Genomic DNA, 144179 nt, shown 5'->3' on the forward strand with positions numbered 1-144179 from the left:
GTATTACCATAGCTAGAAAACAATGTCAAGGGTTTTGAGGGTGGGGGAGGAAGCCTTAAAACTAAGCAAAGCTTGATGTTATGTCAGCAGGGCTGAGCTAAATAATCATCATGCCATTTTCTAGCTGATGTGTGCACCTGACCCATAATGTCTGTTAATTGTAATATGAAAGAAAATGTAGTGCACCTGCATAAGTTGGAAGGAAATTGCACTCTGTTTTGGTATAATTTTAGCATGGTCTGCCTCTCAGCAAGGGTATTTCTGTGCTCTGTAAATAATACTTTTAAATCAAGTCCAGTTGAAGCGGTTAATGTCCTTGCTTTGGAGAAACTTGTTCCCAATAGGTACGGTACTCTTGCCTGGGAAAGCAGTGATTGGCAGTAAATGGGGACGAGGACATGGGAATTGCGAGTCTCTGGGCCTCAACATTCTTGTCTGTACCATCTGAAATAAGATGATGTCAAGGGCCTCAACCATCAGCCAAGTCATTCCTTCCAATAGTTGCTCTTATATTTTCTTGGCAGTGGTATTAGCTAGATTTTTAGGCCAACTTGGCCATGCTGTCACTGCTGCTGTGAGTGGCCCACTGTGTGGGCAGCTAATCCGTCCGTCATAACCTGGTGTTGGGAAGGAAGGGCTTCTCTGGGAAGAGCTTATGGGAAAAACTGCAGTGCAACACTGACTCTTGCCTCTTCAACTTCAGTGGAGCCACTCCAGCTTTATTGTGAACAACTGTTCAGAAATGCGTAATATTTTATACACTCAATATTTAATTTTCAGTACTGCTCAGTGTATCTATGATGTGTAGCAGCTTTACTGGCAATGTATCTTGAATGTCCCAGTTGCTCTGAACTTTCCTGTTTGGCTGGCTGGGGGATTTCAGAACTAGGAAAATATAAATGTCAATTATTTGGTGTAGAGAAGTCTATCTTAGTGAATTAAACTGTTAAAAATGTGAATCTAAATTCACATTATACTTGGTGGTGGTTTTTTTTGGGGGGGGGTGGTGTTGGGGTGTTGGTTTTCTTATAGTTTGGGCTTTCTGGCTGATTTCAAGTGCCATGCTAAGTGTTTTCACTGTTCTTCTTACTAGATGAAGGATTGGCTTGCAATCTGGTTTAATTCAATGCCTTTGAGGCAGGTAATTTTTCAGTGGAAATTAACTGTGGATCATTTCAGAGGATCGTTGCATGTTTAAAGAATGTTAAGTCCCAGTTGCTTGCTTGTGCACCAGATTTAAGTATGTTTAGTCTGAGAGCAGGATGGCAGACAAGGGAGACATTGTATGAAGAGGTGCAGGTCAAGCAGAGATAGCCACTGGAGACTGAAACACCAGAGTATTGCTATTACTGTACTACTACTTGTATTGCCATAGCCTCTAAAAGATATGTCAAAGGGAGGGGATTTTTGAATTCATGTAAACAATAATGGCATAATCTTTGCCTATTAAATTGATAGCATCCACAGCTTACAGCCACTGAGAATCCAGACTAAAACTTGCTTAAAAAAAATTAGTTCTGGTAGAGATAGCTATTCAGATAAAACTTTCATAAGAGGGAGAAGGTAGCTAGCAAAATAAACAATAAATGTTGAATTGCAGAAAATAGGCTCTGGAGACTTTGAAATGCAAACTTTCTTTAGGAATTCAGGAGCCACATGTGTAGAAGATCTTCTGAACAATCTGTCCAGCACTTTTGGGTATATATGAATTTAAATGTCATTTGGTGCTTAATAGCCTAGTTCTGGTAAGCTGGCCTTTTGACTAAATTCATGACTACAAAATGCCAGTCTGGAATCCTTGCTCATGGAAGTGAATGAATTGAATACATACTGAGTGTGTGAAGGGTTTCATTATGCAGAAGCTTTAGAAGAACTGAAACAAGAAAAAATAATCTCCCCCTCCTCCCCGCCCCCTCTCCCCGCGCCCCGAGTTCTCCAGTCGGATGTATGATTCAAATACAGACTGGCTACAGTTGTATTTTCTGTAGCGTGTCTCTTGCAGACCCCTGGCAAACTTCATTTGCTGGCACAGGCAAGTCCAACTTGCATTAAACTTAGCAGGAGCTGTGCTGACTGAACTTGGCCCTCTGCCTGCAGAAAATTAAATGCATTGGCAGGTTAGCCAGAGGAAAGTGTTCTTCTATTTGGGGGGCTCAGCACTCATTTTGAGGTACTCTGGGCTTGCAGAAAAGAGAAATGCTCCAAAATCAGGCCTAGCCAGGAGCTTGGACAAATTGCATCTTCCTTTTTCCTCTCTGTATTAAACACTAGGAGGCCTGAGAACTTTGCAAAGCATGGTCACAGGCAGGCTCTGGATGCACAATTAGCCTTACCTGCACCTTGGACTTCATGTTTGTACCCATAAAAAGGAGAGAACTACTTCTTTATTTAGTTTTTTGAGGCATGGGTTTGACAGTGGACATCAAAGTCATGGTGTCAGCCTTCGTCTAGGTATGGTGGTCACACTAACATGTATGCAGCAGGGATTCTAACATGTGTTCATGCATGAAAGCACACCCTTCAGTCCCTTGAAAAAAATGGAGGAATATGTGAATAGCTCTTTAAATCTAAGACTCTGTTTGAGTTATTGCAGAATGTGATCATGCTTCTCCCTTCTAAGCTGTTTTAGTCCCAACCTGCACTTCTCTAGCTTGTCCTTTATTTTTTTTTGGGATGCAATCCTGTTTCTGAAAGTGGGGTAGGCACTTGGTAGGATAAATCCCTTTGCAAATAAGTGGGAATCAGAACTGCTCATACTTGCTTGGTGTCAATTTTTTTTTTGGTTCCTGTTGTTTTTTTCTTTGTTTGTTTGTTGTATTTTTATTGTGTGTTTAAAAAAAACCCATCGAACAAATGTCATTTTGTGTTACTTGAAATCCTGCTTAAAAAAAAGTAGTTCTAGAAGATGTTAGTAACCAGCATTCCTTGCATTGTATGATGACTTACTTATGAAGTGGGTAGAATTGTATTATCTGGAGTTGCAACACTTCAGTCTCTCTTAGAATGTTTACAATAAAAATCTGATGTTGACAAGTATTGTGGAGTATATTTATTCTCTTGCTGTGGATTAAACAATTGATTCTGAAAGATTAAAATGCCCCACCTGCCTTCTTGCACACTTCTGTTTTGCCGTGTCAAACAATATAAAATGAATACTGCACTTCCTTCTATCTAATTGAATAATTTACTGTAAATAGCTGTCATTTACTTTAGAGCAGTAGGGGATCATTAGCCAAATGGATGTGAGTAAGTCATGCCTTTAATGCGTTAGAGGGGCCTAAAATGGAATCATCTAAATGGAACCATCAATACAGCATGCTGAATTAAGTCAGAGGCACTTAAAGCTTTAAGTTCTCTTTCTTGTAAATTACATGCTCCCTCGGCAGAAAGGTAATCGAGAACTTGCATAAAATATGGTATCTTTGTTTCAAAGCTTTAATTTAATGAATAAAATAGTACTATTTAGATAACATAATTAGTAGGTAGAACTGTGTTTTGGATTTCCCTTGTTTTAATTACCTCCGTCCTCTCTGATTGAAGACTTCTTGCTTGCAAGCAGCTACTTGTGCTGACTAATATTGGCTCTATTCCGTAAATAAGTAAGATGAGAGGTAATAAAATATCTTTTCTTGACTTTTATGGGTATATGACCTGATAATTATTTCCAGAAATTGGTATTTTGTATATGTAATTTTAGAAAGATGCCTGTCAATCTTAACTCCTAAATGTACAATACGTTTTTGGCTGAAGTCAGTCTCAGGTCTGTCAGGTGCTTCAATGCATCTGTCCTTCTCATTGACCCTTCCTGGCCCCATCTAGTTCTTTCATTCAATTCCCTGTTATCCTGGAAAAGGTTGGTTTTCAGTTAAAATTGGAAGCCATACTTTCAATGACATCTAAGAGGATGACTCAATAGAGGTAGCAACTGCCTTGAGGTGTCAGGCTTAATTTAAAAATTATTTTAAGTGTCATTTTGGTAGTTCATATTATCCATAAGAATGTTCTTTTCTTGAAGTTTATTGAGGTCCCTCCAACCTCAACATTCTCTGATACCAGCTTCTGCGTCTCAGTGACTTTGTGGGAACAAGTGGCACATCTTTTACAAAAAAGGCCTTTCCCTTAGAGTTTTTACTTGTCTCTGTTTTATTCTTCTAATCTTCAAGGGATTCTACAACATTAAGGTTCCTGACCTATTTTTCCACGTTTATTCTCTACTGAGTTCTTAGTCATCTCCTGTCAGTGGTCAACTATTTCACTTTTTAATTTTTTTTTTTTTTTTTTCTGTGCGCTAGGAATTCCACTCACACATATGAACTCTTATTTTCTTGGAATTAGATTCGGGCAGATACTTTAAAATCAAGTTAAGGTTCAAGGGCTGTAAATAAAAAAAAACCCTTCCTTCCCGACCCCCCATTATTGCAAATTTAATCTGCCACTGTGCTGAGGAGAGCAGAAAAATTTGATATAGAATTTGATATCAGAATATGGAGAGGTTAAATAACTTGCTGCTTGGCTGGGAGGAAGTTGGTGACAAACCTTGTGGAAAGCAGAATTATATCCTTATTTTCATTCACTAGCTGTAATCATTGCCCTATGTTTCCAGTAACCATTTTTTTCCACTTCTTACTGAAATGTATGGGGGTTTTTTTGTTGTTTTTTTTTTTTTTTTTATAGGTAAATTCGTCTTCTGCTTTGAAACTTTTCAGAATCTGCTTATGAACGGCTTTCACTTTTATTGAATGAGTCATGAGTTGAAAGCTCTGTCCTGTAGTTCCTCCATGAGTAATGCTTAGCATTTTCTTAGGTTCTCTTTTAGAAGACTATTAAATTAAAAGAAGAATCTGTTTTTTGATATCTTAATGGACAATTAGATGGCTGGGTCTCAGAACTGATTTACATTTACCATTGCAGGAACTTAAATATTTTCCTCCAATTTTAGGATGTCACTTTTTGCTTGCATGCATGTGTCACTGGCCATAGCTCTTACTTCTTCAAATAAATAAATACATTTTGTTTTTTAGGACTGCTGTGGAAGTTCTGATTCTGCTTTTGAGGACAGTTTTTCACTAAGGTCTGTATTGACAGTAGCTACCATAGCTGGCCCATGTACACAGGCCTCAAGTTACCTACTTAACATTAAAGTTGTGGTAACGAATATAGGTGGTATGTAAGGTCAGGAATCCTGTTCTTTCACCTGAGCACTGACTGAGAGAGGTCATGGGTTGTCCCCATGAAACTTCTGTGCTGAATGTTGTCCAAATAATGTGTACTTGCATGCACATGCAGTCCCTACTGAAGGTGGGGCAGAGTGTTTCCCTGACTGCTCAGATGGCAGATCTTTCCTCTTGGATGCCAAGGCACAGGCACATCAGTAGATGGGTATTGGCAATATCTTCCAAGTTATTTGGCATGCCTGGCCCTCAAGTATTTACTGGTATAACGTAAGTGTAATTAACACAGGTGGTTCTTTGGATCCAGTTGATGTAAATGTTGGATAGTTGATAGCATCTCTAAGCTTAGGCACCCTGAAAGTAACAAAAACCATATTTGCACGCGGAATATACACTCTGTCCCCATGAGGGGTCACATACGTCTATGTTCTCTTGCTGAGGTCAGTTACTGGCTTTGGCTGCATTTGGCGATATTGGAAGATGATGGTTGTTTATAGATGAGCAGAGTTTTCTGAGGCTGACCATGAAAAATTGAGATGTATGAAACTTGCAAAAGTGAAATTCTCTCTAGAGGTGGTAGCTGGAAAAATGCTGTTATTTTAATAGTGAAGTGAGCTCTCTGGAGATATTTAGAATTGACTTGGCTACTCTTGCAAGTGGGAGATGGTCTGCCTCACAGCCCACATAACAGAAGTAACAACAGAAACAAGCCTGAAGATTGACGTTTTTAGGGCAATGAGTGAGCTCTGGTAAGTCTTAGTGCATTTGCACAAGAAATGGTCAACACCAGATTTCTGGGAATGGAAGTTCATGGAGAACTTTGATGATTAAAGATGTCCTTGAGTTTTACTTGTCTTATGTCCCTGCCCACGGCAGGGGGCTTGGAACTAGATGATCTTAAGGTCCTTTCCAACCCTAACTATTCTATGATTCTATGATTCTATGTGCCCGGAGAGTTAGTAGTGCACAGGCTTGTATTGGAAGGGTGTGAACGGACTGCTTTCCAAATGTGAATCTAACATGTATCTGTCTGACTTTCGGTGAGGTACTGATGAGTAAGTTCTGCAAGGCTGAAGCCAAAACTGATAAAAAAACCCATGGTCACAGTTATATTTTGATGTGGGGAGGAAAAATCAAGTCTGGAATCTGAGCACTGTGATTAGGAATTAATTGAATTAATTGAATTAATTGAATTTGGCTGCTAATACAAAAGGTTGGCTCTAGGACCTTTACTTCCAACTAATTCTGGTGTATGTATCTACTTCTGCTACCAAAACTCACAATAATAATGAGAAATATTTATCAAAACATTATCCTTTTTCTGCATTGAAACTAGTACTGTTTAAAAAACAAATTATCTTCTTCGATATCACTTTTTAGAAAATCATAAGAACAAATAACACAGCTGTCCTGGAACAGACTGGAGTTTGTTGTGTACTCAAAACTTGCGTGCTAGTTCCTTTGTGTAAAATGCTACTGAACATCAGCTGAGAAGCACAGTCAGTTACTGTAGCTCAGTACTATAGCTCAACTGACAGATGCAAAGTTGCTGGTCCCCAGTAACTTGCTGTGTATCTGGGAGTTACTAATGAGAAAGGAGATACAGGCCATAAATTTTATACCTTCCAAATTTGGAGCTTTACTAAGTAAAAGTACTGTGACGTGTAGATTGTCACTTTTTAAATCAAACTACGCAGGTCCATTGAGCTACAATATTTATAGGAATGATAATGTATAATAGAGTTACGATGTAAAATAGGGGAGATCTGTTAACTATAACAAAGAAATTCTTTACTGTGAGGCTGGTAAGGTACTGCAAGCAGCAGCTCAAGGAAGTTGTGAATGCTTCATCCTTGGCAGTGTTCAAGGCCAGATTGGACAGAGCCCTAAGCAACTTGGTTTAGTGGAAAGTGTCCCTGCGCATGGCAGGGGATTGGAGCTAGACGATCTTAATTTCCTTTCCAACCCAAACCATTCTGTGATTCAGTTACTTAGTATTGCTATAAGCTGATGGAGGATGTAGTGTTGATTCTACAGCATAGGTGGATTTTAAATGCAAGGCCTAGCACAAAGCTCTTTGCTCTACATTGTTTTTGAACTTGTACTGAGTGCAAGCGGCAAACCCTGAAGCTTGCTAATTCCCATTTTCACTGAATCAGAGGATTACTTTACATTTTCCTTGGTGTGTGTTGGCTCATCTTGTATACTTGTCAATAAAATGGATATCCTGTGCTTGTATTCTGTTGGGTTGTCTTGCCAGCAGGCAATAGTTTGGATATCACTTATTTCCTTTCTTACACTCTAACTTTTCTATATAGTGCTCTGATGTCCTTTCCTTTCTTTTCCCCAATATGTAGAGGAAAGGGGAAAAATATGAGAGATGTTAGTGGTAGAAGTAGCAAGTTTATTGGTAATTCATATAGAGAGCATGTTCAATGACTAGAGTCACCTATTCTTAGCCTTTTGTGTTTATGTTTACTTCTAGGTAAATATGTGTTTGTGTTGGCCTAAAGCTGGTTTTAAGGTCTTCAGATTTATGACAAAAAAAGGTGCAATTGGATATTAACTCTGTAAAATGAAAACCTTAATGGCAAATATTGTGAAAATATCACCACTGTTTACCATTCAATGCCTTGTGGTACTTCCAATAGAGACTCAGTTAGTGTGGGCTGTGATGTGAATTAATAATATTATTTTGCTCATCTCTGTTAAAATGTCAGATTTTTTTTTCTTTTGTTCTTTAGAGGAGTATCAGTGTAAGTCAAGATGTTTTTTAGACTACCTGTCTGAATAAAATGGGTATTAAGAAAGATATGATCCTTCCATTACAGTAAAGAGATATATACAGTCATGTGCAAAGGTATTATTAATGTATTTCCTTGCAACAACTGAGCTACTTGTGTATCTCCTTACTCTTTTCCCTTCTCTGAAGTTGTTAGAAAACAATATTGTTGTCTTCTCGATGTGTTTATTTAGTATTCCTAGTATTGAACTAGGAATATTTGGTTTCAATTTGTACTTGTCTCACATTCAACTTTGGGTAAGTCAACTTCTTGTTTCTCTATTTCCTGCCTAGATAGGGAGATGATTTTCTTTTGTCTTTTCATTTTAAGCTCCTTTTGGATTTTGTTTTTATTTTTGTAGGGGAAGTAATGCAGTTACAGCCCAGGATTCATTACACTTGGAAGCCTCAAGTTAACAAACAAGAAAAAACCCTGATATTCTATTGGCACTTCTGAGCAGTATAGTCTACACTTGTAAAGGCTTGTATAACGATCTCCGCTAACTATCTTTTTGTGCCCTACATAATGGCTGAAAAAACAGCCCTTTTATTTCTGATCTAACACAGAGACTGGCAAGACAGAAGATCCTACCTCCTGTTGAGAAGATGAAATCCCTTAGACTGGATGTTGTTTGCATGCAGCTATGGTGTCAAAGGAAATCAGACCAAATCAGAGGCTTTTCACTTGAGTTTATTTATGGGCAATCAACACAAACCTCTGATCCATAACACAGGTGCTGGCAGAAGTATGATGGAGCTTCCAATCTGTCCTCAGCAGCCACTGTTTTCGGGGAGACCTCGAGGCTGAGGTGATGCCGGCAGTCGTTTCCTCACAGTTCTCCTCAGGGTGGCTGCGGCCTCCTTTCAGCCCCCCTCGCGGAGGCTTCAGACCCCTCCTGGGCTCAGCCCCAAGGCTGCTGCCCTGTTTGTGCAGTTTTGGCTGGGCTTACCTCAGGGCTGTCTGGAACCAGTTCCAACCGGTGGCAGCAGCTGGGGGTTCCCTCACATGTGGTGGGCAGGCCCTCAGAGCCACACCTGTGAGGTAACGAACCTGCAGCTGGTGTGTGCCCTGCTGCTGCCTTATATCTAGTTGGTGCGGAGAAAAATAAACAAAACCTAATACACAGTAGAGAGGGGAGGGACTTGTTTTTTGGTCTGACAGCTGCTGAGTGTCTCGAAGAGGAAAACCCTTGTACCACGTAGGGGTTGTTGATGCAGGTGCCGCCATGGCTGAGAGCGATCATATTGAAGAGAGCCAGTACGCAAATCAAACAGCTAAAGCCTGTCTGTTTCTCTTCAGAAACACCTCTGGAACCAAGAGGTCGTGACCAGGAACAGGGATGCCCCTACTGTGAGCATTTGAATTGAGATTTATGTTGGTGCAGGCGACATTAAATTTGCTGCTTGGTTTATTTTAAGAAGGGAGAGGGAAAGCACTATGCAGCCTGTCAGAAACCAAGGGAAGTGTAAATACAGGGAACTGTACTTCTCAGCATTTCAGGGTAGCAAGCTGCGTTAATGCTGCTCTGAGCACCAATAAACATTTTTATATGGTGATTATTCTGTATCACATAAAAGATAAAATATAGCTCTGGAGTGCACCAACTTGCCACCTATTATTCAGTTCCTGAACCTCAAAAGCAAATTCTTTTCCAGTGAAACTGCCTCTAAAATGCTAATTGCTAGAAATGTGGCCACTAATCAGTTAGCTTCCATAATACTGCCATCTATTTAAATTGGTGTGCCACCTCCAGATGGGGAGATTTTAAAGACTTTCATTGATAAGATTTTTGTTTTTAAAAAAGATGTCAACTAAGTGTTGAGTCCAGTGGCTTTTTGACAAAAATAATTTTAAGGGGGAAGGGGAGAAAGATTAAAATCTGTAATGCCCTTCTCTATTACCTGTTTAAATATTTTCATACTGTAGTTTGTGATAATGTAAATGCTATCTTTCTAGAAATTTATACCTAAATGGGAAAGCTTGCTAGAGATACATTGTAAGAAAACCCATGCCTTAGCAAAAGGACTAACTGTAATGCATATGATGACATTCCTGATCTGTGTCATGGAGAAAACTGGATTACCTGGGTAACAGGGTCTATGCTTCCTGTCCCAGTTCAATTAGATCTTCTGCTTGCATTGCAGATATTCTACTTAGTGTGTTTGCATATGATCCACTTGCTAAAACAAAGAAATTGAATGAGCTATCCAACATCCTTTGCTTTAAAAGCAGTGTTTTGCATTGTGGTTATTATAAATTAAAAATTGTATACATTCAAGGAGAATGTTCTGAAGGCTCCAAAACCATAAAGTAAATGAAGGAATCAAACTCTGTATGCATATGAATAGGACTGGCTTCAGCTATCTTTCTTATTTTTTTTATATTTTTTTCCTCCCCTCTTCCCACCCAGTATTTGCAGTTAGAAATGTTGCACTTGTTCTGTCTTAATATTTACAAAGTAATGTTTTTTATCTCTATGTCTCAGGATGATCTATTTGAACTGAGACAGGTTTTTATTTGCTTCTCTTCCATCTCCCCTGTATGTTTCTAAGATATAGCTGTGTACAGCATGGCAAAGATGAGAAAAAAAGGATACCAAAGTAGTACAGACTTCAGTTTGCATGAATGTATATTTTAAAATGACATGTGTATTTATATTATGTAATATAGTACAGACACATATATATATATTTATATATATGTATATTTTCAAGGCCAGGTTGTATGAGTTTTAAGCAACCCGGTCTAGTGGAACATGTTCCTGCCTATGGCAGGGGGTTGGAACTAGATGATTTTTAAGGTCCCTTCCAAACCAAACCGTTTTGTCATTCTGTGATATATAAAAAGGGATATTGTCAAAGATAGACTTGTTTAAAATGAGCTCCTCTCACTTCAGAAAATAGAGAGAAAAAATAGGAAGAAATATGCATTAAAAATAAAACCCTGTATAAGTGAAAATGGATTCAGCTTGCAATTGAAGTGTAAGGCATGAACTACTCAGCAGTGCTTCCTTTAGATTATTGGTTCTGCAACAGCAGCTACCAAAAATGAATTATGCAGGTAGTGCCTGTTCCCACCTCTTTCTCATCTAGTTTTAATTTTGCATTCTAGGAATGTGGTACATACATCTGTGTATGTGATCCCATGCTAATACAACCCATTTGAATGCATCATTTTAAGAACTCTTCATTATTTCTTACTCCTGGTTTTATATCTGCTTAGGTTTGTGACACCCATCTTAATTCTGAGTTGGCTTTTACTACTGTAATTAATTCATGCCTGTATAAGCCTGTTATAATGCGAAACAGCAATGGGATCTTGAGTCCTGAAATGGTTAGTGTGAAAAACTTCTGATGGACCAGATGTGTTGCTGAAGGACAGAGTGTATGTATTTACTTTCTGACCTGTCACATAAAAGCTGTCAGAATTTTGCTCTTAATTTGATTTGTAATATTCCATTATCAGTTATTCTGTGTACCAGGAGGATAATAACTAACAATTCCCAGACTCCCAGAATTATAAAATAAGGACAGGCACTGTTTGGCTGAACAGAGATTGTCCTGTGCTACAGGCAGGAGCTGTTCATATTAATCAGGTGATATCTAGTCTGAAATGACTTTTAGCTAATGACTTCTTATTCTCAGGTTAACCATATTATTTATAGGTAACATGTTCTTCTCATTCTGGTGATTATTAATTATCAAAGGCTATCCAATCTAAACTTCCCCTGTTTAAGTTTGAACCCGTTACCTCTTGTCCTATCACTACAGCCCCTAATGAAGAGTCCCTCTCCAGCATCCCTATAGGCCCCCTTCAGATACTGGAAGGCTGCTATGAGGTCTCCACGCAGCCTTCTCTTCTCCAGGCTGAACAGCCACAACTTTCTCAGCCTATCTTTGTATGGGAGGTGCTCCAGTCCCCTGATCATCCTCGTGGCCCTTCTCTGGACTTATTCCAACAGTTCTATGTCCTTTTTATGTTGAGGACACCAAAACTGCACACAATACTCCAGGTGAGGTCTCACAAGAACCAAGGGGCAGAATCACCTCCTTCGACCTGCTGGTCATGCTTCTTTTGATGCAGCCCAGGTTACAGTTGGCTTTCTGGGCTGTGAGCTCACACTGCCTGCTCATGTTCATTTTCTCATCGACCAACACCCCCGAGTCCTTCTCCACAGGGCTGCTCTGAATCTCTTCTTTGCCCAACCTGTAGCTGTGTAGCTGTGCCTGGGATTGCCTTGAATATCTCTAATTCCACATACACACACTGGTTGTCTATGAAAAGAGTTAAACCAATTATAAGTCATTATCTATAATTTCAGTACAAGTCTATGTGCAAAAATTTATGTAAAATTCTATGTAAGATATTAAAAAAAACCCTTATAATAGTCCAAGAGTGACTTTTTTCAGCTTAAGTGTCACCAAGGCTTGTACCAAAATGACCAATATTGTGAACTACAAATAGCATTATTTTTTTGTACAAGTTTACCTGGACAGCATCTCTGATCAGCTGTGTACCTTGATCAGTGGCTACTGAAGCCAGAGGAAATAACCATGAACTTCTCCGGGACAACTTTGCTGACATCGGCTATTAGTATGTATACACTTCATAAATGTGAGCGCATGTATATATGTGTGTAGCATATAACAAAGAGTATATATAAGTTTTTATGCAATTAAGTCCGAGGAGCATCTTTCAAATGGTCATTAGGAGCAAGGTGTCTGACTTCAGGCACTGTTTCAGATCTGTGGCTCTGCTTGCAGTCACGCTGTTTCCACCATCTGTGAGGAAGCAGCTACTGGAAAAGGTTAAGACATGTCTCAATCTTGTAACCTTGAGTGCATACAACCTGTTCTGGTTTGGGTTTCTTGTTTGTTTGTTTGTTTTTGTGGAAGACAAAATATTTGATACTCTGAAAGCTTTTTTGTTTGGTTTGAGGTGGTGCTTAGGAAATAACCTAAATAGTCAGTTATATTAGGAGACCTTCCTTTTAGGAATGTTGTCTAGAACTCAACACTGTGTTGTGACCTTTAATAAAATAAAAAGCAAAGTTAAGTAAACAGAAGGGTTCATCGGTCCTGTCAGGATCTTTACTAGGAAATACAGTTGCCTTTTTCTTACTGGGAAAGGTGAATGAGAACACTGAAAACTGAACACTGTCTGCACACTTGAGCACCATGATTTCCCAGCATATGCAGGAGCCATTCTGAACATGACCAGAAGCTTGTTACCATATCAGTCACTGGGTCTTCTCCAACCTCCTTTGTAGTCACGGGTTTAGGTGGGCTAGTGTGGCACTTTTCTGTCTCTTGGCAGACTTCCAGGTGCTTGGGAAGAGCATTTCATCATGTTGTCAACAGTAACCATGGGCTTAAATATTTGAGCTAATATCTAATTGTGGTGTAAGCTGTTTGGTTAAGATACTGGTGCAGCATTTTGTTATTGTTCCTGGAGCATAAGTGACTCTAAGTAGGAGTTGATCTTGTTTTAAAGGCTCTTGGCCATAATATAAATGTGTGTTTTGTGGGAAGGCAGTGTATAAAAAACTGCATTTTTGTCAGGTTTCTAATTTATGGGGAACAATGACATGCAATAATATAATTTATGTCTGTGTACATTGTCATTGGTCACAAGTAATGGAGTACAAGCAGATGTTTTGATTTGTATGAATAGAAGTTGTTAGTAAACTGAGCTAATAGTGAAGTAGCTTGAGCTTGCCAGAGGGAAGATGTTGATTTTGTGTTGGTAGCATAAAAAGGTAAATCCTGTGCCTGATGCTGAGCAGAAAAAGATAGCTAGTGTCAATGAAGTCTGTACTTCTGCAGGCTGAAAGACTGTTTACTCAGTCCTTTACACACTAGGATTTAAGAGAGGAAACTTCATCTTGGAGGTTAAGATTTTATGCAGATGTGTTTATCTTTGATTAATGGTATCTTCTCCAAATGAAGACAGTGGTAATCATGATAATTATTGGAAGTAGCCCATCTTAAGCATTTTTTATAAAGACAAAAAAAATCTAATAGTAAAAATAAATGGAGATAGCCTGTTTATTCCAGTTGTTAATGAAATCTCCACATCACATGATAATGTTTTCAAAAAAGCATCAGAACAGTAAGTTTGCTTTTCTGATCTTGATGTGTCATGGGAGCAGAAGGATACATCCTAATACCTTCATACTTGGGCATATGAATTTTCAGGCAAAATCTATCAAATATCTGCCATCTTGTTAAATCAGAGAATTCAGTAACACACCACCTTTCTTATCTAAACAGATTCTTCTCACAGATTTCAATATACTGCTTCACAAGATGCATGGACTAAGATGATTCAGGGTAACACCAGTGCAGAAGTAAGCAAGTGTCAGTGGACAGAGCATGTGAATGCATAACTTTGGTTGTAATACTTTAATGTACTCAGGACAGTTTGTGAGATCGGGGCAGGGAGAAAGGACAAGAACATACATTAACAACGAGATCAGTTTGCTGGGAGAGACACTGAGGACCAGCTTGTGTCAATTAGGAACAATTTAGGGTGGCAAATATCTTAAATGTTGGCTGACTCAGCTTGCAGAATGTAGACAATAACCAAATGACAGAATTTCAGTAGTGGCTACATCAAAAAATTCTGCCTTGCTGGTGACACGAACAGCATCAATTTCCTGTGTAAAGTATTTTCTTCAAGAGTGAGAGCCATTGATCTTGGGTTTTTCTCTGGATCTGCGAAAACAGAATTTTTCCCACTCTTCCTGTCTCTTTCTCCAAATTCATTCATTCATCTCTTAGTTCTTCTTGAGTCATGGATTAATCTTTTTCCTTCAAATATATTCTATTATTACATTAGTTTTCCTCTGGCCAGGTAGGTGAGTGGGAATGACTTCACCTTTCTCAGTAGAATAAATCCTCTCTGGCTTGTGTTGAGAATATACATTGACCTATAGTAAGTAAGGCCCTAATGTAAGACAGACAAATTAAAAGTAGAGGGAGAGAGATGGCACTTTTTATGTGTGCGTGAAAATGAGGAGCTTCTTCCTCCTTTCTTGCCTCTTTCTCCGACAATAGTGTTTGGATGTGTCTCTTAGTTACCAGGTAGAAAGGAAAAACATGGAGGAGAGATGTATAGAGCTTTTCAAACTGATAGAAAAAAACAAACTTGTTTAACGTGGAAGGACCCCATACTTCAGTGACTTAGACATCAAGGGCCTTTCTCTATATGTAGTACTAAATGATCCTGAATTCACATGAGCATACACTTGCTTTCTCTTGCAGTCTCTATCACAATAATCTGAAGAATTACAATCATGCTAATAGTTCAAGTTAATTCAAAATAAATGATGCTAAATAATAACTTAGAAATGTTCAGCCCAGATGGCTATGATCTGTGCAGTAGTCCAGGAAGTTCAGGAATATGTGGACCCTGTGTTGCTTATGTTCTTAATGGCCTTTGTTATCTGTTGGAATTGTGTGGTAGCCTGAGGGAGAGGCTTTTGAATTGTTTATAATGAGCTCCACAGATCAGTAGGAGAATGCCATGCCACCCTGGACTGAAGAGGCCTGAGTTTCCCTATGTTTACTAAACAAGTGTTTGCTTTCTTTCTAGATTCCAGCCTATGGAGAAGTGCATGTAAGAACAGGATAAATATGGCATTTAAGGCTGAGGACCACTTAGATTCCCTTCCATTACCAGTTCAGCGGTAAGTGGTGCACTCTGTCATCCAGGCTCGAGCGCTTAAATGTCTCTAAGGCTGCAGCTGCACTTTCCTTTGAGGATCGAAATATGCTTAAAACCTCACTTTTAATGTGGAAATCTGGAATGCATTTCTCTAGGCATTTGCAAATTTGCATACCTGAAGTCTGGTAAGTTGTGACAGTGAATATGCAGCCATCATTTTAAATGGATGTTTGCAGTAGAGATGTGGTTCTATTTACTGGATCAGTTCTCTGTCATGATGGAAATCACTGGAACTTACTGTACTCTGTGAAAACTGCTGAACACTATAAATAAAAATTTCTTTAACCTGGATGACTTTCTTCAGGTTCAGGTATACAATATGGTATGTGATATGATGTTTATAGTATAATCTCTCCAGTCTCTGGTGCCCTGGTGGGACCAGAGACATTGTTGATTCTACTAATCAACTGTTTTTAAAAATCTGGCTGTTGGTTGGCATCTAGTAGCTGTATCTGCAGAGTATATTTTCACTCTAGCAAAATGGACATTCCATGAAAAGAAAAAAATAATTCAATAACCTTTTGCATTCTCATAGAACTACAGACTTCATGTGTGGAACAACTGGTTTTGTGTTGTGTCGGTTTTTTTTGGTTGGGCTTTTTTTTTTCAATTTATTTTATTTTTGCTTGCTTATGGGTTGTTTGTTTTGGTTTTTTTTTTTTTTTTTTTTTTGTGGGGGGGGGTGTATGGCTACTGAATGCAGAAATAAAAAGGATTTAAATTTCAGTCTTTCTTCTAGTCTTTTCCCAGGTCAGGTTGTAATATTTTATTGTAATTAACTGGCTGCTGACATGCAGTCTCAAAATGAGATGCTTTTCTTCATCAGGTATTTTATATTTCTCCACCTTTTCCTACCCAAGTCTTCTAGCAGATACTTTGGTAATGCCATTAAGCTCACAGTCAAAGTAAGACTGCATGAGTGTATTGCCTTCTGGAAGAAATGCTATGTGGAGGAACATAGTTTTGGGATCCCAGGTGCCAAGGTACTGTTTATTAGGATCTAGCTATAACTGTAACTGGTAGTGTTCATTAAATTCTAGCCAAAACTTGCTTTGGAAATAAGTGAGTCCTAGAAGTCCTGAACAGCCAAGCATGGAGTGGACTAGAATAAACAGTAATGAGGTGTTCTATTATACTTATGAGTTTAATTTTTGTTCATGGGATGGAGCTATGGAATATTACTTCAGATGCACATAATGGAGAAGAAAGACTAATGACTTTACCGTGGAAATGCTCAGGCTAATCCAATAGTCAGATAAAGTGCCAGACATCCAGGTTAACTGCTTGCTTCTACTGGGTTCCAGAAGCTGAATCCTGGGTAAAAAGTCAAAGAAACTGTTAAAGCCAACTGCTATACCAAGAATATAGGTTGGCAAAAGGGCCAGTGAAGTCTCTTACTGTAGTAGAAAACTAGCTGCAAACAGAACTAAAGGCAGTAGGTCCTGTCAATGGCAAGGGTTGAAGGTGGCCAGTTTTGTGTGCCAATACAAAAAATGGGGAAGTCAGCTGCAGACTGGAAATGTGCAGTAGTATGCAGCTCTTAAAGTTAGCAGCACAGAACTGAAAGCACTGTATTATGTAAGCTAGAGATTTCTGGAAAAGAAAACTGCCTTCAGGTCAGTTCTCCTACATTCAGGGAAGCAGAACTCTGCCATACTACGTGAACAAAACCATTTCACCTTACATCCACTCTGCACTATGATGTATCTTAGCACAAGAAGTGATCTGGAGAAGTGCTATGTAGTAAGCACTATATTCTGGCAAACAGGTTGGCTCATCAGGGCAATTCTATATGGTAAAATTTAAAAATAAAGAAATACAGTTCCCCACCCCCAAGAAAATATAAACTTCTTATTTTCTACATGTGTTTTGAAAGAGAATCCTTTTGCCTTTTGATGAGGGCTGTTTCAGAGAAAGCCCATGCAACAGAATGTGCAGACTGAATTTGTCAGTGGTCACGGGTGTGAAGGCACAGGGAAGGCTGGAACTGAAAATGTGGAAATGTGGTTTTACCCTGATTTTTTCAGAAAGGACATAGTGTGGACTAGATCAATAAAATCCAGGAACTGTACGAAATGCTTCTCTTGATTATTCTTTTTAACACTCAACATAACAGCACTTTCAAAGAAATGGGATTTATGTGAGATTAAGTTTCTCTGGATTACATAAAGGTGTGATATGGTTCCTATAGGGAATTTAAAAGGGTCATGTCAAGTTTCAAAATACAAGATGCAAGTATTATATATTTTCATTGATCCTGCAACCAAGCCTAGAATGTATGTCTGTCCCAGAATTACAGTTCATGCTCTTCCTTTTTGTGAGAGGGACTTGAAGGCATGTACTGTTGTGTTCTGTCACAGGGAAAAGTTAACACCAATCCAACTGATTCTAGTCCTGTGCAGCATCACAACCATGTCTTGTTTCATGTTTAGGTTAGATTGTTTCAGAAGTAGACATATCCCCAAAGAATACCTGTCTCCAAATGAAAAGTGTACCATATGTACACAAACTGATTCCAAGTGTTTCCACAGCAGTTCTAGTCAACAGTTATCCTGTCTGTATAAGGAAATTAGAACTGAGGCCTTAAGCCAAATCTCTCTGCTGCATGAGTTGTTGTTTATGCTCTTCTTCATGCCCAGATTTTGTGGGAATTCACAGCTTGTATTGGAGAGCCTCTAGAGTACTGAGTCACTATTCTAGTGGTTTTCTAATGTACTGAGAGACCTAATTTCTCTAATGGGCAACTAGATTGCTATGGATACAGTATTTAAAACTGCACAGTATCTGGTGGAGGCGAAAAGAAATCCAACCAAATTACTGTTATAGGAACTTTATTTTCCTGTTTCAAAGAGTTAAGAACTTACAATCAGTGATAGTTTTGTGTCTCAGGAGAGAAAACATTTGGAAATCAGTTTTCTGAAACAAATTGATCTAGTTACTCTCCAGAAAATGTCAGTAGTCCTGTGTAGAGCACTTTGCAGGACCATGAAAGATAATGTTGCCATCAGTGATGGCCAGTTCGCTATAGCATGTGTAGTGTGTATATTTTCCTTAGGTATGCATATATATCCACATTCTGCAGTACAGCTATTTCAGTACAGCTTCTGAAAAATGTTGTGACCCTTTCTTCACATCTTTCTATTAGTATTGTTTTTCCATGTTTCTGGTGAATTTTTCCAGATGTAAAGCCAATGTAGAAGCTGTGTTTCTCTTCTGTCCCTGCCCCTCCTCTTGTATAATAAAAGTTATTTGGCTTTTTTGTTTTCTTTAAGATGAAATTGTAATTTGCACAGTTGATTTTCACTGTAGTCATGGTTTCTTGTACTTTCTAGATTGGATTGTAAACTCAGCATTTGGGGTGCTGAATCTGAAGTTATTCAGCTAAATAAAAAGTGCTTATAACAAAGTGAAATAGGACACAGTTTTTTGCTTCTTGGATTACATGTTAAATTCAGTGTGGCAATTGTGAGAAATACAGTATGATGAGACATTTTCTAAAGAGGAATAAAGGTTTCTATGGAAATTAAGTAAAAAAGTACCACAACTGCCACAATCAAAAAAAAACAACACACCAACCCCCCCCCCCAAAAAAAAACAAACAAACCAACAACCAAAACCTAAGCAAAAACAAATCAAGCAAAGAAAACCAAGCAACTAAACAAAAAACCAAGCACAAAACCTTACTCTTGATGAAAGAGCTTGAAATTTGGCCTGTATGTCTTGGGAGTACTCTCAGAAATGAAGCGGGCAGGGGGGCAGAGTGAATTTTTCTTCCTGATCGTCAGAAATGCAATGCTGCTGGACTGTTTAATACATTGTCTAGGCATCCTTAGAGCTTCAAAAATCAATGATGATACTGGTGGTTATGATTTCAACTTGCATTAAAAGGGCAGTGCTGATTATTTAAATGTTTGAGAGTTTTTTGATTGTTCATGAAAGGTCAATACTTTGAATATGAGGACCAGGAAGATAAACCCAAGAGAGGTGTCTATAGTTCCTTTTCCCTGATTTCAGTGCTATAATTTTGTGGTTTTCTGGTATAAGTTTGCATTATCATTGGGGTATAGATGAGAATTTTTGTCACTCCTTCAGGTGAAGGGAATGAATCAGAGAAAGTAGACAAGCCTTTCAAATCTAGGTACTTGTGGTTAAGTCTTTTGTAACATTTCATCTCTCAGTCTCACTTCCTCAACTGGATACCCCAATGCAGGAAAAGTTTGCCATAAGGGATTTCTGTGGAAGTGGCAAAAATAATATCCAGGTTTCCTGTCTTCCAGTTCTTAACCAAAAGACAGTCCTTCCTCCTTTTGTCACTTTCTTCCTTTATTTGTTGAACTAAAGATCTGAGTCCTATGAAAGAACAATATGAATGAGGTCATGCCATGAGTATTTATAGCTTTATATTACTCTTTCAAATGTACTATGTATCTGCAGGCAGGTGTTCTTGTAAATTTTCCAGAGGATCTACTTAGGTGTCCCATTATATAAATCAAGATCTATGTGCCCTCTGTCAATAAGAATCTGTTAGAGTATCTATCATCTCCTAAGAAATCTGACTTCATTCCATTATGTCTTTTGGGTTTTTTGTTCTTTTTTTTTCCACCTACTTTGTTTGTCCTAAGCTTTTTTTTTATTTCTTGCAGTGCTGTTTTTCCATATCTGCATGGAGATCTATTCACTGTGTACGCACACTCTGGTGAAAAGAGCTGTACAAGCTGTAGCAACTATGTGTGATCTGCACACTATGTAAGAGATGGAAATTACTGAGAGAAAAAAAAGCAAACCGAATCAAGCAAACACAAACTCCTCTCCCCTCTCCCCCAGCCAACCAAAAACCCCCCAAAGCTCAGAACAAAACCTGGGAGTTGGTGTTTGCCAGTGTCATACACATAAATCAGTATGTTCTTAAAGTTCAGATTTGAAACTTTTTCCCAAAGTAATAATCTGTGCTTCTCTAACATGCAGCAAGAGCAGGGCTTTAGAAGTTCTGTGTGAGAAGCCACCTACATAGCTGACACAGAAGCTTAGCAACACACCTATTGATGGCCCTAGAATTAACAGTAGTGTAAGGTACAGAAAGCTAAAGTAGAGGAGCCACCAAATTTTGTGGTATAAAAATTTGAGATCACTTTTTCTTGGTTCTGAGAGAAAATACTTTTCCGCAACTGTATTTTCCTGTCTGATTATATGTAAAGACATGAAATTGGTATGTGGAAATTTACAATGTGTTTGTCCACTTAGATCCAGGGAGAAAGGGGAATGATTTGGGGTGGGGTTATAGAGTGAGGACTTGCAGTAAAAGAGAAAAAAATATTGATTGGTTTCAAAGTCCAAGGAAAACACTGAAAGATTTAAAGAATCTGTAGTGAGAGAGAACCCAAGCCGTTTATTTTTTCTGTGCAGATGATATAAACTGAAATACCATCTTGTTACAGACTTCAGGGAATTCTGGATGAATTCATATCCAGAAGGACCTTGACAAGCTGAGAGGTGGGCTCATGTGAACCTTATGAATTTCAGCAGTGCCAAGTGTGAGGTCCTGCATGTGTGTCAGGGCAATCCCAAGCAAAGGTACAGGTGGGGCATTGAGAAGAGGAAAAGAAGCCTAGAGGAAAGAAGAGGAAGGACTTTTTATGAGGGAGTACAGGAATAGGACATGGTGGAATGGCTTTAATCTGAAAGAGATTTAAACTAGATATTAAGAAAAAGTTCTTGACTGTGAGGGTGGTAAGGCACTGGAACAAGTTGACCAGAGAAGCTGTGGCTGCCCCATCCCTGGGGGGCTTCGAGCAACCTGTCTAGTGGAAGGTGTCCCTGGCTATGTCAGGGGGGTTGGAACTAGATGATCTTCAAGGTCCCTTCCAATCCAAACCATTCTATGAATCTATGAATTGTTCAAAATAACTTTCAGTTTTTAAGTAAACCAAAACTTCTAAGGCTACCTCTAGACCTATAGGATACTTCCATCCATGAAATGCTGGGCATCATGTTCTCTTTCACAATTCTGTTAAGTGCTTTGCTGCTTGTCCAGTCGGGAAAGAGGTATTGATTGAAATGATGCTAAAACCTTTATGAAGCTGGAAGAAAAATTATTTGTTTGGGATCAATTAATGTTTTGACACATAATGTTTGCCAAAATTTGAAAGTTGAGACTTGAAATAAAAGAAAGAAACTAAAAATTTTGATATTGCAGAGAACAAGATTTACTTGTTTCTCTGCCAAATCAGGATTTACAAACATGGAGAACTTTATGGAAGATATGGACACATGAGATAAAAAATATGGAAGTCTAAAATGGATTACTTTTTTTAATAGAAATTGAATTTCTATTAAAAAAAAACAAAACAAACCAAAACCAAAAATCCCCAAACTTGAAAAAATATTCCTAGTAAGGAAGAGGTGTTAAGAAAAAAAAACAAAAAAACACAAAAACCCCAAAACAACAAAACAACACAAAACAAATAACCCAAACGAAACCAACAACAACAAAAATCAACCCAAACTCTCAAGTGAATGGTTCCTAGCAATGTGACTTCTGTGAACTAACCTGAATAAAGGTTATTCCCTTTTATCTCATTCTGCTCTATTCTTTTTTTAACCATCTTTGTTTTTTTTTTTGTTTTTTTTTTTTAATCTTTGTACTTCTTATCTGCATGGCTTCTACAATTTGTTTCCCCTTTTGTTACTAGTGCCTGTCTTCACAAGATGTGCCTCTGTTTTCCTTTTTTCTTATAACATTTTGACTCCTCAAGAATGAGCAATCTATTTGTAAGTGTGCATAACTCTGTGCTTAAGTTCATAAAACGTGTTAAAGTACAAGTGCCTTAAATGCTTCGTCTAATCAGTGACTGTCGTTTCACTTTTTATACATCTTCTAAGTGCTGAATGCTTTCTATTTCATGGTTTCCTACAGTGTCTGCTGCTAACAAGCAAGAACTTGTTTTGTATTTCTGGCTTTTCCTACCTACATCTGTAAACTTGACTTCCTGTCTGACAAACACTCTGTGTGAAGTAGTAAATAACATCTGTATTTTCAGTTTGTATTTTAGACTACTTACTGTACATAAATCTTTCCTTGCTAGTTTGAATCCTGCTTTCCCTAAATCCCTTTTATTTGGAAGATACTGGGAACTCTTATTACATCTCTTTTAAAGCATTCAGAGAAAGACTGTGTTATTTGATATACAAGAGCTAGAGCTGTAGAATTCCAGAGTTCAAAGTTCAGTGTGCTTACATGGCTCTCAGAGTTTTTAAAAAACACTTAAGAATGGAATATTTGCTGGGGAATTGAAAATATTTTTTTTTCTTCTTTTTAGTTCTTTTTTCTTTTTCCTTTGAGAAAACTCTTTTTGCAGTAACCTGTAGGAATAGAGAGTACTACAAAAGAAAGGAAGGAGTTTCCACAATAATGCACCTCTGCCAGAATGCAAGGTTTTTCTGAACCTTTTCATTATGATAGTTTTATCACTGTATGTTCAGTTCTATAACATCCTGTAGAAACATATTATACTACTTTCCAGAGCTATGCTGTAAACTGTTTGATGTTCAGTTTTAGAAGTCAGAAGAGAATTTTGGCTTTTAACCCAAAGAAAATTTGAATTTGTTCATTATAACTGTGAAGTTATGGTGACTAAAATGCAAAAAAATTGATGAGTTTTAAAAATCTGTTCAACTGGTCTCACTAGATCTTTTCTCATTAACACTGTAATTTCTTATTTGTGACTTGCTCTTAGTTGTGAACTTCTTTAAATGATCATAGAATCATAGAATCGTTAGGGTTGGAGAGGACCTTAAGATCATCTAGTTCCAACCCCCCTGCTGTGGGCAGGGACACCTTAAGGTAAATCATATCATCCAAGGCCTTGTAAAACCTGGTCTTGAACACTGCCAGGGATGGAGCATTCACAACCTCCCTGGGCAACCTATTCCAGTGCCTCACCACCCTAACAGGAAACAATTTCCTTCTTATATCCAATCTAAACTTCCCCTGTTTAAGTTTGAACCCGTTACCCCTTGTCCTATCACTACAGTCTCTAATGAAGAGTCCCTCCCCAGCATCCCTATAGGCCCCCTTCAGATACTGGAAGGCTGCTATGAGGTCTCCACGCAGCCTTCTCTTCTCCAGGCTGAACAGCCCCAACTTCCTCAGCCTGTCTTCATATGGGAGGTGCTCCAGTCCCCTGATCATCCTCATGGCCCTTCTCTGGACTTGTTCCAACAGTTCCATGTCCTTTTTATGTTGAGGACACCAGAACTGCACACAATACTCCAGGTGAGGTCTCACAAGAGCAGAGTAAAGGGGCAGAATCACCTCCTTCGACCTGCGGGTCATGCTTCTTTTGATGCAGCCCAGGATATGGTTGGCTTTCTGGGGGGGCTTTCTGGGCTGCAAGCGCACACTGCCGGCCCATATTCATTTTGTCATCAACCAACACCCCCAAGTCCTTCTCTGCAGGGCTGCTCTGAATCTCTTCTCCTCCCAACCTGTAGCTGTGCCTGGGATTGCTCCGACCTTGCACCTGGCATGGTTAAACTTCATGAGATTGTCATCAGCCCACCTCACAAGTGTGTCAAGTTCCCTCTGGATGGCATTCCTTCCCTCCAGCCTATCAACCGAACCACACAGCTTGGTGTCATTGGCAAACTTGCTGAGGGCGCACTCGATCCCACTGTCCATGTCACTGACAAAGATGTTGAACAAGACCGGTCCCAACACCGATCCCTGAGGGACGCCACTCGTTACTGGTCTCCAGCTGGACATTGAGCCATTGACGACAGCTCTTTGTGTGCAGCCAGCTCTTTATCCACCGAGTGGTCCATCCATCAAATTGATGTCTCTCCAATTTAGAGACAAGGATGTCGTGTGGGACAATGTCGAATGCTTTACACAAGTCCAGGTAGATGACATCAACTGCTCTACCCCTGTCCCTCAGTTCCGTAGCCCCATCATAGAAGGCCACCAAATTAGTCAGGCAGGATTTCCCCTTAGATCAAGCACCGTCATTCATCCTGAATCCCTCTTGTCAAGGTCAGTACCATGTTTTGTAGCATGTTTCGTAGCATGTGACACACAAAGCAATGGAAGGAGGTCAAGCTAGTGGTGGTATAGCCTATCATATTCTGTTTTCAGAATTCTTATTTTTGAAATGTGTGAGTCTATAGAAAAGTCTCTTTTCTTTTTGTGTATTACAGAAATAGCAGTCCCCATCTGCCCAATGAGTATCTTGTGTCTGGGACTTGGTATCCTTTTCAGAAAGAACCCTTGGGTTAATGTCTTTGAAATAACAGCAGTAGAACCAAATTACTAATCCTGTCGACTTTACACCCTGTGGTTAGCTTTTCTAACCATTTTTCTTATGGCTTTGACTCCATAGTTCGTGCTTGCCTGCAAATCTTCCCTAGTACTAGGCAAAGCCTTTTCAAAGAATTCAGTGTTGTTTGTGGTCTGTTTTGTTTACTTGTTTTTCTGTAGCACATTTCAAAAGAGAAGCTAATCAGGTTTACAAATATTCTACCAGTCCTGTTGGATGTCTGTGCTCTGTTTTCAGAAGAGTCTTGCTAGCTGTTTCTGTGTTTAAGGTTTTATATTGCACATGGGAGTCGTCTTTTATGTTTGTGAATCTAGCAATGTGAACGATGCATTAATTGACACAAATATTTTGATTTCTTCTAGTCTACCAAATGTTTTTACTGCAATTTGATACTTGTCTGCTTTGTGAAGTCTGCTAGTAGTGTAGATGGATTTCTGGAAGTTTAGGATATATTTGCTGTAATATCAGAAGCTCATAGAAATTTTCAATTGTGAAGTAATGATATTGTAATCTTAGTCCTCAAAATCGGAATACTATTTCAGCATTCCCTGCCTGTTATTATAATGACTTACACTTGGCACCTGTTATATCATTAACAGTTTTCAGTTAATTTTTGGCATAATCTGAAGTAAAGTATCTAGATGTCTTTTTATTTGCCACGAAGGCTTAGGAAAGGCCTCCTAAAACCTACCATAACAGTTGAATAGCTCCTCTGACTGAGTTGTTGTGCAGTAATGTTATGTTATATAACACTGTTTCAGCTGCGGGTAGCTGGTGAAGAAGCCACATTCTTGGCTTCTGTATTGTCTGTGTGAGTTGCCTGCCATCAAAGAACACTAAGTCTGAACTGCAAGTGTACTCTTTTCAAACCCTATGTATTAACTGTGGGGAAGTGGTATATAGAATGAACCTTTCCCAGCAACTGTATGGCTAAACAGGAAAAATGAGTACAGTGTAAGAAATAGTAGAGCATGACAGGATCAGAATACTATGATATGTCTGTGACACACAAGGTAGTAAAGAAGAAGAGAACCAAGTGGTCTACCTCTTCATGCAACTCAAAGAGATCAGCCCAATGAAGGGATCCTAATTCTCAAGACAGCAGATTCACTGAATGTGCTATGTCTTTTTATGCCTGATGTATACATCATGCTATTGCACTGTTGCAGATTGGTGATGTTGAATATCACCTAGCAGGTGCTCTCAGAAAATTTGAAGAGTGTGTTTCTGTTCACAAAAACTTTTTCCTTACATGTTATCTTTTCACTGTTTTCATGGTGGTGTTGCCTGGCAAGTGAGTTCACTAAACTCTTTATAACTGTATCTGTGTGTCCTCGGTTCAGCAGTAGCAGTCATGTTTCTCCTTTGTGGTAGCTGGTGCAGTGCTGCGTTTTGGCTTCCAGCCTGGCAACAGTGTGGGTGATATGTTGGTTGTTGCTAAGTGATGTTTACCCTGACCAAGGACTTTGTGAGTCTCATGCTCTGCCAGGGAGGAGGGGAAGCCGGGAGGAAGCAGAGACAGGACACCTGACCCAAGCTAGCCAAAGAGGTATTCCATACCACAGCACGTCATGCCCAGGATGTAACTGGGAGTTAGCTGGAAGGGCTTGTAGACTGCGGGGTTGGAGGAGGTATGGGTCGGTGCTTGGTCGGGCTAGGGGGGGGAGTTATTGGTCAGCTGGTGGTGAGGTGATGTATTCTCTTCCCTTGTTATTTCCTTTATCATTGTTATTGTAGTAGCAGTAGTGATTTGTGTTATACCTTAGTTACTAAACTGTTCTTATCTCAACCCGTGGGAGTTGCATTCTTTTTGATTCTCCTCTCTGTCCCTCCGGGAGTAGGGGGTGGGAAAGAAGGGGGGGAAGTGAGTGAACAAGCTGTCTGACTGGTTTTAAACCACGACACTATGGCAGAGAATAATGGTTAATTTTCCATACCTTGTTATTTCAGAGGTGTTTTCCCGCAGTCAGATTTTTAAAAATAGATAACTTCATTGAGGATATTTTAATGATCCTACTATGACTTGTCTTCTCAGTTATTTATTTTAGAAATACTAATGTCATACTGTGTTAAATAAAGTATTTGTTGCATCAGTTCACATTTCCTGAATATTTCTTCCTTGTTTAATTGTCTGGTCTCTCTTAATCTGGTTCACTTCTGCCTGGGGATGGTGGGCGGATCTTGTAATCAGTTGTTCTGTAACCTGTAATGAGCAAATTTATAAAGGCAGCAGAACAATGCTATGACTTTGTAAATTTTTTTTTTTTGCCTTTTTCTCTTTTTGGCACTCAGTATCATGATCTTAAGAAATGTGCTGCTCTGACCCCATTTTTAGTCTCATTAAATTTGCTACTGTCTGTTAGAGGCTGGATTTCTGAGTTCATACTAGCCCTGAGGGATTTGGAATGATGGAGTGAAATGCTTACAGGAGTTTAATATTAAACTGAAATACAATTGTTCGCAGTACCAGTTGATCCTTTTTGTTTCTAACAGTGTTTTAGAGAATATGATGAAGCATTTATGTCTGTGTATATGTATCTGTTATTTATGGTCGTATGCCTAAAAGACTATGGATACATAATGTTTTACTTGTGTTCAAAGGAAAAAATAAAAAAGCTTTTTGTTATGTTGCATGATGCTTCAGGTTTGGTTTGTTTTTTTTTTTTTACCTGGTCTTTTGTTGAATACCTTATTGTTGAAGTTATTCCAGGCGTACAATGGAAATATAGGAAATATTTATGTTAAGAACATAGTATTCTGTCCAGCTAAAGCTAATAGTAATATTTTTTCACTAACTTGAATGGCAGCAAGACTGAGCTGAGAATAGATATTAAGTAAGAGCAAAACAGGGGAAATCTGAGCAAATTATGAAAGGAAAAAGGGGAGAACCAGGAAAAGGTGTCAAAGTAGACTGAGGTTATTCAGTTGATGGCAAGATTGTTGAAAGCAACCTTTTGGAAACTGCTACAGAGCAAAAAGTTCTTGTCCAGTGTCATCTGAACTGCCAGAGGAAAAAGATTGTTCTGTTTTGTTTTTTGCCCTCCCTTCTTTCCCCAAGCATTTTATTCTCTGAGGGTCTGACATTGCACTCAACGTGCTCTGTGCTCAGCTGCTGGGTGAGAAGTTGATCTCAGTGACTTTTAAAATATGTCTTTTTCTTTCTAAAGTGTGAAGACAGTCCAACTGAGTAAACTGGCACACAGTTGCCCTACTGTAAGAGGGTGATATTTCAAAGTGTGCATTAGACTCAGCACCATTCTACTCTAGTTCCAGTTGCTGCAAATGCAAGCTCCTCAATAGATGATCAACTTCAGCATTTTTTACTATTTAAATTAACACTTCAATAACAATTTAAACACCTCTTCAACTGATGCCACAATCAAAACACAGAATTTTTTTTTTTTATTTAAATGTCTGCTGTGACAAGAGAAACAGGGACTTTGCTAGTCATTTGCAACAGCTCCTTAGTTTGTATTGCATAAGCCAATCCTCCACAGCTTACCCACTGAACACTTTTCACACAGGGGGTCATTAAGCCAGCAGAACACCAGCCTCATAGGACTGTAAGTGCGGTATAACATCCAAGAGTATATGTGCCAGAAAACCATGGTGTAAGAAGTCTGCAGGCTCAGAGCATCACCAGTGCTCTGTGTGTGCTATAAGGACTATGGTAACGGAATTGAAATCTCAACCAGGCTGACAGTTGCTTTGTCTGCAGTAGGGTCAGATTTATACTGCAGTTGCATCCACTCTCAGCCTTTGCTAGTGCTAGGTAGGATGAATCATGCCCAATGTCTTCATGAGGAACTGGAAAATAAAGCTTTACTACTCTCTTCATAATGGTAGATGAGTTCAAGCCATTTGTCCCATTACCATTGTGAACTTTCCAGCATCTAACAATGATACTGCTCCTTGTTTACAAATTAAATTTCTGTGTGTGTGTGAGCGCTTGTGGGACACACAGAGAAGCTCTTCACACAGTTCTGTTTTTTTCAATTAAAATGTAGGACAGCATTTGGCTATCTGCATGTTAATTTAACAGAACATGGGGACATGTACGATATACATTTAGTACACAGTCTATTCATAGTGTAATAGCACAGAAAATTTTACTTCAGTTTGTTCCTCTAGCAAATCTGTGCAGGATCTTGTGTCTCCAGAAGATGCTTAATCTGCATTTGGAGAAATGGAAAGGGCCCCGTATGTTTCAAAATCTTGTTGCCGTTCTCTTTGTCCTCTCTACTTCTATCTTTTGTGTGCATTTTTTGAATGATCCATTCTCTTTGAGGCTTATAACTGTTATCTTTTACAACTCTCTCTCATGCTGTCCCCCCATTGTATCTCAAGGAATGCTTTGGTGTCACTGCTCTATTTTGTATACATGATGCTTTTAATAATGACACTAGAGATTTTCTCGGAATTGCTTACAAAGGCTACAAAGAAAACCAAAACTATGTGGAGAGGTCACCCCTCTATTTGTATTAGCTTTTTATATACTTGGTGTCACTCTTTCTCCCCTTACTCATCTGGATCTCCCTTGATGTGTGTTTGTACATGGATGTGGTGTTGTAAAAGCATGCTTAAGTGGAGCACATATGAAGAACAGGTAAAGCCACCCTCAATACTTTTCATATGCCTCTACCCTGATTATCCATTTTATATTCTGAAGAAATGCCCTTGGAAAATATTCTCACCTAGACATTGAATCAGGAAAGATCAAACTGATAAGCTGGAATGGGCATAAAATTTCACAAAGGTAATACAAAAATCTTACATGGTTTTTGCAGGTATGTTAACCTTCGCTTTATTGTAACATATATATAGCCTCCAATAGCTCTTGTGCTGGAGTACAGCAGTACGACTTCTCAGATTAGATCCTGAAGAAACTAATAACTAGAAGTGAGGTTAGTTATGTTTTATATCTCAAAAAGCTTTAACTGTGAAAACAGCCCATTATCATCAGAGGTCTATATACATCTCTGCATCTTATTAGGACAAGTTTTTGCACTTTCAGCAGATAAATGTGGTACAGATTAGATAATTTGCTATGGTTACATAAGAGAAGACATTAGAATTTTTACGTTCTCTTATGCCAGAAATAGTCGAAGCTTTTGCTAATAGGCAGCAAAATGAACACTTCTGCAGTGTTCTCAAGAAATATGAAGATAAACAGTTGAATGAATCCCATATGCAGGCAAAAGATGATTATTTCACATCAGCTTAAGTCTGTGAATAAAATGGAAGGGAAATAGGTGGTGTAGGACCATTTATCACATCTTTGCATTTGTTTTTCTCAAAACTGAAGTCATGCAACAGATCAGAATTCTGATTGCAGTTGGCTGAGAAAAGTTTTTTCTGTTTGAATATTTCAGATTTCAAAAATATTTATGCAAAGATAATGTTTCTTTTCTATTCCAATCAAGCATTTGAAAACAGCAGAATGAGATCTTCACATCTCTCAGGTAGCTTCTATTGCCTAGAAATATCCCTTGAAGTGAGCCAAAGTTCAGTATAAATGCTCTAATTTTTTTTTTAATCTATATTGTTAGGCAAATGTTTCCAGCAGAATCTATTGCATGAGACTAATGTTAGAACAACAAAGAGCTAGCAGATGGAATATGAAGTTAAAATGTGTTAAAGGAATTGCTCTGTGTTCTGAGTCATATTTGTCCTGTTAGCATCCCACGGGTGCTGTGGTTTTAACTAGCATGGGTTGCGTATATGTACTCCTTACTGACTTCAAGTTAAGTCTGGTATGTAAAACTTTTCTGGCAAAAGAAAGGGATGATTAGGGAAAGAGAGAAACAAAAGAAAGAAAACACAACACCTCTTCAGAAAATGTCTGGCAACTGCTAGATCTGATGTGTTACGGCATTTTGATATTTGGTTTGTAGTCCCCTGGATCTAGTGTGGTTTGTTTTTTGGTTTGTTTTTTTTTTTTTGTCTGAAATATCATGGGATTTGATTTAAACTATGTGTTTCTGCAAGTGAGCATATACATACAATATGGACACAAGTGAGGTAATGATTTAATTGGCATATTGCCCTGTCATAGTTTCACTCCTGTTATCACTTGCCATCTTTCCAGGCAGTTGTGAAGTACAGGAAAGATTAGTTCCAGTAAGGCTTTGTTCAATAGAAAATCCAGCCATATACTTAATAGATGAAGTGTGCACTAAGACAAAGTGGTATTTCCTGAATACAGGAAAAGGATTCAGTGCCATCCCTCCGCAACCCAAGTAGTCTTGAGGATCTCAAGTCTTCAAAACTTCTGAGTTCATGTCAGATGTCTGGAAGGTCTGGAAGTAGGTAAAAGGTGGAAAGGGAAGAGAAAAGCAAAGATATAAGAATATAGTAAGAATATAATTTCTGTTGTCAGTACAGATCTGGCAAAATACAGACAGAATATATTTAATGTTGTTTTCACTGATTCAGCTAGAGTAAGTTTGCAGCATGTAGCATTGATTATTATCCCCCTCCTTTTACATAGAGAACTGAATGTAATCAAATGTAATTGAATGTAATGGGAAATTCTAGTGAGCTATTATTGTTTATAATATTGCCCTCTTCACACTTGCAAATGCCTCTTTCTTTGACAAGCTTTATTGGTGTTTCTTTTCTGCTGTCCCCTGGAAATGGGTTGTCTTCACCTTTTGTGCATAGCAGTAGTGAGAAGCAGAAAAGCAGGGGCACTTTCTTTGGTTTGGGAGGGGTGGTGGTAGTGATTTATAGCAGTTTCATTGGTAACAGAGAATTGAGGTACTGGTCAGTGCCTTTTGAAGAGCTTATCTATTTAAATTAGTAATTTCTGGAATATTCTGGAGGAAAATTCAGCTGCTTTGATTTTTACGCATAAACTCCAGTCTAATAATTTAGTTAAATGAAACTTTTGCACAAGGGGGGGTCTGGAGAGAGAAACTCCATTTCTCTTTATGTTAGAGATGGCCCCAAATGTACAGTTTTGATCCTGTTTCAAATGTTCAGATTTAGGATCTGGGTTTTTAGGTACTGTTTAAGTCTTTCCAGAAACAGGTGTCAGGTGAAGGGTGAAATCTGAATTGTACAGCCTTCTGCTTGCTGACAGTCTGCCAAGTTAGCACTGAGATTCCTGCCTGAATTTTTGTATTAGTTGCAGCTACAGAAAATGCATTCTGCTCTAGAACTGGTAGACCTTGAGAAACTGTTGAGCATGTGCTTTGAAAATTTTATGAAGTGATGAAAATCCTTAAGCTAAATTGATTTATTCGTGAACTCTGGAAAACAGTAGAACAGTAGAACAGTAGAAATCACATAGAAAACTGGATCTACTTGTGTTTGCTTCTCTATACAGTGAAGGAAGTTATTTTGTTTTCTGATTATATGATGGCACCAGGAAAGGATTGTTAATCAGACACTTTAAGAGCTTTTTCCCTTCCTCTGAACACTTTACTCTCATAATAGTCTGACAAAGGAAAAGAGTTTATCCAATGAATAAGCCACTTATTTTTTTTTTTGTTTATCAGACACATATTTCCATTTGTAAAGTTCTGTTGTCCCACAGTAATTTGTATGAAGAAAAATTAGTTAAGGCTGGTAGTGATAATAGACTTAATATTATGGAATAGTTTCTTGCTTCCATTTATGAAACGATTTCACATCCAATTTGCTTGGTCTACTGTGAGGTATCAAAAAGCATTACAGCAGGACAAAAACCTAGTTCCACTTATCCTTTAATTGTTTTTAATGCAAAATGCTGTACTCACATAAAATACCCATTTATTTATGTTTCGTGCCAGAGGCTAATTCAGTGAACCTGGGATGTACTATTGCAAAAAACAGTGGTGTTCACTACACTTTTTTCCTTCTATTAGCTGTTTCCCAGGTCACTTTCACAGCCAGTAAGATTTTATTAATGGTAAATAAATAATCAAGAACGGATATTGACTTATTTTTTGTGCAATCATATTAGAATGAAGTTTGTTTTTTTTTGTTTGGAAAACATCATTGTCCTGTTTTTAATGTACTGCAGGAGATGGAGCCTGCAGCCCCTTATGAATCATGGATAACTCATTTGTTCCAGATTCACTGACAGTGACCCAAACCCTGCTCTTGCTAAATGAAGAGGAATAAATAGATATGCTGTTTCATTCTACTCCCTAAGAAGGTGGAAAAAGAAGAGATCTTTTATTCTGTCTTCCCTTCTTACCATTACTTATAATATTTTCTCAGTCCCTGTAAAAGCCACCTGATTCTATCCTCCATGGTATGTATTTCTTTTCACCTGCTCTTTTCTGAAGATGAGATTGACACCTGTGCAATAGGGCTCTTGGCAGCAAGATTTGCTCTCTCCCTTGCTCCTCTTTTACATCTGGGATTGCCGGAGTTGCTGTGAATAGCAGTAAGGTGAAAAGTCCTCGCTAATGAATTATTTCCAAGGAGCAAGCAATCTACAGGATTCCTAACCCTCTCATCTTTACTTTCACCAGGAAACCAGGCTGTGGTTGTTTCCTTGCCTCATTCATCATTTTGAAGAACCTTCCTGAACTCTTGTCTTTTTCAGGTTTTGGAATCCAATTGCTTTGGATTTTATATTTTAATGAGACTGTTCTACCTCAGGCGTTCTTCATTCTTTGGGAGGGATGCAGTGTGTAGAGAAGGAAATGTCATATGTGTATGTGCACACATACATATGCACACAAAGTGTGTTGTTGTACCCTAATTTGAGTATAAGGAAGGGTCAGGTGGACAGATTAACATAGCAGGTCTGTGTTTATTAAATAACCTCTTAAGAGGTGATTTGACTATCTAGGACTCTAGTCTAGCATACTGTTATGCGTTTTCCAATAAGACTTCTATTCAGAAAAGCAATTTGATATATATGAATACTTCTGAATTCAATAACTGAGACGATTAAAATAAAAGAAGAAATGTTTATGTAATTAGTAAGGAGTAGACGTTAAACACTGTCATAATACCCTGACTGAACAAAGACTTAATTTCTAGTACAGACAGGAACATTAAACATCTAATTTTGACTGTCAAGTGCATGGAAAGAGAAAGAAATGTATCTGAGGGAGAAGCAAAGCATAACTCAGTCTTCAAAAGGCAGGAAAATTACTCAGGTTGCTGAACTTGCTATCAAACTTTTATAGCAATTCCAAGTGGAAAGTAGCAAAACAGTGCTTATATCTAAGGAGTGAGAGAAGGTGAATAAGACAGAGCTGAAAAAGAAAAGGAAGAAATTCAGTAAAGAGTTGCAAAAGATTTGGCATTAAGCAGGAAAAGGGATGACAAAACATGAACCTGCCAAAGACGCATTGTATTGAATAATAACTTTGTTTCCCCTATTTTCCATTTTAATAAAAAAATTCAGTGGAGATTATAGATGTAGTAATTTACCAGTAAATACTGAAAACAGTAGCTATTAGGCAAAGGGTAAAATGGGAAAGGGTAATGGCAAAGGTTATTTTTGAAAGCAGGGTATTAGAAGTAGACTTCAAGTACTGAAGGGATGAGTAATTGAAATCTCAAGGTTATGCATTTAGGGGATGAGAACAAGAACGTCTGCAACAATCTGTAGCTCACTCAATGGAAAACAAAATTAGGGGAAGGACCTATGTATACTAGTTGATAATGAGATGACTGTGACTGCTTTTGCCAGTAAGATGTGATGATGAAGTCATCAAGATCCTTCTAGACTATATGAAGTTAAATATTTTTAGAGATAGGGTGTACTAATGTCATTATTCAAGCTACTGTGAGACTTCATTTACTCTAAAGCATGATACCAAGTCTTTGAGTAAAAAATTAATTTTTCAGCAGCTACAGATCTATCAGGCTGTTTAGGGCAGGGGTAGTGGAAAGAGGCGTAGTTTCATAAAAGGAACCTAAACATTTTTTCTTGTTAGGTCTTGCAGAACAGAAGCTGAGGAGATGTGTTTGCTTTCTAGAAATGCATTGGAAGATTAATTCTTATTTTAAAGGAAAGATGAATCAAAATGGTAATGAACTAGCTTTTAAAAACTTTAGATTAGAAATAAGAAACTTTTAACCATTGGAGCAGTACAATTCTGAAATAGCCACTTAATAGAACACTTTTGAGCCCACAATAAATTAGTTTTAGAGTTATCTTTTTTTAAGCCATTTAGGAACTAATTATCTGATATGACTGCTTCTGGTATCAGAGAGTGGATTTGATGATATAAGATTTGATTTTCAGTCCTCTGAAGTATATAAGCATGTGCATAAACACTGAATTTGTTTGATTAGAAACAGCCTTCTTATTTGAATGCTCCTATTAGGTATTTTTACCAACTCATTCTAGTAATTGTGACACAGTTGCTAGTTTTCACCTTTTTAACTTTTCTGTTGAAAGATTAATGTTCTAACGTGAATTTTAGAAAAGCCAACATCAGGCTAACCTTTTCTTACCCCTTTTTAGACAGTTTTAGCTGGAACTGCAATGCAATAGGTGAGACTGAGGGTCCCCAGATTTCTGTAGTCTCCTAAGTGGTACTGATCTCATAACTCCCTGTAAAATGGTTCTTGTTTCCCTCATTAGGCAATCCAGGCTTTACTTAATCAGTAGGGTTAGGACCTTAAATGAGTAAATAGTAAAGGGTGAAAGGCTAATGGTGCTGCTCATAATGCATGTCATAACTCCTTTGAAAATGGCAGAGAGTTGTAGTGTTTGTTATTAAGCTAGAAATTAAAGCAGATTCAGAGGAAGAGAAAAAAAAAAGTTCAGTGAGGCACTGGCACTGTTTTCATGGACTCTCATGTTAGTCTCCAAATTAGTCCTCGCTTGTGATTGTGAATAAGCATTGCCATGGTCTGTGGCCCAAATTATTTCCAGTGTTGTTTTTCTCCTCTCTTTCATTTCTGTTTCTCCCTCCTAAGCGTGTATAAGGACTTCTCTCTTACAGCATATTGTTTTTATAAGGCTATGAGGAATATTGTCCTCTGCAATTACAAGTGTAGCTTGAGAATCAAGAAGCAATGAACTGGGATGAACTCGGATTAATATCTTGATCATATTCTCTCCTGCTGATGGCCTTGTTGACTTTTCTGTCACACAATGCATGAAACATACCCGGCTATTTATGGGAGTGAGAACTTTGTGTGTATTCAGTAATTAGCAATTTAAATTTATGTTGACGGCAACATCCCTTCAAGATCATTGACATACTGCAGTTAGCAAGTTGGGCTTGAAAGCAGTAAAAGTGTTCTGAGTAGATCTGCCTTGTGATGTTCCATCAGGCTATACTGTTCTGCTTGCATTGAACTATATAGAGTTGAAGTCATGGACTGTGCCATTGTGCCCACAGCTAAAACCTGCCAGCTCTGCTACCTCATTTTCAGGAAAAAAAAAAAACCAAACAACAAAACTTTCATGGTTTTGCAAGACCCAGGCTGTCATTTGCAAAGAGAATGGGAGTGGTGGGATCTTGCCTTTTCAGCAGTGCTTTAGTCTGTGAACTGAACTGCAGAATAATTTCTTTTTTCAGGACCTAACCTCAGATGAAGGAAATAGCTATTTCATCTCTCTCATCAGAGAATTTGCTTGGGGAACTAAGGGAATCTGCTTACTCACTGCAGAACAAATGATCAAGTAACATGCTGAACAAAAGAACCAATATCCTTCACAAAGTTTGGTCAGCAGATTATTTTTTAGGTCAATGTATAAGTTTGTTTTTCTTTGTGCAGAACACAGAAATGCCCTGTAGTTTGACAGATTTGGCTAGGTGAAAAATCTCAGCCCAGAGAACATCCAAGCCAGTGTAGTTGATGAGTGCATACTACTGCTGAAATGAACTTAGAGAAAAACAGAGTTTAGGTGATACTCAGTGTCTTGCCGTAAATGTGTTATCTCTGACCTTCAGTTAGTAACTGACTCTCTTACTCATAGACAGAATGAAATAGGCCAATACTTTTTTTTTAAAGTGCTCCATCACAGAGTTCCACTTGTCAGATTTGATGTTCACCTTCATTTCTAGTTTCACCAGCGGTCAAATGGAGGTTAAAAAAAATATAAGCATGTCAGTAACTCATACCAACACATTTGGGTGAAGGGATCTAGGAACAGTGGATTTATATTGGCAGTCACACACCGCACTTCAACATGGACTCTCAAGCAGCAGGGTCAATGGGGGAGCAGTTTTTTTCCCCACCTAAATAATATTGTCCAAATAGCGGAGTGGCTGAAATTGCCTGCTTCTAAGTCTGGTAGATTCATCAAATTGGATGAATTCCATCAAGTCTGATCTCAGTCCATAACAGTTTACTAAGTCTAAATATGCCAATATCACAGGGTTCACCAAGCTAATTGGATTTGGAAATTTATAGAATCATAGAGCAGTTAGGGCTGGAAAGGACCTTAAGATCATCTAGTTCCACCCCCCCCCCCCTTGCCATGGGCAGGGACACCTCATACTAAACCATGTGTTTGAAACCAGTCAGGCAGCTCGTTCACTCACTTCCCCCCTTCTTGCCCTCCCCCTACTCCCAGAGGGAGGAGAATCAAAAAGAATGCAACTCCCACGGGTTGAGATAAGAACAGTCCAGTAACTAAGGTATAACACAAATCACTACTGCTACCACCAATAATAATAATGATAAGGGAAATAACAAGGGAAGAGAATACCTCCTCAGCAGGAGCTGACAGATAACTCACCCCACCCCACCCAACCGAGTACCAACCGATACCTCGTCCAACCCCGCAGACCCCTAGCCCTTCCGGGTAATTCTCAGTTACATCCTGGGCATGACGTGCTGTGGTATGGAATACCTCTTTGGCTAGTTTGGGCCAGGTGTCCTGTCTCTGCTTCCTCCCAGTTTTCCCTCCTCCCTGGCAGAGCATGAGGCTCAGAAAGTCCTTGGTCAGAGTAAACATTTGAGCAGTAACTAAAAACATCAGTGTTATCAGCGCCGTTCCCAGGCCAAAAGTCAAAAACACAGCACTGCACCAGCTACTAAGAAGGAGAAAAATGACTGCTACTGCTGAACCGAGGACACCATGCCACCCAAGGCTTTGTCCAACCTGGCCTTGAACACTGCCAGGGATGGAGCATTCACAACTTCCCTGGGCAACCCATTCCAGTGCCTCACACCCTAACAGTGAAGAATTTCTTCCTTATATCCAAACTAAACTTCCCCTGTTTAGGTTATAACCCATTACCCCTTGTCCTATCACTACAGTCCCTAATGAATAGTCCATCCCCAGCACCTCTATAGCCCCCCTTCAGATACTGGAAGGCTGCTATGAGGTGCTATTTTAGTCCGTTTACTAGTTTAAAATGATGCTACTAATGCAGTAGTGTTCGTTGCAAGTAGGAATTAATAGTACTATGCAAATATAAATTCAATAGACATATTTTAGTTGCTGATAATAGACATTAACATACTGTTTGTTCAGCTTTGCCAGTAAACAGGCATATTAGCAGCCTTATACTGTCATTAACTTGCGATAACAGGGTGTATTTGGCATTTTCTGCCTTTCTGTCAGGAAATGGTGTTCTTTTGCTTCTCTCTTTACCTTCTGTGAACTCAATAGCTTATGTGCATGTTAAGATATCTACTGTTTTAGCAATGTAATGTACCAGGCACAAATTAAAAATCTATAAAAATGGTTTGAACTAGTCATTTCACCTTCTGACCTTCCCTTTAGTCAACAGAGGAAAACACCTGGCTCTACTTACACTCTAACCATATAAATAAAATTAATATATATTATCTGAGATTCTACATAAGCTAATCAGAAAGCTTAACTGGTCTCTGATGGTTGCTTTTCATGTGGTGGGTTTTTTTTTTTGGTTTGTTTTTTTTTTTTTATCGTGTCTTCTTTATGTTCTGTAGTGTGCCAGTAAGTCTGTGATGGTAAAATATTTCCAGACACTTTTAGAGTGGCAACATTACAGTGAGGATTTCTCATAAAAACTCAAAGATCTGGGAACATTGGTGCAGCACTTAGCACTAAATGATTTATGTGGACTTTTAAATAGGTGTGATGAAGCTCTAGTTAATTTACACATCACACCTTATACATTACAACTGTTTATGGTATTTTTACTTTCCTTAAAGACGTTTCTAAATTGGCAAATGCATAAGTTTTCACAAAACGCTGTAGCCTGACCACAAATGTTTAGTTCTAAGTTTTGTAGGCTGGTTTCATTTATCTCCTTCCAGAAGCTGGGTGGATGCTTAACAAGGCACAAGCCGTTTGTGGTTTTAACATGTTATCTATAGTAGCACTGATTTTGAGGTGTCTGGTGGTTTGAGCAACTCCATCATTCCAGAGTGCAGATGCCAAACTGAATCTGGTGGTGCTGAAGTTTCAGTAAGTGGCAAGGAGAGGCCATTGTTGGCTTCAGGTCAGGTGAAGAGACCAGTTACTAGAAAAGTAGCAATATTGAAATGTCCCTAGTCAGCAAAAAAGTTAATACCACCATTGTAATACATTTATATTTTACTTGTCATCTTTGAATAGTTCTGGTTTTGTTAGCAATAGTTAATTCTGCCCATTGGCATGCTTGATTCCTGAAAATAGTGGTAATGCTTCTATTACTTCTGCTGCATGTCTTTGGGGTTTAAACCTACTCCTAAATTAAATGGAAATTTTAAAGCATAGAAGGGTGATCAATGCTGACTAATAGGAGTTCTGCCTTCCACAATATGCTTCAGAATATCCAGCTGAACAGAGTTCACCTCTCCTTAAGCTATTTTGAGAAATGTTTCAGGAGACTTAGGTATAATGATCGAGTAATCATTCAAGTCAGGCAAATTAAAATACCATTTTAATATAGCCTGTTAACTTTTTTTCAAAAACTAGGAATTAATTTGCTTTTTATCAGTGTTTTCTAAAGGTTTAAATAATCCATGCTAAACCCAAATTCTGTTCTAGTGAAGTTGGAGTGCTGGTGTTCTACTGGAAAAGAACGTAAAACCAAGGAGAAAAAAAGAACACATTGCTTGCTGCATCAATTACAAATACCAGATATTCATAGACGTCTATTGTCTTAGGAATTATCTACAAAGCAAGTGTGTTTGCTTAAAAATCATGAATCTGATTCCAATTATCTTAAAGCTATTCTTTATCTTCTAAGCTAGCACTCTAGCTCACTCTATAAATTTGTGCTAAACTCAGTGCAAATACAATATAATGGAGCTACAAGGTTCTTGCACAATTATTACTGTGTAAAGCAACTTGAAGATAAATAAGATGGTCTACCTTGACTTCAGCAAAGCATTTGACACAGCCTCCCACAGCATCCTCACAGCTAAATTGGGGAAGTGTGGACTGGATGATCAGGTAGTGAGGTAGACTGCGAACTGGCTGAAGGAGAGAAGCCAGAGAGTTGTAGTCTATGGGGCTGAGTCTAGTTGGAGGCCTGTGACTAGTGGAGTGCCTCAAGGGTCAGTACTGGGACCGGTATTATTTAATATATTCATCAATGATTTAGATGAGGGAATTGAGTGTACTATCAGCAAGTTTGCTGATGACACTAAGCTGGGAGGAGTGGCCGACACGGCAGAAGGCTGTGCTGCCATCCAGCGAGACCTGGACGGGCTGGAGAGCTGGGCAGGGAGTAACTTGATGAAATATAACAAGGGAAAGTGTAGAGTCCTGCATCTGGGCAGGAACAACCCCAGGTTCCAATATAGGTTGGGAAACGACCTATTAGAGAGCAGTGTAGGGGAGAGGGAACTGGGGGTCCTAGTGGACGACAGGATGACCATGAGCCAACACTGTGCCCTTGTGGCCAAGAAGGCCAATGGCATCCTGGGGTGTATTAGAAGGGGGGTGGTTAGTAGGTCGAGAGAGGTCCTCCTTCCCCTCTACTCTGCCCTGGTGAGACCGCATCTGGAATATTGTGTCCAGTTCTGGGCCCCTCAGTTCAAGAAGGACAGGGACCTGCTGGAGACGGTCCAGCGCAGGGCAACGAAGATGATTAAGGGAGTGGAACATCTCCCTTATGAGGAAAGACTGAGGGAGCTGGGTCTCTATAGTTTGGAGAAGAGGAGACTGAGGGGGGACCTTATTAGTGTCTATAAATATATAAAGGGGGAGTGTCACGAGGATGGAGCCAGGCTCTACTCAGTGGCAAACAATGATAGGACAAGGGGTAATGGGTACAAACTGGAACACAAGAGGTTCCACTTAAACTTGAGAAGAAACTTCTTCTCAATGAGGGTGACGGAACACTGGAACAGGCTGCCCAGGGAGGTTGCGGAGTCTCCTTCCCTGGAGACATTCAAAACCCGCCTGGACACATTCCTGTGTAACATTATCTAGGTGTTCCTGCTCCGGCAGGGGGATTGGACTAGATGATCTTTCGAGGTCCCTTCCAATCTCTAGCATACTGTGATACTGTGAAGAGCCATCTCTATGGTTCTTCACTAAATCCTTCCACAGAGAATTGAGTTCTGCAGTCCATTGTATTGGTGTAGAACTGTCCCTGGGTATATTGGGTGCCATCTTCAAAAGATGAATCAGAAAAAAATTAGAGATGATTTATGTTCAAGGAGAGGGTTAAATCCATTCAAGAAGTTGTTTGTTGCCAATTAATTACCTACTAGTAATTAGAATAATGAATTTGAGCACAGTTGTAAGACTTGGCACTGACTTTCACTGTAGGCCTATCTGGAAGCTGTACTAAATACTACCATTGCTATTGTCAAGAAATCTGTCAAAATAGGTGAAAATGGATAAAAAGGCTAAGAAACCTTGAAGACATAACTTCACTGAGCAGAAGTCTTTACAGTTTATCAATATGACCACTGGAATTATTCACATGAATTGATCAGCTCAGACTTCAACACAATGTTATAAAAGATGAAACTTCTGCACTTAGTGAAACTCAGTGCTAAAATGGAGGCATAACTCTTTTTCATTATAACATTTGCAATTTAAAGAAAGAAGTGAATGCAAGGAGTTCCAGGCTGAAAGTCAAACAAATAATATAGTTGTTAATCCTTCACTTTTGTATTCCTGTAACACCAGCATGAGAGAGCACAATCCTCTAGATATCAGTCCATCTTGTCTATCCTAAAGATCTTGTCATTCATTAGACTGCTTACGAGATGATAGAAAATACCAAAAAATGAAGAGAAATACTGGTAATGAACTCTGAATACGATATGCCTCTGTAAAGATTTCTTGCAGATTAAAGTAAGTTTTACTTATTGTAAAAAATGGGAGGTAAGTCTCCAGGATGAAATTTGCCCACTGTGTGATGTATGCAGAAATGGGTGCCCAAGGAAACAAAGTATGAGCATCTTTTGAAGCAATATACTTTTAACGTGCTATAGGTCTGAGCCTCTGACACTAAATGATGTTGTCAAAACACAATTTTTAAAAGACTATGTGTGTTTTGGGAAGTGCACTGGAATCCAGAGTATTCAAATTTCTAGTTATGCAAATTCAGTTGAGTGCTCTTGAAAACTTCATCAAATATTTTACAACCTCAATTAACATAGGATGACTTTGAAGAAATGCTGGAGACTTTCTTTTAATTTTTATTTTGCACTGAGTTATTTTTATTACTGTTTTACATGAAATGCTCCTTTTATAGTGTACAGTATAGATAAATTGCTTTTTTGTCAGTATAAGATGATGTACTAAATTCAGAAATTCTAACTGGTGGGGAGTTACCAGCTATATACATCAGGATCTGCCAGTTACTCAGCTACTGTTGCTCAATTAAACAGAACTGGGAAAAATCACACCAGTGATATCCCTTACACTTAATCCAATCTTGATTAATGTATTTAATGATCTGAAAAATAGTTGTAATAGCAGGACAACAACACTTTCTGCTAATGCAAAACTGGTCAGGTTAATTTAAAATAATGAACAAACACAAAAAGTCTCATAATACTGAGACACTGAAATGTAAAATGTCATAGAATCATAGAATCATTAGGGTTGGAAAGGACCTTAAGATCATCTAGTTCCAACCCCCTTGCCATGGGCAGGGACACCTTATGCTAAATCATGTTGGAAGAAACTGTACGTTAATGAATGTAAAGTACTGCATAAGAGGAGGGGAAGGGAACTGAAGAAAAATCTCTCTCATCTGACATAGAATAGTGAAATTTAAATTATGTATTATCACTGATGAGAGATTCTGAAATAAAAATAGTAGATTTTTTGAAAGGTAAAAAAGAAAGCTGTGTGTATAACACTTAAGCAAAACAAAATTAATTTGGGAAATTGCTGGAAAACAGGTACTGTGCAGAAAATGTAATTCCAATGTAGAAATCTGTAATTTACCTGAATTTTGGATATTGTGTGAATTTCTTGCCATCACATCTGTCATAGTTTGAACTCTGTCAGCCATGCAGTTGGATCATTGCCTGCTGATGCTGATCATTCCTTTACTGCAGAACTTATCTGGTTCTATCAAAGTTCATTCTTTGTTGGGATGATGGTCAGAGGGAAGTCAGGGCCAGTCGCTGGTGACCTGAAGACATCTAGTTGGTGGGCTATAAAAGTATTACATAGCAGGACATAGCTGTTCTGGTGTTCCTCAGTGGCCCGACTCTTGAGTACATGAACATCTACATGGCGTACCTTCACCACCAGGTTATGCACATGGGCAGTGATGTCTTGCCACAGTGCAGCAGCCCAGATGGGTTTACCTCTGCACTGCCAGTTGCTCTGCTTCCATTGCTTCAACCACCCCCACAGGGCATTTGCCACCATCCATGAGTCAGTATAGAGATAAAAAGTACTGGCCACTTTTCTCATTCAACAATGTCCAAGGCCAGCTGGATGGCTTTCACCTCAGCAAACTGACTCGATTCACCCTCTCCTTCAGCAGTTTCTGCAACTTGTTGTCAAGGACTCCATATAGCTGCCTTCCATCTCCTGTGCTTTCCCACAATACGATTAGACACACTCTGGTCAGATGTGTTGTTATCTCAACCCTTCGGGCCTCACGTTGGGTGCCAAAAGAACTGTTGTGTTTTAAACTCTGTCAGCCACGCAGTATCACTCTCTCACTCCCTCCATTCCTTCCCCACTACCCCCACTCCTGGTGGGACAGGGAGGAGAATCGAAAGAATGTAACTCCCACGGGTTGAGATAAGAACAGTCCAGTAACTAAGGTATAACACAAATCACTACTGCTACCACCAATAATAATAATGATAAGGGAAATAACAAGGGAAGAGAATACAATACCATGCGCCAATACCCAGCCCGAGCAGTGAACTAGCCCTTCCGGGTAACTCTCAGTTACATCCTGGGCATGATGTGCTGTGGTATGGAATACCTCTTTGGCTAGTTTGAGTCAGGTGTCCTGTCTCTGCTTCCTCCCGGCTTCCCCTCCTCTCTGGCAGAGCATGAGGCTCAGAAAGTCCTTGGTCAGAGTAAACGTTTGAGCAGTAACTAAAAACATCAGCGTTATCAGCTCTGTTCCCAGGCCAAAAGTCAAAAAACCAGCACTGCACCAGCTACTAAGAAGGAGAAAAAATGACTGCTACTGCTGAACCCAGGACAACATCTTAAGGTATAGGAAGACTGGAAAATACTTTTTGAACGTGTGGGGAAAGTAAGTGGATGACTGGAAGAGTAGAATTATTTCTGTATGGCAACAGATTAAATAGACTGAGTTTCTATACCTTGGAAACAAGATAACCAAGAGAACACAAAAAATAAAATGATTTACACAGATGGTGAATATGGAACTACCACTTAGATATCTCTTAGCATACAAGAAATAAAAGGCTTGTGTTAGTATCTCCAGGCAGCAGGTTTAACACAAACAATAAGAAACACTTCTTCATACAAAAAAATAATGTGAGACACTGCAACTAGATGTAAGGGATGAAAGTTTAACTGAGTTCTAAAAGGGTTTAATGGCTACTTTTGTTTCATGGATTGTAAAAACATCCTGCTCAGACACAACTGCTGGCTTAGGAAGTTCCTAAACCACTAATTGCCAGAAGATGGGAAGGGGAAGTTGCTCAGCTCTTGCCATGCCTCTTGTAATCTTTCCTTATGCATCTCCTAATGGCCGTACTGGGAGCAGGATAATGGACTAGATACTTTTTTTTTAATCTGACCCATTATAGCTGTTTTTATTTTGTAAGCATAGATGATTTTTTTCTTTTTCAGTAATGGGAGACAAAATGGAAATTTTCGTCTTGTTTTTGGAGTTCCATAAATGCTGTCTGAAATATGATTCTTAATAGCTAATTAGGAATGATCACACTTTTTGCTTTCCTTAATTTATAAAAAAATTATCTACAAACTCATCTGTTGACTGCTTAGGAAGATTTTATCTAAACACAAGGAGATGTGTATAAAAATGAATCATTTATGTATTTCACGTGATATATGTATATTTTAAAGAATAATGTGTCAGAAAATCTGATGTAGTGAGTAGGGAGACTTTTTCCTATGGTTATTCTGTCTGAAAAGAGGTGAATTGTGTTATATTTGCTATTGTTGTGCATTAAAGTATACTAAGTTTAAATGACAGAACAGCCTAAATTCTACAGTTGTACTTTCCATTAGGAGGAGCAGATGAAAACAAGGCAAGTTTCTCTTGTTTTCACTTATTTTATTTCTTCTTCGCCTTTCAACTCTAATTATTTGTAATCCTTTTATTATCAATCCACCTTCCACTAGAGAAAAAGATACTAAGGTTTTGCAGTATTTCATGTCATATTAAGGAAACTTGCTAGAAATTAAGACAGTTTTCGGCTGGTGAAAACTCAGAAAAAAAAGATTTTATTAGTTGTAGATCAGAAATCTGAAATTCTTGCTGAGTAAAGTGCCCCTTTTGGAAGTGTGTATGCAAATATTACATTTGCTAGTCATGCTTGCATTTATAAATTCCACAGAAACTTTTTTAGACCTATAAAAATCAACATCTACTGTGCCATGGAGACTTGCAGTGATACTTTGAACACTTGGCCTCCCGCTTTGCTTTATTACCATGAATGATGTTGCATTGAGAGGGGATATAATGAGCCTAGTGGGGCACAGATATTGATAAAGTCAGTCATTACCATTGCAACCATGGTTAATTTCAGCAACAATAATTGACAATACTTTAAGCTTTTGCATTAAGTGAAGGAAAATGTAAAGAATTTGGATATATATGATGGCTTTTTAACAATAACTTGTCTTTTCCCCTTAGCTCTATGTAAATGTCCCTTAGATTTATACATGTATTTACATATATACTTATGTCTACTGTTGATGCTAAAAGTGTTTTTTTGTATGCATTTATTTACCATAGGAACTGGTCTCCTGAGAAGATTTGGGAGTGGAAATGTAAACTGAAAATATCTGAGCTGTTAAATCTGAAAAAAAAAAAACCCACACAACCCCAGACAAAAGGATGGATGATTTCTGGAGACAATAGACAGTGCCTGTTCTGTGGTTGTTTTGGAAGCAAGGGTCAGATGGGATCCCTTGGCAGAGGTGACGCTCCTTCCTTGGGGAGCTCACTTCTCCAAAGGGAAACAGAGGTCCACTGGTAGGTGTGGTAGGAGAGGGTCAAAGTATGAGATGGGGAGCCTACATTTCGTGCAGATGGTCTGAGAGACTGCAGGAGGCAGAAATGGGCCAGGCAGGCCTTAGAGAGAGCAAATGTCCAGAGAGTCAAAGGGATCAGGGTGCTGCCACTAGGAAACTCCCTGAGCTAAATTAAAGTAGAAACTATAGTTTGTCTGCAAAGACAAGGTATATAAGGATAAATGCAGTTGTGTAAACTCTGCCTGACCTAGGATCCTATACCTGACCTTTATATACCATTAGATACAACATTAATAACACTAGTCATGTTTAATAAAACCTGGCTCTGTATGTGTATATTGTTGGGGTGAGAATTCAGTTGATTTTTTTATTAGGATCTGGACACCTCACTATAAGAAAAAAATCTGGGGAACTCTACCTCAAGGCTCTGGAGAACTTGGGATTCCTCACAAAGCTGAGCTCAGAACAGCTCAGTACAGCTGCTCTTGGGTACCACTTTTTATTACCTGGAGGGTACAAAATGCGAGCCCATTGCCCCTGTGTCAGAATATACTCATTAAGGGGGTTTTCAGCCTCACTGGTTCACATCATATTTGCTGCAGAGCAAAATGTATGTTTTGGAATTCAGATGGGCAAATTGTTCAGAGAGCAATGAAAAATAAGTGTGAAGCTAAAAGACTAAGTCGAAAAGTAAAATGCAGCTGAGGTTTACAGGATTATGATAAGGCAGAAACAGATATTGTTGCTGACCGTAGCTTTCACTGTCTTGGTTTGGCTGTGTCAGTGTGGGTGGAAGGGCTCTGGAGAGATGCTGCAAGGTAAAAATTTCTCTGTTGTGCATAATAGGCAAAGTGTAAAAAACCCTGACAACACAGTCCCATACATAACTATCAACCACACCTATAGGTTTGCTCACTCATCATCATATCAAACTCTGAACGTACAAGAAACATTTCCCCTAGAAGTGTAGTCTAAACTTCTGCTTATCTCTAATCTCGATGGATTTTCACAAGTGATTTTATAGCAGAATATGTGGTGTAAGGGTGATTAGAAAATCAAAACTTGTGTTTGGCATAGAAAACTAAGTGTGTTGCTGTGTTACAACAAGCAAATTGTTTGCTCTATTAGCTGTCTTTTGTCAATGAATTGCAACCTGGGAGGATGCAACTTTATGGTATTGCTGGTAGTTATTTGAAGGTTATTTTGTTTTACCTTGTTCTTCTTTCCCTTTCTCTGCCTTCTAGCATGCACTTAATTCAGGTGGACTCTGTTCAGAGATGGATGGAGGATTTGAAGTTGATGACAGACTGTGAATGCATGTGTATTCTCCAGTCCAAGCCAATCAGCATTGAGAAGGATGAACAAAATGAACTTATGCTTTCCTCACAATATAGTACATGTGATAACTTGCAGCTGCTATTAAAAAGAGCTTGGATCATAAGCACAGAGCTGACAAGGATTTCTCAAAAGCTGGAGAAAAAAAGATGGCAAAGAGTCCACAGCATGACAGTGAGAGTCAACTGCCATGTGCGTTCAATGATAAATGAATACAATGCATTCACCAGGAATTCTTCAGAAGAAATGCACCAGGTAGGATGCCTTACTTGATGTCATGTTTGTCCTGTGTATTATTTTATTTATTTATTTATTTATTTCCAATAAGTAAAACTGCAAGAAATCTTTACACACCAATATTGGTCCTTTGTTTAAGACTTTCTGATGCTTTTCAGGAATGGAAACACTCTTAACTCATTTTGGATCCTATAGGCCTGATTCTGAATGTTAATAATGTTGAAAAAATTTTGGTTTTGAGGACTACTGGACTAAAGTAATTAGAGCCCCCATCTGTGAGTTTCTTTGCATTTACTTAGAAGTAGAATTTTTTTTTTTTTTTTTGTTAATTTCATTTTTATCTCTATTTGTTTTATTCAGAAAAGTAGAAAAAGGATGTCTATATATGAAATATGTTTCTGGAGGGTTTTCATCTAACTATCATAAACAAGCATTATTTATTTAGAAAGCAATTGTGTGTATGGATATTGCTTCAAAACCACTTTGTCTTTCTCTCTCTGCAGTTTGAAAAACTTTTATTAGACAAGTGTTCAGAATTTACAGCATTCACAGAAAGGTAATATAAACTTTCTAGTTCAAATATTAATTTTGTTATGTTGTAGGATTTCTAATGAAAAGTACAAACACACTAACACCCTCAAATGTTTGAACTAGACTGCTGAAGCTGTGAAAGGCTTTTTAAATGGTAGTCTTTGGTTGGTGAAGTGAGTTACTTTTATCTAAACTGCATCCTAATGAAAGATGGGATGTGTTGTTACACAAAGAATCTGGCATAGACACAGAGCTGCGTGCAAGTGCATTTTTTCAGGGCTTTTAGACATCAGAGAATGTCTGTCTCTAATGATATCAGTGACAAAGTTCCCTTGAAGTTCTGTGGAGCCAAGATTTCAGGTGGTGTTAAAACTTATATTACAAGACTATCATAGTGCATGTTCCCATATGCACATATGCGTGTATTAGTAAATCAAACTGAAATATATGCACATTCCTTTAAACTGGTGTTGTAGGTTTACTCAGCTCTGTGCACTCCAGAATGCCGAGACTGGAAAATAAGAATCTCTTCTCATGGTATTTCTTCTGCTTAACATAAGTTATCCTGTTTCCTCCAGAACAGTTCAGTCTTTTTTTGATTTACTTTAAACACTGTAGAAGTCATTCTGCTTGGGAGATCATCAGGGGAGAGATACCATCTAATTATCAGGAAAGAACTTTTCTTGATCATTACTAGTTTTTGCCAAACCCACACAGATCAGATGTTACTTTTATATACTACAATGAGACACACTGATTTAATAAGTGCTCTGATCTTTAGTATTTGCCCCATATCAGACCTCTCCTTCCTTGCCTGTTTGACAAAAAGTTCATATAGATGGGTGAAAGTCAGGTAAAGCTTAAAAATTAATCTACTGTGTAGGTAGAGAACCTGATCAAACTGTATCTTCCGTTACAGTGACCTGCCTGGTTGGAATATGTTTTGACAATTCAAATGAATGCATTTCTGTGAGGAAGCACAAGTTATTTCATTTGAATTGTATAAAGTTTCCCATCTTTATCTCATTTGGTTACAGCCAAGTATCACTGCTTACAGAATAGTTATACTAACACTACATGTAATCATTCCACGTAGAAGGACAAATCTGACTTTTGAGTATGCTGTTTATATTTAAATGGACTTTACTTACCTGGACACACATCCATTTTTGGTCCTTACCTTGCTATGTTAAACTATGGCAAAGAAGTAAAGAAATGAAAATTATTGAAAGCGCTTCTTTCATCATGAAAAATGGATATATACAGCTTCATCTGAAATGCGGGTAACATAGAGTGGCTGTAACTATTAGCATAGATGGAAAATAGCAGAATTATACCAGTATAAATGCACAACATCTGTGGCAAAATTTGGCCTGCAGTCTGTGAAATAAATTGTGATCCCAAAATTATTAATTCATATCCACTGTTGTCTTTGGTATATTTGCTATTTATAGAAAAAGCTTTGATTGAAGTCTGGTATAATGTCACAAAGACAGTGTCCTCATGAACAGTTGAATTCTCATTATATCCTGATTATTAACACAGAGCTCAGCTTGATAAAACAATAATTGTCTGTTGCATTTTTTTGCTTTCATCCATTTCCTTTCTCTTTCTTTTCAGGTGCATACAAACTGAAGATGAACAGATACTGAAGTCCATCAAGTCTTGTATTAATGAAATGCTCACTACTGTTGTTCAGCATTTTGGCCAGTTGATAGAGCTGTTGTTAACACATGAGGCACAGGTTAGCTTTTAGTCAAAAAAAAAAAAAAAATTAAAAAAGTATTTAAAAAGTGTCACATCTTGAGAGGAAAGCATCCATTAAGACCAGGATCAGAATTATAGCTCTCAATTTTCAGCAAACTTAACAGTAATACAAATAGCTTGCAAAGAGGTTTAGGTGTTTGTATTCTCAGATTCTCCAATAACCTCAAATCCCAAACAAAGTGATCATGTGGTTTATTGTTACTTACTTTTCCTGATGTGTCGCCTTCAGTGCAAAGCGTCTAATTGCTGGACAATGTCTTGTTAATAAGACCTTTGGACACAATTTCTCTTCTTTCCATAGAGACACCACTTTTTTATAGAAACCTTGAAAAAAATCTCTCCTGCTCTTACTGATTCTCATTAAAAGCCTAACTTCTTAGTAGATGTACACATAGCAAGTATACTTTCACAGCACATGTTTTAACTAGTGCATGCCTTATATCACTACTTCCTAGAGCCTAAGTGTTGTGTACAGGTTTTGTGTGTAACCTTCTGGAAAACAGTGCTGTATCGTTGCACTCATGATGTATAGTTTCTGGTGGTGATTTAAGTACGTAAGTATGCTGAGTAATTAACCTACAAATGCATGAAATGCTGTCCATTTGACCATTCTTGAAATAGTAGCAACTTGCAAGTTTGACCAATCTACAGTCTTACACTGGTTTCTTTCTTGAGATCTCATTAGAAATCCCTTTGCAACATGTAATCTTGCTCAAATAAACCCCCAAAAGTAACTATGCTCAATTTCTCCATATTTTAGAGCTGCTGCTATGCTGAAATTTTATGTTGTCTCTGTAGAAAAAGAGGAAATAGGAGCCTTAGTGAAGAGGAAATAGTTAAATAATATTCACTGTGATGACAAACTAAAATTAATGCATGGTACTGCTTAATTTCTAACATACCTTGATGCATTAAGATAGCAAAAAGTTGTGGTTCTTTAAAACAGTCCTTGTAGTTTTAAAAGGTTATTACTAAAAGGTGAGAACCTCCAGCATGCACTTGCAGAATTACAGTCAAACTAACAAGCTACTTATTAATGCTTTTGGTTAGGATTTATGAGAACTACATGAAATGCTACATATGAGTTGAAGTGTGTATATAATTTTGCGTATTCCATATCAGTGAGTAGGTTGTGGTTGTTTTGATGCTTAGTCTGAAAAGCAGTTCTTCATTGCTAACGTTTCTGTCTTTGGGCACTTTGGCACCTACTGATACACCTGAAATTACTCTGCATCATCTCATGTGTATTTGTGTGGCAGAAGACTTAAATTAGAGATCATTAATGAAAACATTTTGAAGAACAGTTTTCTGAGCCATTCAGTCAAACTACATGCCCACATGCTAAGAAGCATGCATCTGCGGGTAGTTTGCTGCTGTGTAACAGACTAGGTGCCCGCACGAGAGGCCAGAACTCTCAGCTTAAATTTTGTACTCAAGAGCTTTTTTTAATTAATTGGTGCGTCAGGATTCTATTCAAGAAAGGTGCATATCAACATGTGAATTGATAAATTATGACTTTTATGGAACATTTTTCTAATTCTAAAGTTGGAAGAATACCACCTCCAAAGGGAAAGTTAATCGAATTTTGTATAAGTAACAGTGTAACATATGGGACACCTCCTTGCACTTCTTTCAAAATTGGTTTAAACGTAAAATGTTTACCTTCTTTCTTATATTATAAATGCTTCCTCTAATGATTGTATGTACTCTCAGAAATAGAAAAGTCAAATAAGCTTCATATTCTTGACAGCTGTGCTTTTCTGTGAAGTTGCAATGGCACACATACAAAAGCAAGATAACTATTTACAAATATAAAAATATTTAACTTATTTCATACATTGGAAAAATAAACTATATTCCTCTGAGATTTCTCTGTATTTGTCAATGACATTTTCATCACAGAATAGTGATGAACCCAGAGCCTTAGAAAGTAGTGTTAGAAAGGATATAACAATATTCCTTATAAATAAGGTGGAATTCTTGTATCACTTTGTGATACACTTCTACACTAAGAGAATCCATTGCCTTCTGAAAATTTTAGTTCAATCCTAGGACATATCCAATAATAACTTACTTAAGTAGCTGAAGAGTTCTTTATTAAATATTCTCTCTCCCCCCCCCCCCCCCCATTTTCTTTCTCTTTTCATATTTATTTTTAAATATCACTATTCTTGGTTATATCTATTCAAATGCAATGCTAAAATGCATTACAGTGTTATCAGTCTGACTCCTAACCATAGGGTTTGTTTTTTTTTTCCTTTTTCTGGGTGAGAAGCAAGATGATATGTTCTAAATGAACTAGACTTTCTGCTACATCTTACCTTTAAATGTGACACTAACGGTTTTCACTAAAAGTAAATCATGTTTATTTAATCTTCTGTCACACAGAACCTGCTGAGACAAATAGAATTGTCAGATAGTATGTACATCACTGCATCGGCGATTAGCAGTTTATTCAGCCTTACCCAAGAAGGTGCTCATCTGTGCCGCATCATAGCTAAGGTAAGGGGATATATGGACTAATCAAAAGTAAACTAGTAATACAAGTGAGTTATTCTACTTAACATAGTAGTGGTTATGCATTTTGTAATTTACAGTACAAGATGAAATTCTGTATTTCAGGAACAAATAATCCAGGTAAAAGAACAAAATTTACTCTGAGAAACTTTTTTATTTTTTCCTCCTTTGCTGCTACAGCATTTATTACCATAATTATCCTATTAGATTAAAAGAAATAAAAGGGCTGCAACTCTCTAAATTTTAATGAAGCTCAATGCCTGTGTAAGCAACTGCAGAAGGATGGTATACTTCAACATACTTCTGGACATTGAGTTAACTGTGGTTATCTCTGTGCCACCCGAAGTGTTACCACACCTTTCAGCATCTTTGGGCATTTTTTTTATCTTCCTGACAGTATTTTTTAAATTCCAGCCACATAAGTGGAGAGAAACTTTACAATTGGCCATGTATATGGCTGACTACACAGAGAAAGTGCAAGTCCTCTTCAGCTGTGTGCACAGAGGCTAGAGATATTATTAAAAACGTACTTTTAGAATTACTTTGTATCCATTAGTTTTCTTTTACAGAGAGACCTCCAGCAGGTCCCTGTCCTTCTTGAACTGAGGGGCCCAGAACTGGACACAATGTTCCAGATGCGGTCTCACCAGGGCAGAGTAGAGGGGAAGGTGGACCTCTCTCCACCTACTAACCACCCCCCTTCTAATACACCCCAGGATGCCATTGGCCTTCTTAGCCACAAGGGCACAGTGTTGGCTCATGGTCATCCTGTCGTCCACTAGGACCCCCAGGTCCCTCTCCCCTACACTGCTCTCTAACAGGTCGGTCCCCAACCTATACTGGAACCTGGGGTTGTTCCTGCCCAGATGCATTAATTCAGTTTACTTCTGATCTGCCTCTAGATGAATATTTGCACTGTAAACAGTATCACTCTGTTTTGAAGGCTGTGAATGAGGTAGATTCAAAAATGTGTAGTGGATCCTAGTGACAACATGAGAGGCTTAATTTTTTCTAAGTTGGTATTTGAGCTCCACTCAGTGGTATTAGAAAACAGTTAAAATGTTGAGTATTGAGGAAGTGCAGAACTAGCAAATTGAGGAAAATTGGTCTTGTGCTTTTTATCATTGTGTGACTTCTGTAACAGTTTCATTTAGCAGAAGTGAGGTCTGATCTTCCATAAACCACTAAATTAATTTACTGCTAAAACCTGGATGTGTGGCAGATTTACAAGTGGTGAAATGCATCCCCTTAGGCAAAGAACATTAAGTGGTGTTTGGCTGCCAAATTACAGTGGTGATTGCATCACCTGTCCTCTGTTTCCTCAGTGAAATACATTTGTCCCAACTCATCATCATCTTTCATCCTCTGTATTGCCCCAGTTATCTGCGTCAGTGACCAAGGTGGCTGGGGAATTTTAACAGACCAGAATTTTGAATTCAGTCAGTAGGGTAATCACCTATGACAGTGAAAGTACAGGGTAATGGAAGGGGAGAAGTCTGGAACTGCCCCACTCATTAAGGGCGTGAGAATAGGTTCAAATTTTGCAAAGATCACAAAACTTCCGACAGGTACAGAGTTCCTGTCAGAGTTGATATTTTATCTTTGGTAAAATCTAGACAGAGAAGCAGAATATTAATTTACAGTAAATGCAAAACACAACAAATCTCTTCACATAACCTTGAGGGTCTTACAGTGATGTCTTTGACAATGCATGATCTTGTAGATCACTGTTGTTAGCTTTTTTCCTGTCCCATGTTATAAATTACAGCTCTAAACTATAGAAATCTCAGACATGCAAAAAAAGAACCATGATAATACTGTAAAGCTACAATATCATAGGAACTGGTTTCTCACTTTACATTTTGGTAAGGGGTTCAGTATTCTCTCTCCTCCCTTCTCATTGCCTGCTAGTATCTTAACAAAATTTAAAAAGGCTTATAAGGCTTCCCTTACGCTGAAGAGTAATCTATAATTTTATTCCACCTGGAGGCATTCTCTTTTCTCCTTTTTTTTCTTCTGTGAAAGTCATGTTGCTGACTCACCCTGGCAGCCAGCTAGTTGTTCTAATGAGCTGTCAGAACTATGAAGACTAAGTTCTCTAACACAAAAGAATAGTAGCAATGGTAAATAAGAAATGAAGGGAGAAAGCCTAATAATAATACTAATAAAAAGGGTGAATTCTGAACTAGTAGAATAACCAATGTGGAGCTGTGAGTTTTGAACCCAAATACGTGGTGTTTGTCTGCAAGCAACTACATTGGTGGCAGCATAATGAAAACTCCACCAGTTTAGATAATTTTAAAAGCAAAAAGAGAATATGACAAAAGAACCAAGTGGAGTAACTCCCTGCCATGCCAGTTGGAACAGTTCCAGGGAGATACCCCCCAAAGGGGGAAGGACCACCTGCCTTCTCACACAGAGGGGGATGGCCCGAGACAGCCCCTGCCCTGTAGCTGTTGCGCAGAGGTAGGGGACCAAAAAGACGATGAGGCTTGGAAGCGAGTTCCAGTTCGGCGTCGTGGGAAACCCTCCTCCCTTCCTGCCCTGCTTCCCCAGGTGTCCCCCCGTAATAGGTTTGAGGCCCTGGATCTTGAAGGAGAGGTAGGTGAGAATGTGGGGCAAGGCCAGCCTACAAGGCCACATAGGAAAAGGCGGTCGACTTTGCACCTCAAGACTGCCTCTGATAAGAAAGAAAGAAGGGTCATTGTAGTAGGCCATTCCCTTCTGAGAGGAACAGAGGGCCCAATTATGCAGAGTTGACACTCATCATAGGGAAGCGTGTAGTCTGCCTGGAGCCTGGATCAGGGATATCCCCAGGGCGCTCCCAAACCTGGTGCATCCGACAGACTGCTACCCACTGCTGGTCTTCCAGACAGGTGGGGAGGAAGCTGCTTCCCGCAGTCTGAGGGGGATGAAGAAAGACGACAGGGCCTTGGGGTGGATGGTGAAAGAGTCTGGGGCTCAAGTGATCTTCTCCTCACTCCTTCCATCTTCCACTGATGATGTGGGATGGAATGGGAAGATTCAGTCCATAAACAATTGGCTTCGAGACTGGTGCTACAGGCAGGGCTTTGGATTCTTTGATAACAGCTGGTTTTATAGGGCACCAGTCTGGACAATGACAAGTGGGAAAGGTTTATCTCACAGAGGCAAAAGGATGCTGGGGCACGAATTAGCAGGGCTCATTTGGAGAGCTTTAAACTAGATTCGAAGGGGGATGGCGTTGTAGCTGGGCTTGCCCCAGTGGGGCAGCGCTCCAGAATTGATGAAGACTGGGAGGCCTCCTATAATCCTAGGGTGAAATCGGTGTGCTCAGCTCGCTCCCTGGAATGTCTGTACACCAATGCGCGCAGCATGGGAAATAAGCAGGAGGAGTTGGAAACCTGTGTTAAGTCAGGAGACTATGATCTGGTGGCAATTACAGAGACGTGGTGGGACAGCTCACATGACTGGAATATAGTCATGGAGGGCTATGTCCTTTTCAGGAAAGACAGTCCAGCCAGGCGGGGTGGTAGGGTTGCTCTTTATGTGCGGGAGCAACTACAGTGCACCGAGTTCTGTCCAGGGACAGATGACGAGCGAGTTGAGAGTCTGTGGGTGAGAATTAAGGGGCAGGCTGGCAGGGGGGATACTGTTGTTGGTGTCTGTTACAGACCCCCAGATCAGGGTGAGGAAGTTGATGAGGCCTTCTACAGGCAGCTGAGAGCGGCCTCACAGTCACAGGCCGTGGTCGTCGTGGGGGATTTTAACTTCCCTGATGTTTGCTGGAAGGACCACTCAGCAACCCAGCCACAGTCCAGGAGGTTCCTCCAGTGTATGGATGATAACTTCCTCCTGCAAATGGTGGATGAGCCAACCAGGAGAGGAGCGCTGCTGGATCTCATCCTCACTAACAAGGAGGGTCTGGTCGAAGCAGTAAGGGTTGAGGGCTGCCTTGGTTGCAGCGACTACGAGATGGTGGAGTTCAGGATCTTGTGTGGTAGGACCAGTAGAATACCAAGTAGAATTGCAACCCTGGACTTTAGCAGGGCAAACTTTGCCCTTTTCAAGCAATTGCTAGGGGAAATCCCATGGGCAAGGCTATTTGAAGGTAAAGGGGCCCAAGATAGTTGGTTGACATTCAAGGATTGCTTTTTCCGAGCTCAAGATCAGAGCATCCCGACACATAGGAAGTCAAGGAAGAGGTCCAGGAGACCTGCGTGGCTAAATAGGGAATTGCTGGGTATGCTCAAGTGGAAGAGGAGAGTTTACAGGTCATGGAAGGAGGGGCTGGCCACTTGGGAGGAATATAAGGCTACTGCTAGAGGATGTAGGAAGGCAGCTAGGATGACTAAGGTCTCCTTAGAATTAAACCTGTCGAGAAGGGTCAAGGACAGCAAAAAAGAGCTTTTTCAAATACATGGCAGATAAAACTAACACCAGAGGCAATGTAGGCCCATTGAGGAACGGGATGGGTGCCCTGGTGACAGAAGATACAGAGATGGCAGAGTTACTGAATGCCTTCTTTGTCTCTGTCTACTCTGCTGCAGGCAGTCCTGAAGAGTCCTGTACCCCTGAGACCTTAGATGAAGTCAGGTCAACAGGGCGGTTTGCCTTAGTCGATGAGGAATGGGTTAGAGACCAGTTGAGCAATCTGGACATCCATAAATCCATGGGTCCAGATGGGATGCACCCGCGGGTGCTGAGGGAACTGGCAGAAGTCATTGCTAGACCACTCTCTATCATCTTTACCAAGTCTTGGGAAACGGGAGAGGTGCCTGAGGACTGGAGGAAAGCAAATGTCACTCCAGTCTTCAAAAAGGGCAAGAAGGAGGACCTGGGTAACTATAGACTGGTCAGCCTCACCTCCATCCCTGGGAAAGTGATGGAACACCTTATCCTTGGTGCCATCTTAAGGCATATGAAGGATAAGAGGGTTATGAGGGGCAGTCAACATGGCTTCATCAAGGGGGAATCATGCTTGACCAATCTCTTAACCTTTCATGAGGAAATAACATGGTGGATGGATGATGGCAGAGCGGTGGATGTGGTCTGCCTTGACTTCAGCAAGCATTTGACACAGTCTCCCACAGCATCCTCACAGCTAAATTGAGGAAGTGTGGTCTGGATGATCAGGTAGTGAGGTGGACTGTGAACTGGCTGAAGGAGAGAAGCCAGAGAGTTGTAGTCTATGGGGCGGAGTCTAGTTGGAGGCCTGTAACTAGTGGAGTGCCTCAAGGGTCAGTACTGGGACCAGTATTATTTAATATATTCATCAACGATTTAGATGAGGGAATTGAGTGTACTATCAGCAAGTTTGCTGATGACACTAAGCTGGGAGGAGTGGCTGTCACGCCAGAAGGCTGTGCTGCCATCCAGCAAGACCTGGACAGGCTGGAGAGTTGGGCAGGGAAAACTTGATGAAATATAACAAGGGAAAGTGTAGAGTCCTGCATCTGGGCAGGAACAACCCCAGGTTCCAGTATAGGTTGGGGACCGACCTGTTAGAGAGCAGTGTAGGGGAGAGGGAACTGGGGGTCCTAGTGGATGACAGGATGACCATGAGCCAACACTGTGCCCTTGTGGCCAAGAAGGCCAATGGCATCCTGGGGTGTATTAGAAGGGGGGTGGTTAGTAGGTCGAGAGAGGTCCTCCTTCCCCTCTACTCTGCCCTGGTGAGACCGCATCTGGAATATTGTGTCCAGTTCTGGGCCCCTCAGTTCAAGAAGGACAGGGACCTGCTGGAGACGGTCCAGCCCAGGGCAACGAAGATGATTAAGGGAGTGGAGCATCTCCCTTATGAGGAAAGACTGAGGGAGCTGGGTCTCTATAGTTTGGAGGAGAGGAGACTGAGGGGTGACCTTATTAGTGTCTATAAATATATAAAGGGGGAGTGTCACGAGGATGGAGCCAGGCTCTACTCAGTGGCAAACAATGATAGGACAAGGGGTAATGGGTACAAACTGGAACACAAGAGGTTCCACTTAAACTTGAGAAGAAACTTCTTCTCAATGAGGGTGACGGAACACTGGAACAGGCTGCCCAGGGAGGTTGTGGAGTCTCCTTCCCTGGAGACATTCAAAACTCGCCTGGACACATTCCTGTGTAACATTATCTAGGTGTTCCTGCTCCGGCAGGGGGATTGGACTAGATGATCTTTTGAGGTCCCTTCCAATCTCTAGCATACTGTGATACTGTGATTTGCACGCAGCTTAAAAAAAACAACCCCCCCACTAATCATTAAAGAAAACACACACTGACAAACATCTAAAACCATCAAAACTATGGTCATGATAATGCTGCCTTGTAAACAAGAAGATAAACACTTGTACATGACTGATCTGTATTGTTTTGGCTAACTGAATACTAACTTGGGTTTGATGCCCCTCACTCATACTGCACCAACAATGTATTTTCTGCCAGCTTTCAGCATGCTTAGAATGGCAGTGAACTATAGTGGAAAGGTAAGTACACTAGAAACCATACTTCCCCTTATTAAAAGCTAATTCCAAAATATATTTACTCCTGGGGTAGAAGTTTGGGGTTTATTTAAGAGCTGACAAGTTTGGGTAATATTATTAAGAACAACACTTTAAAAAAATTTCTTCCACTTCTTCACAGTCAGCCAAAGCAATTGACAAGTTTCCAGTGGCTCTGCAATTCCTTTTATTATGTTCACTGCCATAAAATTAAAAAGAAAAAATTAAATATTAGTGTTTGCACCTCTAGCTTTTTCTTGTTTCAATAATAACCTGCTTCCCCTAAGGCTCTGAGCAACACAGTTTTGTGGTGCAGGATTGCTATCTCTTCACATCATGGAAAAGTATGTACAGGTCCTCACCTTTTTTCGTATTTGCCCTTGCTTTCATAGTGCTATGGCCCTCTGTCCTTTACAGGCATATTTATTTGGTGAGTGTATGGCATTGGTGTGCTGCTGGAGACCTTAATGAGAAAAGACACACCGTGGTACTGTGATACTGTGATAGAGCATTTGTTGCAACTACTAGGGAAAAGTTTTAGGCTTCTGTTTGCAGTTCAGTTTCCTACCCTTGGTATCAAATACTGCTAATATACTTCCTTGTTAAGGCTTACAACACACACTTAAGCATTACACAATGTGACTAAGTTGCTGTATCATTTTCCCAGGTAGATTGCAGGTATTTATTCACAAAAGTATTTTTTATTACATTATATCTATTAGGTTTTGATCCTAGGATCTTTCATATTATAATATAATTATAAATTAGTCTTGGCTGTTAAAACCCTACCTTCATTTTCTGAGAGCATAAGATACTAAAAACCAGAAATCGTATTTTTTTTAGTAGATTTGAACAGTTGTTGAAAATTAGCATGACTTGATGTAGACTAGTTCTAAATTGATTTCTCTTTGTAACAACCGGAAGAGACAGTAAAAATCATTTCCAGAGTTACAATAAGTAAACACTGGGACATAGAGTGATAAAGAAAAAAAGTCTTTGTAAAGAAATCCATTTCACAGATGACAATTAGAGTCTAATATTGAACAGGATGCTACAATAACAGCCTCCCAAAAGAGGCAAAAATGAAGATAATGATAATAATCTTGCCTGCTTATGACACCCTTCCAGTATCTGAAGGGGACCTATAGGGATGCTGGAGAGATGTTCATTAGAGACTGTAGTGATAGGACAAAGGGTAATGGGTTAAAACTTACACAGGGGAAGTTTAGGTTGGATATAAGAAGGAAATTCTTTCCTGTAAGGGTGGTGAGGCACTGGAATGGGTTGCCCAGGGAGGTTGCGAATGCTCCATCCCTGGCAGTGTTTAAGACCAGGTTGGACAAGGCCTTGGGTGACATGGTTTAGCATAAGGTGTCCCTGTCCACGGCAGGGGGGTTGGAACTAGATGATCTTAAGGTCCTTTCCAACCCTAATGATTCTATGATTCTATGATTCTTTGGAGAATGTTTGACTATTTGAGTTGCATATGGATGTGTAGGAGATCACTTCCTATGAGAAGCTTTTAATATATTTTAGCATTCTTTTATGTCACTTCCTTTTCTAGAAAATAGTTACTATGAAGATTTCATTGGAGATCATCTTTCAAGCTTATTATAAATATTGTCCTCCATCATGAGGAAAGGCTTGATAAGAATTTATTGTACTTTGAATCATTTCAGATTAAAACTGAAAAATATTATGGTTTGGAGTTGGATGCCTTTTCTCCCGCCTCTCTTTCAGATACCGCTTCACAGAGTATGTGAAGTCTGTCCCAGATGAAACTTGAATTACAGCAAGAGATGTAAATCTGTCATTTGGTCAAAACTTGGAAATGCCAAATATTCTGTAAAGGATAAATAAAAGCATGCTTAGACACCTTGATAGCTTTTGGAAAGGATCAAGTTAATCTCCAAAGCAGGCAAAGCTTGGTGTTCTTAATGTTTCTTTGTCTGATTGGTACTGTTAACCCATTTGACTGATTCATGTAGCCCTGTCAGAAGGAATAGTTTTGTCATCATTGCAGAAAACACAGGGGACAAATCTTGAAAAAGGTGAATAAATCCTGAGGAATGCAGAGATCCCAGTGAGGGGAGTTTTTTTGACAAGCCAGAGAATCAATTGGCATTTTCTCCATATTCCATACTTAGCTCTCTAGGTTCATTGCTCATGATCAGTATTTTACAGCTTTGTAATGGCACACAGGGCACAAAATAAACAGTTTAGATCTACTACTGACAAATGCAGTAATAAATCACTTCCTGTCCATCAGAGGCAAAAACAGACCATCATTTGTCATACGGAAAGCTTTAAGCAAATGCAAATGTGCCAACATCACTTGAGCATTACTAGTGTTGTGCATTAACTTCTGTTTATTACTACCAAAGCAGAGTATTGGGTAATCTCTGATTCCATTGATCTGTGGGGACTTTCAAACTGAGAATAAATAAATAAAATCTCCAGTTATTTTAGATTTGGGGACAACACTGTAATAGCTGATTTTCTGTATTTTTCATAGATAATTACTGCTTGGGTGAAACATCAATATTCTTTTGTGGAAGAAAAAAACAACAATTTTTTTTTTTTTGCTAGTGTACTATCTCTTTGATTTTAAAGTCTGTGAAATGCCTTTCTGTGGTAGGCTATATATAGCAGTATAGAGATACATGTGCACTTCTTAAAGTTCCAGAAATAAATTCTACTCTGAGCAAACCTCAGTAAGCCTACTGCTTTCACTGACGTCATAGAAATTGCATGTACATGTGCAAAGACATAATATAAAATTTCTATCTTAAAATATATAGAGAGGTATTAATTTTGTCTAATTCTAATTTTCATATAAATTGGCATAACTTTTTGTTAAGCTGAACAGATTACTGTGCTTGCTCTATTATTCTTTACTGCTTTGTTGCACAAAAAAAATGTAGTAGAATTCTGAAAAGTGAATGGAATCTAAATTGGAGTCCAGAGGTTTTATATTGGTATGTCCTGTTGAGTTTTAAAATATCACAAATGATTGAGGAGAAAAAGATTATTTCTGTGAATCTGAAAAATACTTTTATAGAGGCTAATGAAACAGACTTAAAAAGAAGGGTATATATTACACTTGGTCCATTATTTCAGCTTTTTAATTTACTACTCTCATCCTAATATTTTAGTCTGAGATCTTTCATCTATCATTATTTTTTTTAAATTCTTTCCTCTTCATTATATGTCTGATCTTACATAATATAAGGCATCTGTAGTCTACCTGATGGCATAACATTCTGAAATGAACAACAATAAAAAGCCCAATCAAATAACACATGAAGTGCTTATATTGTCTGTATTTAATGATATCTATTTATTGTGAACTTTGCTAACATATATGTTTACAACCCATGTTGGAAATGATTAAGGACAGCTACTTTATGGATGTATATATACTCAAGTCTTTGTCATGATGGTTGTAGTTACAGAAAAAAGTTTAGGAGTCCAAATTTTATGTGTTACAGTGTGAAGATCTAGATTGTAACTGCATAGTACTGTATAGGAACACCTATATTGACCTTATTTTCAGTAGCTCTCCAACCATATGAGCTTCTCTTTCATATTTTATCATTAAGTAAACATTGTATGCAGTTCAGAAATGTAGAGGAATGTGAAATATATGCTAACAAAAATCTGTTTTAAACTAATAGCATATGGTTGTACTATCACGTGTCATTTTTATTGCTGCTTATTGATAGTTCTTTGTAATTTTTGCATGAATGTCATGTTTACATTAATTGTGCTTGTGATTGGTAAAAGTCAATCACTTAAGCACACCTCCCACTGAGGCTATATTACTTTTTCATTGCTTAGTGTATAAGCATTAATCAACTTGAGTTCTCTGTGTGAGCTTAACATCCTCTTTGTTGGTGCTGTAATGATAGCTAATTTGGATAAATTACTAAAGGAATCTGCTCCCCGTCCCCATCTTGTTTTGATACTAGAGAAATATTCAGTGCTGCTTTCCTGACTTTTTTGTTTTTCCTCTGCAGGAAGGAGGTGTAGTTGCTCTTTTTAAGATTTGTCGCCAGGATTGTTTCAGGTGCCTTTATCCCCAGACACTGAGAACACTGGCATCTGTTTGCTGTGTAGAGGAAGGGATGCACCAGTTGGAAAAGGTAGGCACTTTGGAATTCTTTGCTGACTGCATTGTAAAATAGAGAAGAGCTGTCTTTAATCAGTTCTAGGAATTGATAGTTGGTGGTGTTTGATAATGTGTTCCATACTATGCTCAGTTTTTCTGTGCTGAACCGTCTTCAGTCTTTACAGAATTAGCTGCAGTAACAGCATTATCTTAATCAGTTTCTTGCACAATTAAGCTTTCTAAGTGGGGATAATGTTCATAAAACACGTAAACATGTTAGTAGTGACTATGCCAAAGTACTTTTTTCTGATTTTTTTTTTAAGAAACTCCAATATTTTAAATAAACCTTAAAAGACAGAAAACTTTATACCTCTTTAAATCCTTTCCTGATGCTCAAGTAAGGCACCTGCTTGTGGAATTGCAGTGATTTGCCAGAGTTGAAATTGCACAGAAAGAGCTAAAATGGCTCCAGCAGTTAGCCAGTAGAAAAAGTCTGCTAATTAGCAGCAAGTCTCAGAAAAGCTAATTGTAACTGAGACAGCAAACATCAAAGTATTATCCAGATAAAATTATATCATCTTCTTAGGCCCCATTCCTTTCTCACTTTTGCCACATACTGCTGTGTTTTGGAAAAGGAACTCTTCTGGTCACTAAATAATGATCTCATCCTTTGTATTCATAAAACAGTCATCTTCTACAGCTGAATAATGGCCTCTTCAAGTTAAGATAAATGATTTTGCTGCCACTTTACATTGAAGTATTGTGTAATTTACTGTCCAGAATTCAAGCAAACCGTGACACAACATCTGCAGCAAAAAGCAAGTCTCTGAGCTTACAGTAAATGAAGATGACTTAAATTTTTGACATAATGCTGGTCCAGACTGACACCAGAATCAGTCTAAAAGTATCTTTCATTATTTCCATTATAATAGTGGAATTAAGAGTTAGAAGTGGAAAAGATTGATACAGCTCACCTGGTCCAATTCCTGGCAGCATCAACATGCATTTAATGTGGCCCATATCAAAGCTGACGAAACAGGAGTCATAGAAAAAGTGATAACTATCAAGCTCATATGTAATTATTTACTTTAACGTTGGTCACAAGTAAACTTTGTCACAATCAGGATTGGAGTATGGTTTAAAGGATTTTTAACTAAAATTCCTACCACTGCTTTCAGTAGTTCAGTTCAGCTGGACCTTCAATTCTTAAATCACATCTTTGCAAAACCTAAGTCTGCAACATGAGGGGTGAGATGTTAATCCTACTCACCTGAACAGAGCAGACAGATCTGATGGGAGTATTTGGTTATTACTTTGCTAACCTCTTTGCCTAAAATTTTGTTGTTGAGGATCCATATGTTCCATGGGTCCAGTACATGCTTGAGTTTCTGGTGGGGGAGAATGGGATATTTCATATATCAAAAGAAACAAATTTTCCCTGCAAGGAGGTTAATGTCCCTCTAAATGCTAATGGAAGTTAAACAACACAGATCAGTATCATGCTAAGTAATCTCCAAATAGTCTTTCAGCTGGTGACATCACAGGTTTGCCAGTTTATAGAGTTGAGGAAGGATAGTAAACAAGAGACTTTTACTATTCTCTGTACTCTTTTCACTCTTTTTGTATATCTGTTTAGAAGCAACAAGATATTCTGACCATAGGGAAACTATGGAAAGTGCATGGAACAGATGACCAGTATTTTGATGCCACAAGTACCTTTTTTTTAAATTATTTATTTATATATTGTCATCTTTACATAAGAACAATTTTTCCCTTTCAAAATTTGAAGGACTTTTGCAGAGAAAAAAAAAGAGAGTTAACAGTATTAACATCCCTATAATTACAGAAATTACCATAGAACTTCTTGTCTCGCAGAAAGGGTAGCTTCTGTTATCCAACTAAATCCTGGGTGGTGGTGAAGCATTTAATCTGCTCTAATGTGAATATCTTTATGCCACCTAGTGCGTTGAAACATCAGTGCAATTTGAACTTGATGTTTTATGACAGAAATAAAGCTTGGCCTCCAAACAATTCAGATTAGGCAATCCAAGATTAAAAAAAAAACACAACAAACAAACCACAAAACACAACAAAACCACCCTCCCCCCCCCCCCCCCTATTTTTCAATTAGATTTCATAACAATTAAAGTATTTAAAAGAACACTTAAAAGAAAGCAGTAAGAGCTCTTCTTTCTAATGGAATATTTGTCTGGGAGATGAATTAAAAGGGGTGGAATACCTTCTACGGCAATTGCAGTGCTTAATTACTAAAGATGTCAGGAATACTGTTTATTTATCCAATGCTCTTTATCTTGCTAATTCAGTAGCAATAAAAGTAGCAACAAGAAAATCTATGTTAATGTAGATGGTTGTTTAGAAAGCCAAGCAAGGAAGCCAGTAATTCCTAAGAGGCAATCTGAGTAGAGAGTACTTCAACATGTTTTTCTTGGGTTTTTAAGAAAGTTGAATGTTAGACTTTCTTTATAATTAGTGCAAATTTAGCATGGCTGGTGTTATACTGGGCTTAAACCATTTGTCTTAGCGATTTTTTTGGATTGCAACAGGGAGATACTGTTCTCATTTACTAATGAAGGAAATAAAAATTGAGTGCTTATTTCTAAAGATGTAAAAAAATGCCTATTTTGAGCAAAAATATGATTCTTAATTTTTTTTAAATAATTCTTGTTCTTCCCAGCCACACATCTTTAAATATGTACATGTACCACTCCCTTCCCAGCTCACTTAAAAATAGCATTATTACTTTTTCGCCAACAAGCTGATCTTTGCTATAATTACAATGAGTAAGTAGTCATTGCAATGACTAGCTTTTACTCTTTTAGGTGAATATAGTTGGCTGTGTATACAATAATGCAAAATCTCTTGGTTAAAATGACAGTTTTAGAGTAGTTGTTATTTCACTTGCAAGTACTTTACTGGCTCTTGAAAAGGTACCGCTACGTTGTTGTACACTGAACTGCGGAACTCCAGGATCTCAACAGTAACAAATTATACAATTAAAGTAGAAAGATAGTGAAGAAACAGGTGCGTAAATAAATGTTGCGCTACCTAAGCTGTGCTCCGCAAGGTAATTTTGGTGCTTCAAGCTGTTTTAGATGTCTAGTTGTTTGGTACAGTTTAACTTCATAATCCACTGTGGCACCTGCAGGTTTGAGAATGTTTTTTGGTTTCAGCTGCCTGACCAGTCCCACTTCACAGAGGAGTGGAGAGATTGTGGAAAAGCAACAAGAATTTTCCTCCTTTGTATTATTACTGTAGCTGCCCGTCCTTGTTCCCAAGATAGCTTTATTATCTGTGGCTTGTGGCACTTGAGCTCACTGCATCATAAAGGATGGTTATTCTCTGTCTAGGCATTTCAGAGTTTGTGCAGAGATAATATATAATAGAGGTAATAGATAATACAGGAAAATAGCTAAAATCACTAAAACCAGAACTGCAAGGAGTTTGGGGAATATTAGCATGACTGGAAAACAGAAGAACAATGCTAGTACTGCACATGCAGGCCTGGTTTTGTATTCAGCCCTGAGATTTAGGACAGAAATACAATGATGTAGCAGGAGACTGGTTCTCAACATAGTTGTTTGTTGAGGTTTCTTTAACAAAGAATATCTGAACCTTCATGAGTGCACTTTGAAAACTTAAATCACCGCAACATTTCTCATGTAGGAACGACTGTTGAAGAGCTGGAAGAAGTTAACATGCATTTCACGAAACTGAAGGTGAAAATAAGATTAAATTAAAAAAAAATCTTGATGGTCTGATAATGTACATCCTGCTAATTACATTTGGAATAATTGTACTTCAAGTACCGCTTTAATTGTAAAGACACTCAATCTAACAGACATTGTCTTCAACATGAAGCAACCTTGCCTGGAAAGGGGGGTTGTATTTGAAATAATTGCGCAACTTTAGCACATCGTTTGCCTAAAGGAGTTCTTGAGCCCTTTCCCTCCCGGAGTCTGCATTAGGTCCTTGTTTTGCAGAACTCTCTGAACAGAGGGTCTCTTATACATATGCTGACATTAAAGACTGTGGCACTTTCTCTGCTACAGGTTAGTCGTTAGTCCATATAATGCTTTTTATTGACTGGTGCTAGATGGCTTTCCAATTTTTGCCCTACACTGAAGCTCAGTTGTGTGATTTTCACTGAGGCAAGCTTCTTGCTGCAATTAAAAAAAAGTGTAGAATTAGTTCAGACATAAATAGCAAAGAGATAGTGCAATGCACTGCATTTTTCACCATGCATGTGTAACATTATTACATTAAAAAGCTGCAAGTCAGCTGGGACCTTGAGTAGGGCTCAACTGCCACAAAACCATAATGATTCAAACAAATATTCTAGCAGCTGCCTAAATATTAATGCTGTGCAATGTATACACTGTTTAAACTACTTCAGAAAGCAAGACACCTGGAATCAATGCATAAAGAGAAGATATTCTGGAAAGACTGATGACAGTAGTTGTTATTTTCATTAATAAAACCTTCTTTTTAACAAATGACACAGCTTTCCTCGCTGTGCTTTAAGCAAAATTGTCTAGGTAGAGATTAGAAATTGCTTTGAATCCTTTATTTAAAAAGTATTATACCAAATTACTTAACTCCAGGAAAAGCATCTGGAGAAAGGAGGAAGCAGGTTAAAAGTGTACAATATTTGTGGTTGGGAAACTATGAATTTCATAAAGACTTTTTAAACATGAGTGACCTTAAATCTATTGTTCATGATGAACACAGTCTGATTTTTAACAGCAATCATTATCTTATATGCAATAATAACTTCTGCATGGCAGAGATATAGTCTGTCAATGATACATTTGAAAAACAATCTTTTGGTGAGAATTAAGTAGAATGTTTGTTACAGAACCTGCAACTACAACTTATATGTAGCTTCACTGAGTTTTGTTGCAGATTAAATGTGTTGCCTTAAATCTCAGCTACTAAAACCACTAAAGTTTGTATAGTTGCAGTATGACACAGAGGTGAGAATTATGGAGAAGGCTTTGATTATGAAAGCTTGAATGACCTGGTATGAGAGTCACCACATCTAAAATCTGGACACAAAAGTTAGCTGGTGGCCCATGGATTTCATTGTCACAGCGTGTGAATGCTCCACAATAATGAGGGGGGTTATTTTCATAGTACCTGTTATATGATGAAACAACTTTCTACCATGGAAAGTGATAAGTTGTTAAGGGGGCCCTTACCTTCCACAAAACCAAGTCACATGTAAAGTTATTCATTCCAAGTTTTTCATGGGTCATGTTGACAAACATTCTCAACACTGTTTTGTGAAGAGGATTGTCCTTGTTTGTTTCTTGAAGTACTGCTTGTTGACAGGAAAATTGTGAAGCTTCCCAAACAGCTGGAAAGAGACTTGAAACTTTCTTTCTGCATGCTTAAAGCACAGAACATTGGCTTATGTGCTATAAGAACATGTGAGATGATTTACATGGAAAGAGTTCAAATGATGTGCTCCTTTTATAGCCCTTTGGGTGGAGAGTCAACTCCTCCGGTTTGCATAATGCACCTTTTTCCATCAGAGAACATTGTTTTGGCTCATCTTCCATGGCAGTTTGTAGCCAGGCTTAGAAATCACACTTGTGAAGTTTTGAATGGTAAGCAGGAATGGATAAAGAGATTTCTTTTGTTCTGGATTTTGAGAGGGGAGGATAACCTTTTAAAGACTAATTCAGGCAACTTTAGACATGCAGTGCAAAACACAATGAAACTTGGTGTCGTTGTAACTGGGAACTGTGTCTCAATGTTGTCATTGAGTAATTGTGTAGGTCATAGAAGAATGTAGATGTACAAGGAGACAAGGGAATAATGTGTGGAGCAACACTTTTAGAATGCTGCTTTTCACATATCCTTTTTGATAACCAGGCAAATCTGTTTCAGTAGCTGTATTTGTGGTACAATTAGATAATGTGAAGTTCTAGGCTTGCAGCTCTTTAATTTACTGGACACTTCTCAGTAAAGCTGTTTAATTAATTGGCAGTGAAAAATGTGCTGGGTTTGGCAAATTACGTTTCTGTCAAAGCCCCTGCAAGATTCATTAAATCATATCTGAGAGTGCAGGAGCTGCCCTTCCTCAGCTGCTGGCTTCATATACATTAGGTGGTGTTTCAGGTTTTACCTCCTGATTACACTGCTATGTATTAGTAAATGCAGCTTTTTTTCAGCACAATCCCAGTAGCAAGACTTCTTAGGTTGTTGCAGAATCTGACCAGCATCAGTTGTGACAGGCTGCAATTCTAGGGCAAAATGCTTTGGAAGTCATGGAAATATTAATGAAATACTAAAAATGAGTATGAAAACATGTTTAAAAACCCCAAACAACAAAGCCCACCTGACACCCCTCAGGTTCTCCCTTCCTCTGCCCCCAGCCCCCCCTCAAAGAAAATAACAGGAAAAAACCCCTAAACCTACAAAGAAACAAAAACCCCCAAACAAACAAATAAAAAACCCCAAACAACAACAAAAAAAAATCCAAACCAACAAACAACCCCAAACCCCCAAACCAATAATGGATAATCTCTGCAGTATCATTTGGTCTGTTGAAAACCTTCTGCCACTTACAAAGCAGATTAAAATTTGTTTGCCTTATGGTAGTACCTATTTTACCATGCAAAGAGAAAAATGTGGTTTGTTTTGATGGACTTATTCAAGAGACATGGAATTGAATAAAGACAGACATGTTAGTGCAGGATTATGGGATATTGCCAGATCAAAGTATACACAAAATGCTCTGGCTGAGGTCACTGCCATTATTCCAGTTCTGTTAAATGACTAATTAAATCATAGTGGTTGTGTTGTTGTAGCCCTGATGGTCTAAAGGGATATGTATCAGTTGCTCTAATAAAAGATATTACCTCTCCTTACAAACCTTGTTTCATTTTAATTGTATTATAGATTTTAGAAGAGAGAGAAAGGAGCCAGCAAGTGTAGGGAGATAAACATTTCAATAATACTGGTAACATAGGACAATGTGAGACTTAGTGAAGGAGCTGGTGAATAGCTGCCTTTGGAGGACACAGATTCTGCTGTTTATCAGGAGATCCTCATTTAGGTATCAGCCCTGGCACAGACTCTGCAAACTTATACACGTGCACTTAACCTTAAGCAAGAAAACCACTTACTTAAAAATGTCAAAAGGGATGCACATCTGATCTGTTCAGGACAGGATCCAGCCTATAATAAATTTCACAGAGTAAATATTCATTTGGTGATCACTGAACATATGCTGTGTTAAAAAGCAAAACTTTCAGTCAGATTAAACAGGTATGACACCTTTCTGGTAAACCTTGTCTTTTCAATAGGGGTGCAAGAAGCAGACTATGAGTTGACATACTAAGTCTGTCTATAAATTGCTAACAAAAGCACAAGCTGTCTTCTAACCCAGCTATGAACATTTTAAGTCTTTTGCCTTCAGTGTAAATCCTTCCTTGTCACCCACAGGTTTAGGCTTTGCTACCCTTTGTCCTGTGCTTAAAGTGGCATATTGCCTAAGCATGGACCTGGGATAATATGTCCGTGTCCAAAATCTTTGTAACAACCAAAGCAGCCCTGTTTTATTTGTTCTGTGGGTTTGGAGTTTTGGTTGGTTTGTTGGTTGGTTTGTTAGTTTTGTTTTTTTTCTTGAGGGGGAGTGGTCTGATTGTTTTTCTGTTTTTTTTTTTTTTGGGGGGGGGGTGGTGGTGTGGTGTTTTGTTTCAGCAAGACCTCGGGAGGAGGCATTGCAGAGGCATTCAGATGTTATCAGTGATGTGCTCAGGGTAAATCTTATCACTGCTCTGTTGTATTTTTCATTCATGGCTTCAGAGCAATGTTCATGCAGAGAGCTCATAGTATTAGGTGTACTTTGGCTTTCGGTTCCCCTATATGACGCAGTCACTGTAGGAGGAACAATTTCTCTTCTATCCCCTCAGCTCTGCCTTTCTATACACTTCTTTTATTTTGGCTGAGGTGCAGAAGAGAGACTCCTCAGGTTTTGGTTTGTTTTTTTTTTTTTTCTTGTTTTAAAATGGTAAGTTTCACTGAAATAGATTTTGAAAGCTGAAAAGGAATGTCCTCAAACTATGTCAAGTTACTGAGGTGTGTGCTTCAATGTGCAAGATCAAATTGGAGTAGTGTCTGTAGGCTGCAATTCCCTCCAACATAATTTTGAAAATTTGAGCAGGTGCCAGGTTACCACTCTGCACTTGTTTGGCTCCCATATAATTTACACAGGTTTTTGCAGTCGGTTATGTTGGTATTTTATGCTATCTATTGATTTTATGTTCGACTAAGTATTCTATTTAAAGCACTCCAAATAGCTCTAAATTTATGTTTCAGGAGTCAGAATGTTAAGAGAATTTTATAAATGAAAAATAATTTGGAAATCACCAGATGATGACTTTTTTGTAATGATTTAAAATATTGCTTAAAGCGATGATAATGATCAGGGCAGCAAATGATCACGAATGACATCTGAAAGAACAGAAGCCAACACATCAAATGACAGGTGGGTTTTCCCTACCTAATAATAATACTAATAATCTATCAAGCAAATTTAATTTTAAGATGAAAGAAGAAGCTTACTCAGCTCCTAAGCTGAAGGCAGAGATTAATGAGAATCAATTGAAGCATTTAAAAAGAGTGCAGGGAGAGAGCTATTTTGGACCTCAAATATTCCTCTTGATATTCCCTGATAGAGATAAAAAAGACAGTGAAAAGACAGAGCCTTACAGAAAGACTTGTTAGCTGAGTAGCTTTCATAATTCTTCTTTTCTTCTCCCTCAGCAGGAAACTTGCACAGCATATCTGCATTTGTATCCATACGTAAACACATGCAGAATGTGCTTATGTTGTATGTATTAAAGAGCATAGCTGTAGCACAGGAAAGTGTGAGGAGAGACGAGCGAAAATACTTATTGAGACAGACACATGAGACAGCAACCCCCTTGCAGAATTTCTGCTGAAATTAGATATGCTACTCCAAATGACCCATTGTACTGCAGGCTTCATGATTCAGTATTGCTGATGATGATTTTTGTGACTCATTAGAAAAGTCCAAAGAGTTTACTGCTTGCCTAAGCCCCCACTGTTTTCCTTTTTTGAAGAAAAGCATACCTACATAGATTTGGTTAAAAACCAGGGACTTAAATGTCTTTGAAGCCTGAGAATTCAGTACTGGCATTTTCCTTTCTAAAGCTTCTGACTCTTTTATTTTCTTGCTTGAATTAACTATGACACTTGAAGTTTTCTAGTGCTCTGTGTGGCTCCTTGTCTATCTATTCTTGTTTGCATAACATTGACTTTCAAAATTTTTACACACATTTAATTTTGAAACACTGAGCTCTCACAGAGTCACATTACTGAAAAGCAAAAGGAGAAAATCCTTTCTTCATTCATCTAACTGAAGCTACAGAATTCCTCACTATTATAAAACTATACTTACAGAAATACTGAATGACCAAAAATAAAAAATCATTCTCCTGGTGCCAGGTGATTTAGATTTCTTTTCTTTAGGGTATGCCAGTTGGAAACGGATAGCTTATCGATCTGCTGTAGTTTTTTAACTCATCCATAAATGAGCTGATCTAAATCGTACCAGAGAATAACAAGATGGAGGCTTCTAGGCAGAGTGACTGGCTTACTTTGATCTGGTTATGAATATTGGTCATCTTTTGGGGTGACAAGTCGGGGCCTGAGAGCACTGCAGAAAATTGTTTCTCTTTACAAGAAAATCTATATTCTGAATTAGCTTCTCATCTTGACCACTTCCTTGGGTTTGTTTTTGTAATAGTTCAAACTAGCAAAATATATAAACCTCAGTTTATGCTCAACTTAGATGTTGGCTCTTTTCCAAAACTACTTTTATAATTCTTGTATTCCCATTCATGTTACTACCCTTCCTTCGGTTCAATATGGAGTTAACAAGCCTCTTGCATCACAGAACTTATAAATGTTCACACGTGCTTAGACAGTGAAGTTATAAGAGCCTGCTGTGACACAGTGTTCAGTGCAGGTGTTATCTGGGAAATTTTCTAGCTGCAGGTACTAAGGAATCTTTGCAAACCTGGTCCCAGCTGTGCTCCCAAAATGCACAAGCTCTGGAGATTGTTACTGAGAGGGAAACTCATAAATTTGTGTTTTTCAAAATCTCATTTAATACATATACATTTGCTTGTGGATTTTGTTTCTTTTCACCAAATGTTGCTAAAATTATGGCCAAAATACATGGTTCAAAACCTCTTTTTTCTTTCTTCCTTTCCAGTACCTATCACTGCAACAAAGTGAGAAAACACCTTACAAAACAGGGAAAAAGTACATTCACAAAACTTTTTTATGAAAACAGCTTTGACCAGTTCTAGCTGTGGCCACTCTTAAACTTTCCACCAGTAGATTTGCTTGTTTAAGTGAGTTACTAATAGTTTAATTGTTCCACCTGAACGGCATTACCATAAACACAAAGCTATCTCAGGGTTTTTTATTAGTATTGGTATATGTTGACTCTGTCACATGGACCAAATGCTAGCTCTTATGGAAGCTGAGTTTGTCCCCAGAGTTAATTGTAAAAAAGCAACAGAGGAAATCAAACCCAGTGTAAGTTCATTGACTAATTAGCTGAAACTCAGTATCCTTTACTTGTGATATGCGTTTTAAGTCCGGACTGGAAGTATTGAATTACTCATGTAAAGTATCCTGCATGTGCTCCTAACAAAACCAAAGGAAGTAATTGTGTAAGTTTTTTCTCACCTCACATTAGTATTGAGCTAACAGCTGCTATGTGGCTCAGCTGAAGCTCACCCATGGTATGTATTTCTCAAAATTTCTCTGTATTTCTCAAAAAAAGTGAAGATTAAACAGTAACAGCAGGTGATGTTTGTGCATCAGTATAATGTTTTTTTTTGCTTAGGTTGTTTGCAGGAAACCACTTAGATTTGGCACTCTGCCTGATTTATACTAAAACTTTCATGTTTCATAAAGCACCTTTGAAAACATTTAAAGAGCTGTTGGAAAAACAATCTCATCCATTTAAGATGATAATCCTGTTTTTGAAAAAAACCCACATCTAACAGCATTGCTCATATATTATCTGAATCTTAACTTCTGTTGCCTATCATTAAGTTCCCAGACAATGGCTCTTTCACTGGCTGTTCCTTCCCTTGCCAGTATTGTCTAGAGCTTTTCCTTTTCAGAGGGCTTTCAGTTTATTCATCTGCAGCTCTTGGGAATGAATAAGTAAGCTTTTGTATGGATCAGGGCATACAGATATGCAAAATCAGTCTCAATTTTCAGAGATGCTTTGCTGCGTGTCACAGAATATCAGGCTTTCCTCTCCAGACTGTGCATTGATAGGTACGTAAAACCTACAGATTAATCAGGGCTGGTATAAACCTAAACTGGAAGTTTGAGCTGAGTTGTTAGTATTATTTTTTAATCTGGAAGTTATCTGGAGTCCTGAAGATCGTCTCAGGCCTTGTGCATAGCTGGTTTTAACTCCACTAGCTTGTAGATTTCAAATAAAAGTTTGATCTAACAAGGAACTTCACCTGAGATGATTTGCAGAAGGAATCCCTATGGGTCCATCAGCTGAAATTAAGACATTAGAAGTCTTTCTAGTAAGTCTTTCCCGTTTTCATAAGAGCTCATCTTTGTCACTTTGCTCTCACAAAGGTGCACAAAAGGTTCTCCAATAAGTTGGCTTCACCAAGGGCAAGTCTTGCCTGACCAACCTAGTAGCCTTCTGCGATGGAGTGACTACTTCAGTATCCAATCCAGTCTTTTGATTAGGCCTGAAAGGAATAAATGGGTGAAAATGTCATAATGGAGAAATCTGCACGTAAATCACCAAGGGCAAGTCTTGCCTGACCAACCTAGTAGCCTTCTGCGATGGAGTGACTACTTCAGTATCCAATCCAGTCTTTTGATTAGGCCTGAAAGGAATAAATGGGTGAAAATGTCATAATGGAGAAATCTGCACGTAAATCAATCTGTTTAGGAGAGAAAAAAAAGTGGTATGGGCAGAGTTCTTACTGGTATCTGCTCATATACAATGCAAACATATAGAAAGTTCAGATAACTTAGAACCACAGGTCAGTATTCTTGCCTTCAGGAGGAGCTCTTTCTTCAGTATTAGGAGAGCTGTATCTTAATGACTTTGGTTCTGCAGATTCTATGCTAAGCTTCCATGCCTATCTTTGCATCCATATCCTCTGGCTCATGCCAAGCACACAGGTCAAAACATGCACTGTTACCTGGCAGGGTGACAGTTAGCATGTAATAGCTGCATTACTTAGTGACAAACCTGTCCTTAATAAACCTGTTGTGTGTGTTTTTCTATGCTAACACAGGCTGTCATCCTCCAGACCCAGGCAGATGAAAATGAAGAAGTAAAAGAGAAAGGAGGTTTATTTTCTGAGAAACAAGTATATCTCTGATGGACACTTTAAAATAAACCTAGCTATACTGGCATCGTTTATACCACGCTCTTAGCATCAATCTCTGCTATCCTAGTAAAGCATTCATTTTCAGCATACAGTCCCAGGCCCCTGGCATGCACAAAATGCAAAGAAGGAAGCACACCATTGTCAGGAAGCTTAAATTTGTCATACAGGTATCAATAAGTCAGAGACTCTACCTTCATAGAGCAGAGTGAAAGGAGTGCGTGACAGTCTTGATTTGACAAGGTGATGCAGAGCTACTTGCTCCTAAGCCTGAAGCTGAAGTCCTGTGCCACCAGAGACTTTATCACATGAAGATGAGCAGATAGAGCCATGCAAGTTCTGCATGTGATGACATCATTGCATACATGTGATGAAAACATTCTCTGCTCAGTCTATTATCCACAAATCTTCATCTCTATTAAATAATGCTCCATTTTGCTATGTCTAGCTGAGATAAAATTCATCCAGTGTTCTTTTATTTCTAACCAGTGTCCCTGATTAATGTTTATGAAATAAGGGAAAATAATAAAATCTAAAAGAATAGGAAAAAAATAAAAAACAATTCCTAGCATGTAAGTAAAATGAGAGAGCAATGCTGAGATTGATGTCATCTGGTAGCCTGACTACTTGTTGCTTGTTGCTTATAAGAAATCTGAAGTCAGAACAAGATGCCTGTTGAAAGTACTGGTTGCTGTGAACAGGGAGTTTCTCCAGCCTTTGGTGAGGTAGGAAAAAATATACATGTTCTAGATTTCTGGAAGTAGGGCTGGGCATTTCTTCTACTGAGAAATATTCAGTTCAGATGTTAATGGAAAGAGAAGGAATTTCCAGTTTTGTGATAGCACAAATTGATTTATAAGCCTGGTCTTCTTCCCATCTGTGACATATCCTTTATGTTCACATGCACACATGTCTAATAGCCAAGTAAAAATTTAAAAAGCAGGTAGATAGTTGTTTTATCTTGTTGTTGTTTTTAATATGATTCAATAAGTAGACATAATGGGAGCAGTTACGTGGGTGATAGTTATTCCTGCAGTGTGCCATGTCTGACGAATCACAGCCTGCATGCTAAGAAAGCAGGGCTGGTATGACAAAGTGAAATGCTGCCTCTGCCTCAGACTTGTTTTGCAAATGTTTCTATTTCCTTCCCTGGGTGAAATTCTTGAACTTAGCAGTTTAGTTTATGAAATGAATTGCTTTTTTTTTCCTTAGCCACAAACAAGTACTTGTGAGTTTCTCAGCAATGCGGGACTGGCCAGACTGCAAGGCATTGGGCTTGTCTGTTGCCTTCAGACCTGCACCATAGTTCTGTTTTGCTGCATGGTGCCAGTGATCTAGCTGGCTGTAAGAAAACTGTGGGTCAGATTAAGATTCAGTCTGCTTGCTGTTTACTTCTGTTGATTTCTCTGGTTTGTCATATAATCTATTTATTTCTATTCCTGCTCTATCTTCTTTGTTCTACTTTGCCCCTTTGTACTGCCAGACAACTGTTTACATGTTCTCTCTTGTTGCCCATCTCTGTGATAATAAAACCACTGTTGGCAGAGTCACAAGGCTTCTGTTTGAAGGAAAACCTGTGTTGAAATATAGCAGAATTTTTGGAAAGTATTTTGGATTTCTGTTAGGAAAAAGCTAAAATCCTTTCAGAGATCAATGGTTATAGAAATTTCTGTACTTATCAATGCCAAGTGTCTATCAGACAAGTGCTGAGAGAAGTGAGAAGAAATGCCCAAAGTTCTAAATGTAGGCTTCATAAACACTGAGATACTGCTTCCGATGTCCTCAGCAACTTGAAACAACTGTGTTTATGTCAGTTCTGTCAAATGAGTAGTATGACAAATGATTTTGCTATGGAAGAATAGCATGAAATCTCCTTATAACAGTCTTTTGCCTGTAAGAAATTGTTATTTAATGTAAGCTCTCAAAATATACCATTAGATAAGACTGAAATGAAATTTTGATTGCATTTATTTCTTTGTTTATTTATTTATTTCTCAGAGGCCTGGGAAAAGAAAATCCAAAGCATAATCTGAGAGTAGGGATGATGTGAAATAGACAGACTAAGGGTGACTACATATCTGGCCAGAATTTTCAAAAGTAAGTTTATTCCTAATATTAAACTTCAGTATTTTTGGATTCCAGGTTAAGTCGCTACAATGAAAATTGGCATCTAGCAAGTTGTGGATATCCACTGACCTTCAAGTGGAAATTGTATTAATTCTATATAACTAACATTTAATTGCCTTAAGTTGGCTGATAATGTATTATCAGTGTTATTGCCATCCTTCTGATGTGCACACAGTTTAAGATTATTCATTGAGTTTTCTTCAGGTCACCTGCGGGTTTGTGGTAAGGTTTCTATTCTTGGGGTATTTAAGCTGTTACCAAAGAACTTTAGACAGAGAATCATAGAATTATAGAATAGTTTGTGCTGGAAGGGACTTACCTAGTCCAACCCTCCTGCAGTGATCAGGGACATCTACTAGACCAGGTTTCGCATAGCTGTATGGTTATTGTACCTTCAGAGGTTAAAAAAGGTAGGTCAAAATAGGATGAGAAGTTGATTATCAGTCAGCATGGAGGAGCAGATCCACTCTCAGAGCTAAAAGGTTATTCAAGTACAAAATCTGGAAAGAACCTGAGCATTTCTGTATTTGAGCCTTTTTAGCTGCAGTGATCTAGGAGGAATTAAATCCTCCTTGTATTTCTGTCTCTAAAAAGATTATCATATGGCATTTTAAAAAACATGAAAAATGAGCAATAACCCTGAGTGTGGTTTGAAAACTTCAAGAGTGAAATGCAAGTTGAAAATCGTTTTTGCCAACTTGTTGACTCACGCAGCATAACCCACACATTGCGTTATGCAATAGTGGCACCCAGTGGAGGCTGGAATTACAGCAAAGTTTCCCTTGCTGCTGTTGAGGCTTGCCCAGATCTACCCGGAATTTAGGACTGCAAGCACAGACTCAAGAAGGTTAGGTCTATGCGCACCCTAAGCCATCTCTAAACCAACAACTTTTACCTCTCAAGTGGGCTTTTAAATTGAAAAGTTTAGGCTGAGTTTTTATCTGTCTATTCACAGCAAACTCTGGGTACCCTCTGCTTTAGCTGCATTATTTTCAAAGCCTTAAACAACATCTAATGCAAGAGCATTATGGGGAGTGTAGGAAAAATGCTCTTTACTCCTACTACCCTGAAAGTACTTCAGAATAGTAACAGTATCAGCCCTTCAGCAATATGGTTTCGTGGTGGTCTTGGCAATCCTGAGGTAATGATTGGACTTGATGATCTTAAAGGTCTCTTCCAACCTAGTTGATTCTATGATTCTATGATTCTAAAAGCTTGGAGAGACAGTGAAGAGTAATGTGTGTGCATAGGGACAAGGGGGGAACGGAAGGGAAGCACAGCTTCTGATTCAGTCACTGGCTGGCCTTAGATGCAATAGTCTGAATAGTCTGTGAGGTGTATGGGAGAGGAGTGAGAACACGAGGAATGGCAGACGTGTGTCATGTAGGAGGTAAGGAAGTCCGTAGGGAACGTATTTTAATGTTTAAAATCTGGGCAATGCTAACAGCAGCCCCACCAAAAGTAAATGGATATTAATAAGCTGTAAGCAGATCAAACTCCCCATAATGTGGCATCCTTGAATATTACAATGTGCATGGAATATCAGATTTCTCTAAAGAATATGTTATTCACTATGAGGCTGGTCAGCATGCTGCTCCAAGGGGAATTAGGCTATATGTCATCCTCTTCTTATTGTTTTCTTTGGAGTCATGTATTACAAATAGTTGTGGTGAACAGGGATTTGGAACTGACTGACTTGCAGTGTCAGAAAGAATTGAATGAATTAAAAGAATATTCCTGTCTACCTAGTGTTATTGAGCTCAGATTTCAGTTTCGGGTTGCCTGTCTACTCAGTACCTAATATTATCAGAAAAATGTGTTTAATGAGGATGATGATCTGAATTCCTAGAAACTTTTCAACTTTAAATGGTTTAGCACCCTCTGTCATCCCTTTCTCTCTCTGTTCTTCCCCCCCCCCCGCCTTTTTTTTTTTGTCTGCAATTAACATTTCATTGTAAACCCTGGATGCTTTCGCATTTTGGCCATTCTGAAATTTTTTAGGTCTTCAAGCATGCTCAAGTAATTGCTGCTTTGCAGGCAAAAAAGAGTTTAAGGAAAGGAGAATGATAAGTTAGACCAGTTTGTACACTGGAGTTTTTTTCAGAGGTGAAAAAGTCATTAGGCAGAAGAGGCTTCTTATTAGTACATACTCTGTCACTGTTACAGTATTTTGTAAGTGATCCCATAAGTCACCAGGACTTTCTGCTGATTAGGCTACTATTCACTTTAGGATATACTCTCACAATTTCTGGAGAAATGGCTGCTTATTTTAATGATAAGAGGTAACATCATTACAATGGCATTTATTCAAGCTTTATGTGGCTGTAGGTAACTAGATTTTTATTTTTGTTTTATAGCACAGGGTGTGAGAGCAAAATTAAGTCACTCAGGAGTAAGAAACTGCCTCAAATGTGTGATGTGAACTTCTTGGCTGATCCAAGGATGGTGTTATACTACTGTCTCGATTGAGGCAGAAATTCTAACAAAAGAGAAGGCTGCTAGAATAGATTAGTAATTTATTTTTGAGCTAGATATCTTATTTCTTCTAAGCAAAATTATTAAAAGGCATAAGATACTTTTTGTCCCTCACTAAAGATTGCTCCCATCTCGTCCTGTATCCTGGAAGTACTGGGTTACAAGTCACAGGGTCTCACCTAGGAAATACTCCCAGATGAAGCCATATGTCCCCTGACTTCCTGCTCATGTTAGAAGAATTTATTGTGTGTGTTTAAAGGCTGTAAAAAATTGCCTTTTGCCTTACTCAGAAGAAGATTTTTGAGGAATTTTGCCCCAGGGAACTGGCAGTGTTTGAATTACCCAGCCCATGGTACTTCTCTGCTGCTGTGTCAGATTATGGCACATGCTACACCTTCACTCTACTGTCTTTGCCACATAAGTTGTGTTGCAAATGATATCGATGTAACTCTGAGTAAAAAATCCTGTGTGCTATTCCTCTTCAGTTCATCTTCCCCTCAAGCTCCTTTAAACGTGAAATAACATACTTGCATCCAATTTTGCCATAGTTTTACCACTTCTCTACTAAAAGGATTTCTGTCTTGTATGAACTAGTCAAAATGAAGGACTTGCCACAAAATGCATGAAGAAGGTAAGGCACCTAGGGCATTGGAGAAGGCATTAGGACAGAGAAGTCCAATTAATCAGATGAAGACTTTCATCCTGAAAAAGGACAGGTAATTGAGACATACTCATGTAATTACAATTGATTTTTCTCACAGCAAAAAAAAGGAAGAAAAAAAACGACGCAAAGTATGTCAATTGCTGAAAGTGGTAATGGAAAAGGAAGTAATTTTAAGCAGAGATGACACTGGCTTTTTTTCTTTCCTTTTCCCTTTTAATTTTTAAAGAAAGCTATGAGTGCTGACTTCTAATCCTAAAAAGAAGGCAGTCAGGGTAAGCCTATACCAGTAAATGATATTTAAGAGTAGCAGGAAAGAGACATAACATAGAGACAGGAAAGGATGTAACAATCAAAGACCTTTTAAGTGACATGAATTAAGATTTACAATTGAATTAAGAAAGATCAGTTGTTCAAGCTCATTAAAAGATGAATGATTAGACCTTTTTTTTAAACGGTTTCTGGCCTGCTGTTCTGAACAGAAATACAATTGCAGTTTCCTTTGAACTACTTCAAGCTTTAGGGTAGGTACTGTCTTGCACTTACCTTGGCCATTCATCTTGGTTTGAAGTGACGTCTGTATTTTACCTCTGGTTAATGGTGCTCTTCATTAAGACACCTAACAATCTAAGCCATAGGTGTCAATAAAAGCCCAGACAGTATCTCTGTTGCAGCTGCAACACTAGTCCAAAAGGGCTAGCAGCAGACCTGACAACGTAACACCCTCCAGGCTTTGTTCATAAGGAGTGGGAAGCCTTAGCTTTCTGCTATGGCAAGGACCATCTAGAAGGTAGTTTGGATCTAACTAGCTCTAAAGATTTGCTCAGTGATGTCACTAATGAATATCCAGAGTTCACTGTGAATGGATTTTTGGATCTGAGGAGATCCAAGTGGAAATCAGTAGTTAAGTAGAAGCAAGTATGTTTCTAGAGTTACCCAGATGCATGATGAAAGATGCTTTACAAAGCAGTTTAAAAAGCATTTTAGCAAAAATCTTAAAAAAAAACCCTCTACATTGCTCTGCTGAAGTCTGAGTGCTGTTATAAGCATACATGGTCTCTTTTGTGTCTGACTGTTAAACGTAAAAGCTGTACTCTAAAAGTGTCAACCAGTGATTGTAACTTCAAAGAGTGATGTAACAGTGTCAGGAAAGAAAAGCAAGGTGGAAAGTAATTTAAAATTCGTGTACATTCAAGGGCAATATCATGTGTATATGGATGGTAATGTAGCTGTTAGATACACATCTAGTAAATATACTGATATTGAATAGATCTCGGAGTTAGCAAAATTTCACACTGGTGTGAAAAATTTTGTCCATAGGCTTTCAGAAAGAACTGTTCGAAGTTGTTGAGTGAAAGCACTTAATTAGAGTACTTCAATGGTGGTGTTGCTATCTTTGTTATTGATAATATGGAAATTATTTGATGTAGAGCAATACGGAAATAAATTAATGCTATTTGATTTGGATATTGGGGAAAAACATAGTCATAGACCAAATCTCTATGATACTAACTATTGTATGCACACACATACAAAAAGTTGCTGACAATTCTATAAATATTGGAAAAGCCCACTTATTCAATTTAACAGGGCTATTAAACAGAATTTTAGAGCAGAAATTGTGAGTGGAACATCTAAGTATCTAGGCACTCTAAGAGTATTTACAACTATGAAGACCTGAAATTTGGGATAATATGCGGTACGGAACAGTTCTTAGCTCAACTAGGTCTTGATCGTGTAGAAAGACTTTTATTCGTGGCTCCTAACTTCACTGGGGAAGGGTAAGACTTCAGTTTGTCATGTGATTAATGTGCCTGAATTGCAAGGCACATTTAACACATATTTTTATGAGACAAAGCTTGTACATGTTCTTTGTTCATGGAAAGTGAGAGAGACAGTGGTTCTTAGCACACCAGAGGCTCAGTCCAAGACTAAGTTTTGAATGATTACTAGAACATCTCTTCTCAGTAAGTTATATGTAGACAGCAAAAGAAAACATGTATGAGATATTGGTCTGAACTTTTTGTTGCGAAGCTACTAATCTAGAACAAAACAAAGAATAAAATGTGTGGGTTATTTTTCAAAGTTATTTGTGCGTACTAGATGATCTTAAGGTCGTTTCCAGTGCTAACTATTATATGATTCTATAATTATTCTCTTTCCTCCCAGGATCCTTGTTGGCTTTGAATTCAGCATAATTCATTTATATTGTCTTGTTTTGCATAGCTTACTTTCTTCATCGGACATCAGTCAAAATAAATTTCAAAAATATGGTGAATTCATCTCTGGTTAAAAATAGTGGGAGTGATGTAACATAGACTTTGCACTGGCTTTTCCCTAGCGATCACTATCATTGCTTACAGTGCTAGCTCAGTCTCACTGGAACGCTTCCCCAAGGGTTAGAAGAATGTGACCAGGGCTCTACCTGCTGCTCAGTGAAGCTGGACACAGTACAAAGGTGGCTGAAATAGCTTCCAATCCTAATATGAACATGTTCACAGTTATTTCTTAACTTTGTTCTTTGTCAGCTGAAATATTGCAAAAGTATTCCCATTTCACTATTTTATTTACGATTTGAATTAATGTAAAATTATATTCCCAAGCAAATGCAATTTATTCTGTTTGCTAGTGCTGTTGTAAAGGGAGAGTGCCTTGCAAACAAGTCTCAGGAGAGAATCCAGTAAGCCACTATTTCATCCTAGTGTCTAGTAAGGACCTGTCCTTCAAAACAGCATTTTCTTTCCCTGAGACTGACTCTTTGATCTTTAAAAGAATATGAACATTTTTTAGAAATTTGATGTACTTTCATCTAAAGTTATGTTCTTTGGCCGCAAAGATTCAGTAGTTCTGATCTCAGAGTGACATGTTTAGCAGGAGGACATGTTTAGACCTCTGTTTTCCAGCTGTCACACTTTTATAGTATCTCTTTTAGATATTCTATGACATTATCTCTGCTTCCTTCTGAAACAGAAGAGAATATGTCCTAATTTTGGAAACCCCTCCTGAAGCCAGGGGAAGCCCTGTACTGAGCTGCAGTGGCTCTTGTGTTATTTATGGACTGGCAGGCAGCAGAATGAAGCCTGATCATGTGAAATTTCTAGCCCAGACTTAGCTTTACAGATCTGGAGGACTGGGTTGGTTTGGAATATGAAATGGGAGTTTTTACTGCTTATGTGAAGTGAATCTTGAGTGTTATTGGGGAAGTCCAATATTTAGTACTTGGTAGTTGTTGGGTTAATTCCGTCAAAACATCTCTTTGAGTGAACAAACTGTCTCACAGATTAGGAACAATATTAGAAAAGTGGGCAGTAATTGGATGACAGAATCAGAACAGTATTTGGAACTTTCCTCAGCAACATGCTTATTTTTACAGATCTATGCAACATTTTAGCGAAAATATGGCAAGTTGCGGTTTTATCTTCACCATAAACATAATGCTCACGCATTTTCCATCTAGAATACCTGGAGAGGATCCCAGGCTATCAAAGCTGGAATCTGCTCCTTAGATGAATTTAATTTCAGTGAGTTCTGACATGACTTTCTGATGAAAGACCAGCTTATGAAAATAAGCATGACGTGCAAATATGATTTGGTATGCAGATTGGAACTGCCCCTCTTTCAAAATACCATGTTGCAGATCTCTTGTCTTGCTGAAAAAATAGTCTCTACTGAAAGTGTAACCAAATTTATGGTTTTGTGTCTTCTTCAATGCAGCATTCAAACACTAGCTTAACTTTACACATATGTTTGTTATTCTAGATAAGGAAGCTTATTTATGGTGAGACCTGGTAAGGCAGCAAATAGTATTGAGTAGAAGAAAAATAAAGATTCAGCTTGTAAAAATATTCCATTTCTCAGCCTCTTACCATTGTCCTTATTTTTTCTAATATGGAACCAATATAACAACTATACTTGACCAAGGAGCAGCACTGGGAGGTGTTAATGGACAGAAAAACCTCTGAGATCTTTTTTTACCTGATGGCTTGTAGTAGACCTCTGCTCGTAAAGATTCCATGTAAACAGCTGATCTTAAACTTGAATTTCTTAGTTTTAAAGCAATTCTGAAATTATTTTATTGCTAGTGCAGTCATAGAAATATATCAATGTTCGTAGGAGATGCAAGGCGATTTTCTTGTCAGGAGTGGAATCTTAGAACCAAATAGCTTGTGTCTGCTGCATCCAGTAATGTTCCATCAGTTTTCAACAGATGAAAACTGCAATTTTTTTGCTTTTTTGAAATTCTTGTTTGAATAAGGGTAGCTATTTCTTCTGTTGTTACTACAACACCAATGGACTCTTATTGAGCTGCTCACTAAAAGTTTTATAGCTAAAGTGCTGTGAGTGTTTTCATTACAAATGGCTATCATAAAGCTCTATAACTTGCTTGTAAAACTTCTCTGCCAATAAAAATCTGGCACCTACAAAGTTGGTTCTGGAGGTAATTTATTTAAATTGATTTACTAAAATAATTGGACAGCCATTGTGAAGTAAAGAATGCAGCAAAAAATTATATTAATGCTTGGTGCTTTCTTAAAAGCAGCAAAGTTTTAGAAAGAACAGTGTGGGTGAAACACAGAGACAGTTTTGGCAATTATGTGAATTTAGAAATAAAAATATTTTTCTGAAAAATTTGCTGTATATATTTAATACATGATATTAGATAAACATCCTACTGTTAATGGTGTTTAATTAGTATACATGTGGTTCAAATACTGCAGAGGCCCTGCATTTCAGAGACTGGATATTTTTTAGGCTAAACCAAGTGATACTGTTGAAATGAGAAATATTTGCAGGAAAATTGTTTTCATAAGAATCCATTTCATATTTAAAATAACAACAAACCAGATGACATCCTGTGCTATCTCCATTGGTCATTCACTCTCTCTGCCTTTCTAATGTAACTCTACTTTCTCCTGTGGTGTTTCATTGTCATACTTCAAGCACAGGATAGGGTTATGTTTGTTTATAACTTCATGTATAATGATCTGTTCAAGAATTTTAATTTGATGAGAGAAGTTGTACATGAAATTCCAGTAATAATTAATGATAAACTCTTTTTAAAATTTAGCATAATTGTCGTAAGGTTTGAAAGTATTGACTTAAACAGATCCAGAATTCTAGCAGGAAGATTATCAGAGACTTTTCCTGAGAGAAAAAAAGACACTATGAAGAGTTAGATTATCTGATAACGACTGATTTGCTGTGACCTCCATGTTGCTCTTTTTGCACAGAGGCACTTTCTCATTATTGTAATAGATGAAAAGGGTCCTCTAAAAATGTGGAGTACATAGGACTTTTTTTCCCCTCGTGAAGAGGTACACGAATAGACAGTTTTGAAAATAAAATCCATGGTGTCACACCAAAAACTGAATGATGCAAAGTAATCAAACATATCACAAGAGTGTTCTTGTTTTTAAATGCCAGACACCGGGTACTTGAGAATATGCCCTCCTGCAATGCAATGTGTGACATTATTTATTTAAAACTAGTGAGTACATCTCATTTTCTGGAGTGCCCTGCTATGCATAAGCCTGAAGCCCTTGTTTGTTTATAGGAATAGTTGAGATGTGTTATTTTCTTTTTCTCAGACTGTGATCCCCCAGGGTAAATAAAAATGAGGGCTATGGGAAAACTACTAATGTATGGTTTTTCTCTAATTCAGACTGCAGAACCCAGTATCTTGTTCAGCATTCTTATATAACACATGACAGTTCCTCTCATCTTGTTGCTGAGGCCTTCTTGTGTCCGTGTAGCTTCATTTTAATGAAATTCAGACCCCAAATAAAATATATAAAGTCTTATCCATTATTTAAAAGAAACAAGCATATACTTTCTGTAAGTTGTAATGCAGATGTCAAGAAAATCCTACAAATAGGAATAGATTCCTGCAACTTAAAACCAAGTCAGTACATCCATCCCTCCAAAATATAGGGCAAAAGAATCTGAGAAACCTTTGGCTTCTGTCATGTGTCACATAACTTGAAGAATTTATTCTCTAACTTTATCATATGTGAACCCAAATAGTTCTCCCCTCTTCTTATATGCTGCTGAGATTGCAGATAACAGTCATTATCGTGATTCTATTTTAGTTGTGACAGAACAAGAGAACGTTAATGAATGTTGAATACAAAGGTAATTGAAAATGCCTTTTTTCCCAAGCCAGTGGGTTCATCTGTGCTCAATAGTTTTCCTTCTGTTTCATTAATGTATCCCAATTCTGCAAACACCAAGAGTGGTTGAGCGTTAGGATCTGTACTAGAGATAACTTCTACATAACTGCAAGTGAATTCCTTTGCAGTCTTTTCTCCTTTGTAGCCACTCAGCAACTGTCCTGTAGAATTGAAGGCATGTGAAGAGATCAGGTAAGCTGAACGTATCCTTGCATGGTTCACCTATGTTTGTAGAGGGTAGTTTGAAGCAATGTAAGCTGTGATTTATGGGAGTGGGAATATGTGAGCTAATAGGCTAATAGCAGTACAGTTCCTGGTTTCTTTTATCAACTACAGAAATAATACTTTAAAAGACTGTCTTACCCTTCATATCATTCCTCAAAACTGAGGGAGTTCAAAGCCAGCTATTCGCTTAATCCTTGAAGTGAAGACAAGAGGCAAGTCTAGATTTTGATTTTATTGATTTTTGTCTATCCTTTCTGTAAAATGACTTATTCTCTACTACCTCTTTGACAAGCAGTTATACTTTTTATCTGCAAGAGTGTCAGAGTATCACTGAGTGCCGAAGAACATGCACTGTGTAATAACTGTTTGACTGCTTTCCCTAGGTTTAATAAAGAGAAAAAGTTTACATACTATTTATATTTTCAGTCCCAGTCAGCCTAGAAATAGGAACTTGTTATTTCATCTTGCTCTGCAGGTTGTTTCTTCCTGCAGCAAGGCTGCAAGGTTGTACTCAGGCATTGCTACATTTAGTGCATCCTTCAAGCTGATACAGCCAAATGTTGTTTTTTTTTGTTTTGTTTTGTTTTTTGGGGGGGAGGTGGTTTTTTTGGTGTTTGTTTTTTTTTTGAGAGGAGGTTGAGTTTTTTTTTTTTTTCATGCCATATAACAGTACTTCACATATAGATCTGATCATCTTTATGCTTTCCCTTGATGGCAGAACATAAAGCAAAACAAATACCTCTTCATTAGCTTGACCATGTTCTGAAGGAGGGGAGTTTAAAAGGGAATCCTTAGTTGAAGATGCCATGAAAAAAGCACCCACCCACAGCCAATTTAGATACACAGCTAAGGTTATTGCCAGCACTTTTAAAGCTACTGATTTGGGAACCATTCAGCCTTTATCCAGCCCCACACTATTCTGTAGGGTATACAATATGGCACGTAAATCAGGTCCTATGGCCACTGTTGTACAGCAGTAGTTATAAAAATCATTACAGTTTTGTTCACTGGTCACTGCTGCTGCCATGAAATTGCTGCAGTAGCTTTGATTACTTGGAATAGTATTTGTGGACATTTTAATGGCATCACTCTATTAATATGCCATCTCACTCTAAAAATAGCTGACCAGACCTTCATTTGGTATAAATCACCAAAGTTCTCAGTGGAGCTAAAGCAGTTTTTAGCTGCAGAGCACTTTGCAGGGAAAATGTTCAAATACGAAAAATTGTGTGTAAGGTATACATTTGATCTTTTCCTTTCCTTTCTTTCAACATAGAAATTAAACGAGACTTGCAGGCCTTCTACAGTTGCAGGCTAAGTTACAGAAGTTGACATAAGATATACCTCAGCTTTGATGATCAGAAATTCATTTAACGAGTAACAAGTCATTAAAATATCAATATACGGATTTTGCTGGATGACATTTTCAATGGAGTAGCAGAGTAGTGAAGTGACCCCATGGTTTGTGCGACAGTTTGGGAGTGAAGTAGATTGTGTTCAAAGAATGCTGAGTAGGGGATTCAAACATTTTCTGAATATGGTAATTTTTCCTTCCTTCCTTCTCTGTTTCCATCTTCCTTATCCAATAAATCCTAATGTGTTTGGATTTTTATCTAGCTATGCATTTTCTATTTAGTCTACTAATGTTCATGTCTTCACCTATACAGTTAACCTGTCCTAGTTTCAAGTTAGAGGTGCTAATACAGGTATGAAAGGATAAAAAAGCACAACTCTTGATTTGTCAGTTCATGACTGCTTGATGCAGCCTCTGCTTTTGAAATTCTCCTCTACCCTCTTTGGGAAATCAATAAAGAGAATTAAAAAAAAACCAAACAAAAAACCCAAACAAACAAACAAACAAAAAAACCAAAACAAAACTCTGAGAAAACTTACCAACACATAGAGATCATCAAATGTTAAAAGTGGGCAAACAGGAATGTTAGAGAAAGTTATAGTATGAGAAAAGGCCTTCAGCAGCTTTCCACACAAATGAAGACAGGCATTATTAAACAGGCAGTGAGTCTTGGTTCCCAGCATGGCATGGAAAGCCTGCCTTGAACCTTCTTGTGGAAAGCAGAGACTTAAGATTGTTGTGTGTAACATTTAAAATCATGAAGTAATTTATACAGTTCATTCAAGTTCAGTATTGGTATCTTTAAGAGATGCCTAAGAACAGGCATCCTGAAGAAAGAAGAGGGCTGCCCCTGACCTCATTCATTCCTGTTGCAGAGAAAAGGAATTATTTCCTTTCAGAAGACTTGATCTATGCAGTAAAGTGCTCTCACATTTGTCATTGGATTAAGTTTCTGTAACAGGGCTATGCTCATAAGGATGTAAATTCCTGGCATTTTTCCAGTTATCAATATTGAAATTTTAGTGATCAAGCATTTACTGAATGCCATTCCTCAAATGCAAGGTCTCCACAGCATCTTGTTGCATTCATGGAATTCATTTGTTTTCATTATCTGGCTAACTGGTTCTTTTGTATTGCCAAGGTAATGAACACATTTGACTTTTAGCTGATTACTTCACCAAAATTAAACAGAAAACAGGGCAGCCATCCAAAGCTCCTTTCAGTGTGAAAGCTAATTATAAAAATGCTTTGAGCAGCAATTTCTTTTTGGATGTTAAAGTGCTTTTATTAGATTGTTCCCTTGTAATTTTAAAATTTATTGCTAGATACTTATAAATGGGGTTGCCCGCTGAAGTAGAATTATTTTATTTTCTATATTTAAGAATGCAGACAAAAGTGTACAGAGCAAATTTTAGCCTGAATTTGATAGTATTTTACATGATTCTGAATACAAATGAAAGTAGCTAGTGCTGGCTTTCAAGGAAAAAGATATGTATTTTACCTTTCTGCTGAATATAAACATATATCCACTTCTACTTACAATTCAGCAACTCACAATTTCAAAAAAAAAAAGAAAGCTAGTTGGCAAATAAAAACCCCCAAATATCTGATTTAAAAGTTGAGTACAACCCTGTATTGTTAGAAGCCTTTATTTTATAGTGTAGATACAAACAAACAGTGGTGATGGAAAAATCTAACCATGTGCTTGTACCTGTCTTTCATAAGACATTACTTGTTCTGAAATAGCATAAAACTACACTAAAATAGTTCTGTCAAGGTCATGGAGTGGGATATGGCCAAATGAATTTTAGCCTGTAAATTCTGAGGTGAAGAATGCTGTATCCTGTTGCCAGATCTTGGAAGAAATTTCTAGTGAAGTATTTTTTGAATACCTTGGAATATATTTAACTTTTTATACTGACTGTTGTTATTAGCATCCTTCAGACCCCACACAAGGTGTGATCTGGGGAGGTTTCAAGGTGGCAAAGGTGGGGGGTTTTGCCTATGATAGTCTAGCACACTTTGGCTACTAAATCATCTTGTGAGGACATATATTAATTCTTGACACCAAGATCTATTAATATACCTTGAAGCCAAGTGAATTATGTGAATCTGCTCTTTCAAGCTGTAGAATTCTGCCATAACTAGGAGGAAATATTTTTTTGTAGGTAGATTAATGTTGAAAGCTTGTCAAGAAAAAGTTAAGTGTTGAAAATTTATTCCTCCTCTTCTTGCCAGTACTTAAGCTTCTACACTAAATCCCATTTGTAATCTGAGGAAAAATAGAGATAAAATTTCTTTTGTATTTATCTCTGTTATTAGGGTTCCAATGATATAGTCTATTGCCTGTTAAAAAGTGCATCCCAGTGAATGATCTTCCCGAGGTTAATTTTTGCTCCCATTGATCTGAGAGCTTTTCTTGTAAAATACAGTAACTGTCAGTACTTATCAAATAATTTAATCCATGCCCACTGCAGGGTAAGTAATTATGGTAACTCAACATTCTGTATTAATAAATAACAAAAGCGTGAATAAGAGATTTGCTTTCTGGAGATAATGGGTGGGATATAACATGCATGTTTTGAGGAAGCTTTGAATAGAAGGAGAATGCAGAGTGAACAAGAAACATAAGAAATAGTCTTGGTTAGTGTACAACGCAAATGTGGGCTTGTTTTCACTTGACAGAAACAGTATATTTCAGTGCCAAGCTTTTGTAGCTCCTCTGTATCGGTAGTGTCCAAGCAACATATAAGGCAATTGGCCCCACACTTTTTCAGAAATTCAAATAAATAAATAAATAAAGTCCAGTTTTTAAAGTACTCAGTGAAGCTTGTGAAAGCTCTGATCATATTTGTAAACTGTCCCTATAGTTACATTAGTTTTATTCATATAAAGATTTTAATTAGTGCATTTATGTGAATTTGACTTAAGCACATCCATAATTAATTACATAAAACTTCATGTTTTGTCTCCTCTAAGCATGTCTACCTACCTGCTTGACAATGCGATGAATCATTCAGTGATATGTTAAACAAGGGGTGAATCACAGTCCTGTTAATTTGAACGTTTACAGATTATGCCATTGCCTACAGAGAAACTTGCTTTTCTGGTTGTGGTTGTTAACAGATGATATGTTCTTGCAATTTAAACTATGCCTTTGGTTATGCTCTACTGTGGTCTTTCACTGTGTCAGTGGGTCTCCTATAATCCAGAGCAAGGTGTGCATATGTGATATACATGCCTACAATGTGTAATGAATGAGTTTAGAACACTTCAGACACTCTAAAAGCATAAACTGAGGTAGATTTTACTTATTTTTCTGTTTCTCTTCCAAGTGACCAAGGGATATATTGACCTAGCTTTAATGTGAGCGCTGTGCAAGCTCATCAAGTGCAGTTTGGCCAGGGTCTCTCCCAAACAGTATTTTTTTGATCCTGCATTGGCTTTGTGAAAGGTTCAGAAAAAAATGAAAAAAAAAAAAGTCTTTGAAGAACTTGTCGCACACTCAGGCTTGAGTTTTGCAGTGGGACACACTCAGACAGGAGCTTAAATGAGGCTGTGGCGTATTGGCAGTCAGCATTTGCTTATCAGAGCATATTTTTGGATTCATGTTTAACTTGAGATGTTTGCCAGAAAATACTTGTTTGTTTGACCAAAATAAATTCAGAAGAAACATTAAGGGGGAAGGAAATGCAAGGCTTACTGCTGGTCAACAAACTTCTATGCTGAACTCATTTGTATTTGCTAAACTGAAACTTCTTATGTCATAAATGCCAACAAGTTCAAGTCATCTTTGAAAATAAACTGGGTAGTTTAGCCACAACCGAGAAAAAATAATTGCAAACCCATCTTTAGTTGCAAAAGTATTTCCTGGAGTATTTCCAACTTGTACCTATTGTTTTTCCATAGGTTGATGGAATACTGTGCCTGGCTGACATTCTTACTGATAACAGCCATTCTGAAGCTACTCATGCAGAAGCAGCAGCAGTAATTGCACAAATCACCTCTCCGCATCTCACTTTCACACAACATCTCAGCAGCTTCCTGGAAAATATGGAAGAAATTTTAACAGCACTTGTCAGTAAGTTCTTTATGGGACTTCTGTGTCTTTTTAGTCAAAATAACATGCTGGGGTAGGACTTTAGAAATGTTTCCTAAATTATGTTTTCCCTTTTTTCCTTAACAGATAAAATAACTCAGTCATTTTAAATTCTGAATCAGAACATTCTGCTATTATATAGTTTTTTTACTCCAGTCCGTATTTGGATAGAATTAATGCATATTTATCAAAATAATACTGTATAAAATTCTACCATAAGAGCCACATAACAAATTCAGCTAAGTTACTAAACATTATGCTTCTTGTATTTTCTAAATATGCTAGAACTCAAGCTCATCACTGCATCTACGTTCGTATGATACTTCAGAGGAAAACTACAGTATAGTATAATCTATGGGCATTGTTATGAGAAAATAACAGATCTATCTTTCTTGTCTAGGCCTCTGATCCATGGTAAAATCAGGCAAAGGTAATGGCAAACGTTTCCTTAAGCTGGGTCAGTGAGGATACTTCAGAATGACAAGATGATATTTCTCATGACTTTGTAAAGCAAGGACTCTTATTTCTGTCATAGGGCTGCATCTCTCTCAAATTTCAGAATCTTTCAGTCAAGTGCTGTCTTCCCCTCTCTGATCTGGAAATTCAGTTTCCCAGCGCTTTATGTCAGAAAGTACAGTTTAGGTCATTGAATTTGAGTTCTCATGTATAATAGGTCAACACATCTGAATATTTCTCTACTGAGCCCAATGGTTACAGTTAAACTACAGGACTTCAATTTTCATGTATGTTGGTTTTGTTTTGGGATTGGTTTTTTGTTTGCTGTTTTTTTTTGTTTTTCTTTTTTTTTCGGTTTTATCGGGTTTTCTGTTCATTTGGTTTTGTTTGTTTTTTTTTTTGTTTTGGTTTTGTTTGGGTTCTTTTTCTTTAATAGAACAATAAAAGAATATGGTAGTGCCAGTGATGGCTGGGAATTATCTGACAGTTATTTAGATATTCTTCAATGTGCCCATGCAGAGCTAGTACTGAAATCAAGGAAGCAATTTCTTCTTGATGACCAGACTGTACAGCAACAAATGTTGAAGGTTCGGCCCTGAGCTTGCCCTGAATCCCGTGGGTGGAATTAACTTGTGCTGAGCTTGGTTCTGCTGTAGCTAGACTGCTAGAGACATCCAACCTGACTTCCGAGGAATTTCCAGGTTATTTCTGTGTACCATGGTCAAGGGACAATCTGAACAGCCTATCCAGAAGATACTAGCAGGTGGAACATTTCCCCAGCTGTCACTGTTTAAGTTCCATGGGAACTTTAGGCTTATATACTGTTCCCAAGAAATATAAGCATTAAGAATAGAACATGTATAACTTTGGAAGAGCTGTTTCAGTAAACACACACCAGTTTCCCTGTGATATTTGTAACTCTGTAATTGAATTACTGCAACATGTCTAATTTTTAGACCATGCTGAAATCCAATTATCAGGTGATTCAGATCTTAGTTAAATTACATGTGTGCAAGGAATCGAAAGTTAGCAGTCTCTTCAGCACCTGTATTAAATCAGAAAAATGTGCAGAATGATCTGTAGAGAAATAGGTTTAGAGGTAGGCAACATATATACCTATCTTGTTCTAAAGAATAGGATATATAGCAGAATTATTCTCTTACGGATCAGTTTCTGTTAGCCTTCTGCATCCTGTATTTCATATTATTTATTTATAGCAAGCTTTATGTTGAACAGCATTCAGTGGAATATTCCCTGTAGAATGCTATACCAGGTAGACTACCTCGTTGATTAGATGAATGTAAGAAATGCTTGGTTTCTAAGTTCATGTTTACCATTTTTCCCTGGTTTTGTGGTTCAAATGAAAGTGCATAATGTTAATTATGTTAATTACACCCTGGAGTGTGACATATGCCCAGGTGGCCAAGAAGGCTAATAGCATCCTGGCTTGTATCAGAAACAGTGCAGCAGGCAGGAGTAGGGAAGTGATCATTCACCTGTACTCGGCACTGGTGAGGCTGCACCTCAAATACTGTGTTTGTTTTTGAGCCCCTCACTAAAAAAAGAGACATCAAGTGCTGAAGCATGTCCAAAGAATGTCAACGAAGCTGGTGAAGGCTCTATAGAACAAGTTCTATAAGGAAGGAGCAGCTGAGGGAACTGGGGTTGTTTAGTCTGGAGAAGAGGAGGCTGAGGGAAGACCTTATCACTCTCTGCAAACTACCTGAAAGAAGTTTGTAGTGAGATGGGTGTCAGTCTCTTCTCCCAGGTAATAAATAATTGAACAAGAGGAAATTGCCTCAAGTTATACCAGGGGAGGTTTAGGCTGGATATTAGGAAAAAACCCTTCACCAAAAGGGTTGTCAAGCGTTTGGGAAGGCTGCTCAGGGAAGTGGTTGATTCAGTATCCCTGGAGGTATTTAAAAGACCTCCTCTAGATGTGGTACTTCGGGACATGGTTTAGTAGTGGACTTGGCAGTGTTAGGTTAACAGCTGGACTTGATAATCTTAAAGGTCTTTTCCAACCTAAAGGATTATATCATATTATATAATTGACAAAATAAAGATGTTTGTTTTATTTTGTTTTTTTTACCTTGATTACTATGAAGTTGGTCTTAGATACTAAGATTACTCATACAAGTTGCAGATGCTTAAATGTTGCCTTGAAACACCTAACCACGCTTTTTGCAATGAAGCAATGACTTTTATTCATTTTTGCATTCATAGAATTGTGCCAAGAAGCCTCATCTGGTGAAGTTTTCCTGCTGGCCTCAGCAGCTCTTGCCAATATTACTTTCTTTGATACCATGTCTTGTGAAATATTGCTCCAGTTAAATGCAATGAAGATTCTTCTTGCAGCATGTTCAGACAGACACATAGTGGATACCCCATATTCCCGAGATCAGGTGAGCAGTTCCTCAGCAAGATGCTGTCTGAGCATATTTGTGTAAAAGTCAACAGGTTTCAGCTCTGTTTTGATATAGTCAAACCTAAGTTGCTTTCATGAATCTGTTCTTGGCTCTTTTCGATATATCGCTCTTTCATTATCTGCTTCTGTTCCTTTTTGTTATGAGAATTATGATATATGAAAGCTTTTAATATCTTTTTAATAAATATCCATATTTCTAAGATACTAGAATATTTTTTCATCATGAAGGTGGCCAAACAGTGACACAGAGGCCCAAGGAGGCTATGGAATCTCTGCCTACAGAGGTATTCAAAACTTGACTGGACAGAACTTTGAGGCAAATAAGATATACATGGAGACTGGAGCCTAAACATATAATTGTCAGTTCAAAGATGAATTAACTCCAAAAGCTGAATTAAGAATCTGATCCTCAGCCCATTGACCTCAGTGGGCTTTGGATCAAGTCTTCACTGCATAGTAAATTGTTTGCAAGTTTTACTGGCAAATACTGCTGATTTACTTTTACATTTCCCTTTCTTTTTCACCATTTTTTTTTCATAGACACATGTGTGCTAATGCATAGATAGAGGGAATTCTTTTGTTCCTCTCAGGTACTGTCATGCAAGTGGGTGCTGCAGAGGCACTACTTATTTGATAGCCTCGGCAGTGTAACAGGTATGAGGCTTGAGTGTTTCAGTAGTTATTACTAAGGGATGGAGGTTGATAGTCTTCTCACTTAACCTGCTTTTGTTTATGAGACATTGTGGATGTAACTAAAATTCCCTAATTCAGGCCTCACAAGCCCATCCTCTTCCCACATCTGAAAGCCAGAAGATGATTTATGGTAGACCTGGGATCTTCACTGCCACAGAAAACTCTGTGTGTACTCCAACAGGAGCCAGGCCATGGAAATCAAGGCACACAGGACCTTGAAAACTGATTATTGGTTCTGGAGGGCTTACTAGGGCTGCTTTAGTCTGTATTAATAGCACTCAGTATTTTCCCAGCTCAGGAGCCTTTATGAAAATACGGAGTTAAGCCACAATTACTACATTGCTCTTTGGGCAAAGTCAAGGATATCAGCTTTAGTGTTTGACATGGCTGTATAGCATTATTATGTGTTTACAATTCTTCATGTTCTTTCCCTTATTCCTCCTGTATGCTCTCATAGTTTTGATTTTGTTATTCATTTATGCCCTCATCTTAATTCTGCTGTCAGCTGTGAGTTTGCCATTTTCTCTGTGGGTAGCATACCAAGCTCCTTCTTTGTATGAGGAAGGCAAACATTTAAGGAAATATGCATGACTTCATTAGGTAATAGACTAGTTCCAGGACTTTTGTAGCTTGTAGGACATTTCATTAGCTAGAGGAACAGAGAACTGAATGGCTTCCTTTGAAGAACTGAGAAGGTTTCATGCCCAGTAACCACTTACATTCCTTCTTGGAATGACAAACTAGATCAGAAAGGTGTAATGTTTTCTGTGGTGTCTACAGTAACTTTCTGAGCTGACTCTTTGTTATTTCTGCAGCACTGGGGGCTATAAAATCTTATTTGGTGTTCTGTGACTGGGCACCAGATGTTCAGGTGGAATCTAAGTGCTGCTCATCTTATCTTTAAGAGCCATCAGTGTTGTTAGGCAGGCAGTTTTGGTAATACAACAGCCTTAAGAGAAGCCTTTCTTCGAGCTCCTGAACAAGCGTGCATTTCAGTAGAGTGCTCATATTTCAAAAGCATAGTTGTTATATGGTGAGAGGGGGCACTACTTGCCAATGCTGACAGTTTTATGGAATATATTGCTTTTTAATTTGCTCTGTGCTTAGTTGTTGCAATGAAGAAAACTTTCCGCTTGGGAGAAAAGCAACACTATAATGCTGTATTTTATTAAGGGTATTTTAAATTGCCATTTTAGCTTTTTATATATATATACTTTAATTCCTTTTAGGTACATAACAGAGTTACTAACTTTTTCTGTTATATATATTGTCATGTCCCAGCCAGTAGGCAGACATTTGCCTAAGGACATAGATTAGTCAACTTGCTTTTGAAATTTTTTTATTCAAGGTTTTGTTTTGGAATATACAACCACTGTAGAATATATTTTTGTGGACTAATGTCCATCCTGAATGATCAAGTCTTCCTGGGCAGTAAAACAGTTTAATTGGGATGAAGCTATACTAAATAGTGAAAAAATGAAAGGAGAGTCATAGCAAATATGATAAAATACAGTCTAATTATTATTAAATATTATAAAAGACCCCTAAATCTTCAATGCCCTGGTTTTCATACAGAGCTTTAAGTAGCACAATTATAGAAAACTACTCAGTATTTCTAAATACATTACTGCTTTAGCATTTCTGCTGATTTAAGAAAATTAACATGCTCACTGAAAATGGGTGAAAGATGGCTGAAATGCAAGAAAGAAGCAGTGAATTTTGTTTTCCATTGTGCTATTTTTATCTCATCTTAAAGTCACAGTATGCTCTTCTCTACAGTCTTTCTAAGGACAGGTAGCACTGACTAGTTGTCACCCTCCATGATGGTATAAATAAATAACATTCTGTCCATGAGCTGGATGCCTGGACAAAGTCTTTTCCTGCTCAAGCACATCTAAAAATGTTCTGCATTTGACTTTTGAAAAGTTTTTGTAAGCAAATGACAACAAACTTTTCCTTCCTTCACTATCTGAAAACCAACCTCCTTCCTCTTTTATTTCCCCAGCGTGTCAGATTAGGACAGGTAAGAAATCTAGAACTGAGTGCTCCTCATAGTTGTAAACAGGATAATAATTTTTCCTTTTATAGAAGCATGTATTCCTTCTGTAACAAGCAGTATTACGTTGAGATTGCTTTGTTTTATATTCAAATACTTTATGTAAGTGTTATCAGATAAAGTGATTATTTCCAAACAACATAGCCTCTAGTTTGGGGTCAAAATGGATATGAATGTGCCATGTTCTTTTTAGTTGCTGCAGATACTTATTTTCTGTATATAAGCCTGGGGTTTTCTACTTAAAAGGAGCATCAAAGTATCCTTTCAGAAGAGTTCATGCTCAGATTCACCAGTGTAACATATACAGTCAGGCATCTTAGTAGAGTTTAAGCACTGTCAGAACAAGGGTTTAGCCAAACCCCTTATCATTCAGGGCCTTCTTGACTTTAAACATCATCTTAGACTCTACATAGAAAAATATGAAATATGTATGGTTTTGCACAGTATGTTTATGTATAATAATATATTCCTCTCTGCATTCCCACTTGTCTCTTCAGTGTTGCTAGTATTCTCACCTCACCTGTGAAGTTGTGGAGGTATAGCCTAATAGCTTCTGATCTGTTATTCAGGCAGACAAAGAATTAATGTGTAGTGAACACATCCATTTCTAGGTCTAAAATCAATAAATGATGTTTCAAAAAAAGTCAGAGGTGGAGAAAAACTTTTAAATCAGAAGGAGAAAATGGAAATTTTTGCTGCTTTATTTTTTGCAGGCTCTGAAGCTGAGACTTTCTGTCTCATTTAAGATTTGAAACCCTTAATACTATTATTCCTCAAGTTTCCACATCCTTTTCTCTGCTGTTCCATTTTTTCAGGGCATTTGCTTTTCCCCCCTTTTTTGTCTTACATGGGAGATTGTAGGGTCAAAGGAGAGCAGAGACAGATGTTACTTTACCATAAAAAAGTGTTGATATTTAAATATTGCCTAATACACAGTGAAAGACTTTGAGAGCAATGTTTTTAATGAGAAGAATATTAATGGGTCTTTTAGAAGTACATGCAGTACTACTTCTCAATCTGAGTTTCTTGAATACTGGGGAATTTATTACTCCTTGCCAACTGCTTTTTGTCTCTGCTTGATGTCATGAAGACTGTGGGATTTCTGACTGCATTTTGTTAAATTGCTGTCCAGATTTTCCCGTATGTAGGGAAGACAGTATGGGTAAAAAGAACAGGAATCTTGAAGTAGAGTTTGAGCAGTGCAGGTCATGTTAGGTGCCTGTCTTCCTTACATCTGACAAGAAGTATTAGACTAACTCACTGCAGGTCAGGGGAAAGGTAGCTGATGAGAAGTCCTCATTTGTGCTTTTGAAACCTCTCTTCTTGGAACAAAAGTAGTGTGAAATGAGGAACTCCATCTCCCAGTTGGATCGGAAGAGGGATATCCCTTCCACTGCTGGGTCATCATCAGCTGGTCTTTCTCAGGGAAGAAATGCTTGGGACACCCTGGGACTCCATCACTTACAGCATTTTACATGAGCAACCAGTGTCAGGAGCAAAGTCAGGCTGTCTGCCCCTGAAAGGTCTCACTTCAGTAGACTTAAGTTTCCTGTCTAGTTCTTGAAAATTATTTTCAAGATCAGCAGCAAGTAATATCTGATTGTCTCAAATGGTTCAAATGCATGCTCACACATCCTTTCTGCAGTTCAACACAGTTTTTAGATTTACATACTGCGGATAAAAATGCAACACAAAGCCTTTACATAAGAACAACTAGGTCATAAAGGGATCTGCTCAGTTTTCTTCCACAGGTCTCCATTAATATCCAGCTCTGATGTTAGTATAATGATGGCTAAATGTGTGGTTAGAATTGCCTTCCCTCTCAGTGTGAACTGTGGTTGGAAAACTATACACTTAAAATTATTCGATCCTTTCCAGTATTGACTAGATCACACTGAGAAAATATGTTTTCAACTGATAGAGATGTGATAAATAACGTAAGTTATTAAAAAAATCTTAAGAAATTAAACAAGAAACAAGACTCCCAGTAACAGATGCAGAAAAGGAAAATTAGGCCAAAAGTCACATGACTGTATCTGAACTTTAACCATGCCATTATATAATCTATATCCTAATTAATTTTCTGTGTGATCACTTCCTTGATGTCCTTTCTTTCTCTTTAACTAGTTATCTCAGTCTTTGCATATACATTTGAACAATATAGAACTACAAGTAACAGTATTGACTAGAATTAATGTGGTCAGTGTTATAGATCATTACATCTCAGGTGTCCAAAACTGACTTTCTCTCTTCAATACTACATTTTTTTTTGAGACAAAATGCCTGTTTTGTTACAATTATGCCTTTTGCATTTAGATTTGATGCAGGGTAAGACATTGTGCTCCAACCAGCAAAGCAAAAGAGTCTGTTGGAAGAGTAAAATCTCATCTGAGTTGAAGAACTCAGCTGTTTTTTCCTAGCTTAGTGTGGTGAGGTTTTAATTCCTGGGATCAATTCCTAATATTGCTGCTGCTCTGATTTTGAAGGAGCAGTTTAACTTGCATTTTTGTTTAATCACCTGTAAAGTTGGGCAAACATTGCAGTTACTCAGTGTAAAGTCTCACTGGGGGGAAACATCCTTTGTCAGCACAATTGCAGTTATATTCTGCCCTTGCCTGCCAGGTTCACAGTATAACAAGGCTGGTGCTGGGCTGTTTACTGCAGAAACTATAAGCAAGAGAGGTCATTGCAGGCTGTACCAATCATGAAGCTGTAAGTCAGAGATGACTATGTATGCATTTTGCTGCATTTTTCATCTTTTTGTCTTCAGCCCTTTAGGATATGAGAGAGCAGATTTCAAACAGCTGTGAAGTTTTGCTGCTGATCTTTTTTTCCAAAACTAGGCAGAATCACTTCCTAGGTGAAGGCTGTGATTTCGGTCTTGGTTCTGAGAAAGTGTGCTTGTAAACAGTGTTTCTACAGATTAGAGTTTCTTGTTGATTTATCCTCCACAAGTAGAAAGCTATTTCTTCTCGGAAGGCACCAGAAATTACTAGTTCTTTGCACTTTCTGCCTCCTCTAAAATGGTAGTAATTAAGTTTCCTCCCACGTACTCAAACCCTGGTTCCAATTAGACTTGTTTCCTATGACTGTGCATTGGTTTATGCCAGAATTGCTTGGCTATAGGGAGACCAGACGTCTTAGGTGTCTTTGATTGATTGAGTCAGTTTCAAAATCTAAGAAGCTTTCTAATACTGTGAAGGAAGTTTGATAGATAATTATTCTTCCCCTGCCCCACTTTACATCTGAAAGACGGAAAAGTCTGTCCTTGGAAGTGAGGGAGGAGACCCATGCAGGATTCATTTCCTATATGCTTCTTCGAAACAAAATATGAGGGAATCTGTTTTTTCTGCCTATTTCTTAGCCAGATTAGCAATATGAAGTTCAGTAAATAAAAATGTAGTAAAGACATCCATTCCGAAGATTCCTTTAGTTGTAGTCTCCACTTCTCAGCCTCAGCATTCCCTGTCAGTGCCAGAATAGACCTAGACTTAGCAAACTGATTCTGTCTCTGTTAGTATTATTTTATGGAGATGTTTGCATCTTTCAATCAGGTGACAGAAACACCTGTTGATATGTGCTCTTTTGCTGTTTCTGTGTGGATTGATCTCGAATTGTGAAGTTCAGAAGTTTTGAATTTACATTCAGAAACAAAAGCTCCATCTTGCTTCCTATTAGTTGTCAGATGCCCTTTTGGGGCATTCACAAGATGGAGCTTTACAGACACACTCTGATTCATCCTTATGTCATTTATTTGAATGAATTATAAAATACTCTAATAATATTTAGAAAAAGAATTTTACTTAGCATTGAATCAGCATTAAAGGAGTAATTAACTAAGAGAATTAGCAGTTCTATATTGATCTACTTTGCTACTCAGTTAAATTACTTGCTAAGTCTCATTTTATGTATGTCCTTCTATTTATGTTGTAACTGTCAATGAAAGCCTACTGAACGATATGCCTGTATTATCAATAAAGGTATACTAGCATCACATCTTTCAGCTTTGCAGACACCAACCTGTCCTCCAAGAGCCCCTTTAACTGGCTAAAATGTGTGCTTTCATCTTTCAAATCCTATTGCATCTTTCTTCCTGAGTAGCTGGTTTCACAATAATGAGAAACACTTTTACATAGTCTTGAATCTCCCATTAAGGGAAAGTTACCAAAGAAGCCTTCTGTTTCCTATGTGCTTTCCCTTTGTTAAATAAAGCTTTTGAGATTTACAATCTCAGTGTATGTATCTTAGTTTGTAACAAAGCATTTTCATTCAGTTTTAATTTTTGCAACAAAAGTTCAGTACCGTTGTGACTGGTTAGTGAGCATTACTCAGTTGTTTAGAAAGTAAAGCCTTACTATAGTGTTAGTGATCACTTGTTTAGAAAGAAAAGCCTTACTATAGTGTTAGTGATCACTTTATTTTTTAATTTATGTTTTTTTTTAGCAAGAGAATTCCCAAGTTGACTGTTGTTTTAGGGATTTTGAACAAAACTGTTCTAAAGGTTCTTAATTAACCATGGTTTCTTGAATTTAAATCACTCTTGACAACTGAAATTCCTATGGTTCAGTGCAAAGCAGACTACAGAACTGAAAAGGATGGTTCATCATTGACAAATTCAGTATGTTTCAAAGGCTGGGTGAGTGAAAGCAAACTATGTGGAACTAAAATCACTTTCCAAGTTATAAAAATAGATTTTGTTTACTGGAGTACCCAACAAGATCAATGTTGCCAATTTTATAATAATGGATGATAACATCACTACAAGGAGGTACCTGTTTACTTATATTGCCCATAAAAATAAAAATTTTTAGTTAGGTTTTAGATTAATTTCCAGGGCATCTGTGAGAATAGCAACATGAATTTGTACTGACATTTGAAAAGTGTGAAATAGCTCGATTATTTTTAGGTTTATTAAGCTGGGAATTTTCCTATGGATCTGAAGGGGGATGCTTTCCCCTCAAATCTATCTGCATACTTTGTGTACCAACAGGTGATTTAAAGGTGAACTTTTAAAGCTTCTTTAATTTGGGTATGGTTTTTACATTCTGAAAGTTAACTACTTTGTCTCCTCGTCTTGTGAAAAATCTTAGTAGTCCCAGTGGAACTGTCTGAATGTTATTATTTTGATAAGTTAGTGCCTCTTCAAAAGGTGCTAAACCATAAACTGGTCAGAATTCTTTTCCTGGCATTTCATGTTTTACTGTGACTCACTACCACGTGGTTTAGGTAAATAGTGCATAGCACATATTGTTAACAGGTAGGTGATGAACACAGGGATAAACACCAGAGGCCTATTCCTGTGGTTGTTTTGAATAATTTGGTTTTCATCTGGTGTCAAAAAATGTATATAGTTCATTATTTGTTGATCAGGTCTATTTTTCTATGGTGTACATTACTACAGTGGTTTTAGGGCTGCCAGTTCTCACAGAAAACCAGGTACCACGTTTATCAGAGTCCTGACATAGAGAAACACCTGCAATTTTTGATGGATATGGAGAACAGAGACTAGAGTGTGCACTGGCCTGGGTTAGTCTATCGAAGAGCTCTCACAGAATACAGATATTGGAGATCCATGGATCTAGATCTAGCTCCAGAACAGATCTGTTCAGCAGACATCCAGGCACTGAGTCAGGGAACTATGCTGAACTATGCCCTTGCAGCACCTGAGACACAGTTTCTAAGGCAGTCCACTAAAAATACTTCATTAGTTTTGACAATAGAATGTAATGTAGTTGTTTCATTAAAAAATTCCACATATGATGAAGCAACTTCTTTCATTTTTTGGTATTTTTTTTTCCTCTGGAAAATCCCTGACAGTCTTTGCTTAATAGTACATCTGCAGATGCCACATATCAAGATATCACTAGTGTACTGGAACTTGTGGGTGGCTACAGCACAGACTTTCTGCAAGGTATGATAGCGTTGGCAGATGATCAGAGCTCATGTGTCCTGTCTTCACAATATGTTCTTTTTTATTGAGCTAACTACAAATTCAGTGAATGGTTTAGGAATTCAGAAAACCTGCAAGAATCTTAAATTGTCTAAGGTGCCAGTCCTTCACAATCTTGGAGTGTAATTTTTACAGGCGATGTCTCGAACAGTTGAAGCATTAAAGAAATTGATGCTAAATACTACAGTTGAATGGGAGAGATTCCATGTTAAATATTTTCAAGTCTCTCAATGGTTTTAAAATCATTAAAATTCTAAAAGAGGCTTTGGAATGTCTTTTTCCCAATAATTTTCACCTATTTTCCTGGTGGAAATGAGGCTTAGGTGGTCACTTTCATCTGTATCTGGGGGCTCCATGTCTCATAATAACTGGTTTGCAGATTCAACAGGACTACACTCATTTTTGAGAGACTACTTAAGGTTTTATGACATTTGAAGCCAAACAGTGGGAAAAGAGAGATAAAAACTGCATCATGAGCCTAGGTATGATTAGACAAAAAAAAAAAAAAAATCTATTGAGGGAGAGATGCCACTGGAAAAGTTCTGTTTATGGTTTTTGATCAACTCTAAATCCAAGAGAAATGAGACTTCATTAATACCAGTGCTCACAGAAGTGTTACTTTTCAAAGCAAATTGAATCTACATTTAAGTTTGTGTTTTCCTCTAGAGAGTTCATCCTTAGTATTAAACTTCCTCGAACTTTGGTCTGTATTGCAGAAGAAATTTTTATGGAAGCTGTATGTATACTGAATTTTAAAATAGGCAAGTATAGGCAAAATAAAGCATTTAAAGACAACTCATGTTCAGCTTGTCTGTTACATGTTTAGGTTGTGCTATTTCATGTTACTTTGTTTGAATCACAGGAAAATGTGAGTTTTTTTGAGGAAAGAAAAATGTATCCATATTGAGAGAGCTATCTATGCTTTAACTGCCTTTCAAGTCCTATTAAGATTTCTAAAAGATAATGTAGGTGGAACTTGATCGTTATTGATGGTAAGGGTCTTTTATAAACCCCTCTGGAGAAAGTTGCATATAAACCCGTTAGGCTAGTCCATAAATACATTGCAAAATATAGGGGCCACATAATCAACGCAAAGGAAGTACAGATATAACTTCAAATATTTTTGGTGTCAAAAGACACACACAAAATATTTTTATGTATGAAAATACTTATTAGACAAAATAACTTGAAGCAGTGGAATAATTGGCATGTATTCAAATTGTGGTTAATTGAATTCTTCATCTGTGGCTTAGAGAGCCACATGGGGTACAGATTCTGCATAGAGGAAGCAATTTTCATTAACAGGATATAATTTAGAATGAGAAAACATATACACTCTGCCTGAAACACAGCTAATAATTAATATGGAATAAATACATAGACATGCACTGAGTTACCATATTTCTACCTGTCACTCTGTAGAGTTTCAGCAACTCATTTGCATCCTAAGTAAGTATATTTATTCAGAGAGATGACACTGTAACACTACCTTCCAAACTGGAAGACCTTTATGTCACAGCAATGAAAATGAGTCATCCTTGTTATTAAAATGGCAAAGTGAGGTCAGAATGGTGGTTTGATCTCATGCCTACTTACGTCTGAGAAGTCTGCTTGTTTTTGAACTGACACTGTGCTGTTAAAAATCTGATAACCAGTCTCAAATTGATCATTGAGGCTGGTCAGTTTTTCTTAACTCGAACAGAGAAATTAAAACCTCTGAAGAAATAATATTATTTATATTTTGTTTTCTAATGCTCTATAACATTTATCATTTGGTCCCTCACATATGCTGTTAATACTGAGATGTGTTTGCATGCAGAAAGCAAGTTATTTGGAGGATAAAGTTAAAAAGACTGTCTTGCAGGATGTATGAGAGAAAGTATAGGATATCAATGAAGGAAATGGGTGGTTGAAAGCCAACAGCTCCACATGATTCTATCTCTGTCAACAGCTCTCTGCATGACTGTAAGCAGGTTGAGTTACACCTAGTCTTGAAAACAGTGCAGTTTTAGATAAGAAATTCTGTAAATAAGGATCTCAAAATGTGCTTTGGCCTTAGCTCAGGAAAGTTATAAATGGATTTTTAAATCCATCTCATTTTGGGACAATACTTTGACATACACACAACTTAAGGCTTCAATAGAACAGAAAAATATTCCTTAAATTATCCCTTTAATCAAAGCTCAAAACTTCAAATCAATTGTGAGGATATCTCAGCATTTCAGCTGAACCCTGAAGCAGAAACTTAGCAATAGCTTGATGCTTCCGAATATATGCCATTTGCTGCACTGCGCCTGAGCTGAAATGTGACTACAGAACTGTTTCCTGAGGGTGGGCAGCTCCTGGCTGAATTCTTTGTAGGACTCCATATTTTTTCAGTTGGTTGGTATTTATAAATTTTTATCTTCCTCCTTCTAACAATTTGACCAGCGAACAAATCTGCTGTGTAGATCTCTATATGACAGATTTCTATGCATGAGTATAGGAGCATGAGAAAAAGAGGTTTTACTTTTCTTGTTTGGATTTCAGTTAGCAGTCATACGTAAGATAAAGACTCCTGAGAAATCACAAAGGTGGGAATAGATGGTTGACCTACAAGAATGCTTTTTAATCTTATTGGGCTTGCCACATTTCTGTCACAGTGCTATTTAATATTACTGAACTGTTGGGCTATACTTCATATTTTCTTCCCTTTTTAATAACAGGTGGTAACAATCTTGGCAAACATGTCTGTCTTGGACCAGTGTGCTTCAGAAATCATTCAAGGAAATGGTATGTATTTTAGCTGAATTACATTCTGTATTTGCGGAGAATGTGCGTAGATGGGAAAGTAGTGGTTACAAGGCAAAGGAGAAAGGCTTCGTTAATTAGGTGGTTTTGCATCCTATCTCTGCTGGACATCACACACTGCTGCAGGATGCAAAATGAGTGCTTGGGATAGTTCTATGTAGCTGAAATAAATTACCACTGCTTTAGAAAACTTTGTATGTATGACCATACTGCTGATGTTCTCTGTGTGTGTGACATTCATAGACATAAAGCAAGGTAGTACAAAGTGTTTTAGCAAGCTTTGTTTTGGTAATGACATTGCATAAATTGGCAATTCTTACACATTGAAAGATGTCATCTGATCCTGAGCCATGCATACCTGCATTTTGTGCCACTTTTTTTCATATTTAGAAGTAGTATAAATTTTGACACATTATATTTTTATTACTATGCAGATGTTATCAGGTTTTTTCCACACTTCTTTAAATATCATATTATGACAAATTTGTTATATTGAAAAAAAGAAACCCTAGGTGTTACAGGTCCACCAGAAGTCTGAGAAGTTACATTGATAAATCTGTGGATAGGGATAAAGGAAGACATAACTGCCTTATTAATACAGCAAATTCATGGCCAAGAAATATTGTAAGACAGTTTTTAGGGTTTTTTGTTTGTTTGTTTTTTTTTGGTGGAGGAGCTTGGGGAAGGAGCAGGAGATTCTAACTTACAGTGCAGCTTCACATGTTGCTTTTTCTGTCCTAGGAATATCCCATCCAGACTTTTTAAATTAAAGTTTGGGTAGGAATGGTTTGTATTCATTTGAATCTCAGACATGGCTGATTACAGGTGAGAAAGGGTTTCAGAAAGCATCTACATAGATGTGGGTCTTGAAATAGAATTGGCCAATTCTTACGTAATATTGGATTTGGAAACTTCCCGCATTTCAATGGAAACTTTGAGGTCTATGCGCACAAATATGGCTTCAAGGATCAGGCACAACTAATTTGCTTGATGTGATCCATGTGTGCACAGAGGTAGTGTGCATTTGATGTCCTTTTTAAGGTGGATAGGTGTTGAAGTTAGAAACCAAGTGACAATCTTGAGGTTGGATTGATCTGGATACTGAAGAAATTTAATCACAGGTAATTTTGCAAATTACCAGACTTCCCTGTCCCATGCAGAAGACAGTGCAGTGAGGGGGAGGAGCAAGGCAGGTTAGCATGGTGATTTCTTATATGATCTCCTTGTTACATGGGAGGGATGGGCAGCCCCAGAGAGAGGTTGCTCAGGTCCTCATGTTGGTTCCTGCAATGCCTCTGGTCCAAGCTCCCTGTGTTCCTTGACATTAAAGAGCGGGTCCCAGACCTCTTGGTGCAAGCACGTAGGACTTCCTAACCCAGAATATTTTCTAGAAACTGTTAGCAGGACCCTAACATTTCCCAGACAAGACCCTAGGTGCCTGTAATTGTAGAATTGGGTAGAGAATACCCTGTTAGTCTGTTTGACTTGTACTGTTGTTTTCTGATTTGCTGTTAATACCCACAATCCAGACATGCCCTGGAAGCTTTTGCACTCCTTTATGGTTAACAGATTATTTATTTGTTAACCATAAAGTCTATTTCTTTGAGCACACCTAAACCTGTTTTGTTACTGGGGGAACAGGTATGTGGTCATATATTATTTATTTCTACTACGGCAGAAACTTGATTGAAGTTTATAAAATTATACTAACAGCTCTGCCAACTAGGCCTAATTCATGCTAGCTACTGCGCTATGTGGAGGTGTACATATGAATTGTCAAGCACAGTGTGATGAAATAAAGTTTGTGTATGCATTCTATAATGGAAGCTCACACAGAGGCATTTGCCTCCAGGCTTTTGAGAAGGGTTGACACTCATCTTGTGTAGAAAGGCTTTTTGTTTCTGCCTGATGTTGCGGTAATCAGATGCTGGTCAGAAGCCAGATTCACGAACTGAGAAGGATCCTTGAATCCTGGAGAGTTTAGATATATTTTCTTCCCAACTCTGACTTTTTTGTATGTCGATTGATTATTATCTAGCTGCATGATTCTGATGCTAATTCTCTTAATTATGTATGCAAATGTTCTAATTGTTAAAATCCTCTGATGCTACCTGAAGTAATCTGAATGCCTAATAGCATATGGAGTCTAATAGCACATAATTTTCCTTACATTTTAAATAGTCTAGAAAATAGAAATCATCACATTTTCACCTGTTTTTGTGGTGCTACAGTAAGAATATCAACTTCTACAGGCAACAGAAAGTTAATGAAACCATTTTGACATAGATGACTATGGCCTCTGAAGTGAAGAGTTAGTTGCACAGTAAACTCCAAGAAGAATGTCATCATTTCCTTCATTAAAGGATTCTCCATTCTAAAATGCCCTTAAAACATTCTGAGATAGGAACTTTTGAAGGCTTGCTTAAATATGCATAAACTGCGATAGAAAGTTTTGCTTTCCTTTAATTCAACTCAAAATTTCATGTGAACATCTGAAACATTCATATTTTAAAGTTAGTGATTACCTTCAGGTTAGCTTAGAAGTAAATAAAAAATTGCATTTAGTTGACTGAAATAAATTTGTGAAATCTAAAATACCAAATTGTAGAAGAGTCAAGAAGTTAAGAGGGAAGTTAGTGCATTTTCTGGTTCCAGGAATTCTATAACTTCCTACTGAAGGCAAACTTATGCACAGAGCAGATGTGACTGAATGCTGATGGCCAAATTACCATCCATATATATGCTTTTGTCATGCCTTATTTTGTGTGTATTTTACATAGCTTGTTTTTTGCTTTTACCTTTTTGAACTGAGTATTTTTGTTGGAGAGAGGATAACAATGGCTCTTACATCCTTCTAGGTGTTCAACTTTTAATGGAAATGCTCTTTGAAAAGTCATCTTCAGGAAATTCAGCAGAAGTTGCTGCTTGCGAGCGGGTCCAGCAGAAATCTGCAGTTACACTGGCACGACTCAGCCGAGATCCTGAAGTGGCAGATGCAGCTGTAAAACTTAGCTGTAAGGATGTTTCCTAGCTTAATGGCAGACTAAAAAAGAGGGTGGAACTGCCAGTCATTGAGAAGCTCTTTTTTTTTTTTTTAATTTTTAGCCTCCTTTGGTACACTTTCTGCAATAGAAATTACTGTACAATCTGTCCGGAGAGTGACTAAGGAGGTCGCACTAAATGAACCTCTGGCTCATTTCCCAGAGGAACCTGAGGTGCAGCACCCACCCAATACATAGCTGTGGCAGACTATGCCAACTGATAGTGCTGCCTACTCCATTTCTTTATTTAAACCCTTGTGCAGCACCTGTTAGTGGACAGAAAACTTGGACCCCAGCACGTTCGGATGTGATAAACCTGACAAGAAGGAACACATTCTTTTGGCTGGAGTTTTTTCATAGGGAAGAAATGGAGGTCACAACCTCCGCTCTGAAATAGCAATAGTGGGTAAAAACAGTGTATGTATTTATTTATACATTACAACTATTAGTTATGTCTGCTCTGAACTGCATAGCTCTGTGGACAGTCCCTTGAGTATTTAGGTATCATCTTTGCATTAGATATCATATTTGCTAAGAAAGATATATACAAAACATCTAAAGAAAACAAGACTTCATCTCAAAATAAGGACTTTGTTTTCTAAATTATTTCTCCTGATACTCTTGTGCACTCAGGTATTCCTCGCCTAATTAAACTTTGCAGATCACCAACCGAAAGAAACAACAGTGATTCTGTTTTAGTGGCATGTCTGGTAGGTACATTTCAATTTTTATTTCATACTTATCCTGAAAAATGCAGAAAAAAACCAGTCCTTTAGATTTCAAAAGGCATAAGTATTTCAGGAATGAATTCATACTAGTGTCTCTTAATTTTGCCCTGAAATGTAGTCCTGTACGATGTCAGTTACTTATCCCCTGATTGAAGATTTAAGTGCATAAGGAAAAACGGCTTCATCTTCACATTAGTGAGCACTGGAACACTTCAGAATTCAACGTTTCTGTAATTCTTAAATTCCATTCTCTGATGATGATATGTTTGCTGCATTAAGCCTTGAATCACAGGGGTAGCAAGCCCTTTACCTGCATGCACACATATGGATGAAAATATGTAGAGGCCAAAGGACATGTAGAGGAAAGGACATGCCTTGCTTTCACTACAATCCTCCTTTTTATCTATTTGAGCCTCCAAGACAATATAGTGTTCAGCCAAGAAGTGGCCAACAAAAGGTTAACACTTTCTGTGCTTGAGAGAAAGATCCCAGCTGCTGGCTCTGCACTGTATGGACTGTGAGCCCCAGTCACCTCTCAGAGTTGAGTAATTTCATCTAGCATTTTGCAAGACAAAAGTGTTCTGTGGGCATGGGTGATGTAGGGTTAGGAGACAGGCGTTGATGAATGAAGACTGAAGAATATTGTTTGACAGTGCTTGTTTATTTTTAATGTAAAAGTACAAATTTGTTATTGCAGCTTTGATTGACTGCTGACTTTGTACCAGCACATGAGAAGTTTTGCTTGTTTAAGTAGGATTCATTCAGGATGAAGAGAGTATGGGAGCATAAGAAATGCTGTGTTTATTCTCCATACCTGCCAAGAAGGCATGTTAATTGTGTATGGCTACAGCAGAGGCCACAGAGTGATTGCAGCAAACCAGGCTGTGATTTTTCTGTCTCATTGAAGTTGTTGCTGCACATTCCTTGAATTTATGCCTGTCACTTGCGATGCTACCTGCCTGCCTGTGTCACCAGTTCTGCTTCTCCTGATATTTGGTAACTACCTGATGACACTTTCTGATAAACATGTGACACAAACATTGCCCTTGGGACATTAGCTGCTTCAGGCTTTGATAAGTGTTGCTACTAAAGTCTGAGGGATTGTAGTATTTGGTGTTTTTAGCTTAGTTGTTTACTTTTTGTATTCTTTGAAGCAGATAATTAACTCTTGTGTTAGTGCTGCACTGACAACCAGCACAGAGATGAGCTGATTGCAACTATCAGATCTTGCTAATAGAAGCCAATTTTTATTCTTGAGAAAAGCCAGCCTGCTTTTCAGTTGCATGTGTCATGTCAGGTTCCTAGAAGGCATCTAATGGTTGTATATTTTTTACCAGTGAGAAAAAAAAAAAACAAAATGCAACCTTCTTAGAAGGGGAGATTTTATGAAGATAATAGTAACATCAATGTGATTTTTATTGTGCAGCCTCATAATCAGAACAACTGGCAGTTTTATTTGTTCCCAAATGGTTTGAAATTTATGGCTTCTTTCTACTAAACTAGTATCTAAAAGATTTCTGTTACAGGCATTGCGTAAAACTTCAGTAGCAGATGTTTTCTGAATCAGATGGCTTATAGTTCTCATAAATAAGACAAAAGCTGAGAGTTGAGATACAGAGGCAGCATGAGATGTGCAGCAGACTGGAGATAGGTTTACAATCAAAGTGCTCTGACTCTCACCTCTGTGTTCTTTGGCACCATGCTGTCCCTGCTGCTTTGTTCTAAGAGTAATGTGCCCAAAAAGAACTGTCATTTAATAGCTGTATTTGAGGGGAAATTAATCTTGCAGATGAAGACTGTAATGGGAGATCAACAAATCAGAAGAGTCTATAGACTAGCAGCATTCAGTTTTGAGTCTTGGCAATTATTTGGAAATAATTATATGGAGTCCTGCAATGAAGACTTTGTCAAACCTTAACAGTATTACAATTGTGTCATTTTGTTTTTTAGGCAGCCTTACGGAGACTAGCAGTTATGAGTCCTGATGGACTTGAAGATTCAGATTTTCAGCAGCTAGTGAAGCCCAGACTTGTGGATTCCTTTTTGCTATGCACAAATATGGAAGAGAGCTTTGTATAAATGTGAGGCAAAAGCATTTTAAAAATAATCAAGATGATAGGTATACAATGAGATAATACACATACGATCTTATTTAGTTTTAGTTCTGTTGTTATTTATGACTTATTTATTTTAAAACCATAAACATGTGGTTTGTAGGAGCAAAGAAACAGAATGAACGAACTTGTGTCAGTGAGTTGCAAAATTTTTTATTTCATTTTCCTGCCAAGACACATCAAGAAATCTTATTGCTGAGATCTAACAAAATGTTCTTGTCTTGTTTAATATAGTTGAATCAAGGTAACAAAGCCAAGAATTTGGTTCTCTGATGATAAATGCTTCTAATAGCTTTTTGTTGCTGATATTTTTCTACCCTTGGAATATTTTGCAGGTTTTTTTTTCTTGAGAAATGCTTTAGTCTCATGCATTTGCTGCATTAGAATTAAAATAATCATTCAAGCTGATGGTATATACTTTGAAATGAAGGGGATGTTACAGACCAAGTCCAGTTCTTAAATGTTGTTATTTTTTAGTAGAATTATGAAAATATATAACTGTGATTAGCTGAGAGACTTTGTCAGAAAGTTTTCCATACTTGCTTGAAATGATGTTAGAGGACATTCTTACACCATGTAAAGATGGGCTTCATTAGAGCATACACACTTGCAGACAACTCTTTTGTTTACATTTACTGAAATTTCCTAAAGAAATTAAGGGAATCCTAGAAAAATCTTTATGAAATCAAATACACATCATCAATGTGAAGGTATCCACATAAGACTTAAAACTCATTACAAGCTGATAATTTTTCCTTCTTTACAAGCCTTACAAGAAATGGACGTATGTCCAAGTATGTTTTTAATATTCAAGCTACTACTTTTGTGAGTTGCTCATACATACACTAAATAATCAGAACAGATTAATTGCAACTTGCATTTCCATTTTTCTGTTTTTCTAACTAGTCCTGTATTTCTAAAACTGTGAAATGAGACTTTCAGGAGCTCATAAAGTTGACAAATGGAGATTTTACCAATGTATATCAACATAAAGAATAGAATTGATTGTAAAATGCATTTATTTTTTTCATGAACATTCCTCTTTCAGAAAACCGTATAACTTAAAAATTACTCAACCAGCAGTATTTCAGTGTATTTTCCCTCCAGCTTCTCACAAAGCACTCTAGGTTAGGAAAGTATATGTATTTTTTTTTTTTTTGTGATAGCGTGCAACTGTTGCTCTGGATCTTAAAATGATTGTCAACATTAGGGTACCAGGACATCTGCCAAAAACGTAAGTACATTTCTTCTTTACTGTACTTACTTTGTAGATATGCTAACCAGCTTAATTCATTACTGTTTAGTATTAAGTGGTGTTTAGATGAAAGGCACCAGGAAATTGTTAAGCTGTGATTGCCTTCTGCATTTTCTGTGTCTGAGAAATCTGTCCTGCTTCAAGCGGTGAGACATAGTGGCTACTTTATTCTCCCCTTGAACATATGAGTTAAGAAGTTTCTGCCTTAACATTTCTTCCTTGTGATCTTGTCATTTAACTGTGAGCTCTATCTTGACTGAAGTTTTAAACCATTAGAAATGACCTCTGTCATAAGCAGTTACTCAAAGATAAGCTCGGATTCAGATGTTTCACAGATGTAATTTTGTATTAAGAGCAGAGATTAATTCCGCTTTGTTTGCTTACTTTGAGACAGCTCCTTAAACTTCTGTGATTGCTAAAACATATGGTACTATGCAGCTTTAAAAATATTATACTAAGTGATGGACTTTAACAGTTTCCTCACTAAGCCAAAATACACATATGAACCATGAGGCTTTAAATGGTAAAAGCAACATTCTAAGTGTAAACAATGAATGCATAAATCTCATAAAAAAATGAATTCAATAAGGCCCCCTTTCTATCATGCTATAGTGTGATAATTGATAATAGAATACAACATGTCCAATTCTGTTTTGGATGTGCTGTACTGAACTTTGTTCTGATAACTGCAACACCAGAGATATGAATTTGTAGATGTGGCTGGTTTTATCCCATAATATGTAAAGTTAAAATCTCATTTAAAAAAAATGTTCACACATGTAAAATGGACTGAAGTATCTATTAAGAAAATGTCATTATGACCCATAATATTATAAAACCATTTCTAACAGGTCAGTCAAATATTCAGTGAGCAGGCCAGTAGCAATGAATGAGTTTAATTTGCTCTCATTTAGAATAATGTGAATCAACATCAGCTGATTTTGCTACAGATACTCTCAATCTGTAAACGTATGGCCATAATTCTAGGCCCACATTGTCCGTTTACATGCAGACATATTATGTATGTGGCTGTTCACATTACAGAAGCAAAATCCATTGAAGTGGATCTTATATCTGTAGTAGAAAAATATATCTTGAAAAGAGCCAGTTCAAACCTGTTATTACCTGAGTATTCACTTTATTTTTGTATATGCTAAAGTTTATGAGAACTTCCTTTCCTCTTAATAAACTTAGAAATAAAGAGGTATTAAAAATACTGAAATATTATTTTCTCATTACTTTTGAATGAATTCTGGATTAATGTTAATTTTGAATATGAAATTTCAGCTTTATTTTTTTAAAAAAGACAACACAATATTTTAAGCCAGAAAAAACATGTTTGATTTCAAGGTAATATGAACCAAAATATTTCATAACAAAAGATTTTGACTAAAGTATGTTTTTTGGTGGATTGATCTTTGTACTCCCTGTGTATATACATATACAGTTAGTAAAGCAAGATAGAGAGTATGTGTAATACGTTTACATATCAATTCATATATGTGGACTCGTTGAGCTATGGAGATGCATGTAGGTTAGATAATTAGCTGAATCATTCTGAAAACTGAAAGTTATTCTTGTCAGAAATGTTGTAGTTTCATTTAAATTTTTCAGAACACTTTTGAATTTGTATGAGATTAGAAATGTTAGACAAATGTGCAGTGAACAGCGTGATTATTTGTAACTTTAATTTACATTCCTTTGACTTTGGACAGTGTGTTCAAATTTCATCTTCAGAAGTGCTTACAGGTATTAGTGTCCCAGATGTTTCATTCATAGTATAAATTTGTTCTCATTTTATTGTGTGTTTGGTACATGAATCATTTCTGTTGAATGTTACTTGTCTGGCCTGTTCTGTTTAAAATAATGTTTGTATCTACAAGGGTTAAGATATTTACAATGTCTTGGTAAATAAGATGTCTTACCTATTTTTTTTAGGGCTGCCTGCTAGTATGCAAATATACCACTTAGTCTGTAGGGTATCACACTGCCAGGACTGATTCTGGTATTTTGTATGGCTTTTCCAAATATGTATGTTGACCATCTCCTGTGGGGAGTGAAGGCAATAAGATTTGCATGAAGAACAGTTTGGGAATGGGCTCACAGGCCTTGGTGCTTTGACAAGACCTGGGGCAATGAGTTGGGGCGTTGAAGGCCAGATGATGTGGGGGCTGTGAGAAGGTCTGCAGCATTGTGATTGGACTATTTACCTAGAGAGTTTTACAGGGACCAATGAGATTGAATGTTGTATGTATGGGGGTTAAAAAGGGCTTGGTTGTAATAAAGTTGAATTTGAGTCTCTGCATCAACTTGAGTTCGAGTCGTGAAATGCCACAATCTCCTTTTAAATAACAGCAATGAACAGTCAAAATAACATTGACTTTTGTATTTTGAGAAATCTGCTTTGATTTTCAGTTCAAATTTATATTAAATTTACTGTATTTAAGTTAACAATAAACTGTAAATTATTCACTAGTGTTTGCATTTTTAAAGATAGGGAGGGAAGATGACATTGAGCATTGAAAGACAAGTTTAGAGTGAATTTGTTCATTTGAGGTGAAAGCGCTTGGCTGGTGGGAAGGTGGGTGAATAGTTTCAGCCCTTGAAAAGCTGAAGAACCAGGAACAGGGAAAACACAAAGTCATCTATTTTAGATACATACTTTACAGAAATCCTTATCTCTGCTGTCTAGTTTGCTCTTGGGTCTGAGCTCCTCTTTCACTAGCTGTGAAAAATTTCTTCTTGGGAGGGTTTTTTGTACAATTGCTATATTTTTTATATTCAGATACTTTATATCTGAATAGAAAAGAGTTAAATTCTAAGGTATGGTCCTGATAATTATTATATTAACAAGCTTTTGAAGAGAAACTAAATAACAAAAATAGCTGGTTAAATAAATATACTCTAGGTCACCTAGAATAAAAAGAAATATTTATTGTTCCCACAAAGGGGGAAGAAACAGCGTATTCTCCAGAAAACTTGAGAGAAAACATGTATAATAGTCTACTTCCAGGTATTAGTACTTTCATAAGCAGACTTGCTAGGTAAGAGTTTGTGAATTGATCAGTCCCCTGCCAAATAATTACTGAACCTAATAAGGGAAGACCACTAGACCTACTGACAAAACACTGGGAAGTCAAGATTTTCCTATTTCTTTTTAAATATCCAATCAGTGATGTTTTGTTTTAATAATTCAGTTGCACCTAGAACACAATGGAACCTATGAGAAACCAGTGTAAAAAAATTAAAAGGGATCAGGAGACTTAAATGATGTGAAGAAAGAAGTGTTTGCCACCGTACCTTTTCTATCACTGTTGTGATCACTCATGTCACCAATGTCTAGTTGAAAGGTTCACTGCTTGCATCTTTTTTTTCAGACTTTCTGGATATTACCACTGTCTTCTAACCAGCTCTTGTCCACATCCTCCACCACCTTTAGAATGTGACCTAACAATGCACATCTTCAAAGTAACTTCCTAATTTTGGTGTATATAAAAATTTAGTCTGATCTTTTTATAATATACCACATAACATAAAAATCTTTTTGAAGATATTAGAAGGATATAACTAACAAGATATGTTAACTATTTATGCTCATCAGGTAAGGCAAAATTTAGGATAAATAGAGAAGATATGTCAAAAAAGATCTACAAAGGTATGTCAAAAAAGATCTACAAAGGTATATCAAAAAAGAGCCATATGTGTTTTCACTTGCACCAAAGGAATAATTCTGGAATAGGACTGAATCATCCAGGGATACCTTCTTTAAAACCATGATAACTCAGCGTGCCTACACTGTAAAAAAAGAAGCTAACCAGAGCTTAGAGCCAGAGCTAATCCGCAGGTTTCAAGATTCCTACTAGAATTAGAACTGTAGAGATATAACTCATGAAGTAAAAGAAATAAGATCTCACAATATGAAGCTAAGGATAAATTACTTCCAAAATTTTGTAATAAATGCAAACATATGCTTTGTACATTAAGCAATGTGCTTGTCAACACATTTGCTTCCATTTGCAAAGCAAGGTACAATGCCCTTTGTTCATGGCATTTTAGTTTTGTACTGCCTGATTATTAAAAAGGCTACACTTCTTTTGAGAGCAGCAATTATTACAAATCAGTGATTTAAAAACTTCAGCCCATCCTTACAGATGGATCAACAGGGAAGTGGCTAAATACCATGAATCACAGGTGGTCATTTCCATGAGTGTCTAAAACTTTGTGGAATAAGATAGCCTACTTACTGGTTTAGAATATCTAGTAGAAGAAATCTATTGTGTACTTTAGGGGAGGGGAATTCTTACCTGTTTTGAAGGTCTGTAAGTATAGTCCAAAGCAGTAAGTTTGGTGCTTTCTGTAGACCACACCATAAAGTGGGCAATTCTTTCTCTTTGAGGATGACTGTCCTAGACAGAAAGCATACATAACACCGCTGAGCTACTGTCCTGGGTTCAGCAGTAGCAGTCATGTTTTTTCCTTTGTGTTAGCTGGTGCAGTGCTGTGTTTTGACTTCTAGTTTTGAGAACAGCGTTGGTGAAGCCGATGTTTTCGGTTGTTGCTAAGTGATGTTTACCCTGACCAAGGACTCTGTGAGGCTCATGCTCTGCCAGGGAGGAGGGGAAGCTGTGAGGAAGCAGAGACGGGGCGCCTGACCCGGGCTAGCCGGGGAGGTATTCCATACCACAGCACGTCATGCCCGGGGTGGGGGGTAACTGGGAGTTACCCGGAAGGACAGGAGCTTCCGGGTGGAACTCGTTTTCTTGGCTGGTGGTATCGTATTCTCTTCCCTTGTTATTTTCCCTTATCATTGTTTTAGCTGATAGTAGCGGTGGTGATTTGTTGCTGGACTGTTCTTGTCTCAACCCGCAGGAGTTGCACTCTCTCGATCCTCCTCCCCGTTCCTCCGGGAGCGGGGAAGGGGAGAGCCCCGGTGCAGGGAGGGGGGGGGAGACGAACACGGACCTTGATTGTTGTCAGCTTGGCACCACTCACTGGGAGTGAGTGAACAAGTTACCTGACTGGGTTTAAACCACGACAGTTCTTTTTTGGCGCCCAACGTGGGGCACGAGGGGTTGAGATAAGAACAGATCTGACTGGATTGATAGTCACTCGTCACAATGCTGATTTATTGGCTCTCAAGGTTTTTCCTCTTGATCTCACAGTTTCAGTATACCATATCTTACGTCCATCCGGTATTGGCTGTATTAGTGTTTTTCAAGTGTGGGGCTTGGGCTAAGGTTTTTATCCCATTGTACTTTATGGTAATGACTTGTAATACAATAGAATCATTGATCATGAAACTGATCTGGCTTATGTTCCCAGTGTGGTCACCACCTTTATACTTTGGGAGGTATATGATGGAGGTGCTTAGCAATTACACATCTTTTTTCTCCTTCTCAGGTGCTCAACCTGTGAAGGAGACATCCTTTTACCCTCCTAGTCGTCCCCCCAGACCATTTACATTTGAGAGTTTCGAATTTTTTAAATGGCCTTTTAATGCTCTTGAGACTTGTTTGCTGATGGTGATGGGAATCACCATGCTAACACGCATACAGAGTGTGTTTTGCCCACTACTGATTTCAAGAGTTAAGCAGATTCAGGTTTGGGTCTTGTCTGGGGTCAAACGACGATGTAGGAGGACCGAGAGATTTTCCCAGAGGCTGGACAGCCATGAGTGGCAGGGTGTGTGGGATAGTATGGGCAAGTATCTAGGTCAGTGGGCCCCCCCAGTATTTTGGAATTTCACTACCGAACAACTGCAAAATCCAGAAGAATTAGTAAAACACTTAAATGAGGTGTGTGGTCATTCTGGCCATACCAGAGATGGACAAATCACGGCAACGTGCTGGGGCTTGGCCTATGCTTACAGGGCCTTGTTCAACACTATCCAGCACCTTCAAAAGGAAAAGAATGTCGGCGGATTTGAGGGCAAAGCGACAGTCGCTACTCAAACTTTGGCTGCAATGAACTGCGCAGCTACCCCAGTGGCAAGTACAGCAGCTGCTCAAACTTCAACTGCAACAGACAGCGCGGTTACCCCAGCTCCAAGCACGGTAGCTACACCACCCCCAGCAACAAGTACAGTCGCTACTCAAACCACAGTGATAATCACTGCAGCCAAACCAGAGGACCAATTCGTACCAATATCGGTTGCCCCTGTACGCAAGAGAACAAGCAAAAAGGAGGCAAAAAGGGTGAAGCGAGATGAAGAACCAATGAATTCACCACCCGGTCCAGAATCTGATCAGGAGTCATCCTCACATGACGAAGAAGAAGAAGAAGAGGTAACTTCTCGACCTCGGACCTCAACCGAGCTGCGGAATATGCGAAAAGATTTTACCCGTCAACCAGGGGAGCACATCATCACCTGGTTACTCCGATGCTGGGACAATGGGGCCGATGGTCACGAACTAGAAGGTACAGAAGCCAAGCAGCTGGGATCACTTGCTAGAGAAGGGGGAATTGACAAAGCAATTGCAAGAGAGAAAAAGTCCCTCAGCCTTTGGAGGAGGCTCTTGGCAGCTGTGAAAGAAAGGTTTCCGTACAAGGACGATGTTACGAGTCGTTCGGCCAAGTGGACTACTATAGACAAAGGCATCCAGTCTCTGAGGGAATCGGCCATCGTAGAGATGATCTATCACATCAAGCCGAATAACGGGGATACACCTATAGATCCAGATGAAGTTGAATGTACACGACCCATGTGGCGAAAACTTACACGGAATGCACCGTCATCATATGCCCATTCATTGGCAACAGTGACCTGGAATGACATAGTACCACTAACAGTGGATGAAATGGTTCATAAACTCCGAGAGTTCGAAGACAATCTCACTCCTTCCATCATCTCAGCTGTGAAAAAACTGTCCCAGGACCTCGACAAATTGAGGGACGATGTATCTGATTTATCCAGCTCCTCACGTGTACCAACACGCGTCTCAGCTATTAACAAAAGACGTCCTATTGTTCAAGAGAGGAGATACAGAAGGTATACGCCACGGGGTACCCTATGGTTTTACCTGCTGGATCACGGAGAAGACATGACAAAGTGGGATGGAAAACCTACTTCAGCTTTGGAGGAACGGGTGAGTGAACTGAAGAGGGGAGCAAGGGCCAAGACTGATCGTCCCATGAGAGCTACGGCTTCAGTTTCTGGTGAGCAGTTTCCCAGATGGAGTGGAAGAGCTGATTTTACTCCAGCTCCTGTGATAACGAAGAATAATCCCTTTCAACACGACTTAAGTGTCCAATGCTGTGATGACCATTAGAGGGGCCCTGCCTCCAGCCAGGTGGAGGTAGGGGACAATCGGATTTACTGGACTGTGTGGATCAGATGGCCTGGCACATCAGTCCCACAGAAGTATAAGGCTCTAGTAGATACCGGTGCACAGTGTACCCTGATGCCATCAAGCTGTCAAGGGGTGGAACCCATCTATATTTCTGGAGTAACAGGAGGATCCCAAGAGTTGACTGTGCTGGAGGCTGAAATCAGCCTGACTGGGAGGGAGTGGCAAAAGCACCCTATTGTGACTGGTCCAGAGGCTCCATGCATCCTCGGCATAGACTACCTCAAGAGAGGGTACTTCAAAGACCCAAAAGGGTACCGGTGGGCTTTTGGTATTGCTGCTTTGGAGACTGAGGAAATTGAGCAGCTGTCCACCTTGCCTGGTCTCTCAGAAGATCCCTCTGCTGTGGGGTTGCTGAAAGTTGAAGAACAACAAGTGCCAATTGCGACCACAACAGTGCACCGGCGGCAATATCGCACCAACCGAGACTCCCTGATTCCCATCCATCAGCTGATCCGTAGACTGGAGAGTCAGGGGGTGATCAGCAGGACCCGCTCACCCTTCAATAGCCCCATATGGCCAGTGCGAAAGTCTAATGGAGAATGGAGACTAACAGTAGACTATCGTGGCCTGAATGAAGTCACACCACCATTGAGTGCTGCCGTACCGGACATGCTAGAACTTCAGTATGAGCTAGAGTCAAAAGCAGCCAAGTGGTATGCCACGATTGATATTGCCAATGCATTTTTCTCCATTCCTTTGGCAGCAGAGTGCAGGCCACAGTTTGCTTTTACTTGGAGGGGTGTCCAGTTCACTTGGAACCGACTGCCCCAGGGGTGGAAACACAGCCCTACCATTTGCCATGGACTGATCCAGACTGCACTGGAACAGGGGCAAGCTCCAGAACACCTGCAATACATTGATGACATTATTGTGTGGGGCGATACAGCGGAAGAAGTCTTTGAGAAAGGGAGGAAAATAATCCAAATCCTGCTGAAAGCCGGTTTTGCCATAAAACGGAGTAAGGTCAAGGGACCTGCACAGGAGATACAATTTTTGGGAATAAAATGGCAAGATGGACGTAGACAGATCCCCACAGATGTGATCAACAAGATAACAGCAATGTCTCCACCAACTAATAAGAAAGAAACGCAAGCTTTCTTGGGTGCAGTGGGGTTCTGGAGAATGCACATCCCAAATTACAGTTCGATTGTAAGCCCTCTCTATCATGTGACCCGGAAGAAGAATGATTTTAAATGGGGCCCTGAGCAGCAACAAGCCTTTGAGCAAATTAAACGCGAGATAGTTCATGCAGTAGCCCTTGGACCAGTCCGAACCGGACCAGATGTAAAAAATGTGCTGTACACTGCAGCTGGGGAGAACGGTCCTACCTGGAGCCTCTGGCAGAAAGCTCCAGGGGAGACTCGAGGTCGACCCCTCGGCTTTTGGAGTCGGGGATACAAAGGATCTGAGGCCAGCTATACCCCAACTGAGAAAGAGATACTGGCAGCCTATGAAGGGGTTCGAGCTGCTTCGGAAGTGATTGGCACTGAAGCACAGCTCCTCCTGGCACCCCGGCTGCCCGTGCTGGGCTGGATGTTCAAAGGCAGGGTCTCCTCTACACATCATGCAACTGATGCTACATGGAGTAAATGGGCTGCACTAATTACACAACGAACTCGAATAGGAAATCCCAGTCGTCCAGGCATTCTAGAAGTCATCATGGACTGGCCAGAGGGCAAAGATTTCGGAATGTCACCAGAGGAGGAGGTGGTGCGTGCTGAAGAGGCCCCACCATATAATAAACTGTCAGAAAGTGAAAAGCAGTATGCCTTGTTTACTGATGGCTCTTGCCGTATTGTGGGAAAGCATCGGAGATGGAAGGCAGCTGTATGGAGTCCTGGACGACAAGTTGCAGAAACTGCTGAAGGAGAGGGTGAATCGAGTCAATTTGCCGAGGTGAAAGCCATCCAGCTGGCCCTGGACATTGCTGAACGAGGAAAGTGGCCAGTACTTTATCTCTATACTGACTCATGGATGGTGGCAAATGCCCTGTGGGGGTGGTTGAAGCAATGGAAGCAGAGCAACTGGCAACGCAGAGGTAAACCCATCTGGGCTGCTGCACTGTGGAAAGATATTGCTGCCCGGGTGCAGAACCTGGTGGTGAAGGTACGTCATGTAGATGCCCATGTACCCAAGAGTCGGGCCACTGAGGAACACCAGAACAACCAACAAGTGGATAAAGCGGCTAAGATTGAAGTGGCTCAGATGGACTTAGATTGGCAACATAAAGGTGAATTATTTTTGGCCCGGTGGGCCCATGACACTTCAGGCCATCAGGGCAGAGATGCAACATATAGATGGGCCCGTGACCGAGGGGTGGACTTAACAATAGACACTATTGCCCAGGTTATTCATGAGTGTGAAACATGTGCTGCAATTAAACAAGCCAAGCGGTTAAAGCCTCTTTGGTATGGAGGACGATGGTTGAAGTATAAATATGGGGAGGCCTGGCAGATTGACTATATCACACTGCCACCAACCCGCCAAGGCAAGCGCCATGTGCTTACCATGGTGGAAGCAACCACCGGGTGGCTGGAAACATACGCTGTGCCCCATGCCACTGCCCGGAACACCATCCTGGGCCTTGAGAAACAGATTTTGTGGCGACACGGCACCCCAGAGAGAATTGAGTCAGACAATGGGACTCATTTCCGGAATAACCTTATAGATATTTGGGCCAAAGAGCATGGCATTGAGTGGGTATATCACATCCCCTACCATGCACCAGCCTCTGGGAAAATCGAACGGTACAATGGGCTGTTAAAAACTACACTGAGAGCGATGGGTGGGGGAACTTTCAAGCATTGGGATACACATTTACCAAAGGCCACCTGGTTGGTCAACACCAGAGGATCTGCCAACAGGGCCGGCCCAGCCCAGTCAGAACTTTTACATATTGTAGAGGGGGACAAAGTTCCCGTGGTGCATATGAAGAATTTGCTGGGGAAGACAGTCTGGGTTATTCCTGCTTCAGGTAAAGGCAAACCCACTCGTGGGATTGCTTTTGCTCAGGGACCTGGATATACTTGGTGGGTAATGCGGGAAGATGGGGAAGTCCGATGTATACCTCAAGGGGATTTGATTTTAGGGGAAAACAGCCAGTGAACTCAATTGTATGCTGTTGCCTGCTGTGTAATGCTTTTATAGCCCATCAACTAGATGTCTCCAGGTCACCAGCGACTGGCCCTGACTTCCCTCCAGCCATCATCCCAACAGAGAATGAACTTGGAACATCATGGACCGAATGGACTCGGCAGCATTATAGGGATTGGTCCATGCACTAAGAAAATGATTTTTTTTCCTCTTGGTCTGTATGTATATGGATGTATATATGTGGGAGAGCGATGGTGTATTGAAAATGTGGGATCTGAGCACGACGTGAATGGTATGGAATAAGGGGTGGATAATGTCCTGGGTTCAGCAGTAGCAGTCATGTTTTTTCCTTTGTGTTAGCTGGTGCAGTGCTGTGTTTTGACTTCTAGTTTTGAGAACAGCGTTGGTGAAGCCGATGTTTTCGGTTGTTGCTAAGTGATGTTTACCCTGACCAAGGACTCTGTGAGGCTCATGCTCTGCCAGGGAGGAGGGGAAGCTGTGAGGAAGCAGAGACGGGGCGCCTGACCCGGGCTAGCCGGGGAGGTATTCCATACCACAGCACGTCATGCCCGGGGTGGGGGGTAACTGGGAGTTACCCGGAAGGACAGGAGCTTCCGGGTGGAACTCGTTTTCTTGGCCGGTGGTATCGTATTCTCTTCCCTTGTTATTTTCCCTTATCATTGTTTTAGCTGATAGTAGCGGTGGTGATTTGTTGCTGGACTGTTCTTGTCTCAACCCGTAGGAGTTGCACTCTCTCGATCCTCCTCCCCGTTCCTCCGGGAGCGGGGAAGGGGAGAGCCCCGGTGGAGGGAGGGGGGGGGAGACGAACACGGACCTTGATTGTTGTCAGCTTGGCACCACTCACTGGGAGTGAGTGAACAAGTTACCTGACTGGGTTTAAACCACGACAGCTACCTTTTTTTTTTCAGTGGTTATGGAAAAGAGTGCTGATGTTTTGTTTGGAGGAGTTGTCTAAATAACTCAGCATCTAAATACTAATTCAGCTCATGTAAAATGAATTCTAGACCCAGCCTGCAGATAAAACGAAGGTACTTTTTCAGCTGGACTTTCATGTGCCGTTTACAGATGAAATACTATTCCCAACAAACAAAATTTTTGCAATCTCTGACTCTCCCTCTAAAATTACTGAGACATTATATTCTTGTTTGGTATGCAGTAGAGGATAACTCCTGTTTGCCAGTGTTGTAAGACAAGGAATAGCTTGAAAAATGGCTGAAAAATGGCTGATGAACAGATACAAAGCCAAGATTTGAAAAACCTGAGAGATTTCTCTTTAGAAATGCATTCCTGCATATGAACATACTGAAACAAGGGTCTGATTAAACAGCTTCTTAGTAAAGTAGATAACTGAAAAGTTGCATGAGGATGTTCCGTTTCAAAGTCATAGGAAAAAATGTGTTATGGTCATAGACAAATCCGGTATATGCTGATCAATGCACTCACATGGAATTTCTGGACGCTGCTACAAAGATCAGATGAATGTGCATGAACTGTTTCTACTCTATTTTAATTGCACCTCTTATGTAGATTAAAAACTACAGGGGTAGAGTGGCTTTTACATCTTTTTGTATGATACTAAGTTTTCTAAGATCTCTCATTTTATTTGAGACCACTTAAATATAATATATTAAAAATAAAAGCTGATACAAAGACCAGCTCCTTTGGTGGTATCAACATGTTCTTTGTGTTTGTGACCCTATGATATTCCTTGTGTGGAAATGCCTTTTTAGCTTGTTTTGCAGTTACGAATCTGACATGGTTTTAACTGAGACAGTTCTCTTTTGTGTCTAAGGACATTTTCAGCTGCAGTGTTCATTCAGAAAGAACAGCTGAATTCAAACATTTTTTCCACTGATACATCTATTGTTTGCAAGCTCATCTGAATGCCCCTTTCATGTGACAATACTTTTGTTGCTTCTCATACTCAATTGAAGTTTTGCCTTCTTAATTTATCCATTCGTAACCTTCGTAATTTGTTCATTTTTCTCATTATGAGTATCAATAAAAAATGCCCCAGATCTGAGATATTTTTCTAATGACAGAGTTTTGGGTTTTATTCATCATAAAGGACTTATTTGTTGCTAATCTTTCTTTATAGGCTAAAATCCATCTATTAATTTAGTTTGAGCTTCCATACAAGTCCACTAAAGCCTTCAGAGGAAAGTTCACATGCGACTTCTGTAGTGGTAGCCTTGTAAATCAGAAATTTAGATTTTCTCTGTAGTGTTCATTACATGTCTATAGTTTTTATGAGTGGATTGGTTCTCTTTTACTTCATCACACTGCTAGATAGAGCAGATAAATTCATCTGGTTTTAGTTGAAGAGTAAGAACTTCAGTTCATCTGGGTTTTTTTCCTTCCAGTTATCAATGTTTAAATGTGAATGATCTGTGAAGCATTAAATGGACTATATACTAATGATACATTAACTATGCATTATCCTGTTAACAATGAAACCAGAAAATGTAGTGGAATTATGGTGAGAAGAAGAAAGATATTAATGCACCATGAATTTATTAATAGTGGAAAGGAGAATAATGTTGCTTTGTCAATAACGTAAAATATTCTTGGTGAAAGAAGAATAAGTCTGTTTACTAGGACCTTGAGAGGATGTGAAAAAGCAGGAGAAAATTCATATAACCAAAATATTGTATGTAGAATTGCCTCAATCAATAAAACCTCTAACTTAATTTGGAAAATGGCACCTATTAGTTTACTTCCTCTCTGAGTTTCACAAGCAGAAGAAGACAAAAAAAAGGGGGGAGGGGAGGGGGGATATTTTAGCTATTTTAATTCTGATTTAAATGTTGTAAATTGATAGGAACAATAATTGAAAAGGCAGCTGAATTTTGGTTCAGAAGTGTTATTGATATCAGGATCTCAGACTTTAAGTACATTTGAGGTAGAACTTCTTTCACTAAAGAAACATGGATTTATTTTTCTTTAAAAATGTCTAAATATTTAAAAATGTTTAAATATTATTAATTAAAATGTTTCCATCAAAATCAACACAAATGGACTTTCACTATTATTTGAAAAATCTAACTAGAAGAGAAAAACTAGTTTAGAGAGAGCCAAAATAAAAATCATTTAAAAATTCTTTAACCATTGCTTTGTTTTCTAGGGTCTTGCTGCATTAAAAAATGACACCAGGTCATTTTCTGGTGAGTGTCAATAGACAAGCTATATATTTTATAATGATTTTGAAGCTATGTTTTATAATATAAAACTATTTCTGGGTCTTAGCTGTAATCAGAATAAAATATAGCTGCTACTAAGTAAAGATTTTAGAAGTATGAAGTATTTATTTAAATAAATTTCAGCTTAGCAATTCCTCTAAAACGTACGGTTGGCACTAGTGGACTAAACTTTTCAGTTACAAACTGTTTTAAGGTCCTGAAACAACTTCACTGGCCAGTGGCTCTCAGCACTTCCAGGTAATCTGCCTTTGCATAAGATTTTACCAAACAGGTGAGAATCATAAAATCATAGAACGGTTTGGGTTGGAAAGGACATTAAGATCATCTAGTTCCAACCCCCCTGGGCAGAGACGCCTCACCCTAGATCATGTCTGCAAAAGCTCCGTCCAACCTGGCCTTGAACACTGCCAGAGATGGAGCGTTTGTTGAGAGGAAGCAGAAATGCTTGCTCCAGGCCCAGACTATGCAGGGGCCTCAAGCTTCCCCTGTAGCTCATGGAGGAAAGAAGGAGGCTGTTAAACCAGGAAGCTGGGAATTAGTAACAAAAAAAAAAAACCCACAACAAAAAAAGGAGGAAGAGGACAATTAAAAGCAAGGGGCTTCCTCCTAAATCTGTTGTCCCCAAGCAGACCCGCTTTGCTGTCCTGCTGGGGGCTGTGGAGGAAACTCACTTGCACCAGAAACAGCCGGCTGATGCACTGGTAAAGAAGATTACTGGTGCTGCCAGGAAAAAGCAGCGGGTCGCAGTAGTAGGGGACTCTACACTGAAAGGGACAGAAGCACTCGTCTGCCGGCCAGACCCCGTCTCAAGGGAGGTGTGTTGCCTAGCGGGGGCACGGATCAGGGATGTGGCAGAGAGGCTGCCTGCTCTAGTAAGTCCCACGGACTACTACCCACTCCTGGTGATACATGTGGGTGCTAGGGACAAAGACAGTAGTAGCCTGGGGAACATAAAGAAGGACTACAGAGCCCTGGGGGAGGTGGTTAGGGGCTCTGGAGCTCAGGTGGTCTTTTCATCAATTCTCCAGGGTACAGGGGAGGACCTAAAAAAAGCTAGCAGGATTGGCCAGTTTAATAACTGGTTAAAAGGGTGGTGTCATAGTCAGGGGTTTGGGCGTCTTGAACACGGGACCCAAGTTTGAAGGCCAGGTCTGCTGGGGGCTGGTGGAGCTGGTCTGATAAAGAAGGGAAAGAGCAGTTTTGGTAGGAGGCTTGCCAGACTGGTCAAGGAGGCTTTAAACTAGATGCGCTGGGGGAGGGGAGCATCATTCCATCCCAACACACCCAGTCAGTTGCCAGAACCTATAATAAATGCTTGGAGCAATGTAGAGATATCCCAGCTGCTCCAGCCAATGAGCCGGCTTCAGTTGGAGCTCGGCTCAGATGCCTCTATACAAATGCCTGTAGCATGGGGAACAAACAAGAGGAATTAGAGATGTGTGCACGTCTACGGGGGTATGATATAATAGGCATCACAGAAACATGGTGGGATGGCTCCTATGACTGGAGTGTTGGAATGGAAAGTTACAGGCTCTTTAGGAAGGACAGGCCTGGCAGGTGGGGAGGGGGAGTTGCCCTTTATGTTAGGGATAGGCTGGAGAGTATGCAACTCTGTCTGGGGACAGGAGAGCAGTCCACAGAGAGTTTGTGGGTCAGGGTTAAAGGGAATATAGCTATGGGAGACATTACTGTGGGCATCTGTTACAGACCGCCTGATCAAGGAGAACCTGCGGATGAAGCACTCCATAGACAGATAGGAAAAGCCTCATGCTCACAGGCCCTTGTTCTCATGGGGGACTTCAACCACCCTGATACCTGTTGGAAGGATGGTACGACCCGGCACAAGCAATCCAGGAGGTTCCTTGATTGTGTGGAAGACAATTTCCTTCTGCAAGGAATAGAGGAGCTGACAAGGAGAGGTGCCATGCTTGACCTCGTGCTCACCAACAGGGAAGGGCTTGTTGGGAATGTGACACTCCAGGGCAGCTTTGGTTGCAGCGATCATGTTTTTGAGATCCTCAGGACAGTGAGAAGAGCGTGCAGCAAGCTCACTGCCCTGGACTTCAAGAGAGCAGACTTTGGCCTCTTCAGGAACCTCCTTAGAGGTCAGGGGGGCCCAGACTGTTGGTTGATATTCAAGGATCACCTGCTCCAAGCTCAGGAGCATCCTAACTTAGAAGGAAGTGCAGCAGGAGGGCCAGGAGACCTCCTTGGATGGATAAGGAGTTCCTGAGGAAAATTCAAAGGAAAAAGAGGCTTATAAAAGGTGGAAGCAAGGATAGGTAGCCTGGGAAGAATACAGGGATGTTGTTCGGGAAGCTAGGGACCAGGTTAGGAAAGCTAAGTCCCAGTTAGAATTAAACTTGGCTAGGGATGTTAAGGATAACGGGAAAGGATTCTACAGGTACATAGCAAATAAAAAACAGACTAGGGACAACATAGGCCCCCTCCAGAAGCTATTGGGGAAACTGGCTACCCTGGATTTGGAGAAGGCTGAGGTTCTTAATGACTTCTTTGCCTCGGTCTTCACTGGCAAAGGCTCTTACCAAACCACCCAAGTCTTAGAAAGCAGATGCAGGGACTGTGAGAATGAAGACCTTGGGCACACAGTAGGAGAGGATCTGGTTCAAAACCATCTCAAAAACCTGAACGTCCATGGGTCCTGATGAAATCCATCCACAGGTCCTGAAGCAGCTGGTGAATGAAGTTGTTAAGACGCTGTCCATCATATTTGAAAAATCATGGCTGTCAGGTGAAGTTCCCGATGACTGGAAAAGGGAAATATAACCCCCATGTTCAAGAAGGGGAAAATGGATGAGCCAGGGAACTACAGACCAGTCAGTCTCACCTCTGTGCCTGGCAAAATCTTGGAGCAGATTCTCCTGGAAGGCATGCTAAGGCACATGAAAAACAACAAGGTGCTTGGTGACAGCCAGCATGGCTTCACTAAGGGGAAATCCTGCCTGACCAATCTGGTAGACTTCTATGATGGGGCTACAGAACTGATGGACAGGGGTAGAGCAGTTGACGTCATCTACCTGGACTTGTGTAAAGCATTTGACACTGTCCCACACGACATCCTTGTCTCTAAATTGGAGCAACATCAATTTGATGGATGGACCACTCGGTGGATAAAGAACTGGCTGGATGGCCGCACACAAAGAGTTGTGGTCAATGGCTCAATGTCCAGCTGGAGGGCAGTAACGAGTGGTGTCCCTCAGGGATTGGTGTTGGGACCGGTCATCCAGAGGGACCTTGACGTGCTTGTGAGGTGGGCTGATGCCAGCCTCATGAAGTTTAACCGTGCCAAGTGCAAGGTTCTACACCTGGGTCAGAGCAATCCCAGGTACAGCTACAGGTTGGGCAGAGAAGAGATTCAGAGCAGCCCTGTGGAGAAGGACTTGGGGGTGTTGGTCGATGAGAAAATGAACATGAGTTGGCTTCAGTGAGCGCTCGCAGCCCAGAAAGCCAACCGTATCCTGGGCTGCATCAAAAGGAATGTGACCAGCAGGTCGAAGGAGGTGATCCTGCCCCTTTACTCTGGTCTTGTGAGTCCTCACCTGGAGTATTGTGTGCAGTTCTGGTGTCCTCAACATAAAAAGGACATGGAACTGTTGGAACAAGTCCAGAGAAGGGGCCACGGGGATGATCAGGGGACTGGAGCACCTCCCGTATGAAGACAGGCTGAGAAAGCTGGGGCTGTTCAGCCTGGAGAAGAGAAGGCTGTGTAGCAGCCTTCCAGTATCTGAAGGGGGCCTATAGGGATGCTGGGGAAAGACTCTTCATTAGGGACTGTAGTGACAGGACAAGGGGTAAAACGGGTTAAAACTTAAACAGGGGAAGTTTAGATTGGATATAAGGAGGAAGTTCTTTCCTGTGAGGGTGGTGAGGCACTGGAATGGGTTGCCAAGGGAGGTTGTGAATGCTCCATCCCTGGCAGTGTTCAAGGCCAGGTTGGACAAAGCCTTGGGTGACATGGTTTAGTGTGAGGTGTCCCTGCCCATGGCAGGGGGGTTGGAACTAGGTGATCTTAAGGTCCTTTCGAACCCTGACTATTCTATGATTCTATGATTCTATGATTCTATGATTTATCACTTCTTTGGGCAACCCATTCCAGTGCCTCACCTCCTCACACTAAAGAACTTCTTCCTTATATCTAACTTAAATTTACCCTGTTTAAGTTTAAAACCATTACCCCTTGTCCTATCACTACAGTCCATGATGAAGTATCCCTCTTCAGCATCCTTGTAGTCCTCCTTTACATACTGGAAGGTTGCTATGAGATCTTGTAGCCTTCTCTTCTCCAGGTTGATCAGCCCCAGTTTTCTCAGCCTGTCTTCATATGGGACACCCCCTTATGCTCGTGGCCCTCCTCTGGACTTTCTCCAACAGCTCCATGTATTTATGTTGAAGACACTAGAACTATACACTGTACTCCAAGTAGGGTCTCACAAGAGCAGGATCACCTCCTGTGACCTGCAGGTCACACTTCTTTTAATAAGCAGCTCAGATACAGTTGACCGGACTGCAAGCACACATTGAAGGTCACTAATGTTGAGTTTCTCATCACCCAACACTGAATCTCTTCTTTGCCCAACCTGTAGCTGTGCCTGGGATTGCCCCGACCCAGGTGTAGGACCTTGCTCTTGGCTTGGTTCAACTTCATGAGGTTGGCATCAGCCCACTTCACAAGTGTGTCAAGATCCCTCTGCATGCCATCTCTTCCCTCCAGTGTATCAACTGAACCACACAGCCTACTGTCATCAGCAGACTTGCTGAGGGTGCACTTAATCCCAGTGTCCATGTCACCAACAAAGATGTGAACATGATTGCTCACAAACTGAAGGTCTGTTTCATATAGGAGGCCAAGGACCAGGCAGTGCATGAAATAAATCAAGTGGAAGTGGTTTCTCCTGTTGAAGATTCGACCAAGTCTTCATTTGGAGAATGGTCCATGGCTCCTAATGAGTTCACGTGTCTCTGGGCCTCATTCAGTACCATGTGGACTTGTTTACTCTTTCAAAAAAACCTCTTGAGTGGTAGCTTCTTTCTGTTGACATCAGGACAGCTGAGAGCTGCAGCCCTGTGGATAATTCTGATTTTGTCTGCATACCTCTTTTTCTCTGCTTTATTTGTAACTTATCCACTGAAGGACCATCTTCTTTACTATTTGTTAGCTCATGACAGGCTTTTCTGAAATCTAGAAAGCTCACCACATATCTAATATATAATCAAACTGGCCACAAAACAAATATATTTATTCTGTGTACAGACAGCATTATTTTATTAACACTGAGCCTTTTTCTGGAATTCTTATGTTATATATTAAATAATTTTGTCAGGGACAGTGGCTCATGTTATTCTCCTCCAGTCACACACTTTTAGTCAAGTCAATAACTGCATTTAACTGTTCAAATAAAAAAATTAGGGTTTGTTTTGTTTTTCCAATATTAACTTATTTTTAAACAAGGAAGCAATTTTAGAAGCTAAACATAAAAGTTCGATTTAAAATAAAGCAGAATGAAATCAAAAGGATCTTCTGAAAGGAGGTAATCCTCATGCAGCAGCCCAAGGTTTTACCATAGTCTGCACTTCTTTTCTCTGAAGGAGTACAGTGTTGCTATTGTTCCGTCTCATTTTAGTTCTGCCTGCTGTTCTACAAATCCCATTGACAAAACAGTAATTTAGAGGCCCCTTTACAGCTGGGTGGGAAAGAAATTCAAACAATAATGTTTTAAATATTCTTAGAAACTGTTTGATAGTTTTTCAACTCATTCAGGTGACCCAGTCTCATGAATAAGGACATTTTTACAAGCGTTAGTGATGCATTTGAATCTTATCTCACTTCCTAAAATATTTAAGCACCAATTTTCCTTACATGTGTAATGTCTCCAGTCAGTTTGTTTTTTTAATCTGGTTGAAATCTGAATAAGATTGTCATCTACAGACCTGCAAATGAACCTTTCTGATGTCTTTAAAATACTGTTGAACTCATCAGAAATATATGAACACTATGCACTGCTATGCCTCCCAACTATTTTCCAAGTGTTAAGGGCTACATTTAGTGATGAATGCAGACAGAAAGTCAGCTTCTCTTGGGGCCATCTGGTCACATTAAAAAAAAAGAACAAACCAAAGCACAGAAACATTTTCTTGCCCTGGGAATTGTCAAGGATTAATTTTATCTTCCAATATTCTAAAACAAACAACCACCACCACCAACAAAAATCCAACAAAAACCCAAACCCCCAAAACTCACTCCAAAGTAAAATTTGTCTCTAAAGCAAAATAATATTAAATTGTTCAGAAAATGTAGTTTAGACTACAATTTTCTGTAGCAAGTTAAGTTTTTCTTAAGTTTATTTTATATATTATCATGTTCTGATGGATTTGAGTTTCTTTTAAAAGAGACCAGTAAGTATTTTTGGGTGTGTTTGCTTTTTCTCTATGATGCAAAAGAAGTGATGGGAAGTTATTAATTTTATAGAGAACAATGAATGATGCTACAGCTGTCAGATGTCAATGTCAGTATAAGCAAATAAATAACCATTGATGATGTGTCTCCTTAATTAAAGATCTGGATTTTAGATGGCCTTGAATTTAATCTGATATTAGTTTAAGAATATATGCTCCCAGAGGGACTAAGTGTGCAATTGGGAAGAGAAAGTACCAGGAATCCCTGTCTGGATGTAACTGACCAGAGGGATTATGAGCCTTCTTCCACAGTGTGGAGAAAAATGTAGCCATGAAAACCAGGTAAATCGAAACCAGAGGTCTCGTTTTCATGTAACAGCAAGTGAAAGTTGAAAAGAATTGTACCCAAGTGTTCAGGAAGGAGACACTACTGAGGCTTGTTTGAACTTGGGAAACTAAAGCAAGCAAATGTTGCAGCAACTGGATATGAACGCTATAGCTAGAAAACCAACTGCAGTCACAATCAGGGCTATAGTTATAATCTAAGTATCTCTGAAAACTTTGATATTTATGAAATATCAAATGACATAGGAAAAAGTAATACAACACTAATTCCGTTTTGTATTAACAATGATGTCACAATTGACAGCTAGTCTGCATGTGGTTTGGTTTACAATAGTGGCATGAGCTCTATAAGCTCATTAATTTATTGACACATACTAGAAAAGTGGTTATATTCTCTTTGTGTCAAAACACATAGATGTAACCCACAGCAAAATGAGACTGCTTTCTCAACTCATGAAGTAGTGCAAACTGAGTTTTCAAAAGCTTCTTTTAGATGTACTTAAGGACTTGCTGGGGGAGGAGTGGTGACATCTACTGGAATTTTAAAACACTTCCTCATATGTTTCCAAGGCTGCTAGCAAGACATATTCAGTTTTATGTCTAAAATTGGATGAATAATGCAGAAACAATTTCTGCTTATATTTGTGCAAATTTGGAAGCAAATCTTCAGCCATCTTGGGGTTGCTTTTGGTGTCATTTCCTGCGCGCACTCATAGCATTATTAAACTTTAATTGCGTAACTGTTGGCAGAAAATAAATGTTCAGCTCACACAGGAATACTATGAAAAGTGAATTTCTAATGTGCTTTCTGTAAGCCTATGTACCACAAAGCTGATTCCATGAGTTATGTTCATTAGATTGGAGGATGGTAACAATATTAAGTGATTTACAGGGCCAACTGCAATTGAACAGTGAGTTTGTGCTTGGAGTTGACACCCCTTACCTTAAAAAAAAAAAAAAAAATCAACGAGGAAGGGATATGTGAAGTGACTTGCAACCTGCTCCCCACATTTTGTGGAAAGAAGGAAAGAAACTCATCCATCATAAAATGAATTCAGTAAAAATTCTTCACTCAGATCCATTTAAAACATGTTCTAACTTTTATCTCTTGATTTCTTGGGGCTAGATTGCAATGCGTATGGCATGCCCAGTAAGAGCGTGAAGGCTTTTTCTTGCATCCTGATATAGGTTACTCAGGCCTTGGGACTCAGCCTGCAGGAGCAGCAGGGTTATACATCTGCTTCCTCTCTCCCCTCTGTGGTAGTGTACAGAGAGTAGGGAAAGGGGGATGGGATTGCAGAAGATGAGTCAATCCCTCTTGCACAAAAAACCCTCTGACTGGACTGCTGGGATCAGCTGGGGGTCAGGGTTTCCTAAAATTTTACTACTATGAACCGGAGTTAATAATTCCCTCTGGGACAAGGAAGATGTAGGCAATAAATTGGCTTTCAGGTATACCCTTGAGGTATATTTTCCAGGGTTACCTGTGTGGCATTGCACATTATCTCATTGTTAACAGTCTATGCCTAATCTTTAATCCTTAAAATCCAAAGAGCTGGTTCACATTATTATGCCTGTTTGTTGTTGGGGATTTTTTTTTTTGTTTTGTTTTTTTTTTTTCACCCATTATTTCCTTTTTGTTAAAAATTGTCTAATCTGTGAGAAACTTTCTGTAAAGCTTTCCACCAAACTGTCCTTACAGATTTTCTACTGTTACGGAGATTTATGATTATGGTATGACAAAAAGAAACCATCTGCTGTCATTCATCAAATTGGAAGCCTACTACCATTCTTACCTCTAATTCTGAAAGTTGCAGATATGTGGAGTTTTTATGTTGATTTTTTTACACCTGTGAGCATATGACCTGTTGTAATACTCTATTCCTGCATCCTTCAGTCAGGTCCTGTGAATCAAAGGAGATCCACAGTCATAGCAGCTTTTCTAGTACTGGGAGTTGTTTCACTTCAGCAGTGTGCTCTGGTTATGAGACTGTCTGGCTAAAGAGATAAGAAGTGTGATAGTCTAACATACCTACTACAAAATTGCAACTGCTTGGCTGTCAGTTAGCATTATGGTGAGAAACTCTGAGAGTTTTCTGACTTTATTAATAAGTTTTAATCCTCAAATCAAATTTTGTTAGTACATGTTGACTTTCCTGCACTGTCTCTCTGATTTGCTAGACTGACAAGTTTCTATCAGTCCATCAGTCTTATTTATCTTGCCTGCTGCTCACAAGTTCCTCTAGATTTATCATGACACAAGTAACACATTTTTAAGTGAACAGAGATTCCCTAAGTCTGTAAGCATACCCACATCCATTTCTATTTATTTTCATGGCTAAAACCTACTCTTTCTGCAGGCCTTTGAATGTCCAAGATCTGTACATAAATTGTTTGTATATTTTCAGTTAGTACTTTTCATAATCACACTTTACTGAGTCAGGTCAGGGTGCTCAGTCTGCTTGGGAAAACATACCTGTATGCAAGAAATGAAAAACATTGCCTGCGCAAGGGAGCTGGCAGGCCACCTGGCACAAGTTCATAGTATTTTAGTACTACATCTGCTTATACAAGCTGAAGATCTGGCTGAAGACATTATAGCTGCAACATGTTAAGCTAGTAAGACAATAAATGATTGAAGGCGCCAGTCCTAAAAACTTCCCCAGAAAATAGCACATGATATCCAATTAACAGTTATGGTAAATCTGTCTGAAATGTATCCCATATCATTTGTGGCAATATTTGCTTTCAATCAGGGTTTACAGAGAACATTGAAATTAGCAGTGAGAATTACCCTGAGTTTATATCTCATTATTTACTATATTTGCAATTTGTTGAGTTTACTAGCAGCATTGCCTGGTTAGATTTTGTGGATCCTTTTCTACCCTTTCCACATGAAAGCCCAACTATGCAAGATTTCTGAAAGCAATAATTGTGATTTTATAATGAACCACAAGAGGGGGGAGAATGAACATAAATGAAAGAACTTGATTTTAATGAACAACTGTTACATTTAGGACAGTGCCATATGAGTGCTGAATTTACAGATCTTGGCCAGGTGTTGTCTGCAGAATGAATAGTTTGAACTAATGGTGAGATCTTTTCTTAAAATGTGTCTTTTCAGGTCTGATTTATTACTGAGCTTCACTTACAGCTGTGGTTAAACCACATTTCCAAAGTTGCAAAATACCATGCTGAATGTACTCATCCCTTTCTTCATTGTGTTGATCAAACAGAAACAATGCTAATGAAATGATGAAATGATAAAAATAGAGATCTATGACCTGAATAATCAGTTTTAAACCCTCCTACTCTGTCTTTTCATTTTTTTTTCTCTCAATTACATAATTTAACTAATCAAGGAATTTCTCCCTGGTGCATAAATGAGTTTTGCTATCAATATGAAAACTAAACAATCTCACTGTTGTGATCATGGACTGATGGAGGACTGGTGTAATTCCAAGTGTTTTCAAGCTATTTTTTAAAGAAGGCTCATAGCCCCCTGCTCCTCACACACAGAACCACCTACAGTGCTGAGGAAGCTGGAGTCTCCTAAGGATGGTACTCTGGGACTGCTGACTGCAAGTGCCTCTACAGTTGGATCAACTCTTGGGCTAGCATTCACAGGCAGCTTTGGCAAGCAATCAGCTTCCTAATCCTAGGACTCCGTGGGCTTGATGGTAGTTCTTATAAGCAGCTGGAGGGCAAGGAAAGAAAACAGATTTCAAGAAGCGACTCACTCCACCCTCCGTTTTCTCTTATTTCAAAGTGGATACAAGGAGCAGGCAACTTTCTCAATTTTCAGTCTTTATCTCATGTTCCATATCCCATACTGTCAGTCTCCTGAGGGAGTGATAGTAAAGAAAATGAATTTTATTTCCCCCTAGACAAAGAAAGAAGAAAAGCAATAATTAGAACAGTAATATGAGGATGGTATTGCAGCAGGTGGTTGCAGCATGGGAAACAATAGTAGCATAGGCAGCAAACCACGTCAGCTTTTCTCCACAAGTAATTGCAAGTAGCCCAGTAGACTGTAACTCTGAGAGAACACTATATAATGTCATTAGCCAAAATTGTCCTTAATTTCATGTTCAAAAGCTGAATGGTGCTGAAGGAGGCTTGCAGAAAAAATTAAGATAGTTATACTAGAAGAAGACAGAATATTGATTACCAGCAGTGAGGTATCCAGATTTGACTAATGGCACAGTTATTGTACGCATAAGCCCTAAGGGTGTTTAAGTGGTTGCTAGAATGAATGCAATTAATGTAATTTATTTGTCAGCATCCAAACACTAAAATACTTGGAATAGGATAAGAGGTCCTTTGCCTAGCATAGAGTCCTGTGTATATTTTTTGGAGTTTCTTTTCACAAATGCACAAAACCAGTGACTCTGGCTGGGGTTTTTCATTATTATTCTCCTCATTTTTAAAGGAGCATTTTCTACATAGCTCCACTTATTTAAACTGATTTTTTCTTAGGTTTTTGTCATGGATTTTGGGATGATCTGGTCTGGGCTGCCACTTGAAGGCAATAAGTGACCTTGCATTTATCCTATAGTTCCTGAGTAAGTATATGGTTTTTAAAGAGAGATCCTCCTAGTTTGGTTGAACTACTGCAGGGTTAACAGCAAATTCATTGCTGTCTTAAATTAATTCTGTGATTAATTATGATCTATACTTGAAAAAGAAAAGGAAACCCAGTGTATTTCTAATGTGAGTTTCAGTTGGACGCTGAAGTTAATCTTAACTATGGGATCTTGTCATGCTACATCAGAGAACCTTGCACTGATGTAGAACCGTCTTTCCCCTACCCAAGTATGACTGGGATGTAACTGAGATGTTTGAAATACGCAGATAAAGCTTCTTATATAGAGTGGTCTGGGTTCAAAGGGAACTCAGAGATCATCCAGTTCCAACCCTCTGCCATGGGAAGGGACACCTTCCACTAGACCAGGTTGCTCAAACCCCCATCCAATCTGACCTTGAACACTTTCAGGGATGGGGCAGCCATGGGTTCTCTGGGCAACCTGAGTCAGTGCCTCACCACTCTCACAGTGAGTTTCTTCTTAGTATCTAATCTAAATTTACTCTCTGTCAGTTAAAAACATTCCCCTTTGTCCTATCACTACATGACCTGGTAAAAAGTCCCTCTCTAGATTTCTTGTAGGCTGCCTTTAGGTACTGGAAGGCTGCTCTTAAGTGTACCTGGAGCCTTCTCTTCTCCAGGCTGAACAACCCTAACTCACTCAGCCTGTCTCCTTTGGAGAGGTGCTTCAGCCCTTTGTCATCTTTGTGGCCCTCTTCTGGGCCTGCTCCAACAGGTCCACATCCTTCTTCTTCTATGGGCCCAAGCTAAACACAGTGCTCCAGGTGGGATTTCATGAGAGCAGAGTAGGGCAGAATCACCTCCCTCGACCTGCTGGCCATGCTTCTTTTGATGCAGCCCAGCATACGGTTGACTGAGCTGCAGGTGCACTCTGACAGCTGATGTTGAGCTTCTCATCCACCAACAACACTAAGTCTTTCTGTTCAGGGCTGTTCTCAATCCATTCTCTATCCAGCCTGTATTTCTGCTTGGGATTGCCCTGACCCAGTTGCCAGACCTTGCACTTTGCATTGTTGAGCATCATGAGGTTTGCACTGCCCCACTTCTCAAGCCTCAAGATCCCTCTAAATGACATCCCTGCTCTCCAGCACATTGACCACACCACACAGCCTGGTATTGTTGACAAGCTTGCTGAGGGTGCACTCAATCCCACTGTCTATGTCATCAGCAAAGATGTTAAACAGTGCTGGTAACAGTACCAACCCCTGAGGAACACCACTCATGACTGATCTCCACTTGGACATCGAGCTGTTGACCCCAACTCTTTGAGTACAACCATCCAGCCAGTTCTTTATCCATAATGTCTCTTCATTTGGCTGCTGCTTTTGATCTCATATTTTTATAACTTTCTGACCATGTCAGTATCTTCACTTTGTTTTTTTGTTTTAAATCTAAAGACCTCACCAATGACATGTATGAGGATGAAACCCCCTTACTGCTCTTGCTTGGTATTTCCCTACTTACACAGAGAGTGAAGGCATCAGTCCTCTCGAGAGTTATTATGTTATATGATATAGTTCCTCTAAATGTGTACAGTAACTCTACTACTACCCTCTACTTGCACTAATGTGTAAACACTCCTAGCTTTGGCATTGTTCCTAGCCAAATCCCAGAGAAAGCAGATTCGTTATTCTTGTACAAATGAATATTGATAAATATGTTACGGTTAATAGTAAAACTTTATCAATATGCATTTTCTTTTCAAGTAAATTATTAAAAAATGTTAACAGCCTCTTTAAGTTTCTGCTCCTCTCTGCACTGAGTACTGACATTGGATGTCTGCAATGAGACACGGTTGCCTTTCAGTCTGGAACCAGATCAATTACCTTATTGTGAAGCCACCAAAAGAAAGCTGTGACTGGGCCGTATATCAAAGTTCAACACAAATTGCAGCTGTCAAAACCATCAGATTAATTATTGTTCATTAATCATTTCTTGTTCAAGAAGGAGAACGCTTCCAAATCAAGGCCCAGAAAACCTGGAAATGCTGTAAACAGCAGTAGACATGTATATTGATGAGGGTTTCTGGATTTCTCAAATGCTTGTTATTTACATGCTAAGTAATATTTTACTGGAAGTCTCTCCTTCCATAACAAACAACACGGTTAACTTTTAAAAATATCAGAAGAGAGAAATCAATGCAGTTCCGTTGTGAACAGTGGAGCTATACAAATCTATGCTTCCTCTTTGTTCCCTCTGACTTACGTGACTAACTGGAAGGTAGTGTTATGTTTAGGGTAGCTCAAAATAGCATAGAAATATTTCCCTTGAGATATACGAATACAAATGGAAGGCTTTCCTTCTCTGCTTTGTCAGAGTCTGGCACACAACAAGAAGCATAGTTAGGAAGTTCGTTGTAGTGAAACAAGTAAACAGTTAAAAGTAGCAGTCTTGTGAAACCATGAAAGACTAAAATTTAGCTCTGATTCAGAAAGCAGTAAATTACTGAAAATGTAAAATTAATGCAGGTAAAAATTTTTTTTAACAATTAGCTATACTGAAAAAGTATATCCCTGTGTCAATGTGCTTCTGAAGTACTCAATGCACCTCAGAATCTTCTAGTTGCTATCTTGATCTTAGGAAAACCAGTAAGTGAGAAGCTTGACCTAACATAGTAATCAAATTCTACTGTATGCTATTTCCCATGCATACAGTCTATATAATGATAAACCTGAGGTGCCTAAGTTTTTACCTCCAGTAGTCACAACTAGAAAACCACAAATAGACTTAATTTTTTCCTTGCAAGGGCTATAAAACCTGAGGTAAACCCTCCTGCCAAGACACTTTTATGGGAACCTCACTTTCCTGTTCTCTACTTGTACTCCAATTAATTAAAAGCAGCACTCCTGCCCTTCGCTGCGGTTTCAAAGGTATTCATGGGGGGCACATGACCCATCCAAAGTCCTGAGTGAGACTGAATTAGAGGTCCTCTGTGGGTTCACACCCTAGGGGTCCCTACACCTGGGGATTTGAGCTACAGTGTTCATAGAGTCCCCTTCTCCAAAATGGAAGACTCACAATGTTGAAGTGAGCAGGGCACGTAAGATTTAATACAGTGATGAAGACAAGCTTTCTCAGTCCTGATTCTTTTCTTTGTTTGCGTGAAATAGAATTGATAACTTTGATGCCTCTGTAAGGAAAAGGTGAGCTGAATATTTAAATCCACACACCATAGGCTTCTTTTTTTTTTGTTCTATTTGTTTCTCCTTGGGGGGGTGTGTGTGTGTTCAGTTTTTTGTTGTTTTGTTGTTTGGTTTGGTTGGTTTTTTTTTTTAAACATAATCCTGCGTGTAAAATGTCTTTAAGAATTCTGCATTCTCCTTGCTTTCCAATTAAATCTTCTGGACTTTCTAACGTGGTCCTCAGAGTGCTGGAAAGTAACAGAAAAAAGAATGCATTTAATACCTGGCCTGGCGTCTTGGCAGCTAAGCATAGCACTCCAGTGTGGGGAGTAGCAGGTTCAAGACCAACCCCAGGAGTCTTACTACTTGGACTGGCAGAGGGCTAATGTAATGCACAGACAGTGAGCTCATTCTGCAGGTGGAGTGTTCAGCTGCATTGATCTTATAGCAAACCCAGCCTGCTAAGGTTTTGGAGAAACATTGGCTCTGATCTAAAAGGAAATTGTGCTGCCTTTCCCTCTCTTTCCACTAGTTTAGCTTACAAGCTCTAAAAACATTAAAACATACTTTAAGCGAGAAGGCTGACACAGCCTTAGAGACACAAAGTAATTTCCTAGAAATAGTAAATACAATAAGCAAAAATCTCTAATCTCTCATTAGGTAATTGTATTTTCATGAGTTCAGCCAGCCTCCTTGGCCATGCTGAGGCCAATTCTAAAATATGCGTATTATATACATTAGGCATCTGTTAATGAAGCATAAATTTCATCAGCAATCTCAGTGCCAAAATCAACTCATTTGGGTACATGGTTTGCATCTACAATGGTGTCTTATGGATTTGTTCCACAGCTGAAACAGCAAGTTTGTGTAGATGCCATGAATGGCATATAATAATAAGAAAAAAAAAAAAAAAAAAGCAACACCACAAGCATCTTAGAGGAGCATACATCCTCTGAATATTTGCTGAAAGTTCTGCTGAAATTCAGAATTTAAAGGGTTGTAAGATGACAGCAAATAAAAAGTAAGGAAGAGGTCATGTTACCAGAGCTAAGAATATCTGGTCAGTGCTAATAATTATTTTCTTTGACAAAAGATAAAATAAAAGTATATAAATATGAAGCAAATGTCCATATCAGGGCACACGTTCTTGCCTAAAGAGATTGAGTGGGGCTTCACTTAAATAATTCAGCAGTATTTTGCTCAGATCCGTAGCAGGGGCCCCAGTAAAGCAGCAGCAAGATGCCACTCCATCAGCAATTAAGCAACAAGCCCTCATGCATCTTACTTCTCCTGTCAGCCTAGGGTGTTAAACGTAGGATTTTTTCCCAACAATGTAGAGTTTAGAAATGAGAACAGGTTCAAAAACCCCAATAACAAACCTTACGATGATGGCATTACAATACTCTTTTCTTTGAAAGCACATGTGCTTCCAAAGCAGGCAAGCAAAAGTGCATGTCTGCTTTGTAAGTTAAGTGAGGCTATGTGCTCTCTCTCAACATGTAGCCTGGAATGCTGCTTTATTTTATTTAACTACCACAGGGTC

At 38.8% G+C, this 144179-nt stretch overlaps 1 protein-coding gene across 1 annotated transcript; it reads left to right on the forward strand.

The window, feature by feature from the left end:
* The first annotated feature begins 9179 nt into the window (after positions 1–9179).
* Positions 9180–114001, forward strand: INSC (INSC spindle orientation adaptor protein). The gene is made up of 13 exons (XM_061464239.1): positions 9180–9237; positions 15551–15644; positions 47707–48052; positions 48538–48590; positions 50186–50309; positions 52721–52834; positions 63327–63452; positions 92786–92957; positions 95658–95836; positions 107264–107330; positions 110207–110362; positions 111023–111099; positions 113068–114001. The coding sequence occupies exons 1-13, from the start codon at positions 9180–9182 to the stop codon at positions 113194–113196; spliced, it is 1695 nt and encodes a 564-aa protein (XP_061320223.1). The 3' UTR covers positions 113197–114001.
* Positions 114002–144179: the final 30178 nt, after the last annotated feature.

This window comes from Pezoporus flaviventris, unplaced genomic scaffold (genome assembly GCF_033815535.1).
Source record: "Pezoporus flaviventris isolate CSIRO_AGI_PZ_B2104156 unplaced genomic scaffold, CSIRO_AGI_Pfla_v1 ptg000036l, whole genome shotgun sequence".
Classification (NCBI taxonomy): Eukaryota; Metazoa; Chordata; class Aves; order Psittaciformes; family Psittacidae; genus Pezoporus; species Pezoporus flaviventris.

Excerpts from the sequence above, each read along its gene's own strand:
- INSC (XM_061464239.1), top strand. The coding sequence starts at position 9,180 with ATGGCTGAGAGCGATCATATTGAAGAGAGCCAGTACGCAAATCAAACA. Across the intron at positions 15,645-47,706 it reads CTTCCATTACCAGTTCAGCG|CATGCACTTAATTCAGGTGG; the intron begins GTAAGTGGTGCA and ends TCTGCCTTCTAG. Across the intron at positions 107,331-110,206 it reads AGAAATCATTCAAGGAAATG|GTGTTCAACTTTTAATGGAA; the intron begins GTATGTATTTTA and ends ACATCCTTCTAG.